This window comes from Anolis carolinensis, unplaced genomic scaffold (assembly GCF_035594765.1).
Source record: "Anolis carolinensis isolate JA03-04 unplaced genomic scaffold, rAnoCar3.1.pri scaffold_10, whole genome shotgun sequence".
NCBI lineage: Eukaryota > Metazoa > Chordata > Lepidosauria > Squamata > Dactyloidae > Anolis > Anolis carolinensis.
The window spans coordinates 15,994,894-16,127,030 of NW_026943821.1; the positions used below are offsets into that span (position 1 = coordinate 15,994,894).

At 41.1% G+C, this 132,137-nt stretch overlaps 3 protein-coding genes across 5 annotated transcripts; 2 read left to right on the plus strand and 1 right to left on the minus strand.

Annotated features, from left to right (window-relative positions):
- The first annotated feature begins 8,847 nt into the window (after nt 1–8,847).
- On the plus strand, nt 8,848–37,903 carry fxyd3 (FXYD domain containing ion transport regulator 3). 3 transcript variants are annotated; one of them, XM_008117060.3, is made up of 8 exons: nt 8,848–9,249; nt 25,403–25,467; nt 26,430–26,462; nt 28,200–28,223; nt 31,166–31,240; nt 34,670–34,706; nt 34,913–34,950; nt 36,124–37,903. In XM_008117060.3, the coding sequence occupies exons 2-8, from the start codon at nt 25,425–25,427 to the stop codon at nt 36,141–36,143; spliced, it is 270 nt and encodes an 89-aa protein (XP_008115267.1). In that variant the 5' UTR covers nt 8,848–9,249; nt 25,403–25,424; the 3' UTR covers nt 36,144–37,903. The 3 variants fall into 3 exon arrangements, with proteins under 3 accessions (XP_008115267.1, XP_062818229.1, XP_062818230.1); XM_062962159.1 differs by lacking the exon at nt 8,848–9,249 and adding an exon at nt 22,707–23,081; XM_062962160.1 differs by lacking the exon at nt 8,848–9,249 and adding an exon at nt 22,715–23,062.
- A 3,644-nt stretch (nt 37,904–41,547) lies between these two features.
- On the minus strand, nt 41,548–69,389 carry lgi4 (leucine rich repeat LGI family member 4). The gene is made up of 9 exons (XM_003224938.4): nt 68,913–69,389; nt 62,935–63,006; nt 59,773–59,844; nt 57,208–57,279; nt 54,414–54,485; nt 51,667–51,836; nt 50,062–50,226; nt 48,114–48,619; nt 41,548–43,348 (listed from the first exon to the last, which is right to left on the minus strand). Exons 1-9 carry the CDS (start codon nt 69,101–69,103, stop codon nt 43,043–43,045), a joined length of 1,626 nt encoding a protein of 541 aa, XP_003224986.1. The 5' UTR covers nt 69,104–69,389; the 3' UTR covers nt 41,548–43,042.
- An 11,711-nt stretch (nt 69,390–81,100) lies between these two features.
- On the plus strand, nt 81,101–114,516 carry fxyd1 (FXYD domain containing ion transport regulator 1). The gene is made up of 10 exons (XM_008117090.2): nt 81,101–81,112; nt 82,611–82,917; nt 88,568–88,595; nt 99,502–99,566; nt 100,465–100,509; nt 100,755–100,829; nt 101,473–101,509; nt 105,281–105,330; nt 107,831–107,868; nt 109,757–114,516. The coding sequence occupies exons 1-9, from the start codon at nt 81,101–81,103 to the stop codon at nt 107,851–107,853; spliced, it is 642 nt and encodes a 213-aa protein (XP_008115297.1). The 3' UTR covers nt 107,854–107,868; nt 109,757–114,516.
- The last annotated feature ends 17,621 nt before the right edge of the window (nt 114,517–132,137 follow it).

The following is a 132,137-nucleotide window of genomic DNA, read 5'->3' on the forward strand; positions in this document are numbered from 1 at the left end:
GAAACAGGGTAGGATTCACAGTTTATCTGGTTATGTTGGTTTGTGATGACAACTACTGTATAGTATATAATATATGTTCATTTTTTTTGTTCAACAATAAATGTGAATTCTTCTTCATGGAAAAATAAGACATCCCCTGAAAATAAGACCTAGCACATCTTTGGGAGCAAAAATTAATATAAGACACTGTCATATTTTTGGGGAAACACGGTATGTTCCAGAAGCATTCTCTCCTAACGTTTCACCTGTATCTATGCCAGGCATCCTAAGAAGTTGTGAAGTCTGTTGGAAAACTAGGCAAGCGGGGTTTATATAATCAGTGGAATGTCTAGGGTGGGAGAAAGAACTCTTGTCTTTTTGAGGCACGCTATATTGAAAACATTGACTACAAAAACGGCTTGGATAATCCAGAAGCTTGGATAAGCGAGGCTTGGATAAGTGAGACTCTACTGTAATAATAAATAGAGTAAAATAATAAATGCAATAATAATAACAATAAGATCAGAGTGAAATAATAAATGTAGTAATAATAATAAAATAGAGTAAAATAAATGTAATAGTAGCAACAATAATAGAAAAAAATAACAAATGTAATAATACCAATATTAATAGAGAAAACTAATACATGTTCTTGAGTATAAGCTGACCCAAATATAAGGCAACCAGGACCATCACCCGAGTATAAGCTGAGGGGGGCTTTTTCAGTCTTAAAAAAAGGGCTGAAAAACTAAGCTTATATATACAGGTTGCTGTGGCAAAGTGGTGGTGGTATTGGTTAAAAATTGTTGTGTAATTTTTATTTGACATTATTTGTATTTTTTAATTAATTTTATTGTAAGTTATCTTTTTATTTATTATATTTTATTATTTTCTTGTATAATTTTTAGTTATTTTCTGTTATTATGGTATTTTATTGTATTAATTTTTTTAGTGTTTTTAATTATTTTTTAGTGTTTTTTATTTTTTTTAATTGGGTTGATAGGAGACCAAGTTGGAGGAGCTTAGCCTTCTAACTGGCAGCAATTGGATAAAAGCAATTATTCCTTTCTCTCTAATTAGGACTTTATTTTTCTTTTCTTTTTTGTTGTATCAACCTAGATCCGTGGATGATGGGTTGTGTCGTCAAATTTCGAGGTTGGGGGGCCTGTAGATTTGTTGTTTTGTGGGTCGCCAGATCACTCTTTTATATATATAGATATATATGCCTCCTGATGGCTAATGGGTATGATAACTCAGTAAGGCTTAAAATAGAAACCTCCAAAGCTAGAGATTCAAGGTAACAGACACTGTATTAATTAAATTAGTTCAAACAAAAGGATATGTGCATTAGTTAGCACCTTCCAAGCCCCAGCCTCCCCACCAAAGCATCCTCTGCTTGCTTCCAGGCTTTCTAATTGGGAAGTAATGTTTATGTTGCCTACAGATCCTCAGAGATCTGAGGATTTTTGACAAGCTGTTGCCAGGACAAGGCACTTAAGATGCTCGCTGCTCCCATTCCTCCACGCACCTCCCCTTGTCCGTCTGCCAAGGGGCTTATTTGTATGCACATCAGGTACTGTACATTCTGGGCTTGGTTCTTCCACCCTGCTCTCGAAATGCTGACCTATAAACAGACAATCAAGAAGCAAAGACTGTGATCCAAAAAAGCAGCCGCTGCCCTGGGAAAAGGGAGTGGGAATGGCATGAATCCTGCAGTGTTCTGCTTTTGCGCAGGGGAGATCTTTGTGCAGATGTGACTGCAGTGAGATAGTGGGCCTTTTGTCGCATCAGACTCCTATTGCTGAACCTTCAGAAGTTCTTTTAAAATTATTGTTAAAATATTGTTCACATTTACTACACTGTGAACTTGTATTGAGAGTTGAGTCTGGGTTGCTGTGAGTTTTCCAGGCTGTGTGGCCATGTTCCAGAAGCATTCTCTCCTGAAGTTTCACCCACAGGCATCCTCAGAGGTGTGAGGTCTGTTGGAAAACTATGCAAGTAGGTTTTATATACCAGTGGAAGGTCCAGGGTGGGAGAAAGAATTCTTGCTTGCTTGAGGCAAGTGTGAATGGTGCAATTGGCCACCTTGATTAGCATTGAATGGCTTTGCAGCTTCAAAGTCTGGCATCTTCCTGCCTGGGGGAATCCTTTGTTGGGAGGTGTTAGCTGGTCCTGATTGTTTCATGCCTGGAATTCTTCTGTTTTCTGAGTGGTGTTCTTTATTTACTGTCCTGGTTTTAGAGTTTTTTTTAAAAAAAATACTGGTAGCCAGATTTTGTTCATTTTCATGCTTTCCTCCTTTCAGTTCTCTCCCCGGAACTCTCTCCCCGGGGCCGTGGTGGAGGCTCCTTCCTTGGAGGCTTTTAAGCAGAGGCTGGATGGCCATCTGTCGGGGGTGCTTTGAATGCGATTTCCTGCTTCTTAGCAGGGGGATGGACTAGATGGCCCATGTGGTCTCTTCCAACTCTACTATTCTATGATTCTATGATTCTATGATTCAGTTGAAATTGTCCACATGCTTTGCACAATTCACACTTGCACCATTGTTACGCACCACAGTTGCCCATAAGTAAAGGTAAAGGTTTTCCCCTGATGTTAAGTCCAGTCGTGACCGACTCTGGGGGTTGGTGCTCATCTCCATTTTTAAGCTGAAGAGCCGGCGTTGTCCATAGACACCTCCAAGGTCATGACTGCATGGAGCGCCGTTACTTTCCTGCCGGAGCGGTACCTATTGATCTACTCACATTTGCATGTTTTCGAACTGCTAGATTGACAGAAGCCGAGGCTAACAGTGGGTGCTCATTCCGCTCCTGGGATTCGAACCTGGGACCTTTTGGTCTGCCAGTTCAGCAGCTCAGCGCTTTAACACACTGTGCCACTAGAGTCCTCCACAGTTGCCCATAGTTTCCCAGAAACCTTTTTGGCAAAGTAAGATTTTAGTTATTATATTCTCCATTAATACTATTTAGTTATTATACTCTTAATTTCAAATATGCCTTGCCTCCCTATATGAGAGGCATGCGTGAGTTATGGCTTTTTACCCTAGCACTCAAGACCTGGCTCTTTACTAGAGCTTTTAATCTATGTTAATTTTATCAATATTTGTATGTATGCATTTTTATCCTTTACAATTTTATCTTGTAAATCGCCTAGAGCATCTTGGATGGAGGGCGACTAATAAGTAATTAAATGATGATGCTGACGATGATGATGATGATGATGAAATACAGTTATGCATATTTAAAAGATGTTTATTTAGTTTGCTTATTTTTCTGGACATGGGAATAGGAAACAGGCTAAAAAATTCTATCTGGCTAAGAATCCTCTTGTTTCCAAAAATATCCAGCCCAGCCAAATATATCTGGGAAGTATATTCTCTCAGCATTCCAGATGGCATTCATATCAGTCCTCATGGACTGCGAAAATTTAGGTTTTAGAGTACAGCAGAATCCCACAGCTATTATATTTGGGGATTGTGGGAGTTACAAGAAATTTTCTCAGACTTATTGTAGGGAACATCTGGAGGGCACTGGGATAGGCAAGGCTGGGATACTTGGAAGGACAGATTTAGCCCCAGGGCCTGAGGTTGGCTAAAATCAGTCCCGGGATTTGAAATGATGGGATTAAGAATCTTTTAGTGACTGCATTCAGAAAGAGTCATTTCTGCATACAGCACAAAAGCCAAACCCTTGCCCAAGGCTATTCCCTAGCCCACAAAAGACAAATAAAATAAAATAAAATAAAAATCCCCAGACTGCCTCTTGCTGGTTTTTGCAGCATCCTGTTTCAAACCCTCTCCTGTCCAATCTGGATTTCTGAAAGTGCATAACAACCGGTTTGGTAATCTCACAGTGACAGATTGTGCCAAGGCCTTGTTTCTACATGGGAAGTTTTATGATTTGCAGCTGCCAAGAATGCCTGATAGGGATGCTGCCAAACACATAAAATTAACTACAATGCCCACAAAGCAGATATCTACCAAGCCCAAGAGCTGGCCAAGGAACCCAACCACACCTGGGTAGCCAAAAAGACATTATAGTCTTTTAATATAAATATCTGTCCCTAGTTCTTCCCCATTCTTTGAGCCTGGTTTAAAGGAGGCGAAAGGGCATTGTTAATTGCCGTAGTTAAGTACTTGCAGTCATAAATACATGTGAATGGGACTACAACTACTGTAATGTTTTACTATGCATGTTACTTGGGACTTCTGGAAGCTAGCGTCCAAAACACCGAGAGTGCCATCCCATCTTGGATGCCTAGGTCCTTTCTGGAACTCTAATTTTAGCCCTAACTGGAACTTGCAAAATATTTTGGGTTGTTTAGAAAAGTGTTAGACTTCCTACCTGATTTCAGTCAGAAGTGTTGCCCAAAATCTCAACTAATTCTGCAATCCTGTTGCAATTTTTTTTTAAAAAAAGGGGGGGGAGTAGAAACTCCATGCAAGGCAAAAGATGGCACTGGTTTGGGAAGAATAGCTTGCATAATAATGTGAATGGCTAAATAGATTGCACATTGAGCAAAGGTAAAGGTTTTCCCCTGACATTAAGTCCAGTTGTGTCCAACTCTGGGGGTTGGTGGTCATCTCCACTTCTAAGCTGAGTCGGTGTTGTCCATAGACACCTCCAAGGTCATGTGGCTGGCATGACTGCATGGAGCAGTACCTATTGATCTACTCATATTTCCATATTTTTGAACTGCTAGGTTGGCAGAAGCGGGGGCTAATAGCAGGAGCTCATCTCACTCCCCGAATTTGAAAGGCTGACCTTTCGGTTAGCAAGTTCAGCAACTCAGCGTTGCATCATTTATTTCCAAGGTCTCTGATCTACTCTCTTTTTCATGAAAGTATTTCTCTTGGGTCTTCTATACTGTAGAATTAATGGAGGTGGCAGTGGGTTCTTGGAATTTGTAGTTTGAATTACAGTAGAGTCTCACTTATCCAAGCCTCGCTGATCCAAGCCTCTGGATAATCTAAGCCATTTTTTGTAGTCAATGTTTTCAATATATCATGATATTTTGGTGCTAAAATCATAAATACAGTAATTACAACATAACATTACTGCGTATTGAACTACTTTTTCTGTCAAATTTGTTGTATAACATGATGTTTTGGTGCTTAATTTGTAAAATCATAACCTAATTTGATGTTTAATAGGCTTTTCCTTAATCCCTCCTTATTATCCAAGATATTCGCTTATCCAAGCTTCTGTTGGCCCGTTTAGCTTGGGTAAGTGAGACTCTACTGTATTTGGCAAAATCAAAAACTTGAGAAACTGCAATTTGCTTCTGGTTAAAGAGAATTGGCTGTCTGCAAGGATGTTGCCCAGGGGATGCCCAGATGTTTTACCATCCTGTAGGAGGCTTCTCTCATGTCCCCGCAAGGGAAGCTGGAGCTGACAGACAGAAGCTCACCCTGTTCCCCGGATTCAAGCCTCCAACCTTTCGGTCAGCAGTCCTGCCAGCACAAGGGTTAACCCATTGCACCACAGGGGGTTCCAACTTGTGAATTAACAATATAATGCAATGACAAGAAAAACCAACATATCGGTCTGCAAATCGCTATCAGCCAGTGATGAAGGATGATGGGAACTACATCCCAACATCTGATGGATCACATGCTCTCCACCCCCAACCTATGTTACGGCATTTAGATGCTCTTATGTGGATTGCAATGGTGGTGGGACTCTTAGCAATTTGAGTCAGGGATGATGGGATAGGTCAACTCAAAATGTTCTGCAGCCTGAAATTAAAAATAAGATGGCATCCCATCATGCATTCCATCTACAGAATTTGACTGAGTTGGGAGCTGCATTTTACTTCAACAGTAGTGATGAGACAACATCTTCCACCCCAGTGTAAGGCCTTAGGCTAGCTTGATGGGATCAGGGTAGGCTGGCAAGACCTCCATTCTTCAGCAGAGGAAAATAGCTAGAAGGCTGCCATGAATTGCAAAAGTCAGGAAAGACCATATTAGTACAAAAGGAGCCCTAGCCATGCCAGATGTAAGTATTAGATAAATCGGATATATTGTTGCCGAGGGCCTCAGATTATGAGTCATCTCTAAATACCTGCATAAACCCTTTGAGATTACGCATTTCAGGTGATGTCCTGGGCCCTTTAGGTATAGCTTAAGGCAGGGATTCCTGACTGCTGATCCTCCAGCTTTTTTGCATTTCAGTTCCAGAAGTGTCCACCAGTGCAGCCAACTGCAACAGGTTGAAAAAGCTGAAGTCCAAAGATTTGGAGGACCACAGTTTGGGAACCACCACTTTAGAGAAAGGACCTGGATGATTCTGCCTCGTTGTTGTTGCTGTGTGCCTTCAAGTCCTTTCTGACATATGGTGACACTAAGGCAGCATTTCTCTACCTGGGAGTCGCCAAAGACCAGTATTTTGTATTGATCGTGGGGGCTCTGTGTGGGAAGTTTGGCCCAATTCTAGCATTGGAGAGGTTCAATGGGCTCTTTGATTGTAGGTGAACTTTATATCCCAGCAACTACAACTCCCAAATGTCAAGTTCTATAACGTGTGTCCACGTTTGGACATATTGAGCATTTGTGCCAAGTTTGGTCCACAGTGCTCTCTGGATGTAGGTGAACTACAACTCCAAAACTCAAGATAAATGCCCACCAAATGTTTCCCGTATTTTCTGTTGGTCATGGGAGTTCTGTGTGTCAAGTTTGGTTCAGTTTCATCGTTAGTGGATCTCAGAATGCTCTTTGATTGTAGGTGAACTATAAATCCCAGCAACTATAACTCCCAAATTATAACATCACTACCCTCCCCAACCCTGTTAGTATTCAAATTTGGGTGTGTTGGGTATTTGTGCCAAATTTGGTCCAGTGAATGAAAATACATCCTGTATATCAAATATTTACATTACGATTAATAACAGTAGCAAAATTACAGTTATGGAATAGCAACGAAAATAATTTTATGGTTGGGAGTCACCACAACATGAGGAACAGTATTAAGGGATCGCAGCATTAGAAAGGTTGAGAAGCACTGCACTAAGGCAACCCTACCACAGAGTTTTCTGGGGCTGAGATTGTGTGACTTGCTGAAGATTATCCAGTGGTCCTTGTGTGTTTTTCGGGCTGTATGGCCATGTTCCAGAAGTATTCTCTCCTGACGTTTTGCCCACGTCAATGGCAAGCATCCTCAGAGGTTGTGAGGTTTCTACAGATGTGCTGGGAATTGAACTCTGGTCTCCAGAAGACCTCCTATAAAGCATTACCTACATCAAAAAACAGAAACCAGACAAGACACATTTGACCTGCTGATTCCAAAAATGGTACCAGTTTTTCCCAATCAGCTTTAAGTTTTGAGATATATATGCCATTTACCAGTTGTACGGTCATAGAAAATCATGATAACTTTAACTACGAAACTATAGCAGAAGCACTCTATGCTGTCAGAGTTTTATATTATTTCGGTCATTTCTTATGTGAAAATGGACAAGTGTTTGTAAGAATCATGTCCTATCCATGTAATCAAGACACCGGCTAAAGACTGAGTGCTATTCATAAGAGACTGTGTAGATCTTGTGTTAGTGAATGTGTATGTGTATGTGATGGTGAAGGCGAATGTGATTGTGATGGTGACAAAGATGGTATTGCTGTTGAAAAGCTATTGAAGTAGAACCGAAGAGAGGTTTAAAGAGGTTTGAAGATGGAAACCAGAAAGGTTAAAGCTTGAAGATAAGAAGATTTTGTTTTGCGTTTGAAAGCTGCTGATAAAAGCAAAGGACTGTTTTGTTTGTATGTATTTTTATATAAATCTTTCTTTACTAAAAGACAGTTTGGTTTTTGGGGTTTTCTTCTTGGATGAAAGGTGCTGCTTCCGCAGAAGGGGTTGAATGCTCGGAACCCCAGTTTGATAGCAGCGACATATGCAATACAATTTTCTAAATCAGTGTCCCAAATAACTCCAGGAATAGGCTTAAAATCAAGACATCGAGGTGATTGTTGTTGTTGTTGTTGTTGTTGTTGTTGGGCTATGCAATCACTGGTGCGGGATTTGGGGAGCTGCAGTCCAAAAAGATCTCCAGGGCTAGCCAGCCACACCATTTATGGCAGGGGTCGCCAAACTGAGGCCCGGGGGCCGGATGCGGCCCTCCAAGGTCATTTACCTGGCCCCCGCCCTCCGTTTTATAATATAATATTTTTATATCAGTTTTAATAATATATTATATATACATATAATATTGATAAAATATGTTATACAATATAATACTAATAATAATACCATATAATAATATTAAATTATTTGTTATATATTATATATAATATTACAGTACAGTGGTATAGTTCAATATATAGCAATATATAATGCTAATATTGTGCTATGCTAATAATATAATATATTGTTTGTACATACAGCTGCTCTGAGTCCCCTTTGGGGTGAGAAGGGTGGGATATAAATGTAGTAAATAAATGTAGTAATAGTAAATAAATAAATGAATAATTTTAGACTCAGGCTCGCCCAAAGTCTGACATGATTTGAAGGCACACAACAACAACAACAACAACAACAACAACAACAATCCTAATTAACTTGAATATCTCATTGGCCAGAAGCAGGTCCACACTTTCCATTGAAATCCTGATAGATTTATGTTGGTTAAAATTGTTCTTATATTCAAATATTGTATTGTTCTTCCATTGTTGTTGTTTTTTGCACTACAAATAAGACATGTGCAGTGTGCATAGAAATTTGTTCATTTTTTTTTTCAAATTATAATTCGGCCCCTCAACAGTCTGAAGGATTGTGGACCGGCCCGCTGCTTTAAAAGTTTGAGGACCCCTGATTTATGGGCTCATGGGAGGCATTCTGGGTTCTTAATGTGTCTATATCTGGTGCAGGGCTTCGGAGCACATCAGGGCTGTGTGTCAAAGGAGTGTGTTTTCACAGGCAGAAATTCAACCTCAAACACACCTAGGCTCCAATGAAAGGCAGGGTTGTTTAAAGGCTCCCTCTCTCTGAAGGAGAAGGAGGGAGAGAAGGAGAATTATGTGGCTCTCTTTTCCCCAACACCAAAGGAGCCAAGAGACTCTTCTGGACTGGGGAGGAGGCAATTGCTCTTATGCAAAAAGTGAAATGCAAAAAAGCACCAGGCCTCGTGGCCCTGCCCTGCCCTGCGGCAGCCAAACCTGTTCCGGCATACCTGGCCAGGTGTGGCTGAGGAGGTGCCGGCGGTGGAGAAGCAGCTCTGGAGCCAAAGCAGGACCCACTTCAGTGCCTCTCTGCCTGCCTTGAGTTGCCTTTGGAGGAGGTGAGTAGAAAAGAGCTTTTACAGGGGAAGGGAGTGGGGTCCCAAAAATTATTCAAGGCAAAGACTACAGGAGCTCCTTGCTTGCAGACCTCTTGAGGTGCTCATTGGGGCTTGCTTGTTCTTAATAATAATAATAATAATAATAATAATAATAATAATAATAATAATAATAATAATAATTTATTTATATACCATCCTATCTCCTCAAGGGACTCAGAGCAGTTTCCAGCACAGCAGGAAACATACAAGTTAAAACATACAGCAAATAAAACATTATGTATTCCATCGTTATAAAAATGGTAAAGGAACATTCATGAGGTGATGTGATTCTTTTGCGTAGAAGTTGACAACTAAGTGTAGACCCATATGTAGGGTTGCTTGGTTATTTGTCTCCCTCTGATATTTAGGAATTTAGTGTCAAAATAATTATGACAACAACAACAACAATAATAATAGAAATAAAATAATAAAAACCCGCCTCTCCTTAAGTTTGAGGAGGGGCACAATGTAGTTAAAATATATCATAATACTAACCTATATTGCATAATAGCACACATTAAAATATATGTTGACACGTATTGAAATACATGGGGCACAAATTAAAACACAATGAATATAATGTGAATTTAAAATTCATAAAATAATAATAAAAATTATTATTTGATTTATTTTTTAAAATAAATACTCATTATGCATCTTTAAGGTGTGAGCTTTGGGTTACTATTTAGAAATGGACATCTCTAAGGGAAGCACAGAATCTGTTTGCCTGGAAAGTACAGGGTGTTTGAAAAAGAACTCCCTAGTTTTAATGTAATTTACATTAAAACTAAGGAGTGCTTTTTCAAACACCCTGTATTGCAACTTTGTCACTTGCCAAATTTTTAAGTTCTTAAAAAAAAAGACGTAACATCTTCAGACTTGTCCTGTTTTTCCCAAAGGGGTTAGTACAAAAACTGGCCTGCTTTGCATATTTCAGGAACATGCATTATGACAGACCTGTGTTGTGTTGGATTTGGGCTTGGCACAGCTCTGGGTTAGGAAACTGGCTGATTCACAGATCTAGTCCTTGGTGTCAGTTTGGCCTTCCACTGGATAACTCAGATAGCTCTAATCCAATCCAAAATCATAGAATCATAGAATCTTAGAGTTGGAAGAGAACACATAGGCCATCTAATCCAACTCCCTGTCATGCAGGAAAAGCCAAAGTAGCCCTGATAGATGGCCATCCAGCCTCTGTTTAAAAGCTTCCAAGGAAGGAGCTTTAACCACACTCCGAGGCAGAGAGTTCCACTGCTGAACAGTTCTTACAGTCAGGAAGTTCTTCCTCATGTTCAGGTGGAATCTCCTCTTCTGTAATTTGCATCCATTGCTGAGGGTGAGAAGTGTTTTGGATTTTTTCCAGGATTTAAAAAACCCTGTAATTTGCGTATATGTACATAATGAGGCACCTTGGAGATGGCACTTCAAATCTAAACACAGAATTCATTTATGTTTAATGTTTATCTTTTACACATAGCCTAAAGGTATACACTATTTTCATAATTGTATTCATGAAGTAAAGTTTGTGTTTACCAACCATCAGACAGCGAAGATGTCACAATCTCTGCTACCTACGTGGACAATTTTGAAATTTTTCAGAAGAGATGCTCAATTGTGTACTTTTAAAAAAAGCATCCCCACCAACTTTAAGTCAAATTATACTGACAATAGAAGCCCCTGATGGTGCAGCGGATTAAACTGCTGAGCTGCTGAACTTGCTGACTGAAAGGTTGGTGGTTCAAATCTAGGGAGCAGAGTGAGCTCCTGCTATTAGCCCCAGCTTTTGCTAACCTAGCAGTTGGAAAACAAATGTGAGTAAATCAATATGTACTGCTTCTGCGGGAAGGTAACGGCGCTCCATGCAGTCATGCCGGCCACATGACCTTGGAGGTATCTATAGACAACGCTGGCTCGTTGGCTTCAAAATAGAAATGAGCGCCAACCCCCAGAATCGGACACAACTAGACTTAATGTCCGGGAAAAACCTAAACATACTGACAATGGTAAGATTGGGGTGTCTGAATGCTATTCATTGGTTACCACATCTGGAAAAATACTTTTTTATTACTTGATAGAGACAAACCAGAATTTGCCAAGTCACAGTAAATAATTTTAACATTACACCACAGTAGCTCCTTTGCCACTTGAACTGAAGCACGGATATGAATGTCACAAATTGTGTTACAAAGGATGTAGACTTCTTTGGAAATGGGACAACTTTTACTATGAGATGGTCATAATAGCTAATCAAAATGACTGAGTGCAGATGGATACTGGAAAAAAAACCCCATAAAGCTCAAAGATATGGAATACAGTTGTTTGGAATATGAACATCCATGTAATAGCAATATTTAGTGGGCAGTAGCTGATGATGAGCAACATGACTATCTCAGAGTTGGAAATTATAAGGAAAGGTGCAAAGAAATAGCTCAATCTTACCATTAAGTAAAACAAGATGGCTAAGTGGATAATTCTGTATGGGCTGAAAGACCTGTCTCGTCCTCCTCCCAAAAAACTAGAACGGTGTTCCAAAATGTAGCAAGAGTTACCCACTGAAATAAGGGTAAATGGAATGGAAATGGGCTCCATGTTGTGCTGCACTTTGGCTGCCAAATCTTCCTCCCACTTACTCAGAAGTAACCCTTAGTTCTTAGTAGGCATGTATAGGATTGTGCTTTCTTTTATTTTCTTAAAATATTTTTTTATTGTTATTATTATTTGAGAAAAAGTTACAATTATTTAAACATATTCTATACATTTCCCCCTCTTTTATTTACATTCATCCCTGTACTCCCCTTCCCCACAGCCATCTCTTCTTCTGTAGTCCCACCAAAAGTTCAATTATTCATTTGGAGGTAAATTCCCATCTTCTTTTTCCAATAATTTTTCTAGAAATTTTCTCCAAATACAGTAGAGTCTCACTTATCCAACATAAACGGGCCGGCAGAACGTTGGATAAGTGAATATGTTGGATAATGAGGGATTAAGGAAAAGCCTATTAAACATCAAGTTAGATTATGATTTTACAAATGAAGCACCAAAATATCATGTTAAACAACAAATTTGACAGAAAAAGTAGTTCAATACACAGTAATGCTATGTAGTAATTACTGTATTTACAAATTTAGCACCAAAATATCACAATATATTGAAAACATTGACTACAAAAATGCGTTGGATAATCCGAGTGTTGGATAAGTGAGACTCTATTGTACTTTCAAAATCATTTTTTCCATAATCCCTTTTTTACTTTTAAATTTGATGTTAGCTTGTCATTCAGTGCCATTTGAAACCTCTTTATACCATTCATTAATTTGTATTTTCATTTCTCCTTTCCAATATTTTGCAATTAGTAATCTAGCTGCTGTTAATAGCATGTCTATTAAATTTTTCCCCCCTCTTATCTTTCTCATCTTCTTTCTTAATTAAAAGTAATATTTCCACTGGATTCCTTCTAATTTTTATATTCATAATATTTTCTATTTCCCTTATGACCAATTCCCAAAAATTCCCATGTTTACAATCCCACCACATATGCATGTAGGTTCCAATTTCCTGGCACCCTCGCCAGCATTTAGGATTGTGCTTTCGATAGATTGTGCTTTCAATAGACACATTCACATTACAAACCTGGACTTGTTCAAAACCGATTTCGTAGGCTAATTTCCTAAAGGAGCTCTGGGATACAGAATGAGAAGTTCCTAGAGTCTTCTCAAAACAGCAAAATTCCACAGATGGGGGCAACGTCCGGCAAAGAGGATTTAAATTTACAATGTAGACAGCAAGATACACTGTCTGTTGGAGGGTCTTCAGACTTTGCTTTGAGACTTTGCCCCCGCTTACACATTACTTTTGCCAGTATGCTTGGTGTTCAGCAAACGATTCAGAGACCAGCGCAAGGCTCCTATCTTTTACGTAGGTAAACCAAGTCACCCTGATCCCTTTGTCCAAATGTAAATAATTGTTTTACCCGTGGCGAGAGCTGAGAGACTAATAGGAGTCATTTCCCAGGAACTGGGGATAAGTTTCAGGTTTCTGTGATAGTCATTATGGAGCTGTCACTCTGGATTAGATACAGCTATGCTGTTTTTATTTTTCTCTTTTTGCAGACATTTGTTTCTTACAGGAGATGGAAACAACCTTTGTCGAGGTGATCAGTGGATATGCAACATTGGTTCCTAAGCCTCTTAAATGGCTCTTTTCCCTTCTTATCTTACACACAAAAGAAATTCTGCGCTCTTGTGGCATGTTGAAACTTTGTTTCCCCTCCTCTTCAAAAAAAATCAAGATATTAAGTTGGTTTTTTTTTTTTTTGCAGATCTCTCTCTGTGCGTATGTGTTTCCTTCTTCTGAATAATGCATACTTTCTATCCCCAAATTGCCAAATGAGGAAATAACTTCCTATGGGCACTTTTTAAACAACCAGTTTGCAAAAGAACAATCTCACACTCATTGTAAACCTATCAAATCCTTCTTCAGGGCGGGATGTTAAATAAAACAGAACGAATAAGGTGAAAATAGGCCAAAGAAAGTTAAGACTTGAGTTGACGCCTACAGCTTTGGTTGGTAGATATTAAGTTTTTCTGGTACTGGTGGTTAATGTTGCTTTTTAATTTGGTTTCCATTGGATGCCAGGGTCCCTCGGCAAAGGTGGATCATTTTCGAGATGGGCTTCCGAAATTCGGGGCACTTAAAAATCCTGTTGCTGCCCATGTATTCTAGCATTGAATTAGTAAATTATTCTAACACCAATGATATTTACAATTAAGCAAGAATGTACAACTAGAAGTTCTACAGAAGTGGTTGGGCTGCAGCTCCCATCATCCCTGATCATTAAGTATACTGACTAGGATTAATGGGAACTGCAGTCTAAGAAATTTTGAAGTGCCACTCAGGACCCATCTACATTGCCATTATAATGCAGATTGACCTGGATTAAATGCCAGTGTAGACTCATATAATCCAATTTGATGCAGCTCAGTCTGCATTATACGAGTCTACACTGAATAATAAATGTAAATGAATAATAAATGAATAATAAATGAATAATAAATGTAAAGATTTTCCCTTGACATTAAGTCTAATCGCATCTGACTCTGGAGGGTGGTGCTCACCTCCATTTTTAAGCCAAAGAGCCGGCATTGTCCGTAGACACCTCCAAGGTAGTGTGACCGGCATGACTGCATGGAGCACCGTTACCTTCCCGCTGGAGTGGTTCCTATTGATCTAATCACATTTGCATGTTTTCAAACTGCTAGGTTGTTGTCTAACATGATGTTTGGTGCTTAATTTGTAAAATCATAACCTAATTTGATGTGTAATAGGCTTTTCCTTAATCCCTCCTTATTATCCAACATATTCGCTTATCCAACGTTCTGCCGGCCCATTTACGTTGGATAAGTGAGACTCTACTGTACCTTATATAGTCAGTGATGCAACAGGTTAACTGCTGAGCTGCTGAACTTGCTAACCAAAAGGGCAGCAGTTTGAATCCGGGGAGCGTGGTGAGTTCCCACAGTTAGCCCCAGCTTATAATAATAATAATAATAATAATAATAATAATAATAATAATAATAATAATAATAAAACTTTACAGTAGAGTCTCACTTATCCAACACTCGCTTATCCAACATTCTGGATTATCCAATGCATTTTTGTAGTCAATGTTTTCAATATATCATGATATTTTGGTGCTAAATTCATAAATACAGTAATTACTACATAGCATTACTGCTTATTGAACTACTTTTTCTGCCAAATTTGTTGTCTAACATGATGTTTTGGTGCTTCATTTGTAAAATCATAACCTAAATTGATGTTTAATAGGCTTTTCCTTAATGCCTCCTTATTATCCAACATATTCGCTTATCCAACATTCTGCCGGCCCGTTTATGTTGGATAAGTGAGACTCTACTGTATTTATATACCGCCCTATCTCCCGGATGGGACTCAGGGCGGTTTACAATCATAAAAGCAACACAAACATTACATAACAACATAATACACATTATTAAACAAAGTAAAATAATACAATTATAACAATAAATCACACTTACATGACCAGATCAAGGGGACGGGAACCATAAACCCAATATATTAAAATGTATCATTTTAGGCTAGGGAAATCTTATGCAATATATTCAGGCTCAGAAATCGGCGGTAATTACTCAAAAACCTGCCGACACCACCAGGTCTTCAGTTCCTTGTGGAAATTGGATAATGTAGGGGATTGCCTGATCTCTTTTGGCAATGCATTCCAGAGCCAGGGGGCCACTGCCGAGAAGGCTCGTTCCCTCGTCCCCACCAGCCGCACTTGAGACGGTGGTGGGAGCGCAAGAAGAGCCTCCCCAGAAGATCTCAAGGTCCGCACTGGATTTTATTCCAATCCAGGATTCAAGGCAGCTTAGAAAGGGTAAAAAAGTTTAAAATGTAATAAAGCTATGAACAATTTAATTGTGTTTGCTTTTCTCTTGTGGATTTAAGTTTATTTCGAGGCCAAAAGTTAGCAGTAGCATAATATACACTCACTCTGAGCATGCTTTCCCACCACCACCTTGATATTTCATTTCTTTTGGGATTTCGTTTGAACCTTAAATTGTGTCACTAGCAGTTTTGAGTTAGCAGAATAATGCAGGCAAGGAAGCAGAATCCATATTAAATATTAGCCTGGAAGAAGAATATATTAGAAGGGGAAACCAGAATCTTCTTTGTTGGGAGAGCAACTGGGTTGCTTGTTGTGTTATTTCCCTGTAGGGAGAGTAAATTAAGGCCCTTCTAGATATCCCAGGATCTGATCACAGGTTTTCTGTTTATCCCAGATTATATGGCAGGGTGGACTCATATAATCTAGTTTAAAGCAGAAAACCTGGGATCAGATCCTGGGATATAGAGCCTATCTGGAAGGGCTCTATGTTGAGGAGGTGAGTAAATAATGGGAAATGGTGGATTACCATCTACTCCAAGTGAGGGGTAGAAAAAAAGTCTCTCTTTTTTTAAAATTTGTTTTTATTAATTTATCAATCCAAATGTACAAGCTCACATTTTCCTCATTCTACAATATCTCAAACACATCACATTGCATACAATCCTTATATACAGCAAAAAAAAAATCTAGATTATCCCCAAGCATATTTCCCATCAGTCTTTTAACTTTTCCATTACAACTTCACTATACATCTCTCCACTACACGCCCTTCATCTACCTATACATGTTTTATTATCAATATTATTATTATTATTATTATTATTAATTTATAATTCAAAATGTATAAGTATACATTCTTTTCTCATTTTACAATATCCCAGACATATCACATTGTATGCAATCCAACAATAAAGAAGAATCAGAATCAAAACATCTTCATGCATATTTCTTATCAATTTTAGAGTTTTCCATTGCAACTTTACTACATATCTCTCTACTACTACTACTTTTATCTACTTATACATGTTTTATTTATTATTATTATTGTTATTATTGTTATACCTTTTACCCCTCTTCCGTTCCCCTTATAAGTCTCTTAAGTCCAATGCCAAACAAGTTACAATACTGCATCAGCAGCACTACTATGATCAGTTAAGTTTAAATCCACCTTTTCTTCGAGCAGCTCAAAGTGATTTCCATATGATTTGCATACCCTTCCTTATGTTATTACCACACTGGGGAAAGATAAAGGTTTCCCCTGACGTCAAGTCTAGTCGTGTCCGACTCTGGGAGTTGGTAATCATCTCCATTTCTAAGCCAAAGAGTCCATAGACGCTTCCAAGTTCATGTGGCCATCATGACTGGATAAAGCACTGTTACTTTCCCGCTGGAGCAGTACCTATTGATCTACTCACATTTGCATGTTTTCGAACTGCGAGATTGGCAGAAGCTGGGGCTAACAGCAGAAGCTCACCCACCTCCCTGGATTTGAACTGCCAACTTTTCAGTCTGCAAGTTCAGCAGCTCAGTGGTTTAACTTGCTGCACCACCGGGGGCTCCATTACCACACTAACCCTTGTAAAACATATAAGGTTGAGAAAAAGAATGACTGGCTTGTCGCCTTTCTCCCTTTTTTTATTTTCAGCATAACTCTGTAAAGTAGGTTGGATTGAGTAGGATAGTAACTGGACCAAGATCCTTTGAGGAACTTTGGAAAATTTAATCCTGAATCAGCTTAATCCTGGTTGAAAACTCTTCACCATTATGTCATACTGGCTGGCTGTCTTGTACTTTTGCCTCACAGTGAACCCAGCAGCCATTGCCATATCTTTTAACAGCAACTTCCACCATGGTTTCATATTTCTGCTTTTGCTGTTTCTCTTTAACATACAGTTATAATGGAATTCCTGGCCTCTTACTTAAGGAAATTGTTTTAAAAGTTTAGGCTAAAAACCCTTCATAAAGGCTGGCTTGGGACCAAGCAGATTCCTTGAGCTTGTCGGAACTTGTTTCCCTTTCGCAATAATGCTGTCATAATGGATGAGTAATTTAAGATTTCCAAGAAAGTAATTGTATTGCACCTTGCCAATCAGATTATGGTCTTGGCTCTCCATTCTTTTGGACACAAAAGGTTGTAGTGACATCCAGATTTCTTTGTGGAGTGTTGCTGTCAGCCCTGACCCTTCCACTAACAAATTGTTGTTGAAGGCTTTCATGGCCGAATTTTTTATTTTTTGTGTCAGGAGTGACTTGAGAAACTGCAAGTCGCTTCTGGTGTGAGAGAATTGCCATCTGCAATGTTTGATGTTTACCATTCTTGTGGGAGGCTTCTCGCATGGAGCTGGAGCTGACAGAGAGAGCTCATCCACGCTCTCCCCAGGCTGGATTCGAACCGGCAACCTTCAGGTCAGCAACCAACCAAGTCATGAGTCCTGCTGGAACAAGGGTTTAACCCACCGGGGGCTTAATTGGGTTGCTGTGAGTTTTCCGGGCTGTATGGCTATGTTCCAGAAGCATTTCCTCCTGACGTTTTGCCCACATTTATGGCAGGCATCCTCAGGAAGAAGATGAAAGTCGCGGAAAGGTTTGAATAGTCATTAGCCAAGTCAAAGGCAACCTTTCACCCAGAAGTTTAATTTGAGCTAAGCTCCAGAGATGACTTTTAGCCTGGAAATACACATTTCACAAGTACTCAACAGGGGAGGACATAGAAAAACCTCATCATCACCCCTTCAGGCAGTAGGCATAATCCCCTAACAATGCCTCTGCACACCTAACAATCGAGCCAAACCAAAGGTCATAGAAATTGCCCAATGCCTTGCCTATGTCCTTCTCCTGGGAACTCATTCAGGCTGGCTAATTCCCATTGCTACCCATTGTTTCACCAGCACAGACCATTGCAGAGCTGAAATCACTTAACATTTCAAGGGGCAAGATTTGAACTGGCAAAGCCTCTGGTTCATCCCCAACTTTTATTAAGTACTTAGTTTTTCTGTCATCCAGCTCTGTTCATTAAGAGCTGATTGTCAGAGCTGTTTGATAGGGGCATATGCTGCCTTGAAATGTGATAGACACCTTTTCGGAGATCAGGAATGCTTTGATTTTATATTTTTCTGCATTGCAGAATGGGATTAGACTAGATGGCCCCTGGGGTCTCTTCCAACTGTGATTCTTTTTCGAGCTCCCCAAACTCTTTTCTGGTGTTGCTACTCCGGCTATGCAGCTGTTCAGCTTCTTAAAGCCAGGACAGAAGAATAATGAACTGCTGCTGCATTTACTTCCATGGCCTTTTAAAGCATGGAAAGTTACATTTTGGACTGTAGCACTCAGAATCTCCAGCTACCATGGCTAAGTTCTGCTTTTCTTCAGCTGACTGTGATTTATACTTTGATTGTGATTCATGGCTTGTATTCCTAATGATGGATGAAACTGGGTAGAGAAATGTTGTCTTTCCTACCATACTGGCCTTCATTACATAGTGGGCTTACTTTTATTTTCTTTATTTCTTGACTGTTCATCCTTTCCTTTATACACAAACAGTGGTTCCACCAATTTATTGACTTATAGAATCATAGAATAGTAGAGTTGGAAGAGACCTCATGGGCCATCTAGTCCAACCCCCTGCTAAGAAGCAGGAAATCGCATTCAAAGCACCCCCGACAGATGGCCATCCAGCCTCTGCTTAAAAGCTTCCAAAGAAGGAGCCTCCACCACAGTCCGGGGGAGAGAGTTCCACTGCCGAACAGACCTTCTCACAGTGAGGAAGTTCTTCCTGATGTTCAGGTGGAATCTCCTTTCCTGTAGTTTGAAGCCATTGTTCCGTGTCCTAGTCTGCAGGGCAGCAGAAAACAAGCTTGCTCCCTCTTCCCTATGACTTCCCTTCACGTATTTGTCCATGGCTATCATGTCTCCTCTCAGCCTTCTCTTCTGCAGGCTAAACATGCCCAGTTCTTTAAGCCGCTTCTCATAGGGCTTGTTCTCCAGACCCTTGATCATTTTAGTCGCCCTCCTCTGGACGCTTTCCAGCTTGTCAACATCTCCCTTCAACTGCGGTGCCCAAAATTGGACACAGTATTCCAGGTGTGGTCTGACCAAGGCAGAATAGAATAAGGGGGAGCAGGACTTCCCTGGATATAGATGCTATTCCCCTATTGATGCAGGCCAGAATCCCGTTTGGCTTTTTTAGCAGCTGCATCACATTGTTGGCTCATGTTTAGCTTGTTGTCCACGAGGACTCCAAGGTCTTTTTCGCACACACTGCTGTCAAGCCAGACTTCTCAATTCTTACCCATATTTTTGCATCGTCGGATTGTAATTCTAGTTTCACTGGTTGGCATGAAGTATTGAAATTGTGAGAAAGTTGTAAAACATCATTTAAATCATCCTAAAATTTAATTTAAAGCCACACTGATGTTGAGTGTCATACAACAATATACCACTACATTCTAAGAAAGGATCGGTCATTTTTCACCTGACTGGTTAAAGGTTCATGAAATTAAAAAAAAAAGTTTAGATTTCTTAGTGTAATGAAATTAACTCTATTTTGGTTCCTTTTATGGTTTATCTCTCCCCACGCCCTATCCACAAGTTTCTGATACCACTCCAACAACTATCATGTCAGACTACACAGAGAAGCCATTGAAATTCACAAACATGTGGACAACTTCAACAGAAAGGAGGAAACCATGAAAATGAACAAAATCTGGCTACCAGTATTAAAAAAACTAAAAAATCAGAACAGTAAATAAGAAGCAACACTCTGAGACATGGGAACTAGGGGCAGTTAATAAAGAATGCCCCCAGGCAGAAAGTAGCTAGTATATGTAGCAATTCAATGCAAATTAGGGTGATTAACTGGAACATTTACGCTAGCCTCCAACTGACAAGAGTTCTTCCCTCACCCTGGACTTCCCACAGATATATATAAACATTCCTTGCTTAGTTTTTCCATACCTCACAACCTCTGAGGATGCCTGCCATAGATGTGGGCGAAACATCAGGAGAGAATACTTCTGGAACATGGCCACACAGCCCGAAAAACATTCAACAACCCTTTCTGATATTTTAGATTGCTTGATTGGCATGTTAAGCTATAAACACTAGGCTTGATCGATCCACGAAAAATTTGATTCTAAACTCGTTTCAAAACTAGAGGGGGGCAGCTTTTCGTTTCTGATGGTATTTCCGAATTTGGCCCCCCAAAAAATTCGAAATTAACGAAAATTCGTTATTTTCTAAATTAATTCGTTAATGGCGGACGCGCATGCGCAATTCCCAAAAACAGCACAGAGGGAGAGGACTTTACAGGACTCTCCCACCCTCATTTTTTGAGTGATCTTCTTCCAACTTGGTACAGTGGTAGAACACATTTAACACTGATAGCTCACCAAAATTTGGAACATTTCCCTTATCCTCTGATTTTTGGCGAATTTTCATAGCTTTTATAATAAACCATTTTTTAATAATTGCAGAAATCTGTTCCTGGTTTGAAAGTCTTATTTCCTGTTAAATTGGGTTGTCTTTACTGTGAAAGTCATTGTTCTACTTCAGAAACTTTGTTTTTGTGGCTGAAACTTTGTTAAATTGGTGTGTGTGTGATATATACTGTGTATATAGTCCCTGCATAATGTGTGTGTGTGTGTGTGTGTGTATATATAGGTAAAGGTAAAGGTATCCCTTGACGTTAAGTTCAGTCATGTCTGACTCTGGGGGTTGGTGCTCATCTCCATTTCTAAGCCCAAGAGCCAGTGTTGTCCATAGACACCTCCAAGGTCATGTGGCCGGCATGACTACATGGAGTGCCATTACCTTCCCGCCAGAGCGGTACCTATTGATCTACTCACATTGGCATGTTTTCAAGCTGCTAGGTTGGCAGAAGCTGGAGCTAACAGCGGGCACTCACTCTGCTCCCGGGATTTGAACCTGGGACCTTTCGGTCTGCAAGTTCAGCAGCTCAGTGCTTTAACACACTTCGCCATCGGGGCTCATGTATATATAATATACATACACATACACAAAACGTGGAGAATATGTGGAAAGGTAGATAGATAAGTTGGGAGCCACAGCGAAGGCACCTTCCTGGGAGCAAGGTCTAATAATAATAATAATAATAATAATAATAATAATAATAATAATAATAAATCCCTTACAATATCCAAGATGGCTCACTGCTACAGAATCTTGGGAGGTTTAGTTTGATATGGTACCATTATTGGCAGAGAAAGCTAAGCTGTAGGAGTTGAAATCCAATCATTTATCCTCCCTATAGAATCAATTTTATATGCATTTTTAGCTACAGAAAAGCTAAAATCAGGACAGTAAAAGAACAACACCCAGAAAATGGGAATTCCAGACAGGAAACAATCAGGGCCAGCTAATACCTCCCAACAAAGGATTCCCCCAGGTAGGAAGCAGCCAGGCTTTGAAGCTGCAAGGCTATTCAATGCTAATCAAGGTGACCAATTGCAACATTCACACTTGCCTCCCACAGACAAGAGTTCTTTCTCCCACCCTGGACCTTCCACAGATATATAAACCCCACTTGCCTAGCTTCGCACAGACGTCAAAACCTCACCGCCGGCCCCTCTCTGTCTCTCTCGGTCTCTCCATTCCCGGCTCCATCCGCCGCCTTCCCGCCTCACAGAGAGACACCAGGCCTGAGCTGAGGCGAGGCGGCGGCGGCGGCGGCCATTTCCCCCCTCCGTCTTCCTCCTCCTCCTCGGCCTCCTTCCCCCTCGCCCCCTCCCATTGGCTGAGCCCGTGATGCCCCTTTTGCTGAGGGGCAAAAGGAAAGGGCCTGAATGGTGGGAGTTTGGGAGATTTGCAAAAGCTTTTTTTCCTAACGAAAAAAACGACGACATAACGAAAAACGGCCTCTCGCGATTCGAAACCGCGATATCCAGACGTGTGGACAACCAATGCTTCAAAATTGCTTCAAAACAAACGAAAATAACAAATTAATAACGGTTAACGGGGAAAACGAATTATTTGAGCAAGCCTAATAAACACCATAGAAATTCACTTAATGGAGAAAAATGCCTCTTAATCTCTGATCTCTATCTCTGGCATCTAGTTTTTGGGCCTCCTAGGCATCCTGGAGGACTATAATGTTGTTACAGAATGTTCCTTTGTTCGTTCTCCTTGGAATGTTTGCCTTTGTTTCTGATTGGTTAAGGGTAATCTTGAGTGTTCTGAATGCCATGTCGGTAAGAACCAATTTTGTTCTTGGCCTTTCCTTCCCTTTGTTATCTTTCATCCTTTGTCTTTTAAACAACAGAGATGCCCCCCTCCCCCATGTATAGCTTCAATTTTTCTATCATCTGGATCATGACAGTGTGATGGTCTACCACGGTAGGGTTCTCTCCATCATGTAAGCTACCTAATGCTGTGCTTGCCAATATATACTCATTCTGTTCTTCTCAATGGTTGATATAGACACATTCCAATCGAAAGTATTTGACCAAATATTTTCCTAGCTAATTTTTTAAAAACCTGGAGATCATTCCTGTACCTTAAAAGGTTGTGAAGAGGAAATTTCAGCAAGTATACACAACCAGGTGTAAAACCTGACGTTTTTCCTGCTGTAAAACATTACAGATCCAGTTTTCGCACTTTTTTTCGTGTCAGGAGCAACCGGAGTTGCTTCTGGAGTGAGAGAATTGGCCGTCTGCAAGGACGTTGCCCAGGGGATGCCCAGATGTTTTGATGTTTTACCATCCTTGTGGGAGGCTTCTCTCATGTCCCTGCATGGAGCTGGAGCTGATAGAGGGAGCTCATCCGCGCTCTCCCCGGGTGGGATTCGAACCTGGCAGCCTTCAGGTCAGCAACCCAACCTTCAAGTCACAAGGCTTTTATCCCCTAGGCTACCAGAGGCTCCTGGTTTTCGCACTGCCATAGTAATACAAAGTTGACATGGCCTGATTTAAGGATGAAGCATGAGGATCTCGGACGAATGGAATTAATTATATATATGTTTTAAGGTTTTTATAATGTGTTTTAACAATGTTTTTAATGGATTTGTTTATATTGTTCTGTTTTTATGATTGCATTTTGGGCATTAAATTTTGCCAATTTTTGTAAGCTGCCTGAGTCCCCTCGGGTGAGAAGGGCGGGGTATAAATGTTGTAAATAAATAAAATAAATAATAGTTCCTGATCTGTTGTGTTAACATTGTATTTTTCTTATTCTGATTAATAATATATAATGCCATATGTCCGTTGCATGATTTTCCTCTGGAACATGAGGCAGGATATATTTTAAACACACACACACACTTTGCCTCCATCTTTTCACAAGCGTGCACCCAGAAAAGGGTTTCCTGCTTATCCTTGAAAGGCAGAGGATCTATTTCCTATGTAAAGAAGGGAAGCAAACAAGAGTGGTGCTTTCCAAAGAGATTGTCATATTACTCTGTTGCAACAAAACTACTAAGACTCCTTTTAAATATGTCTCCTTGACTCTGTTTTAAAAGACAAGTGAGATTTCAATTAAATAATACTGTAAAGAACTCAGGCAGGACTGAGGCTCTTTCAGGCAGGGGGGAAAACCTTTTTGATCCCACCGCTGCCACCAAATTGTGGAGATCACCGCTGCCACCAAATTGTGGAGATGTGGCAGGGAGGAATCTTTTTTTCTCTTTCTTTATTCTCTTATTCTTTCTTATTCTTATTCACATTAGATGGTAGCGTTACTTAGTTTTGAATATAGGTGACAGAGACTTGGATATTGAAGAACAAAAACAAGTTTATTTCAGGCACAGAGCTTAGTGGTTACAGTAACTTCTTTAAAGGCATTTAGATAATGGTTGCAAAGTTATTAACTGATCACTTTGGATCTAACTGGGATTGCTTTCCCTTCCTACTCAGACTCTACAAATAAACCTAAACAAGTCACCTAACTTGCTATATTTAACACCACTAGAGATCTGAGTTCCCCTGGTTTCCCTAACCTGGAACCAGTGTCTTCCCTGTGACTAAAATCACAGACTCAACTGTTTTTTAAAACATTCCCTCCTTTTTCTTCAAACGGCGGTTGGCTCCGCCCTCGTTACTATGGCAACCTGCCTCAGAATGCTGAGCTGGTTACCATCCCCCACGCACTGGTGACTAATACTTACCCTTTTAAACATAGTTAAACCTGACTTTTAAAACAAAATTAAACATGACATCTATAAATCAAAATAAAAACACACTTCTTTACAAATATTCTTGTGCATAGATTCAGTTTGGCCGATTCCCTTTGGGCAATTCAGCTTGTTCGGCTTGTTTAGCTGGTCGTAACAGTAAGGGCTCAGCCGCCACATTTTTTTCATCTGGAACGGGCCACACAGCAACCGATTATGGCTTTTTCTCTCCTATTCAGTAGACCCAGCTAGAAGAGACAGGCAAAACTGGCCTGCCACCTCGTCCTTTCCAGTGGGGTGTCTTGGTTGGAAACCTGGGACTGTTGGAAATCAAAGGAGACATTTAAATTCAGTTTACTAATTGTATCATTGGCCAGTCTAGTGGTAATATCTGTTCTGTGGAGACTGGGAGGTGTGTCTACAGGGAACTTTCATCCATTTTCCTTATTTGTCATAGTTCTGGAGTAAATGAAAGGCAGCCATTACATTCAAATGGAGCAAATATCCTAACCCTTTGTTTTTCCTTCCACTCTTCCTCACCAACAATTCTTTCCTTTTCATTGCCTCAGATCTCACACAGTACATGCCAAGATGAAGTCTACTATCACAGAGATCCTGCTTCTCCTGTTAGCTGGTAAGGCTCTTATCACTTTCACTTTTGGTCTCAGGGCCTTTTCTTGAAGCTGGTTTTCATAGTGATACCAGTAGAAACTGCTGGGAGACTTGTGATATCTTAAAGACCAGAGTTCATGGCCTCTGGAATTTCAAAGACCCCTTTTACACTGCCTTATAATCCAGTTCAAAGCAGATAATCTGGATTTTTATATGACAGTGTAGAAGAGGCAGAGCTTCAAATGTTACTTCAGATACATCTCCCAGGACACTTACCTCCACAGATCCGTAATAATATTGTCTGGAGAATTCTGAGAGCTTTGTTCTATAAAGTAACATTTTCAAATTTTACCTGTTGTCCACATCTGAGTTTATATGTCACAAGTGGTTGAGTTGTATCCTAATTCCTCTTCCTGGCCTTGAAAGTAAGAGTTGCCAATCATCAGGGCTTGGGAGCTGGCCACAAATCATGCAAAGAATAAGCAATTCATGCCATATTGGTTTTTTTTTTTAAAAAAATCATTTTTATTAAAAGAAAGAAGAAAAACAAAAATACAATTGTAAATGTGTAGTTACGCCCGTGAGTATTTTTCATTACAATAAAAGTGGGAGAACATAAATAGTAAAGAAAATAGGAAAGTAGCAAGAAAATGGTGAACAGAAAAAATATGAGAAAGAGAGAGAGAGAAAAAAAAAGTTTGTCAAATTCCGATCTCTTCCATCGAGGTTTAAAAAAGTCCATATACTTATGGAGAAATTGGTTTTTGATACTAAACCTCAGCCTTTTTCCTTGTTTCAGCAGCTCATTTAGAGACAAAGAGACGTTTAGTTATTGGTAACCTTTGCTATATCATATGCCAACTAGAGAGATAACTGTAAAGCCTAACTTATCTTTTACCTTCTCATTATATCCCTGCTCTACAAATATTAATTGTTTCACATCTGTAAGTATACTGAAAACTAACTTTTTATGTTCTTCTGTAGCTTTTCCTCTTCTGGAAGCAAACGATCCTACAGGTGAGTAGCTTGTTGCACCCTATGCCAGGTTTTGTATGTGGCAAAGAACCACCTTAAAAGCAGAGCAGATCTTACCATTGTTTAAAATCAGATTGGTCAGTGAGGCCCTACACATTTCTTTGTCTTTTTTTTCCTTTCTTTGTTGCCTTCTAAAGTATAAGGAACGTAAAATTCCAGAACTATCTAGATTAGACTACATAGCAGTGCTTCCCAACCTTTTTTTTTGGCCAGGGACCACTTTGACCAGTGATCACTCTCCAACATTAGTACCAAAAGGATTACAAATCAGTTTTTAGTCAACTTTAAATTTAGTTTGATTATTTGAGGTGCAGATTCAGAAAATTGCATTGGCCAGACCACATCATCTATAGTTTCTGATACAGAACATATGCTATCCAATAGTCACCATCTGCTTGACCACAGAAAACCATATTTAATAATCTAGAGCTGATGTGGCCTATCCAATGCAATTTTCAGAATCAGCACCCCAAATAACCCCAGGAACAGGCCTAAAAATGAAGACACCACTTCCAGGCTCCACATGGAATGGCTCCGCTCGGGGAAGGGAGGAGGAGGAGAAGCAACATTCAGGAGGCTTGCTGTTGTGACTTTCATGAGTAGACAACCTCTCCCCTCCTGACACGCCTATTGCGTTGGCTGTATAAGAGGGTTTTAGGAGACCAGTCACTCTCATTGAAACAGTGTAGTAACAGTGAGGCTGAGGATCATATTTTAGTTCTTGGGGACCACTGGTGGTCCATGGACCACAGGTTGTGAACCACTGAGCTAGAAATACTTAGGTTCTGGTTGTTACTGTGTATCTTCAAGTTCATTCTTGCTTGTGGAGACTCCATCATATGGTTTTCTTGGCACAATTTATTCAGAACATGCTTAACAATGCCTTCTAAGGATGAGAAATTGTGACTTTCCCACAGTCACCCAGTGGCTTTTTTTTTGGATGCCGAGTGTATATTTGAACCCTAGTGCTACTCTAGCATTCAAACCACACTGCCTCCCTCCTTGGGATTACTACCACCAAATAATAAATCTTGACCTTTCATTTTCTGAATATCAGATATTTGTATAAAATTGCATCTTGAGGGGTCTTTGAATAGGGCATGTAGTGCAATATTTATATGCTGAATTGTTAGTTTTTTTGTTTTTGATATTTTCAAATTTTAGTAAATCTTTTAAAATTGTACAGTAGAGTCTTGCTATCCAACGTAAACGGGCCGGCAGAACGTTGGATAAGCGAATATCTTGGATAATAAGGAGGCATTAAGGAAAAGCCTATTAAACATCAAATTAGGTTATGATTTTACAAATTAAGCACCAAATATTATGTTATACAACAAATTTGACAGAAAAAGTAGTTCAATACATAGTAATGCTATGTAGTAATTACTGTATTTACAAATTTAGCACCAAAATATCACGATGTATTGAAAACATTGACTACAAAAATGCGTTGGATAATCCAGAACATTGGCTAAGTGAGTGTTGGATAAGTGAGACTCTACTGTATTACCAAGTTAGTAATTTTCACCATTGTATTAGGAGGTGTTTTTTTTAAACCAAACAAACATGTTTTGTTTTAATCTATGCTGTGTGTGAACTGATTTCTATCACATATAAAGATAAAGATATTAAATGAATAAAATAATAATAATAATAATAATAATAATAATAATAATAATAATAATAATAATAATAATAATACTTTCTCTCTCTCTCCAGATAAAAACAGTCCATTCTACTATGGTAAGTGCAAGCCACATTCATTACAGCAATTTATTTATCTATTGTGTCCGAAGCAAATTGAGAATACAGTTATAATGTATTTTAAAAACCACAAACAAAGTTAAAAACTTGGCATTATGCTAGATTTCCTTTGACCAGAAGCTTGCCACTTAGAGTGCCTCTGGTGTTGCTATAAGAAGGTCCTCCATTGTGCATGTGGCAGGGCTCAGTCCGCACTGTAGTAAGTGGTCTGTGGTTTGCTCTTCTTCTCATTCACATGTCGTGGACTCTATTTTGTAACCCCATTTCTTAAGATTAGCTCTGTATCTCGTGGTGCCAAAGCGGTCTGTTTAGCGTCTTCTAAATTGCTCAGTCTTCTGTGTGCCCTGGAGAGAGTTTCTCTCTCTTTTTTTTCTTTTTTTTTAAATGATTTTTTTTTTATAAATACATACTATACACATACAAAATATTTACAATTCCCACCACCAACATGAGGCTTGTTTTCCTTTATATATTCATTTGTTTTTGAGACAATCTTTATATCTTTATACATTTCCATTCTATATACTATATAACATTTGTATCTTATTTCTTATGGCTTGATCTCCGGATTGATTCGTGATATAGTTCTTTACCCTTGTCCATCTTTCTTCCATTTCTCTCGTTCTATTTTCATTCGCTTTTAAAACATTTAATTTCCCATTCATAATTTCAAATTCCATTTGCTCCACCATATATTGGTACCATTTATTTACTGTCCATTTTGATTTATCTTTCCACCCTAATACCATTACTGCTTGTGCACATTCAATTATTGCATCTTTTATTTCCCTTTTATTTCCCATTTCCTCTCTTTTCCCTAATACTGCTACAGTAGAGTCTCACTTATCCAACATAAACAGGCCAGCAGAATGTTGGATAAGCAAATATGTTGGATAATAAGGAGAGATTAAGAAAAAGCCTATTAAACATCAAAATAGGTTATGATTTTACAAATTAAGCACCAAAACATCATGTTAAACAACAAATTTGACAGAAAAAGTAGTTCATTACACATTAATGCTATGTAGTAATTACTGTATTTACGAATTTAGTACCAAAATATCACAATGCATTTAAAACATTGACTACAAAAATGCGTTGGATAATCCAGAACGTTGGATAAGTGAAACTACTGTATTTCCGTTGTTATGACCCATTCATTTCCTAGTATTTGATTTGTCTCATTTTGTATAGTCTGCCAAAAATATTGTACATATTCACATTCCCACATCATGTGCATAAACCAGGAGAGATTTTCTCATCTGGTCTCAGCCACTGAGAATGTTCCGGGTTTTAACTTGCCACTTTTGGACTCTTGCTTCCTGAGGTGTTCCTTCAAGTATCTCTGTAGATCTGAGGAAGCTGTTTCTTGATTTAAGTATTTGGCATGCTGACTGATATCCGAACAGAGAATGGGGTGGAGATATCCATGCCTTAGTCCTTTCATTATTGGCTGCTACTTCCCGACAGATGTCAGGTGGTGCAATACCGGCTAAGCCAGGGGTCCCCAAGCTTTTTAAACAGAGGGCCAGTTCACGATCCTTCGGACTGTTGGCAGGCCGGACTATAGTTGGCCACTGAGCAATAATAATAATAATAATAATTAATAATAATAATAATAATAATAATAATAATAATAATAATAATAATAAAGAGGGTTGGAAGAGACCCTTTGGGCCATTGAGTCCAATCCCCTTCTGCCTTTGTGCACTGAAAGCACAAGCAAAGCATCCCTGACAGATGGCCACCCAGACTAAATGTTAATAATAATAATAACAATAATAATAATAATAATAATAATAATAATAATAATAATAATAATAATAAATGTGCCGTGCCAAAAGATCTCAGCCGGCATTTGGAAACAATAGACATTGACAAAATTACGATCTGCCAACTGCAGAAGGCCACCCTACTGGGATCTGCATGCCTCATCTAAAAATACATCACACAGTCCTAGACACTTGGGAAGTGTTCGACTTGTGATTTTGTGAAACGAAATCCAGCAGATCTATCTTGTTTGCTGTGTCATACTTATAATAAAAAAGCGGGTTGAAAGAGACCCTTAATCCAACCCGCTTCTGCCTTTGTGCACCAAAAGCACAAGCAAAGCATCCCTGACAGATGGCCACCCAGCCTCAATGTTAATAATAATAATAATAATAATAATAATAATAATAATAATAATAATAATAAAATAATAATAAAAGGGTTGTAAGAGAAGAAGAGACCCCTTGGATCATTTAGCCCAACCCCCTTCTGCCCTTGTGCCATGGGGGCTGGATAAATGGCTTCGATGGGCTGCATCCGTCCCCCGGGCCTTAGTTTGGGGACCCCTGGGCTAAGCAGTATAATTTCTCCAGTGGTGTTGGGCACAAGATTTTATTGGAGGTGTGTCATTGTCTTCCTCTAAGGCTAAGATTGTGTGACTGACTCATGGTCACCCAATGGCTTTCTCCTGGAGTCCTCCTCCTAGAATCCTCCTCTAATCTCCCAGAGTACTTCTCAAGCACTCAAACCACTCTGCCACCCTGGTTTGATGTACATAAATAGATGTGATAAATGTGTGTTTACAATAAGAGGATGTGAGCTTTCTTTGTCTGGGCAGAAGAGCCCAACTGTTCAGTGGAACAGATCTGACTCCTGATTATTTAATTGTATTCTGTGTCTCTTCCCTGCAACCACCGCTCATAGTGGAAGGTTTTTTTTTCCTGAGTTCCTTTCCACTAAAGACAAATCTGGCATCTCTACGAGCAAAAAAAATCTGTAGACAAGGAGACAGCTTTTCTCACTGCCTCCCACCCATGGCATAAGTGGATTTGGAGTGGGTGAGAGAGAGAGAGCTGGATTGATGACAGGTTTTGTAGTGAAGGCATTGAGTTGCCTACATGAGACAATCTTCTTCTTTTTCTCTCCTCTAGACTGGAAGACGCTTCGGCTTGGCGGTATGATTTTTGCTGGCATCCTCTGTTTTCTGGGGATTGCTGTCCTACTGAGTAAGTAACTCTTGAGGAAAGGAAGCAGTTCATGGGGAGCAGGGAAATTCGTACCAGTGACAGATACAGTGTGGCCTATCTCTCACTGAGGCGGACTTGTATTGAAGATGCGGTTGGGTTGCGTGACTGAACTAAAAATCCCTCCACACAATGTAACTTTGCAAAGTTATAGAACAGGGGTCCCCAAACTTTTTAAACAGGGGGCCAGTTCACGATCCTTTGGACCATTGGAGGGCCGGACTATAGTTGGCCACCGAGCAATAATAACAACAACAACAACAACAACAATAAAGAGGGTTGGAAGAGACTCCTTGGGCCATCTAGTCCAACCCCCTTCTGCCTTTGTGGACAGAAAGCACAAGCAAAGCACCCCTGAAAGATGGCCTCCCAGTCTCAATGTTGTTAATAATAATAATTAATAATAATAATAATAATGGTTGGAAGAGACCCCTTGGGCCATTGAGTCCAATCCCCTTCTGCCTTTGTGCACCGAAAGCACAAGCAAAGCACCCCTGACAGATGGCCACCCAGCCTCAATGTTAATAATAATAATAATAATAATAATAATAATAATAATAATAATAATGGTTGTAAGAGACCCTTGGGTCATTTAGACCAACTCCCTTCTGCCCTTGTGCCGTGGGGGCCGGATAAATGGCTTCGATGGGCTACATCCGGCCCTCGAGCCTTAGTTTAGGGACCTCTGTTGTATAATAATAGAATCATAGAGTTGGAAGAGACTGCATAGGCCATCTAGTCCTTTCCATGCAGGAAAAGCACAAAGTACTCCTGACATGTGGCCATCCAGCCTCTGTTTAAAAGCTTCTGAAGGAGGAGCTTCCACAACAATTTGAGGCAGTGAGTTCTACTGTTAAATAGCTCTTATGGTTAGGAAGTTCTTCCTAGTTTTGAATGGAATCGCTTTTCCTGTAATTTGAAGCCATTGTTCCAAGTCCTAATTTTCAGGGAAGCAGAAAATAATAATAATAATAATAATAATAATAATAATAATAATAATAATAATAATAATAATATCTCAGTCGGCATTTGGAAACAATAGACATGGACAAAATTACAATCTGCCAACTGCAAAAGGCCACCCTACTGGGATCTGCGCGTATCATCCGAAAATACATCACACAGTCCTAGACACTTGGGAAGTGTTCGACTTGTGGTTTTGTGATATGAAATCTAGCATATCTGTCTTGTTTGCTGTGTCATGATAAAATAATAATAATAATAAATGGGACCCTGAAGAAGGAGACAGAAGGCCTGATCCTTGCAGCCCAGGAGCAAGCCATCAGAACAAATGCAATTAAGGCCAAGATCAAAAAAGCATTTGATGACCCAAAATGCAGACTGTGCAATGAAATCCAGCATATCTATCTTGTTTGCTGTGTCATAATAAAATAATAATAATAATGCACTTTATATTCCGCTCCGAGGGACTCAGAGTGGATTACAGTTTACATGTATAAGACAAATATTCAATACCTTTTTACATAATGAACAATGATATACAATACATAGACAGAGGTAAAGAGCTTCCCCTTTCCATCTCCAGCATCTGGAGGCGATGCTTGACTCCGGCCATGGGGACGTGGTCTTGTTCCATTTTTCCATGCTGAGGAGTCTGTTATTTATAAACATTTTCTATGTCTGCATGTCTGCATAGGGCACCCTTTTACCTCCCTGCTGAGGTGGTACCTATTGATCTACTTCCATTATATGCTTTTGAACTACTAGGTAGGCAGAAGCTAGGGCTGACAGCTAGGAGCTCACCCCAACTCATGGCTTCGAACTGAAACCCGGACACCAGATTTTTCTGCAGCTAGCAGCTTTAACTGCTGTGCTGCTATGTCCCCAATAAGGCCTTGAAGCCTACTCCCTCTTCCTTATGACAGCCTTTCAGATATTTAAACATGGCGATCGTCTCCTCTCAGCCTTCTCTTCTGCAGGCTAAACATGCCCAGCTCTTTAAGCCGCTCCACATAGGGCATGTTTCCAGATCTTTGATCATTTTAGTCGCCCCCCCCCCCCTGGGCCCATGGTACCAGTTCATCTGCAGTTTACACACTGTAAATGGAAGCAAAATAACAGATATCCACTTGAAGAGAAGGCAAGAATAGAACTCTTCTATCTTACATTTTAACGTTCAGCCTCCAAGTCCCTTTTCGACTCAAGCTGGTTTTAGATACTCTACGCAGAAGGAAGTGGCATGCAACAGGGTTTGACAATCATGAAATGGCAGCAAGTAATTGAATGTATTTAATCCATCTAGTCTGCACTTAATCCTTGCCTCCCCCAGGCGTCAGAATAAATTGGCTGTTTTAAGAACCTTTTACCCCTTGGTGTAGGTTCAGAGTGTGGCATTTGCTGCTCCAATTCATGCTGCAAAATGTCTTGGAGCAGCCCCAGTCCCCGCTGCAGATGAAATGGTACTCTGCAGAGAGAGGATTCGTGTTCACATTTGAAGACACACTTTTTCCAACTGTGCTTTTCAGCCTGAGTGGTTCCCATGGTGATTTGGGAAACTGAAATGTCTGCACAATCACTGTAATAAAGCAAAAGAGGTGTGCTGCCTCACTGCGAGTTCAGGCTTAGAAGGGTCCTTATGGGGTATTGCCCATTTATCTCCTTAATTTATATCAGGGAAGGTAAACATGTGGCCTTCTAAATGCATATTAACTGCAGCGCTCATCAGTCCTGCTCAATCTAGCTAATGGTGAAAGATGATGGGAGTTGCAGTACAAAATGATCCGGAGAGCTGTATCTTCTGCTTTCCTTTTTTACCAATATTCTTCTTGACAGGGAATTGGACTGGATGACCCATGAAGTCTCTTCCAACTCTACTATTCTATGATTCTATAAGTAGGAGCCCCTGCTAGTGCAGCAGATTAAACCACTGAGCTGCTGAACTTGCTGACTGAAAGGTTGGCGGTTTGTATCCTGGGAGCAGAGTGAGCTCCTGCTATTAGCCCCAACTTTTGCAAACCTAGGAGTTTGAAAACATGCAAATGTAAGTAGATCAATAGGTACTGCTTCAGCGGGAAGGTAACGGTGCTCCATACAGTCATACCAGCCACACGACCATGGAGACATCTACGGACAATGCCGGCTCTTTGGCCTAGAAATGGAGATGAGCACCAACTCCCAACTGGACTTAATGTCAGAGGAAAACCTTTACCTTTTTTATAAGTGGAAGTGCCATATTCTAATGTGGGTGGCATCACCCTCTATTTTAGTAGATTCAGCTTTGCAGGATTGAAAGTAGGGATCCTTCTGCCCAAATTTGCTCTCAATGATCTTATGAGCATATCTTATCCTCCACTTGCAAAAGTGTTTTTAGAAATCCTGCATTTGAGAAGCCTCTGTCAGCATCATTTGTAAATATCCACGGTCCCTTTTCTGCTTTGTTTTTCCCTCCAGGTGGAAAGTGCAAATGCAAACCCAAGAGGAGAAGCAGGTATGGGGATAATTCTTTTGTAAGGGTGGGTGTGCCCAACTTGCAAGCTACTTTGGTTGACTCTAATAGTTGAAGGGTTACGGAGGGACAAAGCTATACTTGGCATGACTATGGAGAAAGCAAACTATACCTTTGGAACTGGGAAGCAGAATGTTGGTTTCAGTTGTGATATCACCAAGCATAATGTGTCCTCTTTCCTTGTCTAGTGTCCAGATCAATGTGGCACCAAGGGCTCCTAATGCAGGTAAGTCATTTTTCTGTAACTGGGGTGTAATGAAGTGTGATTTTTAATTTACAGATGCCATGTTTAATTGTGTTTTAAAAGGGTCAATATTTCAGTTACTCTGCACTCAAGAGTTGGTTGCCATGGGGAAGTGGGCGGAGCTAACTGTCATTCTGGTGGAGAAGTGCAGGTTTGAAAAAGCAGCCGTTAGTCTGTGCCCTGCTCAGGTACAGTTAAGACTGATCCTCAGTGAAGGGATCAGGGAGGCTCAAATGTTTGATTTTGAGACAGTTTAAAATAAGTTTGGTGACTTATTTTAAGTTAGTCTGTGCCCTGCTGAGGTACAATTAAGACTGATTCTCAGTTGGAGGATAAGGGAGACTCAAGTGCTTATTTGAGTCAGTTTAAAATAAGTTTGGTGACTTATTTTAAGGTAGTCTGTCTCCTGAGAAGGAACAGATAGTTTGTGGTTGTAATTCACAGGGTGACTACAGTTTAAAGCAGTAGAGAAGGAAGTGACATTTTAAGAAGTTTGAAACACCAACATAGCTTTGCAACTGTTAGTCAAAGTGCCTCTAAAAAGAAGTTATTGTAACCATTAAGCTTGTGCCTGAATAAACGTATTACTGTTCTTTCTAACATCTAAGCTTCTGTTATCTATATTACCATCTAAAGCAAGCAAGGAAAAGGAAGAAAAACCAAATTTAAGAAGTCTCCTCTCTAAGTAGCCAGTGGCTATATCATCCCATAGTGGTGGCAAGAGTTGATAATCCCCTTAACATCTGCTGGCCACATTATAAACATCTTTACCTCTGGTGGCAGCTTTTAAATAAAACATCTTTTATAACTGGTGGCAGCTTTTAAATAAAAACATCTTTAAAGTGGTGGCAGCGATAATAAAAATATAATTAATAGAAACTCCTCCACATCTCCGCAATTGGTGTCAGAGGTGGGATTAGAAAAGATTCCCACCTGCCTGACATCTTTGCATGGGGTAGGAACAGAGGGATCCTATTCATTCTGGAATAGGCTGTAAGGATTTAACACAGGGGCAGGGAACTAGCAGTCCTCAAGATGCTGGTCATATTGGGAAGCTGCAGTATGTCTCAATTGAAAAAAATGTTTCTTATCCCTTATCGTTTTATTATTGTCATTCTCATTTTACTTTCTGATGTGTTCTTTCTCATTCTGTAGGAGACGCCAGTGAGTGCTGAGTCAAGTTCACGGTTACTTTTGCTAACATACCTGCCCCATTCCTTGGCCACGGAATGTTTCTTCTCTCTTCTGGTGGCAACAGACATTCTTTCCCTGTTATTACGGGCCTTCCCATCAAGATTCTGGGCTTTTTGAAATGTAATAAAGTGTTGCTGTCTTAATGTCTTAATCTAAAATGTCTTAAATGAATTAACCTTGGCATTTGCTGGGAGGGTTTTTGATCCAAAATCTTTCCTCTGCCTGGGACCCAACAAGTAGACATTTCTCTTGGAGTGACACACACATCTAAATATTATATCTAGAACATAACTCCACTGCCAATAGGATCTGGTTTTAATTGTCTGGGAAGGAACATAAGGCAGGGATCTTGTAATGGAGAAATCTATATATTGTGCATTCTGCAACTCCCAAAATACTTTAGGAAAAGTCATAACAGTCTCACTATTGTTTTTTGTTATTGTTTCAAACAGACATAGATGCATAAGTGGGCCATTTAATTTACGTGGGATGTAATGCTTGTGGTTAAATATCCAATTATTTTCTTAGAATGTTTTTTCCATGTCAGGAGCGACCTGAGAAACTGCAAGTCACTTCTGGTGTGTGAGAATTGGCTGTCTGCAAGGATGTTGCCCAGGGGATACCCAGATGTTTTACCATCCTGTGGGAAGCTTCTCTCATGTGCCCGCATGGGAAGCTGGAGCTGACAGAGTGGAGCTCACTCCGCTCCTCAGATTCAAGCAATACTGCTGGCACAAGGGTTTAACCATATTACTTACTACTTTTGAACATGGGTGGAAAAATTTCAGAAGTTGGAATCCAAAAGATAACAACCTGAAGCTCTTTTATGAAGCTGCTAAACCATCTTCAGATCATAGTTATAAATAAATCAAGTTTTAGATAAAGAGTCTAGATCAGGCATGGGCAAACTTCAGCTCTCCAGGTGTTTTGGACTTCAACTCCCACAATTCCTAATAGCCTACCGGCCCTGGAGGACCAAAGTTTGCCCATGCCTGGTCTAAAAGCAGAAATTATTCAAGAACTCTGTACTTTTCAGCTTCTCAGATTGCAATTCACAGCCCAGCATTGTAAATCCTTTGACCGAAGTGGACAAAGAAGGCAAATCTACCCTACAAAACACGAGGGAAGAAAACATTTGCATTATTTAAGATTTCTGGCAGCCTTCTCAATCTGGTGTCCTCTAGATTTTAGATCACAACACCCATCATTTTATACCATTGTCAATCCTATCTGGGACTGACTGGGAGAGAAATTGGGTCCAGCACCAAGTGGTATATACCAGAGTGGGGATGCATAATACTATGTAATAAGTTTTTTTTTAAGTCAAAGCCCTATGCATTTCGAATAGATTACCTAGACCAGGCATGGGTAAACTTTGGCCCTCCATGTGTTTTGGACATCAATTCTCGCAATTCCTGACAGCCTACTGGCTGTTTGGAATTGTGGGAGTTGAAGTCCAAAACATCTGGAGGGCCGCAGTTTGCCTATGCCTGACTTAGTATCTCCATTTGGACACCAAATTGATGTGTGCATCCCGACCGATTACTTTCAATTTGGAAGATCTTGAACCATTTTATGCAACTGCATTTCTGCTTATAACTGGCGTGTTATAAAGCTCTGCTTGTTGTAATATCGTGTGCTTTTATTGCTTATTTTTGTGTGAACCACTCTGTTAGGACACTGTCCTAAAAGGCAGGGAATAGATATCCAAAATAAAACTGATGAAACGTTTTGTACTGAACTGACTGTCCTGTCAATTGCTGTCTGCGTCTGTATCCAAGGTTGTGTGGCTAGAACTGAGACCTTGGCTCATTGAAGGCACAGATTGAAATGTTTGAAGTTTCTGTTGGAGGTTTGTGCTGTTTTCTCTCTGCTTGACAGTTCTAAGGGATCTTGCACAAGTCCTCAAGTGTTGCCGTTAAGCGCCTTGGTGTGTTTTTGTTGATGGCTTTTCTCTGTACACACAGGTCATGATGCCTTGGCTGGTGAACAGCACAGCTGTGAAGTTGCCAAATGTGTAAGGCAGATATTACTTTGGTTTTGTTCAAGTGATTAGGGAGGGAAACATTGAAACCCTTCTGGAACATGAATAAGAACAAATGTACATATTTGGAGGCTGGGAGATGATCCTTTTGTTTTAATTCTGACTTAAAACTTCTTTTTCTTTTTAAAATAAATCCCTTCCTTCATTCTTTAGACCAGGGGTCCCCAAACTACGGCCCGGGGGCCGGATGCGGCCCTCCAAGGTCATTTACCTGGCCCCCGCCCTCCATTTTATAATATATTTTTATATCAGTTTTAATTTTATATATATATATATATATATATATATATATATATATATATATAAAAATATTGATAAAAATATTATAATGTTATACAATATAATACTAATAATAATACCATATAATATTAAATTATATGTTATATATTACATATAATATTACAATACAGTGGTATAGTTCAATATATAGTAATATATAATGCTAATATTGTGCTATGCTAATAATATAATATATTGTATGTACATATAGCTGCTCTGAGTCCCCTTCAGGGTGAGAAGGGTGGGATATAAATGTAATAAATAAATGTAGTAAATGAATAAATAAATAAATAATTTTAGACTTAGGCTTGCCCAAAGTCTGAAATGACTTGAAGGCACACAACAACAACAATCCTAATTCACTTGACTATCTCATTGGCCAGAAGCAGGCCCACACTTTCCATTGAAATCCTGATAGGTTTATGCTGGTTACAATTGTTTTCATTTTAAAATATTGTAATGTTCTTTCATTGTTGTTGTTGTTGTTGTTTTGCACTACAGATAAGACATGTGCAGTGTGCATAGGAATTTGTTCATTTTTTCCCCTCCAAATGATAATTCGGCCCCTCCACAGTCTGAAGGATTGTGGACCGGCCCTCTGCTTTAAAAGTTTGAGGACCCCTGCTTTAGACTGTTTGAACAGTAATCCATTGTTGTTGTGCAGTGTTATTGATAAAGAAAAAAATCGCATCTAACTTGAGAAGCTGAAAAGAAAGTGTACAGATATATACATTCCACAAATATATAAACCCCACTTGCCTAGTTTCCCACAAACCCCACAACCTCTGAGGATTTTTTTTTTCGTGTCAGGAGCAACTGGAGTTGCTTCTGGAGTGAGAGAATTGGCCGTCTGCAAGGACATTGCCCAGGGGACACCCAGATTTTTTTGATGTTTTACCATCCTTGTGGGAGGCTTCTCTCATGTCCCCGCATGGAGCTGGAGCTGAAAGAGGGAGCTCATCTGCGCTCTCCCTGGATGGGATTCGAACCTGGCAGCTTTCAGGTCAGCAACCCAACCTTCAAGTCACAAGGCTTTTATCCCCTAGGCCACTGGAGGCTGGCCACATGACCTTAGAGGTGTCTATGGACAACGCCGGCTCTTTGGCTTAGAAATGGAGATGAGCACCAACTCTCAGAGTCGGACACGACTAGACTTAATGTCAGGTGAAAACATATACGTGTGTGTGTGTGTGTGTGTGTGTGTGTGTGTATAGATCTCATAAGCTCTGAGGATGCCTGCCATAGATGTGGGTGAAACGTCAGGAGAGAATGCTTCTGGAACATGGCCATACAACCCAGAAAACTCATAGCAACCCAGTGACTCAGGCCATGAAAGCCTTCGACAACACAAAGTGTACAGTTCTGATACTGCTTCAATTATTTGTTTGACCTCTTTCCCCATTCCCAGCCTTTTCAATCCTAGATCTAATAAGCCTGCTTTGGCCACAGTCCTAGATTCACTTCCAGGTAAGTGCATTGGCATTAACATGGTTCAAATTGGCCTATTACATAGACGGAAACCCAGTTGCCCTTCTCATCAGACCCTAATCTAATATGGTCAGTGGTTGGGCATGATGCACATTAGAAGCTCAACAATGTCTGCCGAACCATAGGGTTCTTCACCACTTCCTTATATAGATCTCCAAAATCTGGAGGAAATATTTGATCCAAATCGGTCTGTGGCTTCCATTGGTGGTGAGAAGGAAGTGACAGATTGTCCTCATTTTTGTGATAGACTCTTTATGCAACTTAGGCCCTTTCTGTGCCAATCCTTGGAATTCGACACAAACATCCTAATCCATTCACCAAGATGTAGATGTAGAAGAGGTACTGGGTAGCATGTTCTTACCAGGGCCAGTCTGGGATAGTTGACACTTGACGGTGCAGAACATAAGAGCATGCTTCTCCCATTCCATGCATATCTGTCAACTAAATTTACATTCTTTTCTTTAATGTTGGTGATAGCACACTTTCCCATATCTGAAAGCAAGAGAGTACAGGGCAGGCTGGCAATTATGTACTCTTTTCCAGTACCTTACTGCTGGTTCCCCATGTGATGCCTGAAGCAACCTCTTCACTTAATGGTAGGTCCACCATGAAATGAATATTGTTCTTAGCAATAATACACATGGACCACATTTATGACAGTGGGATCAAATGCAAAATATATGGGGAAGTAGCAATGGGTTAAAAATCCTTGTGCTGGCAGGACTGCTGACTTGAAGGTTGGGTTGCTGATGTGAAGGTTGCCAGTTCAAATCCAGGGAGAGTGCGGATGAGCTTCCTCTGTCAGCTCTAGCTCCCCATGCGGGAGTATGAGAGAAACCTCCCACAAGGATAATAGAATCATAGAGTTGGAAAAGACCTGCTGATGTTGTCCCAAAGTTGCAAATGAACAATATACATCTTTCATCCTGGAATATCCTGGCTCCATCTCAGTTTCCTGGACCAGAGGTTGATTCTTCTTGATTAGTGTCAGCCTTGTGTTGACTTCCTTCTTAACAGTTGTAAACATTTCCTTAACTTAGAATCATAGAATAATAGAGTTGGAAGAGACCTCACGGGCCATCCAGTCCAACCCCCTGCCAAGAAGCAGGAAATCGCATTCAAAGCACCCCCAACAGATGGCCATCCAGCCTCTGCTTAAAAGCCTTCAAAGAAGAAGCCTCCACCACACTCCGGGGCAGAGTTCCACTGCCGAACAGCTCTCACAGTGAGGAAGTTTTTCCTGATGTTCAGGATGGTAAAACATCAAACATCCGGGCACCACCTGGACAACGTTCTTGCAGATGGCCAATTCTCTCACAGCAAAGCGACTTGCAGTTTCTCAAGTCGCTCTTGACATGCACAAAAATACAACACAATGCTGAACCTACTCTGGGAGTGACCTTCCTTGCTTTCAACTTTTCAAGGAGCTTAAACATACAGTGAAATGGAAGTGCTGTTGGTCCAGGCTACATTCTGTAGCTCCAGATACTGTTTTGATTTGTCTTCTGGTGTGATACATCCATGCTGTTATAAGTCATAGCAGTGGAATAATTAATGTCACTCCTGAGCCCACAAACAATATATTTCTTTTTATTTACAATGCTCACATGTGGGATCCCACATCATGAATGGGAGACAGAAGAGGATATTAGTCTGTCCTTCGGGATATACCTCTTGTGGTGTGTTCTATCTTCACCTGTGTGATCCCAGCCTCACATCCTTATGATTCCAGCATGGGAATAAAATACTTTAGTATATGTATTCCTTGTATTCAGTGCTGCCCATTACTGGAGAAAGGTCTGATGGATTTGAACAACATGCTGGTTATTTACAGGTAAAGCATAAATACTGTATCCATTCACTGCCATGTCCAAGTCCTTGACAGAATCTGTTTTAGTTCCATATCTTCTATCCACCCACCCTATCAATGCGTTTAACTTATCCTGTGCCTTATTTTTCTTTCTCAACCCCACCCCACCCTGTAAAGATCTGTGGGAGATCCTTCTGTGCTTAAAGTTAAGTTTGTGCTTTTAGTTGTGTTTTAACAACTTGACATGGCACAATGCCTGAAATCATATCTATAATTCCTTTTAACATAAACCCAATAAAGTGTAAGATTGAAAATGATAGTTAAAACACATTTGATGCAACTGAGCAGGCAGTAATTGCAACCTCGGTCTGTCTGGGGCTAAGTGCCACTGAATGCCATGAGATTTCCATATGAGCATGCACGGGAATCATGCTGCTTGCCTCAGTGAAAGCCTGGAACAGCCCTTTTCTGTTTCTTAAATGACATTTAAGCCACAGTCCTATACACCCTCGCTTTTTGAGCAGGCATGCGTAGGATTGCACTGTTAGTTACAACTATTGTGTGCTGGACTGTATGAATACTTTCAAAAAAATCGTGCATTTTCAAAGTAAAATAATTTGTAGTAAAAACAAGCAAGCAGAGAAAATAAGCAATTGGTAATGGTTTCCACCGAACCCCTTTAAAGGGGGATAGAGGTTGGGAGAGAGGATGAAAAATGCAAAAGAAGAAAAATGCAAGCATCCCAAGTCAAGGATGAGAAATGAAACTGGAATGCAAGAGTATCCACTCTTTAGCTGGGGACACGATTTGGAGTGATTACAGGCAACGTTCTGCCTCTCCGAATGATGTGTTTCATTGGTGATGATGTTTCATTTAGCCCCACTGAAAGCATGCGGGCCTCTGGTCCTACCATCTCCAGAAATCGCTGGATCTCTTTATTACCGACTAGTGGGTAAAGCAATAAGGTAAACATTCTGTTGAAGATTCCTCCTGCCATTCTTGGCACCCACTAGCAATTGATGATGGTTCTTGGTGGCCTGGTTTTCACCACTGGCTAGCTGTTGCCCAGCACTCCCATTTGGGGCCACTGGAGAAGTGTTCTACTACTAGCAGCATTGGCTTCCAGTGCTGCCCCCTGGTGGTTCCCTTTGGCACTGAACTTCCTCCGGGGCTGATGCTGCTTTCCGCTCCGGCACCTCCTCTCTTCCCCGCAGTGGCTGCCCCCTCCGCTGATGCCCACAACCCCACCATCACCAGCCTCAGGCACTCTGATCGATGATGACATGCTGGTAGATGTGCGTTTTGCCCTTGAAGCTGGAGGCGATAAGGAAGTCTCGCTGGTCCACGCTGAGGTGCGCAAAGGAGCGCGGGGCCTGGGTGTTCAGCTCTTGGAAGTGCTGGAAGAGCCCAGTGATGGGGTCATAACGGTACACTTTGCTGAAAGAGTAATCATTGCCTAGAAACGCATAGCGGTAGCCACCAATGGTCAGCGGCTGAAAGACCATGGAGCCCCGGGAAGGCATCTGCTGGACATCTCGGAACATGGAACCGTCCCAATGCATCACCTGATGGTAGAAGAGATTGCCGTGAGTTCAGGAAGGAGGGTGGCTTCAATAAATCTGGTATCAAGTCTTAGCATTCTATGATGGAAACCACAGAGCAAGAACCAGTCCTAGGCAATAGAAGGCAAATGAAAGGAGAGCTGGGAAAACTTACCTTTTTGGATAGTATCCTGCCAAGTTTTGGGAATTCTGGTTCACAAAGAAACATTTCCAAGCATGTGTTGTCGAAGGCTTTCATGGCCAGGATAACAGGGTTGTTGTATGTCTTTCGGGCTGTGTGGCCATGTTCCAGAAGTATTCTCTCCTGACGTTTCACCCACATCTATGGCAGGCATCCTCAGAAGTTGTGAGGTATGGAAAAACCAAGCAAGGAATGTTTATATATATCTGTGGGAAGTCCAGGGTGTGGGAAGAACTCTTGCCAGTTGGAGGCCAGTGTGAATGTAACAAAGAATGCCCTCAGGCAGAAATTAGCTAGTAGATATGGCCATTCAATGCAAATTAGGGTGATTAATTGGAACATGTAAGTGTGATCATGAAAGTGTTATTTATTTCTATAATTGTATTTTTACTTTGCTTAATAATATGTTATTATGTTTGTTAAGTAATATTTGTGTTGTTTTTATGATTGGAAACCGCCCTGAGTCCCATCCGGGAGATAGGGCTGTATATAAATAAAGATTATTATTATTATTATTATTATTATTATTATTATTATTATTATTATTATTATTATAACATTTACACTGGCCTCCAACTGACAAGAGTTCTTCCCATACCCTGGACTTCCCACAGATATATCTAAACATTCCTTGCTTAGTTTTTCCATACCTCACAACCTCTGAGGATGCCTGCCATAGATGTGGGCAAAACGTCAGGAGAGAATACTTCTGGAACATGGCCACACAGCCTGAAAAACATACAACCCTATTTCCAAGCATGTGGTTCAGGAAACAGACTTTTGTTTGCAGGAGCTAACTAGGAGGTACAGTAGAGTCTCACTTATCCAACATAAACCAGCCGGCAGAACGTCGGATAAGCGAATATGTTGGATAATAAGGAGGGATTAAGGAAAAGCCTATTAAACATCACATTAGGTCACGATTTTACAAATTAACCACCAAAACATCATGTTATACAACAAATTTGACAGAAAAAGTAGTTCAATGCGGAGTAATGCTATGTAGTCATTACTGTATTTACAAATTTAGCACCAAAATATCACAATGTATTAAAAACATTGACTACAAAAAGCATTGACTACTAAAAGGCAGACTGTGTTGGATAATCCAGAACATTGGATAAGCAAATGTTGGATAAGTGAGACTCTACTGTATTTCTAAACTGATATCACAAAATGGTGCCTCAGAGGACATAGCCAACTACATACTGCACCGCATGACAGATCCACTAAAGCAGTGGTTCTCAACCTGTGGGTCCCCAGGTGTTTTGATCTACAACTCCCAGAAACCCCATCCAGTTTACCAGCTGTTAGGATTTCTGGGAGTTAAAGGCCAAAACTTCTGGTTGAGAAGCACTGCACTAAAGAAATGTGCTGTAGAGAAATGTAAATCAAGTTGTTACAAATTAGGGTTTCTAATACTCAAACCGAGATTTAATTTTTAAAAATGAATTGAAAAGCCATGCTGATTTTGAAATTGCCTATCCACATTAAACAGTTTAAAAAGAGCAATACAAAAGTTAAAAAAAACAATTAAAATAGCAGTGTGGTAAAAACAGTATTAAAATACAGTAAATACATTAAAATGACCTTAAAACTCATTATCATTTGGAAGTTGAATTCATTTTGTGCTTTATTTGGTATTTAAAGGAGCCGTCCAAGATGCTGAATCTATTTTGGGTTACAGTTCAGCACCTTGGAAAGCTCCCTTTAAGATCCAACTAAAGTAAAGGCTGGATCTACATTGCCATAGAAAGCAGTCTGAATATGCCTTATATGGTCAAGTGCAGACCCATAAAATGCAATCTAACTGCATTAAACTGCAATACACATACACACATGTGTGTGTGTCAATTCAAACTGCATTCTATGGCTGTGTAGATCCAGCCTAAATGAATCATAGAATAGTAGAGTTGGAAGAGACCTCATGGGCCATCCAGTCCAACCCCCTGCTAAGAAGCAGGAAATCGCATTCAAAGCACCCCCGACAGATGGCCATCCAGCCTCTGCTTAAAAGCCTCCAAAGAAGGAGCCTCTACCACGGCCCCGGGGAGAGAGTTCCACTGCCGAACAGCCCTCACAGTGAGGAAGTTCTTCCTGATGTTCAGGTGGAATCTCCTTTCCTGTAGTTTGAAGCCATTGTTCCGTGTCCTAGTCTGCAGGGCAGCAGAAAACAAGCTTGCTCCCTCCTCTCTATGACTTCCCTTCACGTATTTGTACATGGCTATCATGTCTCCTCTCAGCCTTCTCTTCTGCAGGCTAAACATGCCCAGCTCTTTAAGCCGCTCCTCATAGGGCTTGTTCTCCAGACCCTTAATCATTTTAGTCGCCCTCCTCTGGACGCTTTCCAGCTTGTCAACATCTCCCTTCAACTGCGGTGCCCAGAATTGGACGCAGTATTCCAGGTGTGGTCTGACCAAGGCAGAATAGAGGGGGAGCATAACTTCCCTGGATCTAGACGCTATTCCCCTATTGATGCAGGCCAGAATCCCATTGGCTTTTTTAGCAGCCGCATCACATTGTTGGCTCATGTTTAACTTGTTGTCCACGAGGACTCCAAGGTCTTTTTCGCACACACTGCTGTCAAGCCAGGCGTCCCCCATTCTGTATCTTTGATTTCCATTTTTTCTGCCGAAGTGAAGTATCTTGCATTTGTCCCTGTTGAACTTCATTTTGTTAGTTTCGGCCCATCTCTCTAGTCTGTCAAGATCGTTTTGAATTCTGCTCCTGTCTTCTGGAGTGTTAGCTATCCCTCCCAGTTTTGTGTCGTCTGCAAACTTGATGATCGTGCCTTCTAACCCTTCGTCTAAGTCGTTAATAAAGATGTTGAACAGAACCGGGCCCAGGACGGATCCCTGCGGCACTCCACTTGTCACTTCTTTCCATGATGAAGTCGACGCATTGGTGAGCACCCTTTGGGTTCGTTCGCTTAGCCAATTACAGATCCACCTAACCGTAGTTTTGTCTAGCCCACATTTTACTAGTTTGTTTGCCAGAAGGTCGTGGGGGACTTTGTCGAAGGCCTTACTGAAATCCAGGTACGCTACATCCACAGCATTCCCTGTATCGACCCAACTCGTAACTCTATCGAAAAAAGAGATCAGATTAGTCTGGCATGACTTGTTTTTGGTAAATCCGTGTTGACTATTAGCAATGACCGCATTTGTTTCTAAGTGTTCGCAGACCACTTCCTTAATGATCTTTTCCAGAATTTTGCCTGGTATTGATGTGAGGCTGACCGGACGGTAATTGTTTGGGTCGTTCTTTTTTCCCTTCTTGAAGATAGGGACCACATTCGCCCTCCTCCAATCTGCTGGGACTTCTCCCGTTCTCCAAGAACTCTCGAAGATAATTGCCAGTGGTTCTGAAATAACTTCCGCTGGTGAGTAATTAATGGATTAATTACTCACCAGATGCCACAATCCAGATCTGATTAACACAAAATAAAGTGGAAACATTCCTTCTCCAGAACTGGAAATTATAGTTCTAATACTGCAGCTTGAATATATCTGAGTGAAATTGCCCTATTCACAAATGTTCTCATCCTCAACAAGAACATGTGCCTCAACACTGAGACTCCCTATCAAAAATTGTCAGTGATCCTAAGATTTTGCCTTTGCTTAACAGCAAAAAGATCACTGCTTTTTCTCAGTAGTGGAAGCAAAACTAAACAAAAAAATGTCCAAAATCTTGTATTTTGTGCAAGAGATGTATTTTTTTTCTTTTGCAAAAGGCCAAACTCCTTTATAGAAGATACTCTTAAACATTTTTCATTTTAAAATATCGTAAAATGCAGAATAAATAGAAAAAATATTTTAAAAACACAACAATCCCATAATATAACGGTGGGAGAAGAAAATTCTTTGTTTTTGTTTTTTTTCAAACTCCTGTGCAAGATAGAAAATACATGTTTCCATATCCCATACTTAGTTGTTTTCTTAGGTACTGTTTTGTCTCTAAATTATCAGTCGATACTTGTAGTTAGGAAACATGAGTGATGTAAACTGGGCCGGACTGTGGCGCAGGCTGGTGAGCAGCCTGCTGCAATAAATCACTTTGACCATGAGGTCATGAGTTTGAGGCCAGCCCGTGGCGGGGTGAGCACCCATCAATTAAAAAATAAAAAATAGCCCCTGCTGGTTGCTGACCTAGCAACCAGAAAGATAGTTGCATCTATCAAGTAGGAAATAAGCTACCACTTATAAAGTGGGGAGGCAAATTTGACTAATTTACGACGTTGGAATGAGGAAGTGCCGTCACAGTGGATAATGAAGCAGCTACGCACCCCTGTGGCCAGAATCAAACATCCCCCTCAGGAGAAGGTTAAATTGCCTCTGTGTCTGTCTCTGTCTCGGTTCTATGTGTATATGGGCATTGAATGTTCGCCCTATATGTATATAATGTGATCCGCCCTGAGTCCCCTTCGGGGTGAGAAGCGAGAAATATAAATACTGTAAAGAAGTAAAAAATAAATAAGTGCGGTGAGAATAGTGGCAAAAGTAACAACATCTAATATATTTATTAGTATGCATGCACACTTCCTTTTCCTGACAAAAGAGACCTGGCAGTCATCCCCAGTAACCTCACCTTGGAATCACCCAGGAAGCGAGTCAGGCAAATGTAAACATCCTCCTTGACTTTGAAATGCTTGACCGCATAGACATCATCCATGTCAGGGATATCCGTGCGGCGCACAAACTCCTTCTTATTCCACTGGTAGATGACGGGACGCTGGGAGCTGCTGGCCAGGATGAGGTGGGCCTTGCCTGCAATCTCCAGAAATTCGGCATCCGTGTCACGGTACCAGGGATGCAGCGACTGGTGAGAATAGAAGCCATGACCATTCCAGCGGTACAGAGTGGTGGAGCCAGCCTTGGAGCTGTCAGCCATGATGAAATACCAGTCTCCTTCTACGCGGAAGACCTCAATGTCATTGGGTTTGCGCATGCGGGAGCTCTCGATCACCTGCATGTGTAGGAACTGGCCTGTTGCTTCATGCCGTTTGTAGATGTGCGAGCCTTTGAACAGCTGGGCCACAATCACAAAGAGCTCGCCCTCGATCACCAGGGGCTTGCAGACCACTGTGGATGAACCTAAGAAGTGTCAAAAAGTGAGAAGAGAATGAATAGCAACTGCAGCTTTCACTGACATTTGATGTTAGAATATCAAGGGCATCTAAGCAAGTAGGATTTTAATTCCTGAAATAGCGTACTGAAATAAATCTTAAAGGTACCCCAAGACTCCTTCTGCATTTTCTTCTAATTTGTTATCTATATCTATATATATAAAAGAGTGATGGCATCACGGCAGCGGACAAAACAATAAAAGTAAACACCCCACAACCTCAAAAATTGACAGCACAACCCCTCATCCATGCCTCTGGGTTGATACAACAAAAGAAAAGAAAAATAAAGTCCTAATTAGAGGGAGAGGAATAATTGTTTTTATCCAATTGCTGCCAGTTAGAAGGCTAAGCTCTGCTCACTTGGTCTCCTAGCAACCCACTCAGCCCAGGGGACCGTTTACCTTAACTACCACCAATTCCTCAATACTTTATTTCCCATACCACCATACTTCACCACAGCAACGCGTGGCCGGGCACAGCTAGTACATAATAAAAGTGAAAATCTGTATGTGCGTATGTGGCAAGGGTTTCCGCTCACACAGCCAGCCTCCGGTCTCCACAAACAGGTTATAGTTCCCAGTACTGAGGAGCCAACAACTCACTCTCTCCCAGGACATTGCAGGTTACAGCGAGCACATCCCAGTGTTCCTTTCTCTCTCTATTTGTATGACCCCACCCACTACCTCTCCCTTAACCCTTTCCTACCCTTTTCTATGGCACACAGCAAACAGAGGAATTCAACAGCAACTGAACTTACTTGAGAGGTTTGGGTAGAATTCACCATGATTTATAGGAATTGTCAGGACTGGGATGCATAGTTCACCTGCAATCTAAGAGCACTTTGAACCCCATCAATGATGGACCTGGAACTAATTTGGCACACAGACCCAACATGGCCAAATTTGCATACTGGCTGGGTATGGGCGTGATTGACCTTGGCATCTGGGAGTTATAGTTCTCCCGTATTCAGAGAACACTGAACTCAGCAAGTGACGGATTTGGGCCAAACTTGGCACACAGACACAACATGGCCAACTGGAAATACTGGCAGAGTTTTGGGATAGTTGACCCGAAGTTTTTGGGCACTGTAGTTTACCCAAGGAGCCTCTGGTAGCTCAGTATGTTAAAGCACTGAGTTGCTGAACTTGCAGACCAAAAGGCCCCAGGTTCAAATCCGGGGAGCGGAGTGAGCGCTCGCTGTTAGCTCCAGCTTCTGTTAACCTAGCAGTTCGAAAACATGCAAATGTGAGTAAGGTAACGGCGGGAAGGTAACGGCGGTCCATGCAGTCATGCCGGCCACATGACCTTGGAGGTGTCTACGGACAATGCCGGCTCTTCGGCTTAGAAATGGAGACGAGCAACAACCCCCTGAGTCGGACATGACTGGACTTAAGAGGGTGAGTATCTCACCATTGATGTAGGCATAGTTGCGGAATTTCCCTGCCACGTGGTCCCACTCTAAGAAGCTGCAGCGCCCAGTAAAAGGCTGGGCAACCACCAAGTTCTGTTCTCCATTGTAGGTGAAGGTTTCTACCGAGAGCGATTGTTCAGGCAAGGTGTCAAAGAGAACAAGATCTAAGGAAAAAAGATAGGAGTTTGTGCTAGAACAAAAAGTGGCACCTCACCTCGCCATAGTGTTAGCTACATGGGTTACTATAAACAGTTCATCCAACTGGGTATGTTTACAAGAGTTGTTATTTCAGATGTGTTTTCCAGTTTGTACATAGTTATTCATCATACTGCTTACTGCTGTGCTTTTTGTTTCTGGAGAGCCCTGCTGATTCACAACACAAGCCCTCATCTTTAAAAGGTTCCCTTTGAAGACTAGAACACAAAAAACAGCCCAAAGAAATCGGTAGTTTAAATGCTTTTGAATCTTTACATCAAATTGTAATTTAAGATTGGACTGTTCAACTCTGATTAAATCATTATTTTCATCTTCTTCAATGTAAATGTGCTTATGTATCCTTTTAATAATAATAGCGTGAAATAATAAATGTAATAATAAATAGAGTAAAATAATAAATGTATTAATAATAATAAAAATAGAGTAAAATAAATGTAAAAGTAACAACAATAATAGAGTAAAATAATAAATGTAATAATAATAATTAATAGAGTAAAATAATAAATGTAACAATATCAATAATTATAGAGAAAAATAATAAATATACCATATATACTTGAGTATAAGCCTATCTGAATATAAGCCCACCAGGACCCTCACCCGAGTAAGCTGAGGAGGTTTTTTTCCAGTCCTAAAAAGGGACTGAAAAACTAGGTTTATACTCGAGTATATACAGCAAAAAGTTGTAATTAACTACAACGCTGCACCCTCCTCTCCACAATATATTAAGAGATATTTCTTAAAATTTGGTTAGCAAAGTGAAAATTGGAGGTAGGAAAAAAAAACCCCTTTTACTCTGAGCTTGCAGGAAATGGGTCACTGCATTAAGACTTCATTTTGACCCATAATGTTGTAGCAGAGAGAGATGGAGCAGGACTGATGCTTTGCTTTTCAAAAGGGAGACAAGGCTGCTGAAAAGCTACTATCTTTATTCCCCTTTCCTTTCCATCCTTGTTTCTTTCTGTGTCATGACAAGATTGCAATACTGCGGAGCAGAGTCTGTTTCACTTTAACTGAATGTATATAAACTGGCCTGGGAGATGAATTGACTGAAGAATGAGAGAAAGGTGCTTTAAATAAATAATGCCATCTAAGATAGTGGCCATCACCACTGCATCTTGTCGCATTTAGTTCCAACCTAGGTTTTATGAAATGCTTTCTTACATCTTTCCTGTCCGCTTCACTTCAATTATTATGGAGGATGGAGAAAAGCTTTACTTACTTTTCCCACACTATGCAATACTTTAGAAATGTCAATCATGATACTCCCGCTATACAACCCACACAGGCCGTTAAAAAAAAATCCCTGTCATATCACACACAAACCTTCAGTAGGTGAAGCATAGAGAAAAGGGAACATTGCAATGTTGGACAAAGAGATGTCCTACCCGTAGTGATGCAGTCAAATTCCCCGAGACGGAGTTCACTAAGGCTGGTGCGGTTCAGCTCAGGTGGGGAGCGGCACTCGATGGGCTCCACCAAGGCATTGGTTTGGCTCAACCACTCCACCAGCCATTTCAACTTGCAGTCGCAGTGGAAAGCATTTCCCCTCAAGTCCCTGCCAGGAAAGAAGCCACTCTCACCAAAAAACATTTTTAAACCAAAACAAAAAAAGCACCAAAAATGTAAAATGCACTATTCTGCATATACTATCATTGTTTTGAATAATGATTCACATTTCACATTGTTCCAATTTGTCACTTCTGTGTGGGTTGGCCATTTTAGCAACTTTAACAGTTTATTGATTACTTTTTTAATTGTGTCAGAAGCAACTTGAGAACATACTGTAAGTTGCTTCTGGTGTGAGAGAATTGGCTGTCTATAGAGACGTTGCCCAGGGGACGCCTGGATGTGTTACTGTAATGAAGTATGAATTTTGGTTTACAGATGTTATGTTTAATTGTGTGTATATGTTTTAAAAGGGTAAGTATTAGAATTATCAGTTTGTGGGGTATGGTAGCCAGCTCAGCATTCTGAGGCAGGTTGCCATAGAAACGTAGGCGGAGCCAACTGCCACTTGGAAAAGAGCAGATTTTGAAAAGAGAGTCAGTCTGTGATCAAGGAATCACAGGGAAAGACTGGTTCTAAGGTAGTGAGAACCAGGGAAGTTTAGATCTCTTGCTTGAGTCGTTTTAAATAGGTCAAGTGACTTATTTGAGTTAGTAGTGGAGTCTGAGTGATAAGGGGAAGCAATCCCAGTTAGATCCAAAGTGATCAGTTGATAGCATCGGTTGTAAGAGAAGAAAAAGGTTGAAACTGCTCAAGGAAAGGAGAAAGTCTTTTGAGAGAGAATATGTTATTATTGCAACTGTTGAAGAAAGTGTACCTCTAAGTGAGAAACAACATTGTAACAACCAAGCTTGTGCCTGAATAAACTTGTTATTGTTCTTTCAACATCTAAGCCTCTGTCGCATATATTCTAACCTAAGTTACGCTACCATCTAAAGTGAAGAAGAAGAAAGAAAACAAAAACAAAAGGTCTCCTCCCTGAGTCTTTGGTGGTTGCACATTGCTGAAATAGGAGGCACTCCCTTGTCAATTGGGGCCGCCACATTACAAATTTGTGGCAGCGGTGGATAAAAAGGATTCCCCCTGCCTGAAAGAACCTTAGCCATTCTTAGAATATTAATCCCTCACAAATTGGTGGCAGCGGTGGGATAAAAAGATTCCCCCTGCCTGAAAGAACCTTAGTCATTCTTAGTCCTTTACAAATTGGTGGCAGTCGTTATAAATTCTTCACAGTTACCATCCTGCTGGGAGGCTTCTCTTATGTCACCACAAGCTAGAGCTGACAGACAGGAGCTCACCCAATCTCGCGGATTCGAACCAGTAACCTTCAGGTCAGCAACCCAACCTTCAGGTCTGCAGTTCAGCAGGTGCACATTGCACCACCGCGGCACCAATGAGTGCCTGAAGGGTAAGCCCAGACCTCTTCAACTCTCAATTGTCTACTTTTGAACTTCAATTTCAGTGGGTTTTCACCTTCATCTTCTTGCAGATTCAAACTGGCAACCTTCAGGTCAGCAATTCCGCCGGCATAAGGGTTTAACCCACTGCGCCACCACAGCTCCTTTTCTATTTATTACTGTTTTATTAACTATCAACATAGCACTATAATGCATACATTTTATTCTTTAGGAGCCCCCGGTGGTGCAGTGGCTTAAACCCTTGTGTCGGCAGGACTGATTACTTGATAGTTGGGTTGCTGACTTGAAGGTTGCCGGTTCGAATCCAACCTGGGGAGAGTTTGGATGAGCTCCCTCTATCAGCTCCAGCTCCATGCGGGGACATGAGAGAAGCCGCCCATAAGGATGGTGAAAACATCAAAACATCTGGGCATTCCCTGGGCAATGTCCTTGCAGACGGCCAATTCTCTCACACTAGAAGCAACTTGCAGTTTCTCAAAGTCTCTCCTGACATGAGAAAAAAATTATTCTATTTCAGTTTTTTTAGATTTAATGAACTAACTTTTAATAATTTAATATCAACATTTTAACATACATAATTTAATATATTCACACTAAAGGTACAGTTAGTTGTGCCATAGCATCTAAGAGTTGGGCGAAGAGGTTCTGAGATTGTTGATCTTACTGTTCTTATATGACTGCCTTTCCCTGTTCCTTGGCTGCTGTCCACTGATATTGCACTTATTACTCTCCACCTTTCAATCCTTTCAGAATTTGGCTAAGATTCTGAACATCGGTTGCCACTGTTTGGCAACACTTGGGGTTTTTTTCATTACTGTCCCCAAAATTCCCTAGCGGAGAGCGCACAATGAAAATGCATTGGTTTCTGAAGCACTCTCCAGAAACCTAGGAATATTCTAATTCAGAGAAATAGTTTTTCCAAGTTTAGGAGGTGGGATGAATGGTCATAACATCAGCTGCAATGCCTCCAGTTAGTTAAGTAGATACGCCCTTATGACTTTCCTTAACTGAGTACAATCCAAGTGGGCTGAATCATAACTCCGCCATCTCCAGGATGGGATCTGGAATCCAAGATACCTGTAATCAATGTGCTTTTTCTATCTGTTTTAGAAGTAAATTGGAAGAACAATGGGAAACAAACTGTTAATCCTTCCTACTCATAGCCATTCCTCACCATTTGTTGCCCTGCCCCTTGCCCTTCAACTCACACTGAAGTCAAAGAATCCAGGCCCCGGAACAAGTGTCTTGGCAATGTCTGCAGGTTATTGTTGGCCAAATTCCTGTGGGTAAAGAGAGAAAAACAACCTTAGAAGAAGTGTACGGTAGACATATACCGTATATACTCGAGTATAAGCCGACCCGAATATAAGCCGAGGTACCTAATTTTACCACAAAACAACTGGGAAAACATTGACTCCAGTATAAGCCGAGGGTGGTAAATTTCAGAAATAAAAATAGATACCAATAAAATTACAATAATTGAGGCATCAGTAGGTTAAATGTTTTTGAATATTTACATCAAGCTCTAATTTAGGATAAGACTGTCCAACTCTGATCAAATCATTATTCCCATCTCCTTCAATGTAAATGTGCTTACGTATCCTTTTAATAATAATAGAGTAAAATAATGCCTGTAATAATAATAATAAATTCAGGAAAATAATACATGTAATAATAAACAGAGTAGAATAATAAATGTAATAATAATAATAATAAGATCAGAGTGAAATAATAAATGTATTAATAATAATAATAATAAATAGAGTAAAATAAATGTAATAGCAGCAACAATAATAGAGAAAAATAATAAATGTAATAATACCAATTATAATAGAGAAAAATAATAAATGTACAATATATTCTTGAATATAAGCTGACCCAAATATAAGGCAACCAGGACCCTCACCCGAGTATAAGCCGAAGGGGGCTTTTTCAGTCTTAAAAAAGGGGCTGAAAAACTAGGCTTATACTCGAGTATATACAGTACATATACATATATATGAGCATATCTGCCTTTGAATATATATATATATATACACACACACACACACACACACACACACACACACACTTAAAAATGGACCTGTTTCAACTTATATACAAGTTCAACTTACATACAAACCTACAGAACCTATCTTGTTCATAACTTGGGGACTGTCTCTATACTCTTGTGTCTGATGCTTCAGGCATGATATTTAACTTCTTCACCAGGGCCTGTCCCTTATAACACCACAATGACCCATTTCCTGTGGCATCCTTCAGTCTCCAGTTTCAGTTCTTAAATCTCATGGTCTGGGATAAGCCTGACCTGACAACCACAGCTGCAAGAAGGTGCAGTGAATATAAGAACTAGAATAATGAGCCGTGGTGGTGCAATGGGTTAAACCCTTTTCCCGGCTGGACTGCTTACTTAAAGGTTGGGTTGCTGATCTGAAGGTTGCCAGTTCAAAGCCACAAGATGGGGTGAGCTCCTATCTGTCAGCTCTAGCTTGTGGGGACATGAGAGAAGCCCCCTAGCAGGATGGTAACAGACCTAGGTGTGCCTTGGGCAACATCTTTGTAGATGGCCAATTCTCTCACACCAGAAGCAATTTGCAGTATGTTCTCAAGTCGCTTCTGACAAAATTTAAAAAATATTATTACATTTAAAAAATGAATTATTTGCTAGCCCTACATGAAAAGGTTCTCAAGTCGCTTCTGATACAATTTAAAAAATATTATTACATTTAAAAAATGAGTTATTTGCTAGCCCTACATGAATATGTTCTCAAGTCGCTTCTGACACAATTTAAAAAATATTATTACATTTAAAACATGAATTATTTGCTAGCCCTACATGAAAATGTTCTCAAGTCGCTTCTGACACAATTTAAAAAATATTATTACATTTAAAAAATGAATTATTTGCTAGCCCTACATGAAAATGTTCTCAAGTCACTTCTGACACAATTTAAAAAATATTATTACATTTAAAAATGAATTATTTGCTAGCCCTACATGAATATGTTCTCAAGTCGCTTCTGACACAATTTAAAAAATATTATTACATTTAAAACATGAATTATTTGCTAGCCCTACATGAATATGTTCTCAAGTCGCTTCTGATACAATTAAAAAAATATTATTACATTTAAAACATGAATTATTTGCTAGCCCTACATGAAAATGTTACCACAGTAACATCCCTCATATGTACACATCCACATATGTAAAACTAGATGCCTTTGAGTCGTCTCTCCTTACATTCAATAAAAATATAAGTTTTTTGAAATCAAGGGAAATTGCTTTTTGTGAGCCCCAACCTGCAGCCTGAAGTGGTGCAGTTCAAACATAGCTTTCCCACCTCTGACAATGTAGGTCAAGATAGAAGAAGAAAGCAAAAGCGGGGTAATATTATGTTTTGAGCATATAGGAATTTGTTCAGCAAAACATGTGACTGAACTGCCATGAAGATCATCTTGTCACTATGGTAAAACGAGTTGTATTTTTTTGTGTTATGGTAATCATTCAATTGTCTTGTTGAGCTCCCAATGGTGCAGCGGATTAAACCGCTGTGCTGCGTAACTTGTAAGTGGTTCGAATCTGGGGAGCAGGGTGAGCTCCCGCTGTTAGCCCCAGCTCCTGCCAACCTAGCAGTTCAAAAATATGCAAATGTGAGTAGATCAATAGGTACAACTCCGGCGGGAAGGCAACGGTGCTCCATGTAGTCATGCCGGCTACATGACCTTGGAGATATCTACGGATAACCCTGGCTCATAGCAATGGAGATGAGCACCAACCCCAGAGTTGGACACAACTAGATTTATTGTCAGGGGAAAACCTTTACCTTAATCATTCCTATATTTGCACACAGACATATAAATATGCACCTAAAATGCTCATCTATGTCCTCTCTTTTCATCTTTTTGAGTGATGTGTTTGCTGTATTCTGGGTATTAGTTAAGTGGCCACCCTAAGTTCAACCTTAAGTGGAGATTGGGAGCATGTCCAAGAAACACTCACAGATGTAGGAGATTCTTCAGGCCACGGAAGGCATTCTTGGAGATCATTTCAAGCCTATTTTGCTCAATGAATCTGCAAGTAAAGAAAAACAATCTTGTTAAGTCAGTAACAAGGGAAGAGAGCGGATCACAAAGGGGAGAGGAGTCATTTCCAAAGGTTTAATGATGTGTTTTATGGCTTCAGGTGATGCGAGAGGGATTTGGTAGCCTAAAATTGCAAGGCATGACAATACAGCTTGCTGTTGTTCCTCACTGAAAAGTTATATGCTTTGTTCTTCATGCTTTTATGTACCGATAATTTATTTTTTTTAACCTTGGTTCTATTTATTTACATTGCCTTAAATCCCCTTTTAAAAATGAAAACATTTAAAAACAAAAGCAAAAGTATTGTTTCCATCGTAAATTGGGATAAATGCAGGTTCACCTACACTGCCATATAATCCAGCTTCATAATGCTGTTTAACTGCAATGAACTAGATAATCCTGCATAGAATCACCTAGACAGTCCTGAAAATTATACCGTAAGCTGAAGAACTTTTAATAGATTTCCCAGCACCCATCACAGAGTTACAGTTCCCAGGTTTCCATGGAGAGAAACCATTAAGATTCAGCCACTTTTCTATTTTATCACAATGGTTCTCAACATTTTGTATGCATCCCAGCAATAACTGTGTCAACGAACCTGGATCCCAACAATATAGAAGCAAACAGTCTGTAGTACATAAAACACCCAAGAAAATCAATAAGTCCTTTAGTTGCTGAATATGTTGATAAAACCCTCACCTAAATTAATTCTGTGTCCCATTAGTGGTACACACAGCACTAAACCCTGCAAATTCATAGGGCAATTATATTTAAAAACTGTATTATTTATTCATTCATGTATTGACTTGGCACAAGGTTTCATTGTCTCTCAACCCATTAGGGATCCCTTCTCTTGTGCTGGACTCAGGAAACAATCTAAGGCCACGTGCATCTCTCTTCACATGTATTTTTTTTTTCAGTGGTAGCAGCTGGATTTTTAAGGTTCAGCTACAGAGCCATCACATCCCAGATAAATACTTCTGGGGAGGCTCCACGGTTGTTGTTTTTTAGTGTCAGGAGCGACTTGAGAAACTGCAAGCCACTTCTGGTGTGAGAGAATTGGCTGTCTGCAAGGATGTTGCACAGGGGACGCCCGGATGTTTGATGTCTTGCCATCCTTTGCGAGGCTTCTCTCATGTCCCCACATGGGGAGCTAGAGCTGACAGATGGGAGCTCCCCCCGCTCCCCTAATTGGAACAGTAAACCTTTCGGTCAACAGCCCTGCCAGCACAAGGGTTTAACCCATTGCACCATTGGGGCCTCCATGGTTGAAGTGCTGTCGCTGCCGAAAAAATGGCAACAGCAGACAACTGTAGGCACATGGAAAGATGAATAGAGTAACACTGGTCTGCTTGGGAATTATCCACCCAATGGTCATGTTACCTGAGGCATCCCAAGAACAATCGGGCTGTGTCACAGCTGGTTAGTAGCCAGCTGCAAGAAATCACTACTAACTGAGAGGTCATGAGTTTGAAGCCAGCCCGGGTTGGAGTGACCTCACGACCATTAAATAGTCTAGCTTGCTGTTGACCTATGCAGCCTGAAAGACATCTGTCGAGTAGGAAATGTAGGTACCGCTTTATGTGGAGAGGCTAATTTAACTAATTTATAACACCATAAAAACTTCCAGCAGCATGTGGAAGAATAAGGAAGAACTCCATCAAGGACTCGGTGTCACAAGTGGACGATAAAGCAGCAGCTCCCCCTGTGGCCGGAATTGAGCAACCCTCATGAAGCCAGAAGCTAGAAAATGTTAAATTGCCTCTGCGTCTGTCTATATATGGCATATGTCTAATGGCATTGAATGTTTGCCATGTATATGTGCATTGTGATCCACCTTGAGTCCCCTTTGGGGTGAGAAGGGCGAAATATAAATACTGTCAATAAATAAACAAATAAATCATCCAGAATCGTAACTTTTCTAAACTCTAATACTGTGCTTTTGATCACATTCATCTGTATGGAAAGATATTTCAAAATGAAATTAAATTGCTTTAACAATTACAGGCAGGTGTTTAATCAGCTGATTTTGATTGCTTGTTTTATTGCCCTGCTTTTAATATGGCTTCACTTCTTGAAATCACTCAACCCCATACCATTCCCATACAGTCCTATGAATTAATGACACTTCTATCACCCCCCAAACTAGCTCCCTGCATAAAGCTCACTTCCCTGCTTTATGGCACATCATACAGCACCCAATTACCATTGGTGCAGGCTGGTGAGCAGCCAGCTGCAGCCAGCTGCAACAAATCACTCTGAACAAGAGGTCATGAGTTCGAGGCCAGCTTGGACCCTGCGTTTGTCTCTGTCTTTGTTCTATGTGAAGGCATTGAATGTTTGCCTTATATGTGTAATGTGATCCGCCCTGAGTCCCCTTCGGGGTGAGAAGGGCAGAATATAAATACTGCAAATAAATAAATAAATTCCCATTTTGCATGCAGCCCAACCCACCCATGGCCCACCATCTTTGCACACTCACAGATATTCCAGGTGTACGAGTCCTGCAAAGGCGTCGTCCCCAATCAGTTCCAGGGAGTTGTATGTGATCAAGCTAGGGGAAGGGTGCGGGAGGGAGAAGCAGGCAGGTCAGAAAGTGGGAAATACAAAGGAAGGGCAGCCATGTTTTCAGGGGAAGGAACAAACAGGGAAACTAACATCCCAAAAGTGGGAGCTACAACACTACAGCGTCAGGGCTTTTAACAGGACTCTCAAGTGATCTGGTAGCTACCAAAGGATTCTCTTCTGTCTTTGGGCACTCATACAGACATTCAGGTGCCCATGTGACTTTTTTATTGTGTCAGAAGCAACTTGAGAACATACTGCAAGTCACTTCTGGTGTGAGAGAATTGGCTGTCTACAGAGACATAACCAGGAGACACCTGTTGGATTATGGTTGTATGTGTATCTGCTGTTTTGCAAGAGTGTGTGTTTCAGTAATGGCTAGTTTTGACTGACAGCCTGTTGTGATTGCTATGACCTGTCAGGCATGGTTTCCGGCTTTGGAGGTCGGAACTTCCTTCGGACTGAGGAATGTGTTTTCTTATCTCTGAGTGTGTCAAGCTGTGCTTGCCGAGGCGAGAGGCTATAGAAGAATGCCAGCTCAGAGCGATGGCTTTTGTTATGCTTTGTAAATATGTTTGTAGATATTAAATAAATGTTTGGACTTCAGACTACAGATGTGTTTGAGTCTGACATTGAATAGGAATTGGTGAGGCAGACGATTGCAACCAATTCATCAGGGTGCTGGAGAAGATGATCGATGGAGCCTGAAGAAACCCACCCAGCTAGCACCCTGACCTCCACACTGACAACACCTGGATGTGTTACCATCCTGCTGGGAGGCTTCTCTCATGGGCCCTCAAGCTAGAGCTAACAGATGGGAGCTCACCCTGTCTCACGGATTCGAACCGGCAACCTTCAGGTCAGCAACCCAACCTTCAGGTCTGCAGTTCAGCTCGCACAAGGGTTTAATCAGTGCACCACCGTGGCACCAATGGAGTGCCTGAAGTGTAACTCCAGACTTCTTCAACTCTCATTTGTCTACTTCTGAACTTAAATTTCAGTGGGTTTTCCCCTTCAAGTCTGTTTTTCAACACAGACTTTGAACATGGGAAATCTATCATAACGAATAGAGTAGTGCTTCTGTGCATATGCAGAGGTGATATCTTTCTCTGGATCAATTTATATAAGGATATTCCCACTTATATCCTGTACTTAGAGGGCTTCCAAACCAAATGCTCCTAATTCAGGCAGGGGCTAATTCAGCATGCAAAGGGGCACACACATTAAGAGTGAGATCCACATGCAAAGGCACCCATAGGGTACACTCACCAGAAAGAGTCAGTGAAACAATGTACATTCACTTATGAAATCCACATTCACAGGACCATGAACACTGATTTCAGGAAAGCAACTTTGCTTCAACCCAGTGGACAATCTTAAATGGTTAACAGTTTGAATTTTAGTAAATCAGCAGGACAAATAATTGATTCAATGTGTTTGAAAAATGTGGACAAAACAATGTATAGGTGTCTCTCAAGAAGCACAATCTTCAAAACAGAGTCCCAATTCTCCCTTGTACAGGAAGAAACGCCCTTTTGAGATGGCACTTGACATCTCTAGGTATGTGAGTCGTAGTGGCACAATGGGTTAAACCCTTTTGTCGGCTGAACTGCTGACCTGAAGGTTGGATTAGGTTTGAATCTGAGAGATGGGGTGAGCTCTTGTCTGTCAGCTCTAGCTTGCGGGGACATGAGAGAAGCCTCCTAACAACACATCCAGGTGTTCCCTGGGCAACATCTCTGTAGTCGGCCAATTCTCTAACACCAGAAGCAACTTGCAGTGTTCCCAAGTTGCTTCTGACACGATGTTTAAAAAATCTCTAGGTACAAGAATGCAATAATGTTGCTTAATTGGGATTTCCTAGATAGTGAAAGTCAATTAAATGACTTCTTTGGCTGATTCAATCAATCAATCAATTTATTAATGCTCCGACCAATGGTCATATGCATTTACAGAAACAACATCAAACAAATATCTATACAAAATGTGTTGTCGAAGGCTTTCATGGCCAGGATCACAAGGTTGTTGTATATCTTTCGGGCTGTGTGGCCATGTTCCAGAAGTATTCTCTCCTGACGTTTCGCCCACATCTATGGCAGGCATCCTCAGAGATCCATACCTCACAACCTCTGAGGATGCCTGCCATAGATGTGGGCGAAACGTCAGGAGAGAATACTTCTGGAACACGGCCACACAGCCCGAAAGACATACAACAATCTATACAAAACACTGTAAAATCCAACAGTTAAAAGTAGGATGCAAGCAGGATAAAACAGAGCATGCAAAATATACATTGTGAGGTGCAGCAGCAAACGTGCAACATGTGCTGGGAACTGCACAATTACCGGTAAAATGCCAATATGTTTGATGTTGTTTCTGTAAATGCATATGACCATTGGTCGGAGCATTAATAAATTGATTGATTGATACTTGCCAAGATTTGTTCAGAAGAGGTTGAGAGAGTGTAATTTGCCTAAAGCCAATTACCAGACCAGACTTCTGGTCCAATGTGCAGATCTCATTGGGCTCAGGGGGGGCTTTCTTCTGAGTAAACAAGTGAGGAATACACAGTTGTGGCAGTTCTATTACTTTCTAACATTTTTATAACCTCTATTAGGGAGTCAAAATATGACCAGAGGGTTGCATCCCATTTCAAAGTAATGTCACCCCTCTAGGAGTCGAAATGTTTATTTTTCCTTTAATTTTCATGGATGTGTTTGCAGGAGTGGTGAACCAAATAGGATTTGGGTGACACATCCTGTTCTCAAGCTGCAGTGTTACTACTGTCTCAAACAGACAGAAGGGCAGACACTAGATTCACTTACATACTCCTCTCAGACCAAACAAGTATATATATGCCTTTCCCCAGTGAGACACAGCAAAACAAATTCACTTGTGCCAGAGTAAAGGGATTCATATTTATAGGGCACATAAACAGACACACTGTTTGGGAGATTGATTGATAAGCAGACATATTCCCAGGTACCACCTACACACAGCAGATGATGGATGAGTGCGCACACTCATAGACATAGACACACACACACCCCACTCACAACGAAAGTATCAGGATCCTTACAGCAGCTGAAGAGATGGCACTTGTTGAAAGCTGCCCTCCAGGATCACGGTGAACCCTGAGCGAATGAGAGACCTGCAGACAGAGAGAGAAGAGAGTGGGAAGCTGGGCGATCCAGAGAATAAAGCCAGCTGTAGCATCACTAGCACCAGCAGCAGGCCTGGTACGTTCTGTACACCCTGTGAGCACTTGAATTAACCATGTTTGAAAATACTGAAGTACCAGCCTGGAAAATAGGCTAACAAATCAACCAAGGACCATATATTCAAAAACCTTCTTCTCCCTCCCTCCCTGCTTTCACCGCAGTCACTGTAACTAAATCTAGCTCAATTTTTATTAGTGTATTTTCTGGATGCTGCAGCCAAAGTGGTGAATTCTGTAGGGATATGCACCTCCAGCTTCCCTGGATTCTTCACTTTGCTTTTAATCCTTGGTTTATTTATTTATTTCGTGACAAAAGCATTGCATAATAAATAAGTTTAAAAGTGATAAAATCCTTGGTTCAAGCAGGGGAGAGATCCTATCTCTAGGCTGCATTCTTGCATTCAGGCACCAGCTAAAGAAGTCACCCAGGAGACATGTTTGATAAAGTGGCAGCATCTATAGTCCTCTCTGCAAGATTCACACACCATCAATTCCTTTCTCTTTGGTGTCACCTATATAATGGCACTCCATGCAGTCATGCCGGCCACATGATCTTGGAGGTGTCTATGGACAACGCCGGCTCTTCGGCTTAGAAATGGAGATGAGCACCAACCCCCAGATTCAGACACGACTGGACTTAACGTCAGGGGAAACCTTTACCTTTTTATATAATGGTAATCATTTCTCTCTAAATCAGTGGTTCCCAACCTTTTTTTGACCAGGGACCACTTTGACCAGGAACCACTCTCCAATATCAGTACAGTAGAGTCTCACTTATCCAACATAAATGGGCCGGCAGGATGCTGGATAAGCGAATATGTTGGATAATAAGGAGGGATTAAGGAAAAGCCTATTAAACATCAATTTAGGTTATGATTTTACAAATGAAGCACCAAAACATCATGTTAGACAACAAATTTGGCAGAAAATGTAGTTCAATAAGCAGTAATGCTATGTAGTAATTACTGTATTTATGAATTTAGCACCAAAATATCATGATATATTGAAAACATTGACTACAAAAATGCGTTGGATAATCCAGAATGTTGGATAAGCGAGTGTTGGATAAGTGAGACTCTACTGTATTTACGAATTTAGCACCAAAATATCATGATGTATTGAAAACATTGACTACAAAAATGCATTGGATAATCCAGAACCTTGGATAAGCAAGTGTCAGATAAGTGAGACTCTGCTGTACCAAAAGGGATATGAACCAGCTTTTGGTCAACTTTAGATTTATTTGGAATGTTGATTCAGAAAATTACATTGACTAGACCACATCAGCTCTAGTTTTTGATACAGAACATATGCCATCCAGTAGTCGCCATCTGCTTGCCCATTAAAAAAACACATATTTAAGAATCTAGAGCTGATGTGGTCTAGTCAATGCAATTTTCTGACTCAGCACCTCAAATAACCCCAGGAACAGTCCTAAAAACGAAGACACATGACCTTGGAGGTGTCTATGGACAACGCCGGCTCTTCAGCTTAGAAATGGAGATGAGCACCAACCCCCAGAGTCGGTCACGACTGGACTTAATGTCAGGGGAAAACCTTTACCTTTACTTATGTTATTATCCATAGTAGTAATGATGAGGCCATGGATTATATTTTAGTTCTTGTGGACCACTGGTGGTCCAAGCACCACAGGTTGGGACCCACTGCTCTAAATTAGCTGTCTTGAAGCATCAAAGCTAAAACTCTGAAGAGGTTGCAGGAAACTTGTGACCGTCCAGAGCTCTCGTAACAACAGCAGGGGCAACAACCATCACCACCACTGCTGTGACTAGACTGGAAGAATTCGTCCACATCTGGAAGGCCGCAGAAGGTTTTCCACCCATTTTTCTCAGGCAGCTTTCTCCCATCTTGGAACCTACTAAGTGTGTTAGTCTATCACCCCATTGGCATGTTTGTTGACCATACTGGTGGGGGAATATGGGAGCATTAGTAGGGAATGTATTGGGAAGTCACTGTAGGGACCAAGATTTCCAAGGCACATTTTGGTCTCCTGGTAAAATCAGGGAGCCGGGCAAGGTTTGGATGTATGTGAACATTTCGGTCAGCCACCATTGCACTAGAGATGTTGGCGTGTGGAGAAGCAGGGCCTCTGCCATTATCCCCCACGAATATATGCAATTCGTAGAATCATAGAGCTGGAAGAGACCTTGCAGTCCAACCCCCTGCCAAGAAGCAGGATAATCACATTCAAAGCACCCCCAACAGATGGCCATCCAGCCTCTGCTTAAAAGCCTCCAAAGAAGGAGCTTCCACCACACTCCAGGGCAGAGAGTTCCACTGCTGAACAGCTCTCACAGTAAGGAAGTTTTTCCTAATATACAGGTGGAATCTCCTTTCCTGCAGTTCAGTGGTTCTCCACCTGTGTTTTGGCCTACAACTCCCAGAAATCCCAGCCAGTTTATCAGCCGTTAGGATTTCTGGGAGTCGAAGGCCAAAACATCTGGGGACCCACAGGTTGCGAACCACTGCTGTAGTTTGAAGCCAGACAATGTCTGCCTTGCCCCTGACTATTAGCTATTGCTTGAGTATGTTTTAATGTATTATATGTTTTATTATTTTATGTTTATATGTTTTAAATGTATTTATGTGATTAGATTTTATTGTGTATTGCAGGGCTTGGTCCCTATGTGAGCCGCCCTGAGTCCCTTCAGGGAGATGGGGCGGGATATAAGAATAAAGTTGTTATTATTATTATTATTATTATTATTATTATTATTATTAATTATTATTATTATTATTATTATTGGTCCTGCACCGGTGCACCCTAGTCTCCAGGGCAGCAGAAAACAAGCTTGCTCCCTCCTCCCTATGACTTCCCCTCACATATTTATACATGGGCATAACAACAACAACAACAATAAACTTTATTTATACTTTGCCACCATCTAATAATAATAATAATAATAATAATACCATATATAATAATAATAATAATAATAATAATAATAATAATAATAATAATAATAACACTTTATTTATATCTCGCTACCATCTCCCCGAGGGCACTTGGGGCGGCTTACATGGGACAGAGCCTGAACAACATAATCAGATAAAAACAACATAATACAATTCACAATATAACAAGATAAAAACAAAATACAATATAAAACTAATATCAGTCAGCCACCAAATACAGTTCTGCCGTCTACACAGGTGCAGGAACTGAAACATCTATGCAAGCATACAATAATGAGATAAAAGTGCATAGATAATAAAATAGGGACCTAATAAATACCAGATACAGTAGAGTCTCACTTATCCAAGCCTCGCTTATCCAAGCTTCTGGATTATCCAACGCATTTTTGTAGTCAATGTTTTCAATATATCGTGATATTTTGGTGCTAAATTCATAAATACAGTAATTACAACATAACATTACTGCGTATTGAACTACTTTTTCTGTCAAATGTGTTGTATAACATGATGTTTTGGTGCTTAATTTGTAAAATCATAACCTAATTTGATGTTTGATAGGCTTTTCCTAAATCCCTCCTTATTATCCAAGATATTCGCTTATCCAAGCTTCTGCCGGCCCATTTAGCTTGGATAAGTGAGACTCTATTGTAATACCATATGGGTTTGGCTATCTAATGCTTGTCATCAATCATGCCATCAATGCCATCAATCATGTCTCCTCTCTGCCATCTCATCTGCAGGCTAAACATGCCCAGCTCTTTAAGCCGCTCCTCATAGGGCTTGTCCTCCAGGCCCTTGATCATTTCCAACCAACTGTCTTCCCCTGGAGCAACCATGGAGAGGGGTTTCCATGTCCACCAGCCCTATTAGGCCCACCTGGGTCTCCAATGCTAGTGGAGTAGCTCAGAGGAAGGCAATGTTTTGACTCCATGTGGAGCAGGCGATGAGGAAAGCAGTCTCTGCAGGGTTAATATAGTACAATATATGTACCAATTGTCTGCCCCTGGAGCATCCCATGGAGTGGGGTTTGCATGTCCACCAGCCCTCATTATTTATTTTATTTATTTATTAGTGACATTTCTATCCTACATTTCTCACCCCGAAGGGGACTCAGGGTGGCTCACAAATCATATTATGTACATACAATATATTATATTATTTGTATAGCACAATATAAGCAGTATATATTACTATATTGTACAACAACACTATAAAGTAAAAGGTAAAGGTTTCCCCTAACGTTAAGTCCAGTCGTGATCGACTCTGGGGGTTGGTGCTCATCTCCATTTCTAAGCCAAAGAGCCGGCGTTGTCCATAGACATCTCCAGGTCATGTGGCCGGCATGACTGCATGCAGCACTGTTACCTTCCCGCCAGAGTGGTACCTATTCATCTACTCACATTGGCATGTTTTCGAACTGCTAGGTTGGCAGAAGCTGGAGCTAACAGTGGCTGCTCATGCCGCTCCCGGGATTTGAACCTGGGACCTTTTGGTACGCAAGTTCAGCAGCTCAGTGCTTTAACACACTGAGCCACCGGAGGCTCCTTGTAGAATAGATAGAGAAGGGGAAATAATAGTTTAGTGATAGTTCTGTGGCATTTCTAGGTAGTTCATAGTTCTGTTGAGGTTTATGACAGGCACTTCCAGTTGAAGGAATAAGAATGAGGATAGGAGGTTTTGGCTAAAACCTGCTTCAGGAGCCTCTAGACCAGGGGTCCCCAAACTAAGGCCCGGGGGCCGGATGCGGCCCTCCGAGGTCATTTACCTGGCCCCCGCCCTCAGTTTTATAATATAATATATTGTATATACATATAATATTGATAATATTATAATGTAATACAATATAACACTAATAATAATACCATATGATAATATTAATTATATATTATATATTACATATAATATTACTAATAATATTACAGTATAGTGGTATAGTTCAATATAGTAATATATAATGCTAATATTGTGCCATGCTAATAATATAATATATTGTATGTACATATAATTTGTAAGCCACTCTGAGTTTCTTTGGGGTGAGAAGGGTGTGATACAAATGTAGTAAATAAATGTAGTAAATAAATAATTAATAAATTGTAGACTTAGGCTCACCCAAAGTCTGAAATGACTTGAAGGCACACAACAACAACAACAACAACAACAACCCTAATTAACTTGACTATTTCATTGGCCAGAAGCAGGACCACACTTCCCATTGAAATCCTGATAAATGTATTTTGGTTAAAATTGTTTTTATTTTTAAATATTGTATTGTTCTTTCGTTGTTGTTGTTGTTGTTTTTGCACTACAAATAAGACATATGCAGTGTGCATTGGAATTTGTATTTTTTTCAAATGATAATCCGGCCCCTCAACAGTCTAAAGGATTTTGGACTGGCCCTCGGCTTAAAAAGTTTGGGGACCCCTGCTCTAGACCCACCAGGGGCCGCAGATAATAAAATAGGGACCTAATAAATACCAGATAATACCATATGGGTTTGGCTATCTAATGCTTGTCATCAATCATGTCTCATTGTTGGCTTCTCATCGATGCCAACCATGTCTTCTCTCAGCCTTCTTATCTGCAGGCTAAACATGCCCAGCTCTTTAAGTCGCTCCTCATAGGGCTTGTCCTCCAGGCCCTTGATCATTTCCAACCAATTGTCTGCCCCTGAAGCAACCATGGAGAGGGGTTTCCATGTCCACCAGCCCTATTAGGCCCATCTGGGTCTCCAATGTTAGTGGAGTAGCTCAGAGGAAGGCAATGTTTTGACTCCATGTGGAGCAGGCGATGGGGAAAGGGTTAATAAGGGATGGCAAAGGCTCGCTTGTTGATGGAGGCACTGCGACCCCCACCCGCTATAGGCAGACATATCTCTAGGTTTGAAAAGAAAGGAGGCTTACAGGGAGACGAGGTGCTGAGGCAGGTCCGGGGGGATCTCTTTGACCCGTTCGCACAGCGCGGTGTCCTTGGTGCAGGTGCAGCCCAGCGGGCACTTCCTTTTGGGGGGCTTCCGACCCGCGCCGGGCCCCGCCAGCAGCAGCAGCAGGAGCAGAGGGGCGCCGGCCCCGCCGAGCCCCAGCCGACACACCATCTTCCAGCCGCCTTGCCTGTCTTCCTTTCTCGCGGCGACACCGCAAAGCGGAGACCCCCCCCCCCCCCCTTTGCTTGCTTCCTCCCTCCTCCTCCTCCTCCTCCTCCTCTCTCTCTCTCCCTCCCTCGCTCCTCCGGGTTGGGCTCTAAGAGCCTCTCAGGAGCTCCCCCTCCGCCGCCCTTGCCTGGTGGCCAGCATCTCCGCGCCGGGTTCCTGGGCAAGGCTTCTTCTCTTCTTCCCTTCTCCTCGGATCACCTGAGCCCCATCTACCCCACTCCAGGGAGAGCCAGACACCACTGCATCCCTCCCAAGATACCTTGCTTTTGAACTCCCCCTCTTCTCTTAAAAACCCCACTGTTTGTATTGATCCACTATCAGAACATCAACTCGATCTTATTATCCATGGGAAGAAAAACCAGACCCTCACAACCTCTGAGGATGCCTGCCATAGATGTGGGCGAAACGTCAGCAGAGAATGCTTCTGGAACATGGCCACACAGCCCGAAAGACATACAACAACCCTGCAGACCACTGATGGTCCCCAGTCCACCACTACCCTGTTTCCCCTAAAACAAGACATCCCCAGAAAATAAGACCTAGTAGAGGTTTTGCTGAATTGCTAAATATAAGGCCTCCCCCAAAAGTAAGACCTAGCAAAAATTTTGTTTGGAAGCATTCTCGCCGAACAGAACCACCAGAGCATGCAGGATCGGTAAATATACGTACCGTAGAGTGTTGGACGTGAAATTATTGGTTGTAACAAGAAATTCTTGATAGGATTCACAGTTTGTCTGGTTATGCTGGTTTGTGATGACAACTAATGTACAGTATATAATAAATGTTCGGTTTTTTTGTTCAACAATTAATGGGAATTCTTCTTCATGGAAAAATAAGACATCCCCTGAAAATAAGACCTAGCACATCTTTGGGAGCAAAAATTAATATAAGACACTGTCTTATTTTCGGGGAAACACGGTATCTATCCCTTGATGTATGGTAAGAACATCAGGCCAATGGAGACTCCACCACAGACATGAGAAGAGCTGCAAGGCCAAGAACAAGCCAGGAGAGTAAATACAAAAGATCCACCCAAGGGAAACACTGACCACAAAGGGAAGCTGGTAAAGAAACTCAACCTGCAATAGGCATGGGCCAACTTGGGCCCTCCAGATGTTTTGGATTTCAACTCCCACTATTCCTAACAGCCTCAGACCCTTTTTGCCCCCAGCTGCTTAAGCGTATGTCTGACCTACAAACTATACAGATCCAGCAAATGCTACCTCCAGCAAAGGACAAGAGGGATCCTTCTCACCTCTGCAGGAGTCTACCATATACCATGCCGCTGTGGATAAGTGGACATAGGCAGGGCCATAGCCAGAAAAAAAAAAAGGGGGGGGGGTGGATGGAAACTTTTTAAAGTGAATCATGAAGAGTAGCTCCATAACACAAAATAATTTAGAAATCAGGTTCCATCGATAAACCTCAGTGGACACTCAAAACAGATAAACCTCAGTGGACACTCAAAACAGATAAACCTCAGTGGACACTCAAAACAGATAAACTTCAGTGGACACTCATGGGGATTTGGTTAACCACTTAAAATTCATGACTAAACCAGTTTTTTTGTTTTTTGTTTTTTTTAAAAAACCTGAACAATTTCGGAGGGGGGGAGGAGGGTGAACCCCCACACACCCCTCTTGGCTACAGCCCTGTACATGGGGATCACCAAACACAGCATTGCCCAAATACGAATCAAGGAACATGAAAGGCACTGCAGGCTAACTCAACCAGAGAAGTTAGCCATAGCAGAGCAGTTGATGACCCAACCTGGTCACAGCGTATTATTTGAGAACCACCACGTCAGTCTACACAGAGAAGCCGTTGAAATCCACAAGCATGTGGACAATTTCAACTGAAAGGAGGAAACCATGAAAATGAACACAATCTGGCTCCCAGTATTTAAAAAAAGTCTAAAATCAGGACAGTAAGTAAAGAACAACGCTCAAAAACAGAAGAATTCCAGACAGGAAACAATTAGGGCCAGCTAACAACTCCCAACAAAGGATTCCCACAGGTAGGAAGCAGCCAGACCTTGATGCTGAAAGGCTATTCAATGCTAATCAAGGTGGCCAATTGCAACATTCATACCTATCTCAAACAGACAAGAGTTCTTTCTCCCAACCTGAATATACCACAGACATATACCGTGTTTCCCCGAAAATAAGACAGTGTCTTATATTAATTTTTGCTTCCAAATATGCGCTAGGTTTTATTTTCAGGGGATATCTTATTTTTCCATGAAGAAGAATTCACATTTATTGTTGAACAAAAAATGAACATTTATTATATACTGTACAGTAGTTGTCATCACAAACCAGCATAACCAGACAAACTGTGAATCCTATCAAGAATTTCTTGTTACTACCAATATTTCTACATACAACACTTTATGGTACTACATTTACCGGTCCTACACGCCCTGGTGTTCTGTTCGGCGGGCATGTTTCCAAACAAAAACTTCGCTAGGTCTTACTTTCGGGGGAGGCCTTATATTTAGCAATTCAGCCAAACCTCTATTAGGTCTTATTTTCTGGGGATGTCTTATTTTAGGGGAAACAGGGGAAACGCCAATTGCCTAGTTTCCAACAGACCTCACAGCCTATGAGGATGCCTGCCATAGATGCAGGCGAAACATCAGGAGAGAATGCTTCTGGAACATGGCCATACAGCCCGGAAAACTCACAGCAACCCAGATCACCTCAGGCTTCTATTTGTTATCAAAGATAGTGGGTCCAGGCAGTCAATCTCTCTCTTACTATTTCTCCCCCCTCCTTTTCTCTCTTTATCTTTTCTTGTCTCCACAGATATATCAGTGCTGCTTACACACAGACACACATATATTGAGCTGCCAACCAATAGCAATGCAGGATCCTGGCTGGCACAGCAACCAACCTTCAGCGGAGACTGAAGCAAACGAAATGGGAATTTTAAGAAAGGGAGTGGGGGAGATGGTGTTAATAATTAACAGCATCGTTATCTTTCCAGTGGTGAAGAACATGTTGAAAAGAACACACAACCACCTTTGCTTCCTGCCTTTCTTGGAATGGGCATGCGTTGTGTGCATTTGCTTGAAAGCCATGGCTCCTTCACTGCAAAGATGCTCAATGTTCGTAGCAGGACAAGAGAGATGCCAGAGGTGCAACCAACCAACCAGTGCCTGTCATGAAGGACCAGAGTGAGGAGCAAAATGTTTGGCTTTTTCTAAGGGACAGGATATCAATGTACCTTTCCAAACAACAGCCCACACACTTTCCACATTTAGAAGAGGAACACTGCCCCAGGGGTGTATCTCCCTCTTCTCATGCCTGGTAATTCAGTTACTGTAGTTACCTACTTGGAAACACAGTGATGTTTCCAAGAAAGAAACATTGATAGTCAATGGTCACAAATATGATGCCAGTCTCAGAGTTGTACGTTTAGCACAGATTCCAGAGCTTACTGCCCTTTGTCCATTAGTCTGATGGAACGATGAGGAGCTAAAGCTAGAAAATACAATTTAAATGTCCTGCCATAGTTCTGAAGTTAGCTTATTTATTTATTTATTTACAGCATTTATATTCTGCCCTTCTCACCCCGAAGGGGACTCAGGGCGGATCACATTACACATTTAAGCAAACATTCAATGCCTTTTAACATAGAACAAAGACAAACAAACATAGGCTCCGAGCGGCCTCGAACTCATGACCTCCTGGTCAGCGTGATTTATTGCAGTTAATTGCAGCTGGCTTGCTCTCCCACCTGCGCCACAGCTCGGGCTTATCAGAAGTATTGTTGTTATTGTCGCAGCTAGCCAATTGAGTTCCAAACTCTCAACCCCTTCTGCGGAAGTTGCACCCTCGTCCAAGGAGAATAACTCCAAAAACAAGACTGTCCTTTGGTAAAGAAAGATTTATATAAACAAAACATACAAAACACAGTCCTTTGCTTTTATCAGCAGCAAACACAAAGCTTTCTTATCTTCAAGCTTTAACCTCTGTGGTTTCTGGACTCTCCGTCTTCAAACCTCTCTTCGGTTCCACTTCAGTAGCTCTTCAGCAGCAATACCATCTTTGCCACCATCACAGCACACACTACAACACTGCACTTCACAATACTGCACAACACTGCACTTTACAACACTCTAACAACACTACTACAATACACTAACATAAGACTTACTCAGACTCTATTAATAGCCCTCAATCTAAAGCAGGTGTCTTAATTGCTGCTGGTCAAACACAGATGAGACATGATTCCTGCAAACACTTATTCATTTTCACTTAAGAAATGACCCAAATAATATAAAACTCTGACAGTTATGTACCTTCAAGTTGATTCTGACATATGGTGACATTTTCATCAGATTTTCTTGAGAAGGATTTTTTTTGGGAGAAAGATTTCCATTGCCTTCCTCTCAGGTTGAAAGGATAACATTTCCAAAGCTACCTAGTGAGTTTTTTTTTGGCTAAGTAAGAGTTTGAACTCTGGTCCCAGCTGAGCATTCAAACCAGGCTAACTTCAGAAGTAAGGCAGGACATTTAAATGGTAGTTCCTAACACTCACTCTTCATAGTTCCACCAAAAAAATACAATTATTGACATATAATGAGTTATATGGAGCCCCCGGTGGCACAGTGTGTTAAAGTGCTGAGCTGCTGAACTTGTGGACCAAAAGGTTGCAGGTTCGAATCCGGGGAGAGGAGTGAGCACCCGCTGTTAGCCCCAGCTTCTGCCAACCTATGGTATAATGAGTTATATGGAGCCCCCGGTGGCACAGTGTGTTAAAGTGCTGAGCTGCTGAACTTGCGGACCAAAAGGTTGCAGGTTCGAATCCGGGGAGAGGAGTGAGCACCCGCTGTTAACCTCAGCATCTGCCAACCTAGCAGTTTGAAAACATACAAATGTGAGTAGATCAATAGGTACCACCACTCCGGCGGGAAGATAACAGTGCTCCATGCAGTCATGCCAGCCACATGACCTTGGAGGTGCCTATGGACAACATCGGCTCTTCGGCTTAGAAATGGAGATGAGCACCAACCTCCAGAGTCATACACGACTGGACTTAATATCAGAGGAAAACCTTTACCTTAATGAGTTACAGTAGAGTCTCACTTATCCAACACTCGCTTATCCAATGTTCTGGATTATCCAATGCATTTTTGTAGTCAATGTTTTCAATAAATCGTGATATTTTGGTGCTAAATTCGTAAATACAGTAATTACTACATAGCATTACTGCGTATTGAACTACTTTTTCTGTCAAATTTGTTGTATAACATGATGTTTTGATTCTTAATTTGTAAAATCATAACCTAATTTGATGTTTAATAGGCTTTTCCTTAATCCCTCCTTATTATCCAACATATTCACTTACCCAACGTTCTGCCGGCCCGTTTATGTTGGATAAGTGAGACTCTACTGTATATAGAAAGTGCAGTCTCTCAAAGAACAAGCCATGGCCAATTTCTTTTCTATCAAAAGCGCTAAACTTTTAGCAAAGTGACAATTTCTTTCCAAACTGTAGTCCATACTGTGAAAGTGCTATCCAAGGTGCTGAAGCCTATATCCCAAGTAGGTTCAGTATCATAAAGAATTCAGAAGCCAAAGCATGAAAATATCCAATAATTGACAGTCTGGGGTCAAGAAACCATAAATCAGATCAAAGTCTAACTTAAAACTTGGATCAGCCCTGGAATATGACCTGGAATGTTTATATTTTCAGTAATTTACTGACAGCAACAGCCATTCATTTCAGTCTTTTAAAATTAACTGGGCAGAGGGAGAAACCTGTGCAAAAGCTAATATCCGTATGGGAAGAAGGAGACATGGCTGTTTGGGAAATCTCAGTGGACTGGACTTACAGTATATCCAGTTTGACCAGATTTGGCCCAGGACTTGAGGTTCCCCATCCCTATTCTTGGGGGTTCTTGGGACTTATAGAAACTTATAAAGACTCTGGAGGTGTTCAATGAGTGAAACATCAGCTTCATAAAACTCTTAGCTTTGCCTCCCCTGTATTTTTGGCATCGGAGAACACTGGACTCTTTGAATAGTTTTTTTTTTGTATGTGAGGATTACTTTTTGAAAAACCTGGCGGCTCCTGTAAGGTCAGTTCCCTTCTCACCATCTCCAGGGAGTCTCCAGCAAGCACCAACATGCTCTAATAGTTTCCACAGTCCCTGACACTACGGCCATTTGGCCCTCTCACCCCCCCTGCAAATGCCAAGATATAAAGCACAGAGCAAAGACCCAGCCCTCTCTTGCACAATGGGTCCAGCTGTTTGGCCTAGAGCCCTCCGAGCTGGGATTCCCGCCCAGGCCTCAGCATTTCCCTTCACACAGCGCAGCTTTGTTCCGCAGAAAGCTTTGGGGAAGGCGGTGGGGGGTGGCATGGAGCAGACCAGATTTTAAAGAGCAGCTGGTTAAAATAAGAACAACCTCAGGCAAAATCGGAGATGGTAGCAGCAGTTGAGGAAAGCGTGGTCTGTTGCAGAACCTTGTCATCTTTGATGTGTAACAGATTGGGGGTGGCACCTTGCACCCACCGGTCCAAATCTGTCTCCTTCCTAATGATCATCCCCAGAGGGAAACAGAAGCATGGAAAAGCTGCAATGTTGTTGAAAAGGCGATATAACATTTTGAAAGATAGGGAAGTATAGTCAGGGACCAATCTTCCCTTCCTCCCATCACAAATAATGCTGACTAGCAAAATTCTCATTCATTTTAATGTGTTGTTCTACATGCTTATCTTTGTGGGTAGGTGCCACCTCCAACTTGGCACTTGGAAGAGCTGTGCCTAGGACAAGACTTGCATTCTGAAATTGCTCTCTAAGCAGGCGGAAAAGAGAGGAGGAGAAGGAACATTGTTACAGCATCACTGAAACAATGAGGCTCACATGTGCACCAAAACATGGAGAAGAAGCAAAGTGAGTGGCAGCAGGAGGAAGGAATAGTCCAGCTCTTCCAAACACATGCCTTTCAGGACAGTCTTCCTTAACCTGGTGTCTTCCAAACATTTGGGATTCTGATGTTCATCCAGTCCAGTCAGTTAAATCATGACACTCATCATGCTCAGCCACATGAGTAGTGATAATAATAATAATAATAATAATAATAATAATAATAATAATAATAATAATAATATACATCACACAGTCCTAGACACTTGGGAAGTGTTTGACTTGTGATTTTGTGATATGAAATCCAGCATATCTATCTTGTTTGCTGTGTCATAATAAAATAATAATAATCATCATCATAATCATCACCATCATCATCATCATCGGGTGCCGTGCCAAAAGATCTCAGCCGGCATTTGGAAACAATAGACATTGACAAAATTACGACCTGCCAACTGCAAAAAGCCACCTTACTGGGATCTGCGCGCATCATCCGAAAATACATCACACAGTCCTAAACGCTCGACTTGTGATTTTGTGATATGAAATCCAGCATATCTATCTTGTTTGCTGTGTCATACAATGTCGTTGTGTCAATAATAATAATAATAATAATACACTTTATTTATATTCCGCTTTATCTCCCCAGAGTACACATACAGTACACATATAAAGCAAACGTTCAATGCCTTTTACACAATGACATACAATACACAGACAATGCAAAGAAAAGGCCTTCCTCTTTCCATCTCCAGCATGAGGAGGTGATGCTCAACTCTGGCCATGGGGAAGCACTCTTGTTCCATTTTTTCATGTCGAGGAATTTGCTGTCCATAGTCATCTGCATGTCTGCATGGAGCGCCCTTTTACCATCCTGCCGAGGTGATACCTATTGATCTACTCGCATTGCATGCTTTGGAACTGCTAGGTTGGCAGAAGCTGGGGCTGACAGTCAGGAGCTCACCCCAACTAGCAGCTTCAAACTGCAGCTAGTGGTTTTAACTGCTGTTCTACCATGGCCCTAGTGATGGTGGTTTTAGTTCAACATATGTGAAATGCATTTCACCTGGGAATAGTGGTTCAGTTTAGTCCAATTCCACTCTGTAATACAATATTACCTCAGTTAACAAAGTCTAGGAGCCCCGGTGGCGAAGTGTGTTAAAGCACTGAGTTGCTGAACTTGCAGACCGAAAGGTCCCAGGTTCCAATCCTGGGAGCGGAGTGAGCGCTCGCTGTTAGCTCCGGCTTCTGCCAACCTAGCAGTTCGAAAACATGCCAATGTGAGTAGATGAATAGGTACTGCTCCAGCGGGAAGGTAACGGCGCTGCATGCAGTCATTCCGGCCACATGACCTTGGAGGTGTCTACGGACAATGCCAGCTCTTTGGCTTAGAAACGGAGATGAGCACCAACCCCCAGAGTCAGACATGACTGGACTTAACGTCAGGGGAAAACCTTTACCTTTACTAACAAAGTCTCTGATAGTGAAATCTGTTCTAAAAAGTCTTTTGGACACCAATGCAGCTCTCTTTTTTCTTTTCATTTTCTGCCCACCTGTAAGTATTTTAGCAGCATTGGCACCAGGAGCATGGCATTGTACCTGGAGAAATGCAGACTTTGGGTGCTGTATGTGCTTGTTTATAATAGAATCCGTCCAGAATCCCTTACCATGCATGCAACGACAGCAAGGCTGTTAAGTCCCAGACTTGTCAACATGGTGGGGTAATTGTGGTAGGGATTTCTGAAGCAGGGCCAGAAATTGTATGGACTGAATTGTTTACAACCCTAGTGAAGGACAGTCAAAGGTGAAGAATATTAGGAGTTGTAGTCCAACAACATTTGGAAGGCCATACCTTCCTTAACCCTGCTGTAAACCAGGATTTTGCCATAAATTCTGTGCAAACAGATCAGTGGCTGGTTTTCCCATTGGTTTTCCTTCTGAAACTTCCTGACGCAGAGACATTTACTGGTGGAGCTTTTTCATTCATTTGTCTTCATGCATGGAAAAGTGGTATATGTCAAATGTATCTGTCCTAAAGTGTCAAAGTAACTCCAATAAATGGAACCGCATCACAGAAGAAAGTCCACATCTGGAAATCCATCCTCCTGCTCCCTTGGATGCTTTTTGGTCCCTATTGCTGGAAAAACATTGCCCCCTTCAGGTCATATCCTAAATCTCCTGACAAATGCTACTGACTTTTACCCACCCATTCCTTTTTTGTACACATGAGCATAGCCATTAAAGGGAGCAAATTTTTTTAGTAAAAGTAACGAAGATCCAAACTGAAACTATCTTTCAATTTGCTTTTGGTTTTCTGTGTTAACAGAGACATTGGATCGGTTCTCCGACTGTACTTTGGAAAGTAGCTGATGCAAACATGTTCGGTTAATGTCTTTTGACGTGATCGTCAAATGGAATTGATTGATTACAATATACAAAAATTATGCTATATGAACCAAGAATTATCTCTTGATTTCAGGAAAAGATTATATATATATATATATATACACACAAAATCCTTGAGGCAGTTGGACCACCTGTAGTACAGCCTTCCTCTTTCCTGTCTGGAGTTGGATCTACACTGCCATATAATCCAGTATCTGATCCCATTACAGCTGGCCTTTCAAGGGTGCATCTTGAAATGTAATATGTAATATTCAATAAAAATTATTTTTTTAAAAGGGTGCATCTTTGCATTAGAATTAATGCATTGTCAAAGGCTTTCATGACCAAAATAACTGGGTTGCTGTGAGTTTTCCAGGCTGTATGGCCAATTTCCAGAAGCATTCTCTCCTGACATTTTGCCCACATCTGTGGCAGGCATTCTCAGAGGTTGTGAGGTATGTTGAAAACGAGGTAAGTGAGGTTTATATATCAAGGTGGGAGAAAGAGGCAAGTATGAATGTTGCAAATGGCCACCTTGATTAGCATTTAATGGTCTTGCAGCTTTAAAGCCTGGCTGCTTCCTGCCTGGAATGGAATGGACGTTGGCGAAACATCAGGAGAGAATGCTTCTGGAACATGGACATACAGCCCAGAAAACTCACAGCAACCCAAAATTAATGCAGTTTATTTATTTTTATTTCATTTACTGTATTTCCCACCACCTTTCTCCTCATGGGGACTCAAAGCGGCCTATAATCACAACCGGTCACAATTTAAAACAAATAATAATAAATTAAATATGTAGTATTGTGTGATTTAGGCTAAAATATAATAAATACAATTGAAATTACATTTAAAACTCACAATACCCTCCCAGAACCCCACTGCTTGAACTGTTTGGTTCAATGCTATGGAGTTATGGTATTTGTAGCTTGGTGGATCACCAGCACTCATTGCTAAAGATCTTACAAAACTAAAACTCTCATGATTCCATAGCATTGGTGCATGGCAATTCGGGTAGTGTCAAACACCATTAATTCTACAGTGTGGATGCATCCCAATCAATAACCTTTTTGTGATTTTCTGATTTCAGTCTCTACATTGATCGCTGACTGAGCGAAGTTATAGAAAATCTTTGTATTATTTCAGTATTTTCTTAATAACCAACTGTAACCTTCATTTACTGTGGCGCAGACGGGAGAGCAAAGCCAGTGCAATTAACTGCAATGGATCACTGACCAGGAGGTCATAAGTTCGAGGCCCACTCGGAGCTATGTTGTTGTTTGTCTTTGTCCTGTGTTAAAAGGCATTGAATGTTTGCCTAATATGTGTAATGTGATCCGCCCTGAGTCCCCTTCGAGGTGAGAAGGGCGGAATATAAATGCTGTAAATAAATAAATAAATAAATAAATTCATTTTGCATTTTTTGGGACTACAGCCCCCAGTATTTCTGGGGAAAGTGAGAGATGGGCCGAAACTAATAAAATGAAGTTCAACAGGGACAAATGCAAGATACTCCACCTAGGCAGAAGCCACTAGAGAGGCATTAGAGAGAGATAAGAGTGGGAGTTGAAGGAAGACCCCCCCCCCCGCCCAATTTTCGGTGGTTATTCTCCCTCCCCCCTCCCATATCACAAATGATGGTTGTTTCCACAACGGGAATAACAGCAAAACAGGGGGAAATGGTTTAACTCTTTCAACCACTCCTCCCAAAATATACTATCCTTTTTTTTCTCTATCGCCACCTTGTGGCCTCCACCCGGATAATAGAACAGTATCTAGATTTTCAATTAATTGAACTCAAACAACTGGAAATCTCAAGCAACTGGTGGGGAAAGTGGGTGGAATCAAATAAATAATATCTATCTATCTATACACATATTAAATTGAAAATGTGTATGTATGTGGCGGAGGTGTCTACTTACACAGACAGGCTCCCGCCTCCACAAACAGCTATAACCCACAGTGCTAGGAGCCACCAAAAGCACTCTCTCCAATGACATTTCAGATTATAGCGAGTGCCATGAACATGTAGCCCAAACCTGCCAGTGTCCTCCACCAACATCCTACTGCCCCCCACCCAAGTGAAGGTTTTCTACAGGGACAATTTCCTCCTAGATTTTCTATTTTTCTTCCAGAATAGACATCCTAGAGTTCCTTACTCTCCCCATTGGTGTGGAATTTGCATGACCCCGCCCACTACCAATTTCTTAACTCTTCCCTACCCTTTCCTATGGCACACAGCAAACAGAGGAATTGATCAGCAACTGAACAAGTAGTTTGGGGAGAATTCACCATGATTTATAGGAGTTGTAGTTCACCTACATCCAGAGAGCACTGTGAACCCAACCAATGTTGGATATGAACCAAACTTGTCATGGATGACGGGACTTGCAGTTCCTTCACTCACTTCCAGAGACCATTAAAACCCCCACGAATTAAAGACCTGGATCATCCTTGGCACGCAGACCCCCTTATGACCCATTATAAATCTTGGTGTGGTTTGGGGGAGGATGGACTAGGGACAATGGAATTTGCAATACCTTCACCTGATTCACTTCTCACAGACCACTACAACCACCATGAATGACAGACCTGGACCATCCTTGGCACATAGACTCCCCCATGACCACTATACATCCTGGTGCGGTTTGGGGGAGGATGGACCATAGACGATGGGATTCATAGTAACTTCACCCAATTCGCTTCTCACAGATCACGGCCATCCCCACGAATGATGGACATGGACCAAACTTGGCACACAGACTCCCCATGACCAACAGAAAATACTGGTGACATTTGGGGGAACCAGAGCTACAAATTAACAAACTGATATTACCTAACACCCCAAAACAAGCAATGCTTTTTTCAAATAACCCTGGCACCGCCGGGTACCCAAGCTAGTTTTAAATAAACATAAAAATAAAATCAGTATTTTGTAATACAGTAAAATCGGTTTCTATAATACAGTAAAACTCTGTTAACAAGTTTGTCTTAATTTGCTTTTAATGTCTCAGTGCAGAGTTTATGCTGTTTTATAGTATGGGTATAATATTAGCTAGGCTCATTTTTATACATAATTAATATGTTTTATGGTCAATTGACATATGGATAAAACAGTTAAACAAATCTATATACAGTAGAGTCTCACTTATCCAACACTCGCTTATCCAACATTCTGGATTATCTAATGCATTTTTGTAGTCAATGTTTTCAATAAAACATGATATTTTTTTGCTAAATTCATAAATATAGTAATTACTACACAGCATTATTTCGTATTGAACTACTTTTTCTGTCAAATTTGTTGTATAACATGATGCTTTGGTGCTTAATTTCTAAAATCATAACCTAATTTGATGTTTAATAGGCTTTTCCTTAATCCCTCCTTATTATCCAACACATTCACTTATCCAACATTCTGCCTGCCCGTTTATGTTGGATAAGTGAGACTCTACTGTGTGTGTATGTGTGTGTGTGTGTGTATATATATATATATATATATATATATATATGTTTTATTGTCAATTTACATATTCATAAAAACAGTGAAACAAATCTATATACATGTGTGTGTGTGTGTATGTAAAGGTAAAGGTTTCCCCTGACGTTAAGTCCAGCCATGTCTAACTCTGGGGGTTGATGCTCATCTCCATTTCTAAGCCGAAGAGCTGACGTTGTCCGTAGACACCTCCAAGGTCATGTGGCTGGCATGACTGCATGGAGCGCCGTTACCTACCTATTGATCTACTCACATTTGCATGTTTTCGAACTGCTAGGTTGGTAGGAGCTGGGGTTAACAGTGGGCGCTCATTCCGCTCCCGGGATTTGAACCGTGACAAACCTTCTATATTAATAGACATAATCGTTAGCAATGGTCTGATAAAGACCTTTGGTATTCATCCATTCATCCAATGCTTTTGGGGTTGGAAAACAGCCGGTAGACTGTTAGGAATTGTGGGAGTTGGGAGTCCAAAATACCTGGAGGGCCAAAGTTTGCCCATGCCTGATCTATACAATATTTGTATGTATTTGGTTATGCTCTTCCCTCCTCTAACGCCTCCCAATTTAGTTAGGCATATTTTAATAGTAACTCCCAGGCAACCAGAAACTGATCCAGCATGGATGCCGGTTAACTGAGAGTATCTCCAAAGTAGTGGCTTGGCCTTCGAAGAAGGAGCATAGCTGCCATCCGCTGTGAAAGGGTGTGTACATTTTTTGTTTTGGACGCAGCTCTGGAGGCCGCGCCAGAGAGGATCTGCGTGGAAGCCCTTCTTCTCCCACTCGCGGCTTCAGACCCGACCCACTCGCGAGGGATTGGCGTGGGGGGCGGCTCGGGAAGAATTGCCTTGGACGCCCCACACACACGCCCAGCCCGGGGGGCGGTGTCCTCGTGGGAAGGCGCAACACGATTCCTCGTGGGCCGCCCAGCCGAAGGCGAGAAGAAGCAAGACACGGTCGCGAGTGGATCGCTTTTTCCTTGCTCCAGAGAGTAAGTTCAAGGCGGGTGTGTGGGGCTGGGTCCGGGGAGGGAGGGGGCTCTCCTTCCCTTGCAAAACAACAACTACTAGGAGTCCACAGCATTGAGCCAGGGCTGCTGTCAAACTGCATGAATCCTAAAGTTGGGACGAAAAAAACCCCTCCAGGGTCGCCAAGATCTTACTGAAATCTTATGGGAGAGATCTGCTCTGTTGGAGTCATCCCAGGGCTTGCCTTGTTTTGCTTAGTTCAAAACTCTCATAGGAAACAAGTCAACAGGTGAAGCCTTGAACTGTCACATTACTCTCTGGGAAAGACTTCTCCTGTGCAATGTTTGCACAAATAGGGGGGAATTAGAGACTTGTTGTGAATTACCTTTTCCAATGGGAAATCTCTGAGTTTTCTGGGCTGTATGGCCATGTCTGAGGAACCCCGGTGGCGAAGTGTGTTAAAGCACTGAGCTGCTGAACTTGCAGACCGAAAGGTCCCAGGTTCTTCCTGCTTCTTGGCAGGGAGTTGGACTGGATGGCCCATGAGGTCTCTTCCAACTCTACTATTCTATGATTCTAGGTTCACACCCCGGGAGTGGCATGAGCGGACTTTGTTAGCTCCAGCTTCTGCCAACCTAGCAGTTTGAAAACATGCCAATGTGAGTAGATCAATAGGTACCGCTCCGGTGGGAAGGTAACGGCGCTCCATGCAGTCATGACCTTGGAGACGTCTATGGACAATGCCGGCTCTTCGGCTTAGAAATGGAGATGAGCACCAACCCCCAGTCAGACATGACTGGACTTAATGTCAGGGGAAACCTTTACCTTTACCTTATGGCCATGTCCCAGAAGCATTCTCTTCTGACGTTCTCTTCTGCAGAATTAGCTGATGTCAACAAAACACTGTGTCTTACTCACATGACATATGACTGGAATATGAAATTAGTGCATAATTAATGGAATTGGCTATCATGAGACGTGGTGACAGTGCGGCTTGTTTAAATCGCTCGTAAGCTCATGAGGGTTATATCTTATCCATAGGTTGTTAGCAAAATTTTGCAATGTTTCTTTCTGGACGACACTATCCAAAATCACTAGCATCGCCTCCGATCTTATGGGCTGGAAGAGTTCTGAAAGCTGTGCTTCAAAAAAGTTATTTTTCCAAGTCTGCCTATTAGTTGTCATGGCTGTTGTCAATGGATGTAATAGTGAGAGAGGATACTGGCCTTATTGCCTTGCCTGTTGGCTACCCAGACCAAGATTTTCTTTCCTGCTGGCCACAGTGAGAAAGAGAGCATTGATCTGGTCTTACAGGTTGGTTCCTGCAAGTTCTTTGAAACTCTGGGATTTTCCCATGTCTTTTAAATCCCTCCATGTGAACCAGTAATGCTGGAGAACAACCCCCCAAAACACCTTGATTCTTAAAATATGCAATTTCATGGGAATTGGGTTGCTGTGAATTTTCCGGGTTGTATGGCCATGTTCCAAAAGAATTACCTCCTGATGTTTCACCCACATCTATGGCAGGCATCCTCAGAGCTTATGAGATCTATATCTATATCTATATCTATATCTATATCTATCTATCTATCTATCTATCTATATATATATACACACACACACACACACACACACACATATATATATATACATACACACACACACACACACACACACATATTTCCTTGACATTAAGTCTAGTCGTGTCCGACTCAGAGTTGGTGCTCATCTCCATTTCTAAGCCAAAGAGCCGGCATTGTCCATAGACACCTCCAAGGTCATGTGACCAGCATGACTGCATGGAGTGCCATTACTTTCCTGTCAGAGTATTGATCTACTCACGTTGGCATGTTTTCGAACTGCTACGTTGGCAGAAGCTGGAGCTAACAGCAGGTGCTCATTCCGCTCCCCGGATTCGAACCTGCAACCTTTTGGTCCACAAGTTCAGCAGCTCAGCGCTGAACCCTAACACACTGCGCTACCGAGGCCCCATATATATATATTGTGCATTGATGTAACCTGGAAGTCTTGAACTACAATTCTCATGAGATTTTAGCTGTGCTTCAGCAACGGAAAGATCAGTAGTAAATAAACATATTTAGAATGTTGTATGCATCTCTGTTTCTGAGATGCTTTGCAGACAGAAAGGATTGGGGTAAACCCTATCTGTGTATTCATTAATATTCCATTGCTGAAATGTAATAGTTGGTTGTTCTAAATGTGTGCTTTTATTTTGTTATTTACTCCAGGATTTGAAGATCAGGCATGAAAGTCAGGGCTGACGTGAACCAGAAATAAGTCCTGGCTGTCTTAATGATATCCAGCGATGTCTAGAAGCTCTAGGATGGCTAGAAGCTCTTCATGAGCTCTGCATCTGTTCAGCAGTAGCATTGGTGACGGGAAAATTTGGCCAATATGTCCAAATTGGGTTTAGCTCAATGGAGCCATGTAGACTTTGTCCTGCCATTACCGCAGGTCAGACAGCACAGAATTTATGGTTGCCTTTGGAACCAGTTCATAGTTTTGCTGCTCCAGAGTGCCCATGGATTAAGCAGTCATGTAAATAAATCCTAAGTATATTGTAGACTTGAATAATTCCAGACCCTGAAGCCACGAAACTCATTTTGTGATCATGGCTCAGTTGCTTTCTCACAGCCTAACCTACCTCACAGTGTCATTGTAAAGCTAAAGCACGGAGGAGGGGTTTTGCTTGTTGGGATGATTGGAATAAACAAAGATAGAAGTGATAAATAAGTAAACGTATGCCAATGTTGACTGCTGCTTCAGATCCTCATAGCTAGAGAGAGTTCTCCAGGCCTTGATTTTTTTCAAATGGCATATGGGATAGAGGGACAAGTGTGGTGTCCTTTAACACTTTGTGGCTGTGTGCCTTCTTTGGGAGAGCTCTGTACTGGCCTGAACCCCAGCAGAGCTGCAGGGCTGGATGCCACTAGGGATGAGCATGGGGGATATTTATAACTCCAACATTTTGCCAGCTTTGGTATATTTAGACAGTGCTGCCAAACAACAAGTCAGAGGAGGGGGTTCCATAAAAGGGTTCACAGCTGGGCTTTCCTGCATTCTCCTCTCCTCCCATTTCTAAAATCTTAATAGTTGAAAGATACAAGAAAGAAGGGTCACCAGGCAAAAGAGAGTAAACAGAGTGTCATTTCTTATTCCTATAGTGCAATGATATAATAATACATTCTAAATTAATAAACAGCGCATGGGCTCATTCTGACAATCCCAATAGTCACCCCTGCAGGAGGATCCAAAAAATTCAAGCACTGGGTTTATATGCATCAGCAAATGAGTTCTAACTACAGTAAAGTCTCACTTATCCAATGTTCTGGATTATCCAACGCATTTTTGTAGTCAATGTTTTCAATATATCATGATATTTTGGTGCTAAATTCGTAAATACAGTAATTACTACATAGCATTACTGTGTATTGAACTACTTCTTCTGTCAAATTTATTGTATAACATGATGTTTTGGTGCTTAATTTGTAAAATCATAACCTAATTTGATGTTTAATAGGCGTTTCCTTAATCCCTCCTTATTATCCAACATATTCACTTATCCAACATTCTGCCGGCCCGTTTATGTTGGGTATGATATATGATAACATGCTATGCTAATTTTATATGCATACACATACACACGCACACACAAACACATATATATAATTTATAATAATTTATAAATATATAATATACTAGCTGTGCCCGGCCACGTGTTGCTGTGGCAAAGTGGTGGTGGTATTGGTTAAAAATTGTTGTGTAATTTTTATTTGACGTTACTTGTATTTTTTAATTAATTTTATTGTAAGTTATCTTTTTCTTTATTATATTTTTAGTTATTTTCTGTTATTATAGTATTTTATTGTATTAATTTTTTAGCGTTTTTTATTATTTTTTATTGGGTTGCTAGGAGACCAAGTTGGAGGAGCATAGCCTTCTAACTGGCAGCAATTGGATAAAAGCAATTATTCCTCTCTCTCTAATTAGGACTTTATTTTTCTTTTCTTTTTGTTGTATCAACCTAGAGCCGTGGATGATGGGTTGTGTCGCCAAATTTCGAGGTTGGGGGGCCTGTAGTTTTGTTGTTTTGTGGGTTGCTGTGATGCCATCACTCTTTTATATATATAGATAGATTGTATATACATATAATATTGATAATAATATTATAATGGAATACAATATTATACTACTAATAATATAATATAATATAATATTATAATAATATTAATTATATATTATATATTAAATGTAATATTACTAATAATATTACCATATAATGATATAGTACAATATAGTACTTTAATGCTTATATTGTGCTATGCTAATAATATATTGTATTTTCATTTGAATTGTAAGCCGCTCTGAGTCCCCTTCGGGGTGAGAAGAGCGGGATATAAATGTAGTAAATAAATAAATAAATAAATAAGTGAGACTCTACTGTATTTTGATCTCAACTAGAAACAGTTCTAATAGTCTGTCCCATAGGAAGTCTTATCCCTTCCCCATAGGGTCATCATTTGATACTTTCTCAGCTTTTCTCCTGGGTTTTCTCCCCATGCTATCCCATTCTAAAATACTGAAGCTCTTTTCCTAAGGCTTAGCTACTGGCCCTGAGAGCCTCAAGCCAAAATGTGATAGTATTATTGGTTTGTGTCTGGGCCTTTACTCCTTGACCCTTGCCGCTTTGGCAATATGGTTCCTGAAAACTTGTCTGAAATTGAATCCTATCCTCAGGCTGAAAGATGTCCAGCAGGCTTATTCTAACCACGAGAGCACATTGGCTCTCAGTTTTGTGGGAAACCACAGCATGGGAGAAGATAAAGGTAAAGGTTTCCCCTGACGTTAAGTCCAGTCATGTCTGACTCTGGAGGTTGGTGCTCATCTCCATTTCTAAGCCGAAGAGTCGGCGTTGTCCATAGACACCTCCAAGGTCATGTGGCCGGCATGACTGCATGGAGCACCGTTACCTTCCCACCGGAGCGGTACCTATTGATCTACTCACATTGGCATGTTTTCGAACTGCTAGGTTGGCAGGAGCTGGGGCTAACAGCGGGCGCTCATTCCGCTCCCAGGATTTGAACCTGCGACCTTTCGGTCTGCAAGTTCAGCAGCTCAGTGCTTTAACACACACTTCCGGTGGGAGAAGAAAGGCAAATATCCCACACTTGGACTCAGTCTCCATCGCATCACCATTTCCACCACTCTCATGGCTATTAGTCCCAAAAGCTAAATGCCCCCAATGGTAAATGCTTCATAGGCACAGAGTTGGTTCTCCTCCTCTTTTCTGGCTTCCCTTTCAGGCTGCCACCTTATCAAACATGAGTGACACAAATGTCTGTGGACAAGCCAGCGAGTTAAAACAAACACATGCTACAGCTGGTATCTCTTCTAGACTAATTTGCCAGCCGGTTTCATTGGCTGAGGTTGGAGTGGGTGGGAGAGACCAGCCAGATCCAGTTCACACTCTCAGACTGTGCAACTTCTATTCAGCAGCGCAACCCCCCCCCCCCCCCCCCCCCCGTTGTCCTGGAGCTGAAGCAGACGAATTTAGCTCCTGTAATCTCCCTTTACCATGTGCTAATGCCTTTGCATTGATAAAACTTTGCCCCATTCTCCAACTCTTTCCAACTCTTGGTTATCTTCCCCCAGAGAGGCCCAGCAGGAGATCATCCAGAAGGTAGGTGCAGGAGATGCATTGGGGGGTTTGGGGAGTAGTACAGCTTTGTGTCAGGAGCAACTTGAGAAACTGCAAGTCACTTCTGGAGTGAGAGAATTGGCCGTCTGCAAAGACATTGCCCAGGAGACACCTGGATGTTTGATATTTTACCATCCTTGTGGGAGGCTTCTCTCATGTCCCTGCATGAGGAGCTGGAGCTGACATAGGGAGCTCATCAGTACTCTCCCCAGATTCGAACTGGCAACCTTCAGGTCAGCAACCCAACTTTCAAGTCAGCATCCATGCTGGCACAAGGGTTTATCCCAGGGCTCCCCAAACTAAGGCCCGGGGGCCGGATGCGGCCCATCAAAGCCATTTATCCGGCCCCCACGGCACAAGGGCTGAAGGGGGTTGGGCTAAATGACCCAAGGGGTCTCTTCTTCTCTTACAACCATTATTATTATTATTATTATTATTATTATTATTATTATTAACATAAAGGCTGTGTGGCCATCTGTCAGGGGTGCTTTGCTTGTGCTTTTGGTGCACAAAGGCAGAAGGGGATTGGACTCAATGGCCTAAAGGGTCTCTTCCAACCCTCTTTATTATTATTATTATTATTATTATTATTATTATTATTATTATTATTAACATTAAGGCTGGGTGGCCATCTGTCAGGGGTGCTTTGCTTGTGCTTTTGGTGCACAAAGGCAGAAGGGGATTGGACTCAATGTCCTAAAGGGTCTCTTCCAACCCTCTTTATTATTATTATTATTATTATTATTATTATTATTATTATTATTATTAACATTAAGGCTGGGTGGCCATCTGTCAGGGGTGCTTTGCTTGTGCTTTTGGTGCACAAAGGCAGAAGGGGATTGGACTCAATTGCCCAAAGGGTCTCTTCCAACCCTCTTTATTATTATTATTATTATTATTATTATTATTATTATTATTATTATTATTAACATTAAGGCTGGGTGGCCATCTGTCAGGGGTGCTTTGCTTGTGTTTTCGGTGCACAAAGGCAGAAGGGGATTGGACTCAATGGCCCAAAGGGTCTCTTCCAACCCTCTTTTTTAAAAAGTTTGGGGACCCCTGGTTTATCCCATTGTGCTGCCAGGGGATGGTAAGTGGGAGGTAGCTGGCAAGATGACAGCAAAGGATACAGATATAGACCAGGGCACAATCCTGCAAAGGCTTGCGAAAGAGATTATTTCTGGACTACAAGTCCCAGAAATGCCTATATTATGGATTGTGGGAGCTGTAGTCTTAAAAAGTAAGTTAAAAAGTACGACCTTAGAGATTTTTTAAATAAAACAGCTGGTACCTGCTGCCAGCAAAACTAGCTAAAATGTATCAGGGAAGAAACAACAAGTGCTGGAAATGTAAAAAAAATAGGAAGGAACTTTCTTCCACACATGGTGGACTGTAAAAAAGGAAGAGAATTCTGTGGCAAGTACAATAACACTGTAGGAAATGTTATTTACTTACTTATTTATTTATTTATTTACAGCATTTATATTCCGCCCTTCTCACCTTGAAGGGGACTCAGGGCGGATCACATTACACATATAGGCAAACATTCAATGCCTTTTAACATAGAACAAAGACAAGACAAACATAGGCTCCGAGCGGGCCTCGAACTCATGACCTCCTGGTCAGAGTGATTCATTGCAGCTGGTTACAGCTGGCTTGCTCCCCAGCCTGTGCCACAGCCCGAGCCCGTTAGGAAGTATTGTATTGGTTCATGCATATATACATGTATATAGATTTGTTTCACTGTTTTTTTTATGAACGTGTAAATGGAAATAAATAAAAAACCCTATTAACAGTTTTAAAAAGTAAGGTTTTAAAGGCCCGCAGATAGAATCCTTTTGTTCTATGCCAAAATGAGCAGAATTGGCAGAGCTCCATGGAACCATGCACTGTGCTGAGAGAAAAGGTCCTAGATTCTGGACCCATCAGAGCCAAGGAAAGCTGAACACTGCAATAGATGGCTCTGGATATCCCAACACATCTCTGAGGGGTTTGTTGCAGATCAGCAAGCTTTTCTGGTTCTCAGTTGTCTATCATTAGGAGCAACAGAATAAGACTTCCCTTCTCTTACTCCACCTTAATTTATTCTGCTGAAAAGGAAAAAAAAATCTTTGGCGAGTGTACTCTTTTTTGCAAGGACTATATGCTCTGTCTCTGTTCTGGCACTGGGATCAAATTCCTGGGCTTAGAATTCTTGAATTCTTTTCAGTATCTGTCTTTTGCAATAGGCTGCAATAGTTTGTGTCTCTGGGAGTTCTGGCTAAGGCAACCCCACAGGGTGAACCCTGATGTCTGGTGACAGTGGTTTGTCCAAAATGAGGCACAGGAGAGCAGCCGAACACTGCTCTTTAGAAACCCAGGAAAGTTAGGGAAGTTTTAAAAACCCTCACTGTGCAAGGCAGGGGTATTAACAGAGTTGTTCCCTTAGTGTTGTCAAAGGCTTTCACGGCTGGAAACACTAATGAAGTGCTAATGAAGGTGGCTAATTGCAACGTTCACACCTCCCAACCAAGGAATCCCCCAGGCAGGAAGCAGCCAGGCTTTGAAGCTGCAAGGCCATTCAATGCTAATTAAGGTTGCCAGTTGCAACATTCACACTTGCCTCAAACAGACAAGAGTTCTTTCTCCCACCCTGGACACTCCCTCACTTATCGCTGGGGTTAGGTTCCAGGACCACCTGCAATAAGTGAAAATCCGCAAAGTAGGGGCACTATATTTATTTTAATATTTATACATTATTTTAGTAGTTATACACTATTTTAAGTCTTTATCAACAAATTGTGTATTGATAAATCACCTCCTCCTCCTCCCGTTGTCACTTGGGCACATTTTCTCTCCCTTTGGCTTCTCCCTCCTCCCTTCCTTAGGCTGTAAATTGTAAATTTTTATGATTTATAATAGTACTAGCTGTGCCCGGCCACGCGTTGCTGTGACATTGTCTGGTGGTGTTGGTGAGAAATGGTTGAGGTAGTGGTGGTATTGAATGTCTGTTGTATGGTTGTCTTTATGTTTAGTATGTACACTGAAGTGGATTATATGGCAGTGTGGAGTCAAAATAATCCAGTTCAAAGCAGATAATATAAGATTCTAAATGGGTTATATAGCTGTGTGGAAGGGCCTTGAGTCTACACTGCCATATAATCCAGTTAAAATCTGATAATCTGTGGAAGAGGCCTAAGTGAGGCCTAACTGTGCCTGTCCCCTGAACTGAGTAGGTTGCTAGGAGACCAAGTGGGCGGAGCTTAGCCTTCAAACTGGCAACAATTGGATAAAAACTATTATTCCTCTCCCTGTAATTAGGACTTTATTTTTCTTTTCTTTTTGTTGTATCAATCTAGAGCCGTGAATGATGGGTTGTGTTGTCAAATTTCGAGGTTGGGGGGCCTGTAGTTTTGTTGTTTTGTCTGCTGCCCTGATGCCATCACTCTTTTATATATATAGATTTTAGAGTTTATTGAAATACCGCGAAACAGCAAATCCGCGAAAAGTGAACCTCGAAATAGTGAGGGAACACTGTACACCCCATTTGCCTAGTTTCCAACAGACCTCACAACCTCTGAGGATGCCTGCCATAGATGTGGGTGAAACATCAGGAGATAATGATTCTGGAACATGACCATACAGCCTGGAAAACTCACAGAAACTCAGTTGTTCCCTTTGTTTTCTCTATCCTGTCTGCATTTCATAGAGTTTAGGATGGCGGACACGTGTTTCGCTACATTTTTATGCTATCTATCTCCTCAGAGAATGATCGTGGGAGAAATCTAACAGAGCCAACCCTATCAATAAATAAAGTGAAGCAAAGGTGGATTATTGACTGTGCACTGTGCATTATAAACATCGTGGATGAGAATTCTCATCCAAAGAAGTAATTTTTCCAAGCTCTGGTTCGAAGGCTACTGTAACAGTCTCTTCAACTGTCCTCTTCAATCTTTGACTATTCTCTCTTAGAGGACAGAGCTATAGTTGTCTGTTCTTTACTTCCTAAACTAGCCAGCAGCTTTCAGGTGTGTTAACGAACTCTATCCCAATAATTTTCAAATTTTAGAAGAGTGGGAAGAGACTGCATGGAACATCTAGTCCAACCCCCTGCCATGCAGGAAAAGCCCAGTCAAAGTACCTCTGACAGATGGCCATCCAGTCTGTGTTTAAAGGTCTCCAAAGAAGGAGCTTCCACCACACTCCGAGGCATTGAGTTCTGTTGTTGAACAGCTCTTTTGGTTGTTTATAAGTTATATTGTGTTTATTTTAGTCTTTGTTTTGCTATGATTGTTGTTATTTGTTAGGCATTGAATGTTTGCCATTTTTGTTATTTTTATAAACCATCCTTTGAGGTGAGAGGGTGGGTTATAAATAAAGTTTATTATTATTATTATTGATACAAAGACATAGTATGACACAGCAAACAAGATAGATATGCTGGATTTTATATCACAGAATCACAAGTCGAACACTTTCCAAGTGTTTAGGACTGTGTGATATATTTTCAGATGATGCACACAGATCCCAGTAAGGTGGCCTTTTGCAGTGGACAGATTGTAATTTTGTCAATGTTTATTGTTTCCAAATGCCGGCTGAGATCTTTTGGCATGGCACCCAGTGTGCCAGTCACCACTGGGACCACCTATACTAGTTTATGCCAGAGCCTTTGCAGTTCGATCTTGAGGTCCTGATAACGGCTGAGTTTTTCCTGTTGTTTTTTGTCAATCCGACTGTCACCTGGTATAGCGACATCAATAATCCAAACTTTTTTCTTTTCCACAACCGTGAGGTCTGGTTTGTTGTGTTCCAAAACTTTGTCAGTCTGGGTTATTATTACTGACACAATGACATAGTATGACACAGCAAACGAGATATATATGCTGGATTTCGTATCACAGAATCACAAGTCGAACACTTCCCAAGTGTTTAGGACTGTGTGATGTATTTTCAGATGATGCACACAGATCCCAGTAAGTTGGCCTTTTGCAGTTGACAGATCCTGATTTTGTCAATCTCTATTGTTTCCAAATGCCAGCTGAGATCTTTTGTCACGGCACCCAGTGTGCCAATCACCACCAGGACCACCTGTACTGGTTTCTGCCAGAGTCTTTGAAGTTCGATCTTGAGGTCCTGAGTTTTTCCTGTTGTTTTTCGTCAATCCGACTGTCACCTGGTATAGCGACATCAATAATTCAAACTTTTTTCTTTTCCACAACTGTGATGATTGTCTGGTGTGTTGTGTTCCAGAACTTTGTCAGTCTGGATTCGAAAGTCCCACAGTATCTTTGCATGTTCATTTTCCATTATCTTTGCAGGTTTGTGATCCCGCCAGTTCTTTACTGCTGGGAGTGAGGCATAAGTTCCAATGAATCATTTGGGCCACATAGTTGTGCCTCTGTTTGTAGTCTGTCTGTGCAATTTTCTTACAGCAGCTGAGGATATGATCAATGGTTTCATCGGTTTCCTTGCACAGTCTGCATTTTGGGTCATCAGCTGATTTTTCGATCTTGGCCTTGTTCCTGGGCTGCAAGGATTATTATTATTATTGTTAATATTGTCGTCGTCGTCATCATCATCATCATCATCATCATCATCTTTAGTCCTCTAAATGTCTACAACTTCAAAACATATAATTCTGGCCATTTTGTCTGGAACTTCTGGGAATTGAAGTCCCAAACATCTGGAGGATCAAAGGTTGAGAAGAACTGCTCTGTCCGAAAGAGTAAAAATAAGAAATCTGCCCTCCGGGGAAATTTTACTCCCGTGGTTAATTTCATTTTATAGTCATTTAGAAATATTCAGGCAAACATGGCAAATAGGAGAGTTCAAGGTGTGATTAGGCAGGGTGGGGAAAGCCTGAGAGTCTGTTGCCTCATTATTGGGATTACAGATTACTACTGGAGGAAGAGTTAGTTCAGCCTTTCTCCTGGCACGGCCAACCCTGTTGGGGTGAGTCCCGGCAGCCCAGCAACCTCACCTCCAAGAATGTCCTCCCTGCTGGGAAAGGGAAGCAGTTGCTGAGCAGCCAGGGAAAAGCTAAGGCATTGCTTGGAGCTACAGAAACAAACAACAGGGATTAAAGATCAGGAAAAAATAAAAGCAAATTGGGGAAAACATTCCAGCTGCTGTGGCAGATAGCTACAATCGTTTTCTGTAAGGGTGCATTGCCCAGGCAACCCAGTTCTTCCCTGTTTCCCCAACTGGGAACACGTGTCTTCTGTGATCCTGTGCCACAGCTCTCAAACTGGGAGGTGGATAGCTTTTCAGGCAGCCCTTGGCTTCTTTAAATTTCAGAAGACTGTCAATGCAGTCCTTCCCAAGTTAGCACTTGTATTTCAGAACCCTCCATCTCCAGACTGAAGGGTGTGGAATTTTCACCCAATAAAGGATGCTTCTATGGTTCTCAGTGTCCCCAGACTCTCCAAAATGACATTTTTCTGGACAAAAGAGAGTGTGAATAGATACTTCAGAGAATCCCCAGATTCAATAACCTTTTTTCACAGAATCTTAGTTATAAGGCATTACAAGTGCCATCTAGTCCTAGACACTGTCCTGAAAGATGCCCATCAAAGCTCTGTTTAAAGACCTCCAAAGTAGGAGCCCCGGTGGCGAAGTGCGTTAAAGCGCTGAGCTGCTGAATTTGCAGACTGAAAGATCCCAGGTTCAAATCCCGGGAGCAGCATGAGCTCCCGCTGCTAGCTCTAGCTCCTGCCAACCTAGTAGTTCGAAAACATGCAAATGTGAGTAGATCAATAGGTACCGCTCCGGCAGGAAGGTAATGGCGCGACATGCAGTCATGCCGGCCACATGACCTTGGAGGTGTCTACGGACAACGCTGGCTCTTCACGTTAGAAATGGAGATGAGCACCAACCCCCAGAGTCAGACATGACTGGACTTAACGTCAGGGGAAACCTTTACCTTTACCTTAAAGCAGGAGAGTCTACACCAGGGGTCCCCAAACTAAGGCCCGGGGGCCGGATGCGGCCCTCCAAGGTCATTTATTTGGCCCCCGCCCTCAGTTTTATAATATAATATTTTATCCCAGTTTTAATAATATAATATATTGTATATGCATATAATATTGATAATAATATTATGTTATACAATATAATACTAATAGTAATACCATATAATAATATTAATTATATGTTATATATTACATATTATATAATAGTATAGTGGTATAGTTCAATATAGTAATATATAGTGCTAATATTGTGTTATGCTAATAATATAATATATTGTATGTACATATAGCTGCTCTGAGTCCCCTTTGGGGTGAGAAGGGTGGGATATAAATGTAGTAAATAAATGCAGTAAATAATTAATTAATTTTAGACTTAGGCTCGGCCAAAGTCTGAAATGACTTGAAGGCACACAACAACAACAACCCTAATTCACTTAACTATCTCATTGGCCAGTAGCAGGCCCACACTTTCCATTGAAATCCTGATAGGTTTATGTTGGTTAAAATTGTTTTCATTTTTAAATATTGTATTGTGTTTTTTGTTGTTGTTGTTGTTGCTGCACTACAAATAAGACATGTGCAGTATGCATAGGAATTTGTTTTGTTTTTTTCAAATGATAATTCGGCCCCTCAACAGTCTGAAGGATTGTGGACCGGCCCTCTGCTTAAAAAGTTTGGGGACCCCTGGTCTACACCACTGTTGTCTATGCCACTGTTGAACAGCTCTTATGACACTCTTTAAGAAGCAGAAGTGAACTCTCGAGATGTTGGGTTTCCAGGGCTTTTTTTGGGGGGGAGGGGGAGGGGGGTAATTTCTGAGAGTTCCTGGGTCACAAGACCTGACCTGAAGGTTGGGTTTCTGACCTGAAGGTTGCCGGTTTGAATACGCCAACTCCACTTCTAAGTCTATTCAGGGACTTTCAAGTGTAAGCAATGGGTTCAAATGACTGGAAAGGAGATTCTACCTGAACATTAGGAAGAACTTCCTGACTGTAAGCACTGTTCAGCAGTGGAACTCTCTGCCTCAGAGTGTTGTAGAAGCTCCTTCTATAGCAGCTTTTAAACAGAGGCAATCTGTCGAAAATACTTTTGTAGAATTAGATTCTCTAGCCTGATGTTTGTAGTGGAAAGAGTTAAAGCATTTCCTTATTGGGATACAATGAAAGGGAGGAGGATAGTTTTCCTGTTTCCTTTCCTGCTGGTTAGTGATAACAGGCAAACTGTAACCCAGAGGATTATTAAGGAGACTAAATTGCATGAAGGGAAGCAGCTATGTGTTTTTAAAAAATTGATTACATTTTCCTTCCATTTATGAAAAATAAAATAATTGGTGGAGTCTCCGGTGGCGCAGTGGGTTAAACCGCTGAGCTGCTGAACTTGCTGAGCAAAAGGTCAGCGGTTCGAATCCTGGGAGCGGAGTGAGCTCCCGCTGTTGGCCCCAGCTTCTGTCAAACTAGCAGTTAGAAAACTTGCAAATGTGAATAGATCAATAGGTACCACTCCCATTGGTGGGAAGGTAACGGCACTCCATGCAGTCATGCCGGCCACATGACCTTGGAGGTGTCTATGGACAGCACTGGCTCTTCGGCCTAGAGACACTGACAATAACTAGACATCAAGCTGCTTAGTGGCCCAATACGGGTTTTCCAAGCCATCTCAGAACTGGCAGGGACCCTAAGGGGGACCCCCTTGATCTGTGGGGCTGATCTAACCATACAGTGACCTATGTAGTCAGTTTAAATGGGCTCTATGTCCCAATAAATCCCCATGCCTGGGTAATTATGAGGACCAGGCTTACCTTGTCCTATGGAGAGCATAAGATAATAAGGGTTGTTGTATGTCTTTCGGGCTGTGTGGCCATGTTCCAGAAGCATTCTCTCCTGACGTTTCGCCCACATCTATGGCAGGCATCCTCAGAGGCCATGAAAGCCTTCGACAACACATTAAGATAATAAGGCTTCAGCCTCTTTGTAAGTACAGCCAGTCATCCACATTCACTGTGGTTAGAGGCACAGGCGCCCCATGAATGTGGAAAAACACACATTAAAAAGTTTGACAAACTGGAACTTGTCCAGAAAAAGGCCACCAACATGATCAAAGGTTTGGAAGCCAAGCCCTATGAGGAGTGACCTTTGGAACTGGGTATGTTTAGCTTGGTGAAGAGAAGGTTAAAAAGAGACCTGACAGCTGGGTTTAAATATCTGAAAGGATATCACATTGAAGATCCATGTAAACATTACAAAGGACTTTCTGATGGTTAAGAACAGTTGGAAAGTAGAACAGGCTCTCTTGGAGTGTAGTGGATTTAAAACAGAGGCTGGATGGTCATCAGTAGGGAGTGCTTTGCTCATATATTTCTGCATGGCAGGGAGTTGAACTGGATGACCCTCGTTGTCTCTTCTAGTCCTATGAATATATGTTTCTGTGACCCTGAAGACAGGTTATCATCTGTAAACATTGCAAAGTGGATATTCTGTACTAACAGGAGCCTCAGCACTATGGCAACAGGGCTTTGCTCTCCGTCCCTAGGGTTTTTCGGCCATTTCAGGATGTGAAATCATGGCTACAGCGCCGGCTGCCCCAGAAACAGTTTTGTTTCCTATCCATTTCCTTTTTTTTACCTGGCTAACTTTGTGTTCTGAGGCAGAGCTTTCCAAACTGTGTGATGCTTCAGTGTGTAGATGTGTTGCGCGAATGTAATGGGGAACCTCTGAGTCCATGTGAAATAAGCAATAAATCACATATTTTAACAATATCTAAATGAGGGGTTTTCATGTCCCTCAGAGCCCCCGATGGCGCAGTGGGTTAATCCCTTGTACCAGCAGGACTGAAGACTTGAAGGTTGGGTTGCTGACCTGAAGGTTGCCGGTTTGAATCCCACCCAGGGAGAGTGTGGATGAGCTCCCTCTATCAGCTCCAGCTCCAGGCGGGGACATGAGAGAAGCCTCCCACAAGGATGATAAAAACATGAAAACGTTTGGGTGTCCCCTGGGCAATGTGTTTGCAGACAGCCAATTCTCTCACACCAGAAGTGACTTGCAATTTCTTAAGTCGTTCCTGACATGAAAAAAAGTATCCCCCTACATTTCATTATCACAATTTATATACCAGCATATGCCCGTATATCCTATGATGGGATGGTTTAACCTCTAGTTTGCTAGTAAAACTGAATTACTGTATGGCAAAATAATGCATATCTAAAAAGTGGGTTGGATTGGGGAGTCTATGGGTGAGATGTTTAAAGACGCTTTGCTCTTCCATAGTTTGAAATGACCCACAAAGGGTTGATGAACTGCTACATCCATCATACCCACAATGGTTAAGATTTGTTCAGGTTATTCCTTCATAATTATTCTTTAACAATTGTCCATTTTTAGTCGTTATCCATACTCCTAAATACTTAAATTTCTTAACTATTTCCAGGCCTGTTTGTTCTTTAATCATGTCCTGTTTTTTCTTCTCTATATTCTTCGTTAGTAATTTTGTTTTTAACTTATTAACTTTAAATCCTGCAACTGCTCCAAATTCTTTTATTTTCTGCATCCATCTTATTATATTTTTACTTGGGTCTTCCATTATCCCAAGTACATCGTCTGCGAAGGCTCTTATCTTATATTCATATTTACCAACTTTACATCCCTTAATCGTTTGATCTTCTCTTATTGCTTTCATTAATGGCTCTAATGACATTATAAATATCAATGGTGACAAGGGACATCCTTGTCTAGTTCCCTTAAGTATATCAAACTTCTCTGTCATCTGTCCATTAATTCTTAGTTTAGCCTTTTGTAAATCATATATCGCTTTTATTGCATTGGTAAATTTTGTTCAGGTTATTTAACATGGAGTTCCAAAGCCATAGGTTCACTTGAATTAAAGGACCAGAATTCTCTTCTTTGCCCCAACCAGAAGACTGATTTATCTTCTTGCCTCTTCAGGACAGAAATGGACCTGTGGATCCTTCTTCCTCTCTGTGGGATCTTGATAGGCTCTACAGTTGCAGGTAAGACTAGAATGTGTGTGGGAAAAGACATTTATTAATTATTTATTTATTTACAGTATTTATATTCCGCCCTTCTCACCCCGAAGGGGACTCAGGGTGGATTACAATGAACACATATATGGCAAACATTCAATGCCAACAGACAAACAACATACATTAGACAGACTCAGAGGCATTTTAAACATTTTTCCAGCTTCACGATTCCGTCCACAGGGGGAGCTGTTGCTTCACCATCCAGTAGTGGCTGTACTTAGACTTAGACTATCTACTGCTATTATGGGCAGCTAGAAAAGAGTAGCGGTCAGCAGTCAGCATCCTATCAGATACTACCCATTGCAGCAACCTCAGGTTGCAGCAACCAGCTACTACCAATTGCAGCAACCTTCAACAGCTTGCTGGAAGAGAGAGTTGTGTATCACAATCCACCACAAGGCCTTGGGGCCAGTCCGGATATTGCTAGGGTGGCCATATATAAAAGAGAACAGGCCTCCTGTATCTCCAGAAGTTGGGCAGAAAATTCCATTTTTTTCCATACAAAAACCACCTCACCTTTGACCACCCTTAGATGCTATCTCCTCATCTCAGGAGGACTGGGATCAACAGACCAAGAGAAGATGTTCTAAGGAAAAATGTAATTAAGCGATAGGTGGATTCATGTGGGAGAAATTGTGGTCTCAAGATAATGGTCCTTCAATAGTTAAAGACTTGTACTCTCAGGAGACAAGCGTTTCTGATACATTTTCACAGGTTCTGTGTTGGTTTCTTTGAAAAGCAGATTATAAAGCCCAATTATTTATATCAATAAAACAATAATGTTCATTTAGGGAATTTATTTGCAAGAACAGTCAAGGCTGTGGCTATAACTCTCTCCCTCTTTCACTCTGTCTCTCTTTTTCAGAACCTCCGCCACCCAAAGACGTGCCCCACGATCCCTTCCATTATGGTGAGTGAAAGATTACCAACGGCCTTCCTCAGAAATTGAATGTAAGCACAGAACCTGTTAAGCAGAACCCGAGGAGATGACTGAATGTCTTGCATTTTTATTTTCTAAATGTTAAAATTCAGACAGTCTGCTTTAAGTGTAAGCCCAGCGGTGATGCTGGTGAGCAACATTTAAGAAAAGATTTAGGCTTGATTTCACATCCACAACCAAATTTAATTTTGACCCCAATTTTTCTTTCTCCCCAGATTATAAATCGTTAAGAATTGGGGGCCTGGTTTTTGCAGTTGTGCTGTTCCTGCTTGGCATTCTCATAATTCTCAGTGAGTAGAGCCTTCAGTATTTACCAGTGAAACTGTCTTATGGTCCATCAGGGCCACTGTCTAGAGGACACATCTGTTTTGACCCTAACATAGTTCTCTAATGAAATGTGGCTGTAGAAATACCTGCTTTGTTTTCTGTGGTGAAAGTTCCATAGCCCCCATTGGCCCAATTGATCTAGATCAATTCTTTGGTTCATAGTGGTGCTAAGGTCTCCATCCTAGAGCCCATCCCAGCCCTTATATATAACGTTATATATACGTTTTTAAGGTTTTTATAATGTGTTTTAACAATGTTATTAATAGATCTGTTTATATTGTTTTGTTTTTATGATTACATTTTGGGCATTAAATTTTGCCAATTTTTGTAAGCCACCCTGAGTCCCCTCGGGTGAGAAGGGCGGGGTATAAATGTTGTAAATAAATAAAGTCATTAGGTGCTGGGACCTGGGTATGAAGAATATCTCCATGTATTCTGCCACTGAGGTATAGGCCTTCTCTAATGTAAGCTCTTTTATGTTCCAACTATTTGTCTGCACTCCACACCCAGATGTTTGGAAAATTGTAATTCCTATCTTCCTCCCTTTTTGGTCAACTTGCGAAGCTCTCTACTCTGCTTAGAATTACTTTTTATTTTTTATCTTAGGTCGGCGTTGTCGTTGCAAGTTCAACCAGCAACAAAGGTAGGTCCTTTCCTTTCAAACTCTTAATCGGGTGTGTGGTCAGGACAGTTGTTCCACTTCAACAATATAAAGATGAATTACAACAGATCCTTTGTCTACTTCATTAACTGGCACATCGCAGCTGTACATAGATATTTTTTCAAAAGAGCACCATACAGACATGAGACAACAATGCATAGCTATTATTATTATTATTATTATTATTATTATTATTATTATTATTATTATTCCTTTCAGCCATGGAGGCATTTGCTACTGTTAGGGTTGCCAGAATGAAAAATGAAGAGGGCTTCTGAGGAATTCAGTTGGTGTTTTGTGCCACAACACCTGCTGAAATTTCCCTTCTATATAACCAGGAGCCCCAGCGACGAAGTGTGTTAAAACACTGAGCTGATGAACTTGTAAACCGAAAGGTCCCAGGTTCAAATCCCAGGAGCGGAGTGAGCGGCCACTGTTGCTCCAGCTTCTGCCAACCTAGCAGTTCAAAAACATGCCAATGTGAGTAGATCAATAGGTACCACTCTGGTGGGAAGGTAACAGCGCACCATGCGGTCATGCTGACTACATGACCTTGGAGACGTCTATGGACAATGCTGGCTCTTCAGCTTAGAAATGGAGATGAGCACCAACCCCGAGAGTCAGACATGACTGGACTTAACGTCAGGGAAACCTTTACCTTTACTATAACCATAATGGCACAGAAGGCCTCTCCAATTTTCTAGCAGCTCCGGTTATAGTATATGGTATTGCAGGTAAATACATTGTTTAAATATGTGCTTTGTTTATTCGGTTGTGTATCCCCACAGGGACCACAGTGCACTGGAAGGCAATATATAAATATTTCCAATTAAGAATAAATAAACAAATGTGTAGCACACCAAAATACTCTGAGTAGTCCTGTGATCTCTTGCTTACAGCCTGATCTAATAAGGAGAGTGGGATACAAACCCATTGTAAGCATGGCAAAAGGCATGGCTCCCTTTCCAACTCTACCATGATTACTTTGTGTGGCTTTTCCTCCATTCTAAAAAGTTGAAAAGCCCATCCAAGGCTTATTTAAAGTAAAGGTAAAGGTTTCCCTGACGTTAGGTCCAGTCGTGTCCGACTCTGGGGGTTGGTGCTCATCTCCATTTCTAAGCCAAAGAGCCGGTGTTGTCCGTATACACCTCCAAGGTCATGTAGTCGGCATGACTACATGGAACGCTGTTACCTTCGCGCCGGAGCGGTACCTATTGATCTACTCACATTGGCATGTTTTCAAACTGCTAGGTTGGCAGAAGCTGGAGCTAACAGCAGGTGCTCACTCTGCTACCTGGATTTGAACCTGGGACCTTTCGGTCTGCAAGTTCAGCAGCTCAGCGCTTTAACACACTGAGCCACCGGAGGCTCCGAGGCTTATTTACTCATTTGAATATTTTAAAGCTAGATACAGTAGAGTCTCACTTATCCAACATAAACAGGCCAGCAGAATGCTGGATAAGCGAATATGTTGGATAATAAGGAGAGATTAAGAAAAAACCTATTAAACATCAAAATAGGTATGATTTTACAAATTAAGCACCAAAGCATCATGTTATACAACAAATTTGACAGAAAAGTAGTTCAATACGCAGTAATGTTATGTTGTAATTACTGTACTTACAAAATTAGCACCAAAATATCACGTTATATTGAAAACATTGACTACAAAAATGCGTTGGATAATCCAGAACGTTGGATAAGCGAGTGTTGGATAAGTGAGACTCTACTGTACATTGGCCTTTAGGGTCACACGGTGCCCAACACTGAAATGTAGCTCCTGAAAACTTATCAGAAGCCAAATGCAACCCTTCCTAAATGGCTACATCCCCATCCCATTACAATTTTCAGTCCCTTTCATCAGTCAATTATACAGATTGAGAATATGTTTTGGGGTACAATAGAAAGGAGTAACAATCCCTGTTCTTTGTTGTAACTTCTTTACTGGTGCATCTCCCCTCCCCAAAACATATGTATATATTTCCCAGAGTCAGAATAGTGGCTGCAGGATCCTGGGTGTTATGGTCTCCAAAAGTAACTTTTCTGAGCGCTGACCCTACCATGGTGATGAAAGCATCTTGAGTGATCATTGTGTTCAGCAATTAATCTCCCCTGTCTGTCAGTAGGGGGAGCAATTGCTTTGCTTGTGCAAAATGTCCCAGATTGCAGGCGCAGTGAGCCTTTGGTGAAGACCTAAGTAAATATCCTAAGGGTCCCAGATACTATCTGATCTTGGAAGTTAAGCAGGGTCAGCTGTAGTTAGTACTTGTATGGCAGACTACCAATGAATACCAGGTGCTTTAGGCTATATTTCAGAGGAAGGAGATGATAAAACCACCTCTGAGTGTTGTCGAAGGCTTTCATGGCCGGGATCACAGGGTTGTTGTATGTCTTTCGGGCTGTGTGGCCATGTTCCAGAAGTATTCTCTCCTGACGTTTCGCCCACATCTATGGCAGGCATCCTCAGAGGTTGTGAGGATGCCTGCCATAGATGTGGGCGAAACGTCAGGAGAGAATACTTCTGGAACATGGCCACACAGCCCGAAAGACACCTCTGAGTATTCCTTGCCTAAGAAAACTCTATAAGATTAATGGGGTTGTCACAAGTCAACAGGTGTCTTGAAGACATACATGCCATTTGAGAGGGCACCCTAAATTCAGTAGTTATCTGGTTTTGGTTCTTCATTTGATCTCATCCTGTCAGCAAAATTACTGTATATACTCGAGTATAAGCCTAGTTTTTCAGCCCTTTTTTTAAGACTGAAAAAGCCCCCCTCGGCTTATACTCGGGTGAGGGTCCTGGTTGGCTTATATTTGGGTCAGCTTATACTTGAGAATATATGGTACATTTATTATTTTTCTCTATTATTATTTGTATTATTACAGTTATTATTTTTCTCTATTATTGTTGCTACTATTACATTTATTTTACTCTATTTTATTATTATTAATACATTTATTTTCTCACTCTGATCTTATTACAGTAGAGTCTCACTTATCCAACATAAGTGGGCCGGCAGAATGTTGGATAAGCGAATATGTTGGATAATAAGGAGGCATTAAGGAAAAGCCTATTAAATATCAAATTAGGTTATGATTTTACAAATGAAGCACCAAAACATCATGTTAGACAACAAATTTGGCAGAAAAAGTAGTTCAATACTCAGTAATGCTATGTAATAATTACTGTATTTATGAATTTAGCACCAAAAATCACGATATATTGAAAACATTGACTACAAAAATGCGTTGGATAATCCAGAACGTTGGATAAGCGAGACTCTACTGTATTATTATTGCATTTATTATTTTACTCTATTTATTATTACTTGTATTATTTTCATGTATTTATTATTATTATTATTATTATTACATGTATTATTTTACTCTATTATTATTAAAAGGATACATAAGCACATTTACATTGAAGAAGATGAGAATCATGATTTGATCAGAGTTGGACAGTCTTATCTGAAATTTGAGCTTTATGTAAATATTCAAAAACATTTAACCTACAGATGCCTCAATTAATGTAATATTATTGGTATCTATATTTATTTCTGAAATTTACCACCCTCGGCTTATACTGGAATCAATGTTTTCCCAGTTGTTTTGTGGTAAAATTAGGTGCCTTGGCTTATATTCGGGTCGGTTTATACTCGAGTATATACGGTAGTTTGACTGTGATGTGTAATGTGAATATTATTGGATACTTGGAAAAGCTCAGTATGACCAACCAATTTCTGTTCTTAGGACGGGTGAACCTGATGAAGAAGAGGGGACCCTACGCAGTTCAATCCGACGTAAGATCTAGTGTCTTTCAATCATCCTTTTATTTTCCTACTTCTAACTACAGTAGAGTCTCACTTATTCAAGCTAAACGGGCCAGCAGAAGCTTGGACAAGTGAATATCTTGGATAATAAGGAGGGATTAAGGAAAATCCTATTAAACATCAAATTAGGTTATGATTTTACAAATTAAGCACCAAAACTTCATATTATACTACAAATTTGACAGAAAAATTAGTTCAATACGCAGTAATGTTATGTTGTAATTACTGTATTTACGAATTTAACACCAAAATATCACGATATATTAAAACATTGATGACAAAAATGGCTTGGAATATCCAGAGGCTTGGATAAGCGAGGCTTGGATAAGTGAGACTCTACTGTATACACTTGAGCCTATTGCTACATCAGATTACAGGTTCCTCAAACATCATTATGTTTGGTATATTTAGAGAAGGTGCAAACATATTCAATAGCTGAGTTGCTGAAGTTGTGAAGTGTGTTGGAAACTAGGCAAGTGGGGTTTATATATCTGTGGAATGGAGCCCTAGGTGGCATACTGGATTAAAGCCTTGTGACTTGAAGGTTGGGTTGCTGATGTGCAAGCTGCCAGGTTTGAATCCCACCCGGGGAGAGCGCGGATGAGCTCCCTCTATCAGCTCCAGCTCCATGCGGGGACATGAGAGAAGCCTCCCACAAGGATGATAAAAACATCAAAACATCTGGGTGTCCCCTGGGCAATGTCCTTGCAGACGGCCAATTCTCTCACACCAGAAGCGACTTGCAGTTTCTCAAGTCGCTCCTGACACGAAAAAAAAAATATGTGGAATGATAGCCTTTCAAATATTAAAGGCCTTTCTATATGGGCAAAAACAATTGTACTCACCTCATGTTGGCTACTATCCTGACACATGACTTTCATGGTGATTTGCATCAGTTCTTAGGCCTTAAAGCATTTCAAACAGAATGGTATTCTGCCCTGTAATGTGACCAAAGATCCAAATGAGTTTCAGATTTTTTCTTGTGGGCGTCCCAATAACGACTTTGCATTGGTGTTATTAGAGGTGATAGGAGTGGCCTGAACTGGTTGACCGGAGTTGACCAGGGCCAGCAGGCCATGTGACCATCCTCATCAGGAAGTGGTCTTGGTCATAGTTAAGTTTTTAATTTTAAATTCCCCACCTAACAAGCTCAGATTGCTATACTAATATGTCAGTACAGTAGGGGGCCGGGCTGTGGCGCAGGCTGTTGAGCAGCTGCAATAAATCACTCTGACCATGAGGTCATGAGTTCGAGGCCAGCCCGTGGTGGGGTGAGCACTCATCAATTAAAAATAAAAAAATAGCCCCTGCTCATTGCTGACCTAGCAACCCAAAAGATAGTTGCATCTATCAAGTAGGAAATAAGGTACCACTTATTAAAAAAGTGGGGAGGCAAGTTTAACTAATTTACAACCTGGAATGAGGAAGTGCCGTCAGAGTGGATGATGAAGCAGCTGCTCCCCCCTGTGGCCAGAATCGAACATCCCCTCAGGAGAAGGTTAAATTGCTTCTGCGTCTGTCTGTCTTGGTCTCTGTTTGATGTGTTTATGGGCATTGAATGTTTGCCCTATGTGTGTATAATGTGATCCACCCTGAGTCCCCTTCGGGGTGAGAAGGGCGGAATATAAATACTGTAAATAAATAAATAAAATAAATACTTCCTTGCATAACAGGATGGGTAAAGATACCTTAGACAGAAAAACAAATATCTCCATGCATGATGAGAAAGGGGAGAAAGCACATCACCTAGTTATACCACTATTGTTCCACTTTAACTGCCATTGCAACAATTTATGGAATCTGGGGATTTGCAATCTAGGAAGGGATGCTTCTCAACCAGAGAGTCCAGGTGCCTGCCCTCCAACCATGGACCCCAGGATTTATAGGATGCAGCAATAAAAATGGAATGATAGTGCTATAAATTCACAAGTGTGGAAGAGCCCTGTGATAGGGGTGAATTTACAAGGAGATTGCTGAGTTCAAACCTGAGCTTTCTTGTCTCATATTTCCCAAAGACATGGAAAAGTTATATTTTAAGTTACAGACTGACTTTTTAAAGACTACTGTTCCCCAAATCCTTTAGGAAACATGGGCAGCAACCATGCAAACTGGGGGATAACAGGAGCTGTGCTCTAGAAGTTAACTTTCCCAACCTCTGGGAAAACATGAGACGAGAAAATCACTTTGCTAATCTTATGATGTTTTGATGCAGCATTTGTCAATCTAAGGCTGCCCGTAGGACAGCATAGACCTTCGCAGTGGGAATTATTAGTTTCCCGTCTCATGTGTCTACTAAATCTTTCATTCTGGAACAAGATGGGCTTTGGGCCTGCTTTTTTTCTCTTATGTGACACACACTGCGGGCAACAGACTGTCCCAGCCTGAGGTATAGCAGCAAAAGGAAAGAACTCATCATTTCAGAAGAGCAATCCCTGCAGTAAAAATTGGTATCTCTCTGCATCCCTACTAGGTTTATCCACCAGGATGAGGTAGAAGACACCTGAGATGGTAAGTCATATATTGGATGCAAAAATGTGCAAACATCATGTGTGTATGTGTGTCTTTCCCATCTCCTGCTACCTAATTTCTTTAAGTCAGAGATGGGGAATTTGGGCTAATTTTCTTCTTCTGGAATTCATGACAAGCTGTACTTTCTGCCACCACACACTTGCAGAATTACAGAATTGGAAGAAACCACAACAGCCATCTAGTTCAACCCCCTGCCATGCAGAGGAGTACAATCAAAGCACTGCTGACAAATGGCCATCCAGACTCAGCATAAAAACTTCCAGAGAAGAAGACTTTACCATGCTCCTTGTTGTTTTTGTGTGTGTAGAGTTATAGTGTATCAGTAAAATGGCATATTTTCACTGTAACTCTAAAAAGACATTTTTTTAAAAAATCAGAGAGGTTAAAAGAATGCATTTCAAATTAATAATAATAATAATAATAATAATAATAATAATAATAATAATAATAATAATAATAAAAAGGTTTGGATCATTGATGTCGCCATCCCAGGTGACAGTCGCATTGACGAAAAACAACAGGAAAAACTCAGCCGCTATCAGGACCTCAAGATTGAACTTCAAAGACTCTGGCAGAAACCAGTGCAGCTGGTCCCGGTGGTGATCGGCACATTGGGTGCCGTGCCAAAAGATCTCAGCCGGCATTTGGAAACAATAGACATTGACAAAATTACGATCTGCCAACTGCAAAAGGCCACTCTACTGGGATCTGCATCCAAAAATACATCACACAGTCCTAGACACTTGGGAAGTGTTCGACTTGTGATTTTGTGATACGAAATCCAGCATATCGATCTTGTTTGCTGTGTTATACAATATAATAATAATAATAATAATAATAATAATAATAATAATAATAATAATAATAATATTTTATTTTTCTATCCCGCCACCATCTCCCCAAAGGGATGTTAAAACATAACATACAATAAAACATATAATGACTGTGCAAATGAGGTAATGATACAAACATCAACCACTATGGATAAAAAGGGGTCGGGTTTATGAAAATACACATTTCAGGGCCTAAAGTGCATGGACAAGTGTCAGAGAATCGGCTGGAATAATGCGGGATTGGATAAATAGGAGGGGAAATAGGTGCTAAGAAATAATGTATCAGTGCATAGGGACCCTTGTGAGTCTGGCCATATCGAAACTATCGAGCACGTGCTCCTCCAGCGTATGTTTTATAGAGATATTAGAATCAATTTCATCACTCCTTGGCTTTTAAAACATCCAGGCCGCACTGAAAGATACTACACCTCTCTGCTGCTCTCAGACTCCTGTTCTGCAATAACCTATAGTGTCGCCAGGTTCTGTGCGGCAGCAATTTCTATCAGACGGACGATGACTGACCTCACAGGGCCTGTAGCCAGAGCAATCTGTTATAACTGAAAGACTGCAAATGCTCCCTCTATCCCCCTCCAGAGCCACTTAGTGGATCGATATTTACTATTAGCTAACCCTGCTAATAGTCTGCTTTTAATTTGTTTTTATTATAGCATGTTTTTAACTTGTTCTTTTATCTGACTTTTATGGGAACTGCGATTCCCCTTTTCAGGCACCTGTGCCCATTTCTATATATTCTGGTCATAGACCGTAATAAATTGCTGAGGTGGAGCAGTGCATAGGGGTCCAAGGAGCATTTCAGCAAAGGTTTTTAAAAACCTTCAGTAGAGACCTAGTGCAGAACCAAGAAATGGTCACCAACCTTCCAAAAGAGTGGAGCAAGTGGGCCCAAAGATGATGACAATTGGCCAAACTCAAAAAACTACACTATCTTGTGAGAACATGCATTTCTTTAGAACGGTCTGGAAGACCGTTCTGACTTCCTCTCATAAGACTTAATATCTTTTTTCTCTTTCCAGGTTACTCCCAGCATACTCTTCCCTGGATCCAGAGTGTTGCCTTCCTTGCACCGCGTTGCACAACCTTATCACCCTTCTCTCCCCGCAATGCCTCCGTCTTTTCTACCAAACCCAGCAAATTCCAGGCCTGATGCCTCCATCTTGATCTTAGCCCATTAGTTTTCCCTCCCTGTCCCTGTGGCTTAAACTTCTGCCCCAATGCTGTTTTCTTTCAAGGGGAGAGAGGTTGTGAAGCATGATACTAGTGTTAGTCAGTGGGCAGAGCTCAAGAAAGTTACTTGCCAGAATCCTTCAGCAGGAAGACTGTGGGTGTTATAGTCCAAACAGGGACCCTTTCCGTGTTAAAATCTGCATTGTCATACTGTTGTTAAGCTCAACAGTGTGATGGGCAAGCACTCTCCATACCTATATAAGATCTGTAGGCGAGCCACCAACCAACTGTCCTATCTTAAGGTACCGTATATACTCTAGTATAAGCCAACCCGAATATAAACCAAGGAACCTAATTTTATCACAAAAACTGGGATAATTTATTGACTCGAGTATAAGCCGAGGGTGGGAAATGCAGCAGTTATGGGTAAATTTCAAAATAAAAATAGATACCAATAAAATTTCATTAATCAAGGCATCAGTAAGTTGAATGTTTTTGAATATTTACCGTATTTCAAAGAAAAGCAATAAACTAGCTCTATAAGTGGAAAAGTAGGGGCAACAAAAACAATATGGTATCAACAATAACCTAATAATAATAATAATAATAATAATAATAATAATAATAATAATAATAATAAAAATTTCATTTGGATCCCACCCTATCTCCCCATGGGGACTCAGGCCGGCTTCCAACATAGTAACAGGCAAACATTCAATCTAGCTATGTATAAAAGAGTGATGGAATTCTGGCACCGAGCAAAACAACAAAACTAAACACCCCCCAACCTCGAAATTTTACAACACAATCCATCATCCACGCCTTGAGGTTGAAACCACAAAATATCACGTCACGAACCTCCAAAAATGACTAAAACCCCCCAAAAATCGGAGCTATTCAGTGAAATTCCAATGGGCCACAGCAACGCGTGGCAGGGCACAGCTAGTGCTTATATAAACAATGCAAAGCTAGATATAGATCTATAATTATAGACACTAATTTCACATATGCATTTCCCTCTGAAACGTTTGCAAATCCCCTCTGTGTGCGCATTTCCCCTACAATATTTGCAAGCATATATATATATATATATATATATATATATATATATATATATATAAATTCATATCTATCTAGATATGTCTATATATATTTGTGTGTTCATTTCCCCCCTGTAATATTTCCAAGACCAATATATAGGTAGGTAAGAATATATCTATCCAGACATCTCTCTTTATATAGATATTTGCAGAGACTTGCAAACATATGAGGGGAAATTCATATATAAAATTAATGTATATAGATAGATACACATATAAAGGTACATAGAGATTGCAAAAGCTTGCAAAGGGTTAATGCCTATATATCTGTAACAAATATTTAAGGGGAAAATGCTTTCATAAGATTAATGAATATATATTTTTCTTCTTCCTGACTTGCAAGGGTGTCTCTCTTTTCAAAATATTCCCTTGATTAAGAGCGAGGGAGGCTTTGCAAAAGAAAACACACTGATAAGGGAGGAGAAGAGAGAAATAGATCACATATTGCAAGCAATAGCCTGCAGGCTCCGTTGCTGGCCTTGACCCGATTATAAGCCGGGGGAGGCTTTTTCAGGTCATAAATAAGGGCTGAAAACCTCAGCTTATCTTTGAGTATATACGGTATTGCTCTTTTGATGTACGCCTCATCCTAGATCAGTGATTCTCAACATGTGGGTCCTCAGGTGTTTCTGCCTACAACTTCCAGAAATCTCAGCCAGTTTACCAGCTGTTAGGATTTCTGGGAGTTGAAGGCCAAAACATCTGGGGACCCACAGGTTGAGAACCACTGTCCTAGATGGAGGACCAAAAACAGCTACCAGAGACACAAAGTCAGTTGTTAATTTAATTGACTGCTAGCATGCAGTGTCAGTTTGAGGACTAACAGACAATTTGTGTTGTGCCCAGATTGAGAAACAGTTGGCACTACCCAGATGCACATTGCAATGCAGATGGGAGCACAATTCACCAATGAATATGGAACACCACTTCTTTGTTGTGGGTCTTCAGTATTATGGCATAGAAGTCCTTTTCTCTCTCTCCAAGGCAAAGAGGGCCAACTGTAATTTCAACTAAGCAACAGTGACATGACTTCATCTGGGCTACCAAAGCATGAATAAAAGAGCAAATTTGGTGAGCAGATGACAGCAAGCTATTTCTTTAAAGTGATGATAAATAATGCAGTCCTAACTCACCAGCTCTGATTTTGCAATTCCCCCGGGCCTGATTGTTGTCAGAGTTACAGCAAGAAGTGATCATCTTGTACTTTGCTGCCGTCTCCGATTCCAGCTTTGCCAAATGCACACATACAAAATGGCAAATGTGAAATTTTTCCCTAGCATTGTTATTACAGTAGAGTCTCACTTATCCAACACTCACTTATCCAACGTTCTGGATTATCCAACGCATTTTTGTAGCCAATGTTTTCAATACATCGTGATATTTTGGTGCTAAATTCGTAAATACAGTAATTACTACATAGCATTACTGTGTATTGAACCTAATTTGATGTTTAATAGGCTTTTCCTTAATCCCATCTTATTATCCAACATATTCACTTATCCAACGTTCTGCTGGCCCGTTTATGTTAGATAAATGAGACTCTACTCTATTACAATTTTCAGCCAGAGTGGCCTTCTGCATCACCATACTACACATCACAGGATTTGATTTTCCAAATCTAGCACATGACCATTGAATTGAACTCAAAATGCTATTATTGTGTGGTATGCAGTTTAGAGGACCCTAAGTGTAAGTTTTTAGATTGGCCTTTGCTTCTGGTGTCCTCCAAAGGTGCTACTTCCTTAATAATAATAATAATAATAATAATAATAATAATAATAATAATAATAATAATAATAACTTTATTTTTATACCCCGCCCCATCTCCCCGAAGGGACTCGGGGCGGCTCACATGGGGCCTAACCCGATAAGACAATCAATATCAATAGCACGACTATAAAACAATTATACCAGTAAAACATTAGATATATAGTCCCATATCTGGAAGAGATATAGTCCCATATCTGGAAAATAAGATAGAGATATAGTCCCATATCTGGAAATTTTTCAAATGTCAATCCATACCTTTGTTCTGAAATAAAGAAGAGAAATGAGTGATAGCTTGAAGGGCAAAAAAGATGCAATTGTAGCTTTGTCCCATCTTTCCTGCCCATTTTTAATCATTGTCAGTAGAGAGTGTAACATGCTTTTTTATTTGTTTGTTTGTTTGTTTAGATCAAGGGTGCACACCTCCAAGTCCTCTAGATATTGTTGGGCTGCCAATCTCATCAGTTCTAGCCAATGTTGAGGTGAGATGGGAGCTACAGTCCAGCAATATCTGGACATATGTGCTGCCAACTTTGGCCTCCACCTTTGGTTGTAGTATTGCTGGCAAATGCGATGCAGATTTGTTCTAAATTCCACGCTAAATCCCCATTGAAGTGAGAATGTCTTGGAGCACAAGAGTGGAGCAATTCTCTAGTTCTCTTCTTTGCCTTGAGTATTGAATGGTAAAATAACAAGCATTGTTCATAGTGTTGTCAAAGGCTTTCATGGATAGAATGACTGGGTTGCTGTGAGTTTTCCAGACTGTATGGTCATATTCCAGAAGCATTCTCTCCTGACATTTCACCCACAGTTATGGCAGGCATCCTCAGAGGTTGTGAGATCTGTTGGAAACTTGGCAAGTAAGGTTTATATATCTGTGGAATGTCTAGGGTGGGAGAAAGAAGTCTTGTCAGAGTGTGAATGTTGCAATTGGCCAACTTGATTAGCATTGAATGGCCTTGCAGCTTCAAAGCCTGTATGCTTCCTGCCTGAGGGAATCCTTTGTTGGGAGGTGTTAGCAAGCCATTCAGTGGTAATCAAGGTGGCCAACTGCAAAATTCACACTTGCCTCAATCAGACTTCTTTCTCCCACTGTGGACATTCCACAGATATATTAATTAGTTTGCAACAGACCTCACAACCTCTGAGAATGTCTGCCCTAGATGTGGGTGAAACGTCAGGAGAGAATGCTTCTGGAACATGGCCATACAGTCCAGAAATCTCACAGCAACCTTTTGTTGACAGTAATGCAAAATCCTTTTTCCCTGCTTGTGCTTCAAAAACATGCATAACAATTTCACCAGAGATGGAACTGGGATGAAAGGAATTGGCACGTTCATCATGAGAGACAATTCACCTGTCCTATCTCCATCATCTAGCTGCTCCACATACCTCTCTCTTTACATACTTATATTTTGTACAAAAACTCTGTATACCAGTGCGGACAAGCCGAATATGCTCAGTTTGGGTTCTCCCCAGCAGATGGCAATACTTAACATTTGCCCATTTAAATTTAGTAAAACTGTGCAGCAGTCACACAGCTGTGAAGACCTACACAATCCAGCATCTTATAGTCTTACAGTGTTGTCCTTACTGCTATCTAGAAGGGCCTTAATCTCATGCCTTTGCTGCTCCCCTTGTATGTTTTTGACCCTTGTGAGCCTGACAAGTGCCTCTTATCATATTACAATGTACATAGATGGAGTTATATAAATAAAAATGCTACTTTCTCCAGTCATTAATACCAGGTATACTATGTTGTTTTTTGGGTCTCTTTCAAAATATGATGTGGTACAACAGCCATAAATAAGAATTCCAACATTTAGGATGCTGTTAGCCCAACTTACAACAGTGTGAATCCTGAACAGGATACCAGCCATTATCTTCATCAACAATGATCCTGAATAAGGATTGTAGCCAACCACAATGTTGTAGCTATACATTTATGGTGGACCTAACTCCTGGTTTTTAAGGTGGTCTTCACCGGAGCCCTAAGTGGCACAGCAGGTTAAACCACTGAGCTGCTGAACTTGCTGGCTGTAATTTCAGTGGTTCGAATCCGGGGAGCAGGGTGAGCTCCCACTGTTAGCCCCAGCTTCTGCCAACCTAGCAGTTAAAAAAAATCAAATGTGAGTAGATCAATAGGTACCACTCCAGCAGGAAGGTAACGACGCTCCATGTAGTCATGCCGGCCACATGACTTTGGAGGTGTCTATGGACAATGCCGGCTCTAGGGCTCAGAAATGGAGATGAGCACCAACCACCAGAGTCGGACACGACTAGATTTAATGTCAGGGGAAAACCTTCAGGTTCATCTGTGGTAATGTCAAAAGTGCCACAATCACATGAAAATGTGGAGCCGTTGCAATAATTTAAGCCTGTTGTGTGCCTTCAAGTTACTTCTGACTTAGGGTGACTCTATGGCAAACCTTTGATAAGATTTGTTGGGAGAAGGTTTGCCTTTGTTTTCCTTTTCTCATGATCACCTAATGGAGTTCAAACCTGTGACATTGTAACTAACAGCAGTATTATTATGAGCATTATTTCAAGGTATTTCATTTTTCCACTAAAGCAGGATGTTCCAAATTCATTTCAAGTTAGAGTCATTACAAGGGTCAGATCACAGATAACAAATCTCTAAAATCTTTGCCGATCAATGCCCAGCAAATGTCATCTATTTTTTAATAAGCATGTCTTCTTTTTCTTCCATTAAAACCTTTGTTCTGTTTACTTCGCATTCAGTGGAAAGTTCATGCTCTTTTTGCCACTGAATAACTAGCCTATAACCTCCCCTGATTTTGAGTCTTGTTAATGAAATCCTCAAAGAAATAAAGTTTCTGGGAGATGCTCATTTTTCTCCACAAGCAGAGAAAAATAAAGCTAACATTTCTGTGAGTTTTATATCAGCACCTTTGACAGGATAAAGATTTCATCTAACAGGCATACAACTAGGGTTGCCAATCGTTCAGCACTCCAGGCCCTAAAATCTCACCCCAGGGGTGAGAAAAGCGGTATAGAAATGCAAATAATAATAATAATAATAATAATAATAATAATAATAATAATAATAATAATAATAATATGAAATCCAGCATATCCATCTTGTTTGCTGTGTCATAATATATAATAATTATAATCTCAGTGCCAAAACTGAGACCTAAGAAAAGTGGTGGGATCTGGGTTGATGTTTTAAAGGATTTTCATTAAGCATCATCTGTAATTGCCACAAGACTGTCATCCAAATAATAAGCAAACAAACCACAATGACTAACAGATTAAACAAAGGAGGGAGAGAAGGAGATTTATGGAGAATCTATAGCAGGCATGGGTAAACTTCGACCCTCCAGGAGTTTTGGACGTCAGCTCCCACAATTCCTAACAGCCAGTAGGTTGTTAGGAATTGTGGGATTTGACCTCCAAAATGCCCATGCCTGGGGGCCGGGCTGTGGCGCAGGCTGGTTAGTAGCCAGCTGCAATAAATCACTATGACCAAGAGGTCATGAGTTCAAGGCCAGCCCGTGTCGGAGTGAGCACCTGACCATTAAAATAAAAAATAGCCCTGCTCGTTGTTGACCTAAGCAACCCGAAAGATAGTTTCATCTATCAAGTAGGAAATTTAAGTACCACTTATATGGGGAGGCTAAGTTAACTAATTTTAGACACCATAAAAATCGTCCAGCAGTATTTGGAATGAGGAAGTATCCAAGGACTTGGCATCACAGTGGATGATGAAGCAGCTGCTCCCCCTGTGGCCAGAATCGAACATACCCTCAGGAAGCCGGAAGCCGGAGAAGGTTAAATTGCCTCTGTATCTCTGTGTCTATGTTCATATGGCATTGAATGTTTGCCATGTATTTGTACATTGTGATCCACCCTGAGTCCCCTTAGTGGTGAAAAGGGCGGAATATAAATACTGTAAATAAATAAATAAATAAAATATAGCAACTTCCCCATAGAAGCCTGCAGCTTTTGAAAGTAGCACACAGGGAGAAAAAAATTCATGCCCGTTCTTTTGCTCTGAGATTCTTTGGATCTCATAGAATCATAGAATAGTAGAGTTGGAAGAGACCTCATGGGCCATCACATTTAGGTCGGGAGTCACCACACATCATGACAAATCCATGGGGTCCCAGCAAGGGTGTGGAGAACCCACTGCCCCATGCCCTGCATCGCCCAACTTGCCACTGGCCCTATCCCACGGGGGGAAGTGTCCGCCACCCGGCTTCCCCCCAATGTTGTAAAGGCAACATGGGAAACATCCTGTATTGCAATGGTCCATGCTGCTTGCCATTTTCTTTTGCCACAGAGGTCTTCCAGAAGTAGATGTATGTCGTGTGATGGGTTCTGTGACAAAAGGGGAGAGTAAGGGGTGTACAACGGGCAAATTAGCCTATATGATGAGGTTGTTTCTCCCATTCTGTGGCCCAGAGAAGCCGGCCCATTCCCTGAATCATGCGCACCTTTAAACTACATTAAAAACAAGCAACCCCATCCTTTTGCTTCACTTGGCCTCACGGGACTAGTTTGGAGCTTCAACATGTCTAGAACTCTATGCACCCTTTTTGCTGCTCCTTGATTCATTGCACTCTCCTGATCGCGCTGCTCACTTCTCCAACTCCCTCCCTGCCTTCTCCTTGTGCCCCACCAATATGTCCTTGCCTTGCTTCTTAGTACACTCCACCACTAACAGCAATTATTTTCACTTCCATTGTAGGGACCATAAGCCAGAAAATAGTAAACTATTGCCTATATAGCTTTGCCTCTGCATATATCATATAGTCCTTATATAGACAATATAAGCACTTTGTATGAACCAAAGCAGCATGTGCAACACAGGGTCTGTGCCCCTCCCTTCCTGTGAACTGGTGCCTTCCTTCAGGAAGTTCCAGAGAGAGAAGAAAGCTCAGAGTAAACAAGTTAGGTCATTGGTATCACTTGTGCCAAGTAGGTGTGGAAGGAGGGGAAGATCCTCAGCCATCGGTCAATTCTAGATAAGCCAAGATATAAAGTTCTTTGTTTGCTACGCATATGATGCGACAGCCATTTGCATGGTACAGGCCCACAAAATGTGGGTACCTACGACTGTTTTGCCTCATCATCAGCTGTGATAATAAAAGGCTTGTTTTATTGCTCCGGACTAGTCTCCAACACCATAACACCTGAGATTCCCAGATAGACTTTTTGCCCTATATTTCTGTTTTGACAAACACTAGACATCTATTTTTGAAGAGCAGCAGGTTAAACCACTGAGGTGCTGAACTGGCTGACCAGGAGGTTGGTGGTTCAAATCTGGGGAATGGGGTGAGCTCCCACTGTTAGCCCCAGCTTCTGCCAACCTAGAATACATGCAAATGTGAGTAGATCGATAGGTACCAATCTGGCAGGAAGGTAACGGTGCTCCATGCAGTCATGCCGGCTACATGAATGACCTCGGAGAACCAACCCCCAGAGTCGGACATGACTAAACTTAATGTCAGGGAAAAACCTTTACCTTTTACTAGACACCTATTTGCTTTGAAATGAATGTCTGGAATACAGGGGAAATGTTAGTTGAAATGGCACTAACATGCCCAGAATCTGTATAAAACCAACTCTCCAGGTCATATCTCAATTCTACCTTTTAGCCCTAGCGTAAGGCTTTTTTCCTTAAATTGTTATAAGCATTAGGGGTGCCTCAAGGGTATATCTAGCCCACGACTTCTCCAACACATCTGTATACCCATGAATGTTCTACACTGGATGAAAAATATTTTATCTTATGATACATATTTATGTTTTCAGATGCTATGACCCTCTTTCTTCTTTTGACTCCCTTGCCCAGCTCTTTCATCTGCTCTTGAATTACTTATGTTAAGAACAAAGATAGCCATCTTACATTATATCTCAAGATTGACAAGGACAGACTTCTCTTTCAGATTGGTTCCCTTCTGTTGTCCTAGATCCCAAGTACTATTGAGTCAAAAAGCTTAATTAACATATCATAAGAATTTCACATGCAAGAGATCCTTTCCATTGATAGAATCTCATCTGTGACCTTTATTTGGAAAGGTAACATACGCTCAGTTCTCACATGACTTCTGTGAACAATACCGGATCTGTAAACTCACTGCTGAAAATATTCACTTGAATTTTCTTGGATCTACCTGTGGAGCACCAAGAGCGAATCTAAATATCTCAGGTATAGTTCTCTGAAGAAAAATAATAATTTGGAGAGGCAAAATTATTGAGGGGAGCAGGGAAATACCTTTATTTTCTATCTCCCCTTTACTTCCCTATTACTCCCCTTAAGAAAGCTCAGAGCATTTTTGGGAATCTATCTCACCCAGCATATTCTTTATCATCATCATCTGGCAGATAGTACAGGGTGACAAAGACAAGGACAAACAGACTGAGAGACAGCTTTTATCCTAGAGCTATAATTATATTGATGGCTTCGCATTGATGTGGTATTTTATTATTGTTGTGTAGGCACTGAATTTTTCCATAATATGTTTGGAAACCACTTTGAGTCCCTCATCCGGGGTGAAAAGAGCGGTATAGAAGTGAAGTAAATAAATAAATAAATAATATTAATTTTTCTGGGTTGCTGTGAGTTTTTCGAGCTGTATGGCCATGTTTCAGAAGCATTCTTTCCTGACGTTTCACCTGCATCTATGGCAGGCATCCTCAGAGGCAACAAAGTCTGCTGGAAACTAGGCAAGTGGGGTCTATATATCCATGGAATGTCCAGGGTCGGAGAAAGCACCCCTGTCTGTTTGAGACAAGTGTGAATGTTGTAATTGATCACCTTGATTAGCATTGAAAAGCCTTGCAGCTTCAAGGTCTGTCCGCTTACCGCCTGGGGGAAATCCCCTGTTGGGAGGTGCCAACTGGCCCTGATGGTTTCCTGTCTGGAACTCCCCTTCCCCGAGCGCTACCCTTAATTCACTGTCCTGACCCTAGATTAATAATAATAATAATAATAATAATAATAATAATAATAATAATCTTTATTCTTATACCCCGCCTCCATCTCCCTGAAGGGATTCAGGGTGGCTTACATGGGGCAAAAGCCCAAAAATACAGTAAGGAACAAAAACACATCATGTGGACAATTTCAACAGAAAAGAGGAGGTATAAATTAAATTATTTTTTGTTGTTGATTAACCATATACCTAAATACTTTACTTTTGACACCACCTTGCACACTGATAGTTTCTCCAATTCTCCAATTCATCAATATGTTTTGTTGATACATTTTTAGTTGGAAACATAGATTTCTCTTTGTTAATTCTGAATCCCGAATTGAGTCTATATTTACTGATTATCTCCATTAGTGCTGTATTCTCTGTATTGTGTCTCCTAAACCCATATTGTCTGCGTAGGCCTTGATTTTAAATGCATGCCCTTTTATAGTCACTCCATTAATACTTTATGATTCAACTCTTTGATTCTGTCTGCCCATTTACCATTCCACCTACCCCTTTCTGCCATTAAGTGTGATCTGATTCTCTGTGTTGCCCTATGCTTCTTTGGCTGCATTGACAATAGCTGCAAGAAGGTTTTGAAAAATTAAAAAGTCAGCCCATTTGAACTTTAGGGCAGCACGCCAAGGATTTTACAAAGGTCATCTTCTCGGAATAATGACAGCTTACAGGTAATTCTCTACTACTGAGAGATGCTGCTGCAAAGCACATTGACTAAAGGATTGTCTTAGCCTGCTGCCAGTGAGATGCTGAGTTGGTAAAAATGTAATACCGTACTTGTCAAGAAAGAAAAAGAAAGATAAAAAAAGACTAGCAGAAATCTCAGGTATTAGCTACTGTGTCTCACGTTCCTGGAATCAAAAGATGACTAAGTATGTTGTCGACCGCGTTTTAGGGGATCGGGGCCCTTGAGGAGAGACCCGATCCGGTCCTGAGAGAACGGACCTTGGCGGAGCCAAAAGGAAAATACGAGCCGCAATACAACCTGAAGCCAAAATGAAGAAGGTCCGCCAAAGTTGAAGGAAAATCCGCCAAGGAGTCTTTATTGAGCAATTCAGCTGAAGAGGATTCTGGTAGCGATCATTCGACTTACCAGCAGCCCCATACAATCAAAATAAAGCCATATTTATACAAAATTTCAGTCTGACAGCCCTTTGAATTTCCCGCCCTGCTTCCCCACCCATCTGGTCGTTGATAGGCTAGAAGGTTGAACGAGGCGGGCTTTCGTTTCCCGCCTCGCTCCGTTGGCCCAATAGGAAGCTGCCTTACGTCTCCACTCGGGCCAATCAGGAGGGAGAAGGCGGGAGTTAGCGAAACAATGAGGTGACGGGGACAGGAACCAGAGGATTAAATCCTGCTAGACTGATTTCTAAAGGGTGCTTATTTTATTAATGGCAGCAATCAAGGATGTCTGGGTTTCTGTCACGTATACAGATTTCAGATATGCCTTGGGGTGTCAGAGATGGAAGCAAAGATGGGTGGTGATGAGCCATATTGACAGGCTCTGCAGGGCGCCTTCCTGAGGTGTCCTGGGTATTTCTTTGGGTGATCTATGACAATGTTTGCCTTGGGGCGAATCACCTTTAGGTCAGCAACTCCGAATTCGGCGACTCAAGCCCTATATTGTCCATGCAATTTGAATTTGATTGGATTTAGCGGTGGCAGATTATCCTTTTGTTTTTTTGGGAAAGGAAGCCTGGGTCATAGGAAATGGGATAGGTTCTAGGGTTCATGTTGAGTTCAAAATATTTCCTATTTGATTTCATGATTTGACAATTATATGAAATAAAATGAAAAATAAAATAAAGTTGGAATATAACCCAGGCTGGGAAAAATACATATTTTCCGGGGATTCCAAAGAGTACAAATACATATAGGCAGATAGATAGATTTCATGGAAATAAGGGAGAATTCATAAAAGTGAGTTACATTTCATAAAGGGGAATCATGAATGATATAAACAATTGAAAATATTTGATAAGAACGAAGTTCATAACATCTGGAGAACCCAGCATGGAAATTCATAAAAGTGGAGTTTTAGCAGCATGATTTTACAATTCATGAAGTTGTTATCTCTTGCCTCAGGCTAAAAGGTCAAACACCTTTTATGCAGAGAGTTTTAGTAAACCACAGTAAACTCCAGTAAAAAGTCTCAATCACCTTCTACTATAAATATATGGAATATAGAACATAAAGTCTTGATTTTTGAACTATCTTTTACAAAGTCCTGGGGGGGGGGGTGGTCACCTCGATCACAAGTATGAGAAGCTTTCCTGATATTTATGGAATAGAATCAACAATAGGAAACTAAAGATCAGGCCTAATATAATATTCTTCTATTGCTTTTATGTTTCTCAGCTTCCCTGACTTCCAGGGGTTACTGACTGGTGTTTGGAGACAGATTCTATTTCAGAGTCCAAAAATCAGCAAGGTATTGTTGGATTATGTGGCATGTTCCAAGCTATGTCACTATTTTTTTATTGAGCTATTGTGATCCCATCTGTGGGGATTTCAGTCAAATGTTTTGGCAGTTTGTTTGGAATTGCTCCCAGAGTAACGATCATCACTGAAATCATCATCACTGTCCTCCTCTTCTTCCTAATCGTCCAGCAATTTCACAACATATAAAATCTTTGGTCTGAGTTGGCCTAATGGTGGGATCCGCATGCTTCTCATGTGCAATGTCAGAATGTTTGGAAACATTCTTTTCTGCCAAAAAAAAGTTTTCTGACAGGAGACACAGAAAAGAGGCAGGTTGTTTCTTTCCACAGACAGGAAGAATTTCAGTTATTCCAGGAGATGGACTTCGGGTTAGGCAAAGGATACATATATAAGAAGATGGTATTGATTCCACCTCTCCTATGGTTGCCTCCACACACCTAAAGGAAGCATTCCATAGGTGGAGATCATGTGTAAAATAACTTATCCAGCCACCATTAATGTGTTGCTGGAGTCCCCCTGACACATAGAAATGATGCACCAGGAGAAGAAAGGAGAGCAATTTTCCTGATTCAGCCCAGAAAACCCGACAGGACTGCGCAGACTTCCCCCTCAGTAGTCCCAGGTCAACCGCAGGCAGTCCCCACAGGGCCCATGCTGGATTTGATATGGGTCTTTCAGAAAGACTCGGGTCTAATACAGTACCAAATCTGGCTTGGTCCCAAATTAATTCGGTTTTACTGGAAACGTCATTTGGACGTCTCCAGTAAAACCACGGGAGTTTCCGCATTATGGGCCCTGTCTGGATGGGCATTCAGATGTTATTTTGCCAGTTCCTTCCTCTGAAATAGGGCCCATAACACCAAGTGTTTGTTTGCCATCCAAGTACTAACCAGGGCTTACTTGGTTTAATTTCAAGGATCAGGCAGGATATAGTGCATTTAAGATGGTTATCCCACCATCTATCTCTCTCTCTCTCTCTCTCTCTCTCTCTCTCTCTCTCTCTCTCTCTCTCTCATAGCATCAAAATCAGCTCCTTTCCCCCACTGCTGTTGTCCACTTCACATTATGGATATCTCCAAGTCTAATAATAATACTAATAATAATAAAAAATAAGAAAATCGCACAGACTACAAACAGAGGCACAACTACCCTGTTTCCCCTAAAATAAGACATCCCCAGAAAATAAGACCTGGTAGAGGTTTTGCTGAATTGCTAAATATAAGGCCTCCCCCGAAAGTAAGACCTAGCAAAGTTTTTGTTTGGAAGCATGCCTGCCAAACAGAACACCGGAATATGCACGATCGGTAAATGCAGGTACCATAGAGTGTTGTACATGGAAATACTGGTAGTAACAAGAAATTCTTGATAGGATTCACAGTTTGTCTGGTTATGCTGGTTTGTGATGATAGCTACTGTACAGAATATAATAAATGTTCATTTTTTGTTCAACAATAAATGTGAATTCTTCTTCATGGAAAAATAAGACATCCTCTGAAAATAAGACCTATTGCATCTTTGGGAGCAAAAATTAATATAAAACACTGTCTTATTTTTGGGGAAACACGGTATGTGGCCCAAATGATTCATTAGAACCTATGCCTCAAGTACCACCTCCCAGCAGTAAAGAACTGGTAGGATCACAAACCTGCAAAAGTATTGGAAAATGAGCATGCAAAGATACTGTGGGACTTCCGAATCCAGACTGACAAAGTTCTGGAACACAACACACCAGACATCACAGTTGTGGAAAAGAAAAAGGGTTGGATCATTGATATCACCATCCCAGGTGACAGTCGCATTGATGAAAAACAACAGGAAAAACTCAGCCGCTATCAGGACCTCAAGATTGAACTTCAAAGACTCTGGCAGAAACCAGTACAGGTGGTCCCGGTGGTGATCGGCACATTGGGTGCCGCGCCAAAAGATCTCAGCCGGCATTTGGAAACAATAGACATTGACAAAATTACGATCTGCCAACTGCAAAAGGCCACCCTACTGGGATCTGCACGCATAATCCGAAAATACATCACACAGTCCTAGACACTTGGGAAGTGTTTGACTTGTGATTTTGTGAAACGAAATCCAGCATATCTATCTTGTTTGCGTTGTCATAATAATAAAAAAATAATGCAAAGGCTCTGGCATAAACCAGTACAGGTAGTCCCAGTGGTAATTGTTGCACTGGGTGCTGTGCCAAAAGATCTCAGTCAGCATTTGAAAACAATAAACATTGACAAAATTACGATTTGTCAACTGCAAAAGGCCACCTGACTGGGATCTGCGCGCATCATCCAAAAATACATCACACAGTCCTAAATGCCTGGGAAGTATTCAAATTGTGATTCTGTGATACAAAATCCAGCATATATATATTGTTTGCTGTGTCATACTGTATCTTTGTGTCAACAACAACAACAACAACAACAACTTTATTTATATCCCACATAATAAAACAAATAAATATTTCAAATGAAATACACAACCAACAATGTAACCAATTACAAAAATCAATCAAACCATAATAAATAAAAAGGAACATCATATATAATTAAGATAAAATACATAATACAAGTCTAGCATAACGGATGATTTTCTCTCTTGAAGCCATTCTATGGAGAAAAAAGTGGATGTTGGACAGGGAAGGGGGAATGGAATAGGATGGGATGGAACAGAAAGGGGAGATTTTTAAAAGATGGGAAGTACACAAAATTAGGGTTATAGGAGCATGGAGCAATGGGTAGTGTTGAAAAGCCACCAACTAAGATCTACTCCAAAACCCAATCTTATGATGTATTTTCTCCAAAAGGAACCTATTGAATTCTATGGGAGCTTATTCTCCAGGGGACTTGTGGCATCAAACAAGGCAGTGTGACCCCAACAACACACCTCTATAGCTTTTCACATTTAACTGAACTCTGCCTTGTGACACATGAAAGGCTGACAAGTTTTATTTGGCATAAGCTTTTGAGAACTGCAGCTTAATTCATCAAATGCAAAAGGGCTGACGGCTAGGAAAGTTTATGCCAAATGAAATGTATGTGCCCCTGGCTGGGCTCCCTTGTTTGAACTCCTGGCAGACAGGGCTTGCTGAGACATGAAAGGGGCATCTTTACTTCCGTATGTGTCCCCCCTCCCCCCATATCTCTTCTCTATTTTCCCAGGGAGCGGGATGTTTGTAAGGCTCTTGAATAAATATTGTGACCTGAAACCATGTGAGTATGAACTCACCCACTTCAGTAGCACTATTGCTACCACATATAACAAAAAATAAACAGAAGCCCATGGTTCTGGTAAAATACCAAAAAGAATTGGGAACTCTAAACACTTTCACACACACACACACACATATACAGTAGAGTCTCACTTATCCAAGCTAAACAGGCCGGCAGAAGCTTGGATAAGCAAATATCTTGGATAATAAGGAGGGTTTAAGGAAAAGCCTGTTAAACATCAAATTAGGTTATGATTTTATAAATTAAGCCCCAAAACTTCATGTTATACAACAAATTTGACAGAAAAAGTAGTTCAATACACAGTAATGCTATGTAGTAATTATTGTATTTATGAATTTAGCACCAAAATATCACGATATATTGAAAACATTGACTACAAAAATGGCTTGGATTATCCAGAGGCTTGGATAAGCGAGGCTTGGATAAGTGAGACTCTACTGTATGTGTGTGTGTAGATAGATAGATAGATAGATAGATAGATAGATAGATAGATAGATAGATGAGAGAGAGAGAGAGAGAGAGAGAGAGAGAGAGAGAGAGAGAGAGAGAGAGAGAGAGAGAGAGATCAGTGGTTCCCAACTTTTTTTTGACCAGGGACCACTTTGACCAGTGACCACTCTCCAATATTAGTACCAAAAGGGTTATGAATCAGTTTTTGGTCAACTTTAGATCTGGTTTGGTTATTTGGGGTGCTGATTCAGAAAACTGAATTGGATAGGCCACATCTGCTCTAGTTTCTGATAGAGAACATATGCCATCCAGTAGTTGCCATCTGCTCGCCCACAAAAAACCACATTTAATCATCTAGAGCTGATGTGGTCTATCCAATGCAATTTTCTGAATCAACACCTCAAATAACCCCAGGAACAGGCCTAAAAACAAAAACACTAAGGCATCCACGCTTCCAGGCACCACATGGAATGGCTCTACTCAGGGGGAAGAAAGAGGAGGAGGAGAAGCAGCAGTCAGGAGGCTTGTTGTCACGCCTTTTCTGGGTAGTCAGCTTCTCCCCTCCCAACATCCCCGTAGCCTTGGCACTATAACAGGTAAAGGTAAAGGTAAAGGTTTTCCCCTGACGTTAAGTCCAGTCATGTCTGACTCTGGGGGTTGGTGCTCATCTCCATTTCTAAGCTGAAGAGCCAGCGTTGTCCGTAGACACCTCCAAGGTCATGTGGCCGGCATGACTGCATGGAGCGCCGTCACCTTCTCACCGGAGTGGTACCTATTCATCTACTCACATTGGCATGTTTTCGAACTGCTAGGTTGGCAGAAGCTGGAGCTAACAGTGGTCGCTCACTCCGCTCCTGGGATTTTAACCTGGACCTTTTGGTCTGTAAGTTCAGCAGCTTCAGTGCTTTAACACACTTTGCCACCGGAGCTCCCACTATAACAGGGCCAAGGACCACATTTTAGTTCTTGAGTACCACAGGCTGGGGATCACTGTTATAGATGAATCCTAAATCCTTATGTCTCAAGCACATTTCACTTTTCCCCTGTCTCTCCATAATCCATGCTGAGCGAAACTATCCAAAATTACTCATAATGCAAACTCTTTCCCTGATTTTCACTGGCTGGCCATCATACATACAGTAGAGTCTCACTTATCCAAGCTAAACGGGCCGGCAGAAGCTTGGATAAGCGAATATCTTGGACAATAAGGAGGGATTAAGAAAAAGCCTATTAAACATCAAATTAGGTTATGATTTTACAAATTAAGCACCAAAACATCATGTTATGCAACAAATTTGACAAAAAAGTAGTTCAATACGCAGTAATGTTATGTTGTAATTACTGCATTTACGAATTTAGCACCAAAATATCACGATATATTGAAAACATTGACTACCAAAATGTCTTGGATAATCCAGAGGCTTGGATAAGCGAGGCTTGGATTAGTGAGACCAACCTTTTAAAAATCAGCCTCTTGGAGGGAAAGGCCACTTAGGGACAAAGAGGGAAAGAATGTGTCAAAAAGAGTGAAAAAGAATGTAAATATTGGGGAGACTGTGAAAGGGACCTTCAAAGTCCCATGTGGAAATGCAACACCTTAACAGTTGCCCACCCATTATATGTTTAGATCTGAATCCTGAGGCTTGGTTCTGCTTGGCCAATCTTTTTATCTTTTAAAGAAAGAATTCATATGGTTCGTCACGTTGCCAGTCACAGGACAGTTCATTCCATACAGCTGCATAAAGACAGCCTTTCTTTTGTTGCCAGTCTCTTTCCTCTAATATCCACGACTTCTGTTTTGTGAAAGCTCTTATTAAAAAAGCTTCCCACCCCACGCGTGATCACAAAAAGCTAGGGCACATTGCCATTACAAGGAAACATCTTCCTCCCAGCACTTCCCCTATTTACAACTTTTCTTTATTGGCAGTTACCAGGGCTACGTGTTGCTAGAACTGCCACTAAATGCAGCCGTTTTGGTATGATTTTATTATTTCTACACAGATTTCCCTCAGTGCAGTTTCCTCCAGAGAAAACATCCTCAAATTGCAGCCTGCAATTTGTGTAAATGTAATGTGCATAATTAGGACCGAGTTAACAACAAAATCACTAGGCCAAATCATACCAAATTTGGCCACAATATTCATCACTTTCCAAGGAGTGACCCTGCAGCTTCAAAGCCTGGTTGCTTCATACCTAGCGGATTCCATTGTTACCCAACTTGAATACCATTGAATAATCTTGCAGCTTCAAAGCCTGGCTGCTTCATGCCTAGGGGAATCCTCTCTAGGCCACCTTGAAGCAGCCAGGCTTTGAAGCTGCAAAGTTATTCAGTGGTATTCAAGTTGGGTAACAATGGAATCCCTTAGGTATGAAATAGATAGATAGATAGAGATATAGATATACAGTAGAGTCTCACTTATCCAACATTCGCTTATCCAACGTTCTGGATTATCCTATGCATTCTGTCTCCAGCCCAGATCCACAACTGTTTCTCTAGGCAACAAGGACTGAACTTTTTATAGATTTAATTTTCAATGATGTTGTTACTGTAACTTCATTTTATGCAATTCTATCTTTATTTGTAGTCAGTTTATTAGTAGTCAATGTTTTTGTAGTCAATGTTTTCAATACATTGAAATATTTTGGTGCTAAATTCATAAATACAGTAATGACTACATAACGTTACTGTGTATTGAACTGCATGTTCTGTCAATGTGTTATGAAACATGATTTTTGGTGCTTAATTTGTAAAATCATAACGTAATATGACATTTTATAGGCTTTTCCTTAATCCTTCCTTATTATTCAACATTTTCGCTTATCCAATGTTCTGCCGCCCATTTATGTTAGATAAATGAAACGCTACTGTATGTATGTATATGTGTGTGTATACATACATACATATATATATATATATATATATATATATATAGGTAAAGGCTTTCCCCTGACGTTAAGTCCAGTCATGTTTGACTGGGGGTTGGTGCTCATCTCCATTTCTAAGCCGAAGAGCCGGCGTTGTCCGTAGACACCTCCAAGGTCATGTGGCTGGCATGGTTACATGGAGCGCCGTTACCTTCCCGCCAGAGCTATTGATCTACTCACATTGGCATGTTTTCGAATTGCCAGGTTGGCAGAAGCGCTCATCCCGCTCCTGGGATTTGAACCTGCAACCTTTCAGTCTGCAAGTTCAGCAGCTCAGTGCTTTAACACACTTTGCCACCGGGGCTCCATATATCTATCTATATATATAAAAGGGTAATGAAATTTCGGCCTAGGACAAAACAACAAAACTACACATCCCAGAAACACTAAACTTGGCAGCACAACCCCTCATCCATGCCTCTACGTTCATACAACAAAAAGAAAAGAAAAAGAAAGTCCTAATTAGAGGGAGAGGAATAATTGTTTTTATCCCATAAATGCCAGTTAGAAGGCTAAGTTCCGCCCACTTGGTCTCCTAGCAACCCACTCAGCCCAGGGGACAGGCAGAGTTAGGCCTCACTTAGGCCTCTTCCACACTGCCTATAAAATACAGATTATCTGATTTGAACTGGATTATATGGCAGTGTAGACTCAAGGCCCTTCCACACAGCTATATAACCCATTTATAATCTTATATTATCTGCTTTGAACTGGATTATCTTGACTCCACACTGCCATATAATCCACTTCAGTGTGCATTTTATCCAGCTGTGTAGAAGGGGCCTCATACTTTGCCACAGCAACGCGTGGCCAGGTACAGCTAGTATATATATAAAAGGGTAATGAAATTTCAGCCTAGGACAAAACAATAAAACTACACATCCCAGAAACACTAAACTTGGCAGCACAACCCCTCATCCATGCCTCTACGTTCATACAACAAAAAAGCTCCAGCTACTCCAGAACATGGCCAGGCTTTGAGACTGCAAGGCTATTCACTGCTATTCCACCTGGCCAACAAAGGATTCCCATAAGCCACAGCAACGAGTGGCTGGGCAAAGCTAGTATATATATACAGTAGAGTCTCACTTATCCAACACTCGCTTATCCAACATTCTGCCGGCCAGTTTATGTTGGATAAGTGAGACTCTACTGCAGGGGTCCCCAAACTAAGGCCCGGGGGCCGGATGCGGCCCTCCAAGGTCATTTACCTGGCCCCTGCCCTCAGTTTTGTAATATAATATTTTTATATCAGTTTTAATAATATAATCTATTGTATAATATATTGTATAATAATATTGTATAATATTGATCATAATATTATCATGTTATACAATATAATAATAATAATACCATTTAATAATATTAATTATATGTTATATATTACATATAATATTACAGTATAGTGGTATAGTTCAATATAGTAATATATAATGCTAATATTGTCCTATGCTAATAATATAATATATTGTACGTACATACAGCTGCTCCGAGTCCCCTTCAGGGTGGGAAGGGCGGGATATAAATGTAGTAAATAAATGCAGTAAATAAATAAATAATTTTAGACTTAGGCTCGGCCAAAGTCTGAAGTGACTTGAAGGCACATAACAACAACAATCCTAATTAACCTGACTATCTCATTGGCCAGAAGCAGGCCCACACTTTCCATTGAAATCCTGATAGGTTTATGTTGGTTAAAATTGTTTTCATTTTTAAATATTGTATTGTTCTTTCATTGTTGTTGTTGTTTTGCACTACAAATAAGACATGTGCAGTGTGCATAGGAATTTGTTCGGGTTTTTTTTTTCAAATGATAATTCGGCCCCTCAACAGTCTGAAGGATTGTGGACCGGCCCTCTGCTTAAAAAGTTTGGGGACCCCTGCTCTACTGTATATATATATATATATATACTAGCTGTGCCCGGCCACGCGTTGCTGTGGCGTTTTCTGGTGGTGTTGGTGAGAAATTGTTGAGGTAGTGGTGGTATTGAATGTCTGTTGTATGGTAGTCTTTATGTTTAGTATGCACACTGAAGTGGATTATATGGCAATGTGGAGTCAAGATAATCCAGTTCAAAGCAGATAATATAAGATTCTAAATGGGTTATATAGCTGTGTGGAAGGGCCTTGAATCTACACTGCCATATAATCCAGTGAAAATCTGATAATCTGTGGAAGAGGCCTAAATGAGGCCTAACTGTGCCTGTCCCCTGGGCTGAATAGGTTGCTAGGAGACCAAGTGGGTGGAGCTTATTTTATTTATTTATTTATTACAATATTTATATCCTGCCCTTCTCACCCAACAGGGGACTCAGGGCGGCTTACAATAAGACGCATATATAAAAATTATACAGTGCAATATAAGCCTTCAAACTGGCAGCAATTGGATAAAAACTATTATTCCTCTCCCTGTAATTAGGACTTTATTTTTCTTTTCTTTTAGTTGTATCAACCTAGAGCCGTGAATGATGGATAGTGTTGTCAAATTTCGAGGTTGGGGGGCCTGTAGTTTTGTTGTTTTGTCCGCTGCCCTGATGCCATCACTCTTTTATATATATAGATATCTATCTTAGTCCACATAAGCTACAGCTTTCTTGCTATGTTTGCAGGACACGCTTACTTACACACTGCAGCTGACATGCACACACCTGTATATATGTATGAGAAAGGAATAAGCTGGAGCCTATTCCACAAAGACTAGAGTTTTCTTGTTGTTTGGAAGAGACACACACTGCAGCCCATGAGATCTGGGGGATTTGTGGCGTTGGGATGTGTCTCCCTGTTTCATAGAATCATAGAATCATAGAATAGTAGAGTTGGAAGAGACCACATGGGCCATCTAGTCCAACCCCCTGCTAAGAAGCAGGAAATCGCATTCAAAGCACCCCCGACAGATGGCCATCCAGCCTCTGCTTAAAAGCCTCCAAGGAAGGAGCCTCCACCACGGCCCCGGGGAGAGAGTTCCACTGTCGAACAGCTCTCACAGTGAGGAAGTTCTTCCTGATGTTCAGGTGGAATCTCCTTTCCTGTAGTTTGAAGCCATTGTTCCTCGTCCTAGTCTGCAGGGCAGCAGAAAACAAGCTTGCTCCCTCCTCCCTATGACTTCCCTTCACATATTTGTACATGGCTATCATGTCTCCTCTCAGCCTTCTCTTCTGCAGGCTAAACATGCCCAGCTCTTTAAGCCGCTCCTCATAGGGCTTGTTCTCCAGACCCTTAATCATTTTAGCCGCCCTCCTCTGGACGCTTTCCAGCTTGTCAACATCTCCCTTCAACTGCGGTGCCCAGAATTGGACACAGTATTCCAGGTGTGGTCTGACCAAGGCAGAATAGAGGGGGAGCATAACT

Bases quoted from the DNA above. Each gene is read 5' to 3' on its own strand.
- fxyd3 (XM_062962159.1), top strand. From the start codon at position 23,050: ATGGTCTACCACGGTAGGGTTCTCTCCATCAT. The intron at 25,468-26,429 runs GTAAGGCTCTTA...GTTCTTCTGTAG, and splicing joins CCTGCTTCTCCTGTTAGCTG to CTTTTCCTCTTCTGGAAGCA. The intron at 26,463-28,199 runs GTGAGTAGCTTG...CTCTCTCTCCAG, and splicing joins GGAAGCAAACGATCCTACAG to ATAAAAACAGTCCATTCTAC.
- lgi4 (XM_003224938.4), bottom strand. From the start codon at position 69,103: ATGGTGTGTCGGCTGGGGCTCGGCGGGGCCGGCGCCCCTCTGCTCCTG. The intron at 63,007-68,912 runs GTAAGCCTCCTT...CTCTGTCTGCAG, and splicing joins CCTCAGCACCTCGTCTCCCT to GTCTCTCATTCGCTCAGGGT. The intron at 48,620-50,061 runs GTGAGATACTCA...GACACTTCTTAG, and splicing joins CAACTATGCCTACATCAATG to GTTCATCCACAGTGGTCTGC.
- fxyd1 (XM_008117090.2), top strand. The intron at 88,596-99,501 runs GTAGGTGCAGGA...TTGCCTCTTCAG, and splicing joins AGCAGGAGATCATCCAGAAG to GACAGAAATGGACCTGTGGA. The intron at 100,510-100,754 runs GTGAGTGAAAGA...CTTTCTCCCCAG, and splicing joins CCACGATCCCTTCCATTATG to ATTATAAATCGTTAAGAATT.